This window comes from Nasonia vitripennis, chromosome 2 (genome assembly GCF_009193385.2).
Source record: "Nasonia vitripennis strain AsymCx chromosome 2, Nvit_psr_1.1, whole genome shotgun sequence".
NCBI lineage: Eukaryota > Metazoa > Arthropoda > Insecta > Hymenoptera > Pteromalidae > Nasonia > Nasonia vitripennis.
Window position 1 is genome coordinate 4,662,501 of NC_045758.1, and position 114,670 is coordinate 4,777,170.

Below are 114,670 nucleotides of genomic sequence, written 5' to 3' on the forward strand. Positions count from 1 at the left end.
CGCGTATAACGATAAATAAATCAGCACAGCGCGCGCTCACACGTGCGAGCGCATTTGCGTAACGACCTTATGCTAGCTCCGCCTCGTTAATTAGATTTCCTAATGTCGTTCCGATTTTATTGCCGCGATGCGTTTTCCCGCGCGTGCAGCGTGATTTTATAAGCGAAAACGCATCGGCCGTCGAAAATTCGAAGATCAACACAAGCGAGTGATAACAACAGGCCGAAAGTTGGAAACTTCGCTCTCAGCTGACATTCGAGAGACGTATGAATTCCGAGGAAATTTAATCCAGAAGCTCCATAATGAGCTCTCTTGGCGTAATGGAATCATGAATGTTCAAGCGGCACACCAAGCCGGCTCTTGTATGTATATTCAAACCCTTTTTTCGCACGCGGACGAGTTTACGAGCGAACGATTTTAATTCCAGCAACGCCGTCCTCTCCTCTCTCTCTCTCTCTCTCTCTCTCTCTTCCCCCGAAAAAAAAAATCAAAACACACACACACACACACACTGGCAAATCCGACGGCAGATTAATCCGCGCGCTGTACACTTGTTTGAAAATCACCAGTCTTAGGCGTCGCGTGGGTATATGCGAGCGAGAGATGTATATAGCCCGCGCAGTCTCTCTCTCTCTCTCTCTCTCTCTCTCTCTCTCTCTCTCGTGCAAGCTCGCGAAGCGAGAGTTGCTTCTCGATTCGTCAGAGGCGGTGAACGACTGAGGCAGTCCGCGCCGCGGCTGCTACGCTCCGGCGTGCTTTCGGCTGCGCGCGCAGTCGCACATCACTTCCCGCGCGCCGATCACTCAATTTTTTTTCTCTCTCCTCTTTATTTCGCTGTCGCTCGTCGATCCTCTCGATCTGCTGTAAATAAAGGCGAATTTCGGATCGGACGAGCTTTTCGGATTTAATTAACGGAGGGTAAATATACAAGCGCGAGAGTTTCGAGCCGGACGCGCGCGATTGCATAATAAAGCGCGAATTACGTCGGCGGCTTTTTTTGTTTTTGGGCTCAACTGCGCGAGTATTACGGTGTAAATAAACAACGAGAGGCGAAATTACAAAGTTTTTACCTGCAGCGCAGAGAGAGTGAGTGATGTACAGCGAATGGAATCTCGAGTTACGGGACACGTTGTGTACGCGCGCAAGCGGCAAAGTTTCGTACAAGGTGCAAGCGCAAGAACGTAAGAGAAGGAATATTTTAACTTTCCGGCGGAAGAATTTCCCGGTTAATTCCCTCCCGAATTGCCCAGCGCGAAACGACAGGCTGACGCCCGGCAAGACTAAGCCGCCCAGGCCGAATTGCTAAACTAAATTATCTCTCTCCACTGCGAGACTTTTACTCGCATGTTGCTCCGACGTCGGCTGAAAAAAGCCGGGAAAACAAGCGCGATAAAACTTTTCCTCCCGCTCTCCTCTAACATAGACCCGATTCCTCGGCCCGAACACCAGCGCGAGAGAGAGAGAGAGAGAGAGAGAGAGAGAGAGGAGAGAGAGAGTTGAGCCACTTAGAAAGCTTAAAAAAAGTCCACCCCCCGACAAAAGTATTACACAGAGTGTATACGAGCTGGGCTCGAGTTGAGAGCTAAAATTGGCGGCTTTCCGATATCGTTATCTCGAGCCATTCCCGCGGCGCGATATGTAAGTATCCGGCGCTGCTGTGTCGCGTTGTCGAAATACGCGCGGATCACAGTGAGAGAGAGAGAGATGGGACACGTACACACGTACACAACTGGCCGGCGAAAAGCGAGACAAGAATAGAAAGCAGGCTAAGGAGGGAGGAGGACTAGGAGAGAGAAGTGTCAAAAGCTGAAAAAGTAATTGGGAACGGCTGAGGACAAGTGAGGGAGAGAGAGAGAGAAGAGCGAGCAAAATGAAGTGGCAGGTAGAGCTGCAGCTGCAACAGCTGCGCGCCGCTGCATTGGGATATTGCGCGCTTAAGCGGGTCGATTAGACCTATTTGATTGAAGCAAAATGGGCTGCTTCTTCGCCTCTGTTTATTTTCATTCGCGAGAGGCTCGTCTATAGGCTCGGGCGTGTCTTTGTGCCGCGGAAAATGGGTTAAGATGCGGTTCAAGAGTTTTCGCAGCGATGCTAATTCCATCGCTCCTCTCTGTCGTTTTTTCGAGAATTTTGATTAGTCGTAGAGCCTTTTTGGTGTATAGCTGTGGGATTGCACATGCATAGCGGAAAGTCTCTAGAGCCGAAAGTTGCGGAAGCACTGAGGTATCCGATAAATCGGTGATGAATCTTCAACGATTGCAACAAATCGAATCCGGAATATAAACCACCGCAAAAGCTCCCCAAGCGTATTTACACTGGAGCTCGCCTTGTCCGAGGGATGTCGCTCGCGAGGGTTTGAATAAATCCCCCCTAAAATGAAAAAAGAATAAGTAAGCCGTAGCGTCGCCGACCAGCTCAATGTGCAAATGTATATGTTTCTTGAAATACATACAGCCTTGTTGGATCGTCTGTTTCTATGTCTAAAAGTTCTACGCCAACCATTTTCTAGATCTTCCGCACCTGTACTTCGATCTAATTAATCCCGAAACAAACGTCCTCATGCGAACCCTTCATTCTGCTGAAAACGCTCCCTGCGTTGAACTAATTTGTCAATTCTCTTGAAACTAGGTCAGGAGACTTATTTCAATTTAGTTCGGCCCGCGGTGCGACACAATGATCGCACATCTAATCAGCTTCACGCACATGAGACCTTTCCAGCGTCCCCTGTAGCTGCTGAAATTTAATTAGTAAACTATGCAGACTTTATACACAAAATAATCACTCAACAAATTGTACGATGTTAATTATATAATAATACCTTTCCAGCACAAACGCCTGTGCACACACAAACTCATGCCAAAGTCCATTTGCATCGGGTCTTAGCGTTCCTGTAAGTTGCGATGTTTACATTCCCCCCCTGCAGCCTTAGCGTCGTATATGCATACACCCCCTCCATGCATAAATTTTCTAATCTCCATGCGGTCTAGTTAAACTTCAGGGCCCAAAATAACACGCGAATTTTACATTTTAATCGACGTTTCGGAATCCGCAGTAATTATTCCACTCCATATTCATACACCGGTAATACACCTCGTCGAAGCTCTGCTCTCCACACGCGTAAATTTTCACCCACCCCCACCGCGTATCGGGGCGATTCTTTAAATATCGCAAACACCTGTAATAAACGATGCACACACGCCCGTCGACCAGAGGGGGGGGGGGATAATATGGGCGGGTCGCTCTAGAAAGTCGAGAAGTGTGTGAAAAAAACCGAAAGCAGCTCGGATGAGCATCACACGACGTCCCCCAGATGTATTAATACACACTGTGTGTATCTGCATCGTCGTCGTCGTCGTCGTGTGTCGCTTTGTCGAGCAGCGACGTGTAAGAACAGCCGTTGCGGCACAGCATCTCGCCTATATGTATATCTCTCCCTCCCTCTCTCTCTCTCTCTCTCTCTCTCTCTCTCTCTCTCTCTCTCGCGTCGGCTTTAACCCGGCGCCCTTCTACCCCAAGCCTGTCGACGACGCTTTGTAGCACTGGGCGCAAGGTGAAGTGCTAACTAAAGGGGATGTTTTAATGGCAGAGGTAATAATACGCCGAGGGTGGCTCTGTATACGTCTCTTCTGGATGCATGTGTATCAGAAAGGTCGAATTTCGAAGGAAATTTTTCAAGCCAACGCGACGTGCATGTGTGTGTGTGTGTGGGGGGGAAAAGGAACGAATCGAACTCGGAAGTGTCTCATTAAAACGGTCTTCGTTGCAGGCAAAGCTGGTTAAAAAAAGAAACATCTCGTAATTGCACACAGCTCTTCAATACGGAAAATCGATAGCGCGCGCGAGCGGAGAACTGGAAAAAATGTGACCGTTGCGCGCGCGCTCGAAAAGCTGGCTTGATTAAAAGCGACAAATTTCGGAATTTGTTTCCCAAATAAAGACGGAATTTGTATACACTGTCGAGAGAGCTATGACGAACGAAAAAGCTACGGGGATTCCGATCGACTTGTTCCTCCAACTATCTTTCTGCGAGTAAATTTCACCCTTTATATTGAGCTAGTTTTTGAAATGAAGCTCGAGCCAATTTGGAACGAAGCGCGTTTCAACTTTTGCAGCGCGTGTATACTTTCAAATGAAAAGCAGTTCAGACGGAAGCGATTCACGCTAACAAAGTTCCAGTCTGATATTTATTATGAGATGCGCTTCGTAAGTAGGTACGAGTCGAGGGCACACAGAGTTATCGCTTACAACACGGGTGTGCGCACGGCTATACGGAGAAGTGGACTGAAAAGTTGTAATCTCTGCGGAAAACAGTAGTGGGTTTGTTATGGACTTTTTTCTACCTGCAAATGAAAGCCTTGAAAAAGGATGTTATTTCAGTCGCGACGAGAAATAAAATAAAATAACCATGTCCAATTAAAATTTTGTTTGCAATGACTAACGCAGATTGTACGAAGCAATCGTTGTCGAGTAACGCGTGTGCGAGAGCTACGTTTTCATATAATTCTCGCTGGCGCATTTTTGCTTTGCGAGTGAATAAACGCGCGAGAAAGCGCATGTATTTACTAATGAATATGTTTTTTCAGGAACTCGAAAATTCAACAGCCAGACAAAGCTTCGTAAGGGTAATGTAATAAAAGCTTCGTCATCGTGGCCTAGCAACAAATAAAAATTCAACCACCACCCCACGTCAACACCATCAGCTAATTGCTCCGCGAAGCAGCAGCAGCAGCCCTGAATAATTCCCAGCTCGAGCAACAGCGCTGCAGTAAACTATTCTGCCCGAGAAGAAAAAAGCAGAATAAGTTTACGTTGCCACTCGAGCTTGCAGCAGCAGCTCGTTGGCCGCGGGCTCGTCCCGCAGGAGCAGCAGCATCTTCCTTTCGAGTGAAGAGCCCGCGGGAGTTCGCGGATAAGCCAAAGTCGAGAGAGCTCGGTCGTCGTCGCGGATACACGAGTGTCCCACGTATGCGGCACCTGAATAAAAAAAAAGTAGAGAGCGAGAGAGTGAGCAACAGCGTCGCCGGCAGAAGCTCTGCATACGCACGTTCAGCGAGTAATTAGCGCTCTTTGTCATAGCCCGGGCAAATCCGGGTCGGGGCTGAAAGTTAAGGAGCTAAGGCCTTGTTTAATGGACCTGCACTTCTGAGACTTTTCTCCCCCTCCGCTCTCTCTCTCTCTCTCTCTCTCTCTCTCTCTCTCTCTCTCTCTCTCTCTCTATCTATCTCTATCTCTCTCTCAGGTACAGCAAGGATGTAGCAAACGCGCACGTTTTTTTGAGAATCGCGACGGCTTGGTATTTTTAACTTCTTTTTTCTCCAGCTCGCAGCTTCTCTCTACGTGAGCGAGAGGAGGAAGCCCTAGTGCTTCCGAGGTCGCCGTGGATTTCGAGCCGGGTATCGATTGCCCGAAGAAGGTGAACTTCGTCCTCAGCGACACGTCGAGTGAAGCTCTTATTATTATTCTGCAAGAAACAAAAGGAAGTGAGGAGCCCAGTACGTTATCAATAACCATACAATGCCTAATCTTACCGCACACAGTCCATAACACTCGTTCAAAGCGCGCAAAAGGAGCTTAATGAAAATCCCGGGGAAGTCCGTCGATTAACGCGGTACAATGCTTATCGAAGGAGATTAATAGCCATCGACGCCTGTGGACGATGCGCGACTCCCACGAGAGAAGGAGCCATGGATCGCCGCAGCGAAGAGATAAATCCCGCTGAAAGAGGACGCACTTAATTCAGCGGAGCTTTTCGCAAATTGAACTTCCTGGCTCCCGGGTACTTTGTGTAGTTGGTTCGTTCGCCACTTCCTTCATTATTTCCCCACAGACGGTTTGTCCTGGCTTATTCAAACGTTCGCCGATGATCATCTCTCGCGGGCGAGTTTGCGTTCCTGATCGTTATTATCGGCAGGCTTTATCGAAAAGCTTTTCTCGGACTGGCGTGGAAGTTTACGGAATGGAATTTGATGAAAGGAGGAGTTTAAAACTCGGTAGAGGAGCGCTTATTGTGTACTAAAGCGCGTATGAATTGGGAGAGACAGCGGCGCACCTTTTCACGCAAGGAAAGAAAGTTTCGGCTGCATTAGTATACACACTGCGCGAGACTGGAGGATTTATTGTTGCGAGATAGAGAATTTTCGCGAAAGGAAGATTTTGCAGTTGCTTGAATGTTTTATTGAGAAAGTAGCTCAAAGTATATTGCTTCCGGCTGCTCTTCTGCTAATTGAAGTACTCGTGTATTATTAGAACGACTTCCATTTTATCAAAGTCGAGCTTACTCTCAGGATGTAACTCTCGCGCCGATTAGCCTTTATTCGTATTGGCAGTAAAGCTTGTTTCGTTTTAATAAAGCGAATCTACGCGGATTTCGAGCGCATCCGTTTAAAAATTCCAAGACGCTCTTAACCCAGTTCGGTCCCGCGATCGTCCGGAAAAACCTAGCCCATGTACTCCAGATGCATTCGGAAAACTCAGGCTCTCCAAATAAATCAGCCGGATCGCCGAATCTCTCTCTCTCGGCGACGCATCCGTCTGACTATACCGCGAGTGCTTTCACTGGCAGTAGTGCGCGCGACGAGGAGTCTGCACTCTCCGCTCACTATACCTTTTTCCAGCCGCGATATCCCCGGATATAAGGGTTTGCGGAGACTGGTACGTCCCGCAGACGCAGCTCTCTCGCGTTTATTCGCCGCGTCTTTGAGGCTTTGTGCGCCGCTTGGGGTGTATATCGACTGACGTCTCGGGAGGACGCGAGAAAGGAGCGCGAATTTATTTCGAGTTTAAATTTTTAAGGCGACTTTGTTTTGGGAGTAGGAAACTTCTCACGTTTGTAGATTTGCATCGGCCTGGACGTTCTTTGCTATTTTATTATTGGCTCCGGAGAGAGAAACAATTACGGCTGAATAAATTGCATTGCTTAGCTTCGTAGCCCGCTGTACGATTAATCGTGAGCTTTTCATTGGATTCGTTACTGGAAAAGCGCCTGCGTTGCACTCGCTGTGTAAATTATTCGAGTGAAGAATTTAATTACGCGTAACGCACCATCCATATACGCTAATTCAATCAACGAGTATACGTACGCGCATACATAGAAAAGATCAGTTGTCACCCGTTCGCGGATAATGTTGTCCCTGACCAGGATTTGTTGCCTGCCTTGGAGTCCTTGAAGTTTCTCTCTCTCTCTCTCTCTCTCTCTCTCTCTCTCTCTCTCTCTCTCTCTCTCTCTCTCGCTCCGGCGTTGTTTTCCTTATAAGCGTCAAGCCCGAATCGCATGAAATGGTCGTCCCTGAGTCTGAGGGGGAGTGAGCTGCTGTATACGGATACATAGATATTTACGCGAGACGACGGGGAGGAGAGAGAGGCGCTATTGTCTTGGGTAGAGAACCGTGTGACAGAAATCGGGCGAATACAACCAATCATCTATGGCTTTGTTTCTCTCGGCTAACTGATTCGTTCTCTTTCGCCGACGGAACTATTTCCTTATCGCGCCGCCGCTCTCCGACTGTTTGCCTCGTACACTTCACTCGGCTTTCTTTATCTTTCTTAAGCCCTGAGATATGGCCCATCCGTATTCTAATTTGTTTTTCTTAAGAATTTCGTAAGAACGAAATGAGGCACCGCTTGCAATGATCTACGCGGAGAAGAAAAGCTTGAAAAGCGCTGAAAGCTCCAGTTAATGCCATCATCCCGTTGATCTAACTCATCAGACAATCGGATTTGCTCGCGAGACAGCTGCGCGTCGCGCGGTTCCTAGATCTCATTACCGGCGCTCAGCACTTGACCCGCTATTGTTAATTATACACGGCATCGCGCATGAGATCTCCCCGGAGGAGGGGGGAGACGAGGAGAGAAAAAGCGAGCATAACAGTCGTCGAAAGCGAAGGAAGTAAGCACGAACGAAAGGAGGCCGCGGAACTCGTGGTATAACAAGAGAGAGGAAGGAACATGGGGTCGAGTGGGAAAGTGGGAACGGCTTACTTGTGCACGTCTCGAAGAGTCTGTGCACGTGAACCCGTTTACAAGTTGGCACTCGGAGCCTGCCGCGGAGGAGAATAGAGAATAGCTCCGCCGAGCGTTAATATCCTCACGAGGCGTGCGTCGTTGTACGTTTTGTATCTCGTTAGCGGCGTTCGTAAATTATAAACGGTTTTTTCGAAGACCCTTCTTGTTATTCCGAGATTATGTGCGCGCGAGCCGATCCGCGATTTTTGCGCGCAGCAACGGAGAAAGGGTTTCTTATTACCCTTTTTGCAGTCGGCCGTTTCTTTTACGAGCCTTTTTCCGCAGCGCCGCGGGTTTATTTTCGGCTGCTTTTCACTCCTCCGTGGACTCCGCCGCTATATACGAGAGCAGTAAAAAAGTCACGGCTTTCAGATACAGATGTCGCGGTGCCGGTAGAGCTGTACAAAGCTCTTCTTTATTTTAATTTTTTGCTTTTTCGACGGGCCGTGACGCCGAAATCGCTTTATTTTTTTGTTGGGATAACGAAGGCTTTTGAAGGAGTTCGTTTTTCAAAATATTTTCCTACCACGCGTTGTGTGTGCTGCGTTGGCTTTGTTCGTAAGCTCGTTGTTTTTTTGTCGACGTCTAGTCGTTTGCTTCGACTATAACGTTTGTAGACGACCGCAGAATAGAGGGGCAAATTGTTCCGAGTGCACATTTCTTTTTTACTTAATTTTAGAACGTGTGCACTTAAGAGGATTGCGACTTTTAGGGGAGAATTGGGAAAGTATTTGTGTTTGAATGAGATACGAGCGCGTGTATTTGAAAAATGTGCAAATTTTGTGAAATGTGCAACGAAAAATTCCGCTTATGGAAACGACATTATACTCAAAGGCAAGTGTCTGGAATAAAATTTCATTTTGAATGCTATATTTACACGAGACACAAATTTTTCTTTCTCCGTTAAACTTTAAGCGTAATACCGGTTGATGAAAATTCTGTAAAGAAAAATGTTTTACCAAGAACTGGATTCACGTTTTAGTACCTTTAGAATCTCTCCAACGCAATCGCTCTCGCATTTTTCTTTCCGCAGCGAAATATTTCTTCAGTTCGAAAAAATAAACCAAATGAGTATCCGCACACGCACGCGCCCTCAAATCTATTAAGATCCTCGAGAAATCAAAGCAATTTAAATGCAAATCGGCGATTCAAATGAGAGAGACTTTTGCTTTTATAACGTAATCGAGGCCATGAGGTTTTACTTTCCGCGTAATTCCCTCTCGCGTCCGCAAGCTCTTTCTCTCTCTCCGCCCACTCTAACAGAAAGCCACTCCTTGGGCACACGAGTGAAGGAGGATCCACTCTGTGCGTGAAATAACGAAAATATGATATTCGAGAGAGAGAGAGAGAGAGAGAGAGAGAGAGAGAGAGAGAGAGAGCAGTTCATCGCTCGGCAAATGAGAAAACTTGCCCGCAAGATTGCCTCCACCCTCTCTTCTTTAGAAATATGCAAGAGCTTTCGCTGTAAGCTCGCAGAGGCGCGTTCTCGGAAATTTTGCATGCGCATTGCAAATCCCAGCTCGAGCTTCTGATTTTAACTTGATTGTTGTAATACGCGCGGATGAGTTCGCGAAATACTCCGAGGCGCAAGCTCGCTACAGCTTTCGAGGAAGCGTGTGATGGCAATGGAGGGATTAACTTTTTCTTTAGAAAAATTCTGCGTATAATCGATGTAATATTTAATTTGAATCTAATGATGAACGAGAACGGAACCGGATACGCAATCGAAAACGATTTCGTGCGCCAGAGCTTTCAGCGGATTAGTCGTGAAAGGTTTCATAAAACGTTGATTAATTTCTAGCCTATAAATGTGAATACGCAGTGCGCAGTGTCGCTTGTTTTTGTCTCGAAAACCGGACATTTTGGTATACCCAAGCCGTGATTCATCGTACAGCAGCACTCGTTCGACTGCTATAATAAATCCGATGAGCGCATTCGGCAAACTTGATAATCCGCAGATAATCAGCGTTATAGAACTGGCTGTAAAACAAGCGTTGAACTGCAGCCAACGAGTGGCCGATATATCTTCGTTAATAACAAACTCCTCTTAAATTTAATTGGCCAGTAAATTCCAGGAGCGAACACGATTAACCGGTATACGCCGTGCATTAAATTACGCGCCTATGCGGACGCACTTGATATGCGCGCGTTTCCCTATAAACACGGCATAAAGTATCGGCTGCTTTACTTTACGAGCTTTTATTTTCCCGCCGTAAGCACGCGATCCTCGCGAATCCATTTCGGATTAATAACCTGGATAATTCGGAATCGATATCGAAACAGCGTCTAATACACTCCTCAGGGGACTTGTAATACAGTGTGCGCAAGCTATCGCGCGCATTTTTCAATTTACTCATTTCGCGTTTGTAAAAAAAAATTAACTCTTCCCGAGAGGTGTCAGCTGCAAGCACAGCCATTTATAAAATACGCCTCTCTCGCGCGCTCTAGACTCGCGCTTTTTCCCGGGCAAAAACTAATGGAGGCCAAAGGGCGCGCGGATTCTTCCATTCACGAAGTCTACTCGCTCGTGCTTGTGCAATACGTCGAGAGAGAAAATCTCGGAGCGTCGTCCATCTTTTTCGCCGGTTTTACTTCTTTGAGTGGACGCAGTATAGAAGCCGAAGGCCGTTACACAATTCGTGAGGTATATACTATGTGGATGTACGTATCGAAAGAATGTTCTCCTCGAGGTATCATGAACTATACGCCGTTTGTTCGCCGCTCGACAATCGAATGTATGTATGTAATATCCGCGCGAGTGGTTCGATCTTTCGATCTCTCCTATATAGCGGCTCAGGATTTTCTGCAATTTGGCGGATATTACGTGGGATGGCTTGGTACGAGTAGTTAAGCGAGGACGTTCCTCATATTGAATCGAGTCGACTCGAAGTCGTTTGTCCTTGCCGGATCAGCGAGCGGATATTTGAAGTAATAATTGAGAACATCGATTACGATTTAGAGCGTAATATTTTTACCGCGAAAAATTGAATTTAAAATCGATAAAGCTCGCGCGGACGATAATAATCAAACTGCAAGAAACGTCGGGAAGGACACGTCGAAGAGGAAATAAAACGATGAAATATAGATAATAAAGCTCGCCGCTTTATCGCGTTATATAAAGTTCGAGTTTCGCGAACTATCGACGAGCATCGAAACGATCCATCGCAGCAAAGACGCCACACCATAGATCTACGTTAAAACTCCGGCCGACAGCTCGAAGAAGAAAGCCAGCAATATCCCATTCCCGAAGCATGGAATTAAAGCGTATAAATCAAACCCAAGACTATATTCGGAATCGTTCGACGGTCCCTCTCGCCGTTATATGTTCCACATGTCCACGCAACAAATAAATCCAGTCGGCGATCCGTCATCCTTAAACCGGCGATATAAGACTTCGAAAGCTCGAATTTCCCAATACTATATATATAAAAAAAATAAAGGCAAAAACGAGGCTAGCGAGCGCAATAATTCACGGCGTTCATTATATCGGCTGACTATGGCGAAGATTCCTCTCCGGGAGGGCTTCTATTAGCGAATGCCATTCGCGCTTAATTCCCGTCGATCCAGCGCAGATAGAGGGTACCTATCCAGCCCCGTCGTCTAATCTGAATGCTCGCGCCGTTTCGCGCTCTTATTTCCAGTCCGCATTCCGATTGCCGCTATGTAATACCCCATCGACGTAATGACCCCCTCGCGGTGCAGCTGGTATTTTATCGCGAGCCTCCGCGTATAGCCTTCTTCATTCAGCTCCCTCGACTTCAATATCATTAGGAATTAACGAAATACCAAAAGCTCGAGCTAGAGAGAGAGAGAGAGAGAGAGAGGCGCTGTTGGGTAGGGAAGGGGGGAAGGCTGTAAAGCCTTGATTAAACGACGCCGGAGCTTGTTGCTCTCGGCGAGCTCTGAATAAATTTAACGGGGCTTGACGAGGGAGAGGGATATCCTTTTGATCGAGCAAATTGCATTAATTATTTAGCTCGTGTACGCGGATATAGGAGCGCTGCCGGAGACTTCCGGAATATAGATGGGAGACACATCGGCCTAAGGATTAGGAATTGCTTATGTTTAGGAAATAGCCCGGTGTTATGTGCTTGTTGCTCTTCCCGAGTAGGTATATACCTTCACTGCGTGTACCTTATGGAGGAAGGAGCTTTTGATGAAATTACATCAACGCCTATACGTATACGCGATGGAGTAGAAAAGAGGAGCGACAATAGCGGCGCATTTCTCCAAATAAATCCGCGTCCATGTCCCGAAATCGCTTATATACCTCGGGGCTTTCCGCAGTGTGTACCGGGCTAAAACTATACAAAAGTCTATATTTCACGAATTCCAAAGATACCTCGAGAGACACTTGGATTCGCGCTGGTAGAATGCAATTTTTCCCGCACCGCGAGTCTGCAACAATCGCACGGCGGGAAAAAAGCTCGGATCGAAGTTTAAATTGAAAAATTCCCGCGCGCATATATCTGTGAAAAAAGTTACATGAAAATCCAACGGTAAACCGGAGCTCATATTTCGCTGGGCCGAAATAAAATGCAAATCGGCTCGCGCGAGACCGCGGAAGAGATTTTCGCAGCTCTGATGAATGAAAGCTCTCTCGCGGACTTATGCACGTGTAGGAATTTGCATAAGCGTTATTCGCGGAAGCGATTTATGAAAAATTCAGCCATTGCTGCAGCCGCTCTCGTCGCGGCCTGAGGCGCAAAGACAGCCTGAGAGTAAAAATAGATCTCCGGTACAGACCCTGAGGTGAGGCAAAAGGAAGAAAAGAGACTCGCGCAAGCACAAAGCATAGGCACCGATCGCTGAAAAATTGCGCTCTCGCGCATCATCTGCATTTCAAGGTAAAAAGCGGTGACTTGGGAGCGCCGGCAGCCTCGGCTCTCTCTCTCTCTCTCTCTCTCTCTCTCTCTCTCTCTTTCTCACTCTAGCCTGTGAGGCTTGACGCTTTCTCTCTGTGCCTCTCTTTCTCTTCTCTGCACCTGACTGTAATAAACGAGGTATCAATCAATATTTCCTATAGCCGAACGTGGAGCTGTGTGTGTGTGTGTGTGTGTGTCTCGGATGGATTCGCGGCAACCGTTGACGCGCGTTATTTTTGGAGTTTGAGCGCTGAGCGACGTAATCTTGTAAGTTACGAGTGTTGTTGTTGGCACAGCGGGATATTGTTTCGCGTCTGTGACGTATCGTAAATTTTATCTACAGATATGGGGGTTATTTCGTGTCAGTTTTTCAAAAGCAATAATGAATATACCGTATTCTTACTTTGCAGAAAAAACATTCTTGGAAGAACGAAGGACCAAAAAAACCTCCGACAAATGTCTGTGCCCAAAGTCATCGAGACAAATCTACCAACTTCGGCAGAAGAATAAATAGCCCTGCGGACCTTTCGAGCAAAAAGGGTCCCTTCAGCTCTCCCGGAATAAATATGAATATAATTATGTAGAAAAAAATCGTCAATGCCGCAGCACGACTGACCATATCAGAAATTTTCCACTGAATATCACTGCTGCGCAGTCTCTTTGACTTTCCAGTATAATTAAAAGGTTCTTTGTGTAAAATCTGGTTAAAACGGAATATTACACGTTCAAAAAAAGGATGTAAAAATACAATTTAATTAACAATCGAGCGCGCGCACGTTTCGAATCGAACGGGCTCCTGGATGTTCACCCTCCGTAAGCTTTCACATCTACCAACCAATCACATCACATCCCGCTAAGATCCCCGTCACTCTCAGCCCCTACACTCGGAAAGAAATCAACGCGACGCGGCGAAATCCAAACTACAACGACAGACCAAAAGTGAAAAGCTCCGATTGATACTACACCCTCGATTGACCTACATGAGCTTGCATGCATAGAACTGGCTAAAAAATACACAGACACACCGGAACAGTTTCGAATTAGCTTCATTAGCGGTAATTCGCCGTGAGCAAGATTAGCGATGGATTCAATTAACATTGGGGAGCCCCTACTTCGAGAAGATAACGCAGAGTTGCGCGCGACGCATTTCCCCGCTTGCGGGGAATGGGCTCTTTAGCGTTCAAAGGAGATAAAGCCCAAGGCATTCGCTCTCCTGATGGATTCTTACATCTCCTGCGCGCAAATAATAACCGCGGAATAAATGCGCCGCTTTCTCTCTCTCTCTCTCTCTTTTTTTTTTAACCCCTCGAGTCAATCGCGCGCTTCGTACCGTTTGCAGCCGTAAGGGCATCGAGAAAATTATTTCCCGCGCAAAGTTGATTCTCTCTCTCTCTCTCTCTCTCTCTCCGTCGAACCGTGTTTATTTACTTCGGATGTATACGGAGGTTACTCTGTGTGTGCGGCGCAGCGAGCGAATGCTTTAAGAAATTGCCTGCAATAGTGAAAATGGAAGCCCTTTCGCACGGGGGCGATTGGACGAGTTAGAGTGTCAATATTCTTCGAGAGGCTCTTCGGCTATACAATACTCGTTGGGATTTCGATTAACTCCCGCGCACTACTCTTGGACTCTCTTCAGACGAAACGAAATCTATTAGAGCCGAGAGCTTTCGACGATGTGTATAACGATCGGAATCGCCGATTCGATTAATTACTCAATCCGACGCTGGCGCGCATCTCGTCTACAAGCCTAATGAAAAGCATAAGAATTTTAAATAGTCTATACAACGCGCGACTGTTAACGGTGCTAGGCAAAAGGCTCTTTGATTTATCGACGTCCCCGCGCTCCATCCATCACGACTGCGGATCTTCTCCTCTCGGGCCGCGAAAGAAAATAACGGCCCCGAAAGTTCGACGAGAGATAAGTACCGCTGGATCGCGTCCCTTCTCCTCCTCTTCTTCTCCTTCCTTTTTTTACGACTTGACCGCTCGCGAAAAAAGCGCGACGCCTCGGATCGAAAAGAGAGCGGCGACAATAAGGCCGCTTGATTGATGACTCCGTATGATAATTGATTAGGCGTAATGACGCGACGGGGATTAGGATATTATATAGGAAGGTGAAAAACGCAGTCACGGTGAGTATGTAGATTCTTCGCTTCTTTTCGGACGGTTTTTCACGATATTAATGTTGTAAAAAAAATGAATCTCGAGAGCGAAACGTTATACACGCCGGTATAAGCACTCGAATTAGTCTGATGAGATAACGTTATTACGTCGGCGTCGAGTCTCGAGTTTCCAAAACAGCGAGGAGAAGCTCCTGCTCAGTATGATATTTCCATGAATACAAAAGCTTACGATTCTCGCTTTTAAGAGACGAGTCAAGAGGGGGAGGCACCTCTTTCAGCAACACAATATCCTTTCGTTACTATCTCCGGTCGCTCCATTTTCCAGCTGGAGAGCGAGAGAGTGCTGAAAAAAGCGTAAATAAATACGCTCGGGCAGCAGTCGCGAGATCGTTAAATCGCGCCCGGAAGCTCTTTCTGCTCTTCCCGGCTCTCTTCGTAAAATAGAGTCTATATACGCACTCAGGTGTCGAGGGGCCGCTTTACGAGAGCGATCGAATGGACTCTTGGAATTAGCGCGGAATTCTCGCCGGCGAAAGAAGGACGATGTGAAGGATAGTGCACAAAGCTCGAGCTTTATATACGTGATTAACGAGCGCACCGGCGACAGCTGCGCGTATACGTTACGGGATAATGTGTTCGCGTGCGCGCGAGCTTTCTGTAATTGCCGGAGACGAGGGATGTAGATATGCGACTTTGCTTTCTCTCTCGCTCCCAATTATTCTCGGATGTAGGATAGAGGACTTGTGTAATTAAAATTAATTGAGATTTTTGAGCTTCGCAGAGTGAGAGAGAGAGAGAGAGAGAGAGAGAGAGAGAGAGAGAGAGAGAGAGAGAGAAATGGCCTTGTTTGTAGTCGAGTATAAGCTGCGGTCTGATTTCTTCTTCCGCGCTATCGAGTTTATCTAGCTGGGAAATTAATATGACTCCAGAGCCTTCCTCTTAGTCCCGTAATCAACGCTCTTGGAATGGAGGGTGACTTCCGCGAGAAGAAAAAAAAAGTAAAATAACCTAATCATCCAAAGAAGCACGAATGCAAGCAGTGCTCTTGATTTTCTGAAATATTAACCAACTGCAGCGTGGAATAAAAGCACGATATCTCTGCAAACGCTCGAGCAAAAAAAAAAGAAACCAGCTCTCCGCCTCTGTATCCGGTCATATCCATTCCGCTCCAACCCTAATTTACGAAGACGCTCGCACTATCTCCTCTCCTTCTCTCATCTCTGCAAGCTCGCGTTCGATCTCGGCCCTGTTTTTCCCGCCGAGACAGCGAAACAGGCGCGCAAATAACAAGCGCATAGATCGCGCGCGTTCGCGTCAGCCGAAATAAGTCCAATAAATATTATCTCGGCCCCGCGCCACTACGCGACAGAGATCCGTTATTATACTCGAGGAGATAGTGTCGCAGGGATGTGTGTACGCGGCTGGAGGAGTAATAGTAGTGGTCTTTTCAGATGGTCGCGAGAGTCGGAGATTAAGTAGAAGGCAGTGGGACGCGGATATGGTGCGGAGTGAGAAAGTTGCCGCAGCCGGACGTGTATCATATAGGTATAGAGTCGGAGTCTTTAGAGAGTCGGTGTGAGTATAGAGGCGAAGGAAGGATGTGACGTAGAGGGCCGACAATTCGATGGTAACGAGGAAAGGAAAATTACTCCCTTGCGCTGCTAGTTGCAGTTGTAGACAGGCTCGAAGGAGGAGAGGCTGCTGAGTGAGTTATTAGTTGTACGTGCTGTGTACTCGAGCTGAAGCTGATGCTGGTGAAACGGTGAAATATTTACTTGCGGGGTATTTGTCATTCGGACGGGAATAATTATTTTGCTGCACACAACGAATCTCAATCAATTCAATTTTTTTACATTTTATCAATTAACGAATACATTCCACTACAAGTGCATTAATCGAAGAAGTTTCTGATGTAAATGTTTTCCCCATCACGCACAAAAATATATAAGTATCGGAAACTTGCCACCAATTTTCCGGCGCATCCGTTATAGCCTTGACACAGTGACTGTCCCCCCTGGCGCGCGTCCTCGATTTTATTCAACTTTTATTTAACTTTTAATCTCGGAAGATTTGTCTCAGAACTTATACTTGCCTTGGCTGCTGCAGCTCGACAGAGCACCAAAGCCGTTAGCAAAGTATATAGGCGAGCTCGCCTTGCGCCACGTATTATATATAAGGAGGAAAGCAAAGGGAGCGAGCGATATTTTCGCTTCGACGGCGCTGAATGCGCATTAAACGAGGCATTCGTGCAAGCTCCCCCGCACGTGTACACCCCCCTAGCGTCCTGCACAACTGACTCCGCGTATACGACGTGTGCCTGTGACAAATGTCAAAAGACGTTCCGGTGAACGCTTAAAAGCCGTAGGTTCCTTTATTCAGGCGCTAACGAGGTTTACGTATCCACGTAGCGTACAGAGAAGAACGTAGAGCGAGAATAGAACGCGTACGTGTGTGTCGAGGTTCTGATCGCAGAAACTGAAGGGGACAAGGAACAAAGCTTCATATAATTAGCCACTGCATCGACAGCGATTTTCAGAGCCACGGATTCCACCTGCGCAGCGCAATACCTCTTTTTTGCAGTTAAGCTCGACTGTGCTCTGCAATGGTCGAGGCTCGACGATGAGGATACGATTTGACGGCTTCGCACGTCGTCGTGTTTTGTCTTTTACCTCCATTCGCGAAGGTATTATACTGTATTAGCAAAAGCTACTGCTCTCGAGGGATGAATGAGCTATTATTCTTGGATTAATTATGCGAGTGGGCTGTAGTTGAGCGATTGTACAGGCGAATTAAGTTGCACATATTCTCGTTTGAAGAATTTTACTCGTTTCATAAGATCTGCTTACCAGGAAAATAGTGCCTTGTCGCATAAAAGCAAAGCTGCGACTTTTATAGAAAATGCATTTGGCGATACGTGAATTTTAAAGGTTTTGCAGATAAACTTTTATATTGAGCGTAGATACGATAAAGGTGTATAAGTATTTACAACAGAGCGAGAAAAAGTTTGTGAAGGCAAAATTACGTTAAAGGGCGGAAAAGAGGAAAACTTTTTAAAACTTGGCCTTGTTCGTCCAATAGTGTCGAAAAGGATTTGAACGTGCCGTGTCAGCAACAGTTGGCTTTAAATTTCAAAGGCATCCATTGCATGAAAATCCTTTAAAATGATATTGTTGTAAAAATTAAAAATTGGCAATCAATCAAGGCCATTTTTTTATGTAGAAAATCATTTTTAACTTTAATTTAATTAAACGAAGCAGCAAATCTTTTCGATTAGTTTGTTTACCTATTATTTACTCTTGGTATTGAAACTAAATAATAATTTGGAGTGTAAAATAATTATTATGCGCATTGATATTTTAAAAATATTAGACGTCTGACATCTGTTGGAAGACAGCAGAAACTACATGACATTGTGAGCATGTACCATCCGAGTGATCAAAGTCATACCTGCAAGAAAGCAGATTTCTGTAAGTCGATAATGTGATTTTTGAAAATCCTTCAAAAGTTTTGTGATAGTAATACTTGATTATTAGTAATAGTATATTTTATAAATATAGTTGAAGTTTGTATGTACAAGTGGAGAATGTCTAGTACTGAAAAATATAATGAAATCTCAAATCTATAAACTGAAATACTTAAAACCAATACAACTTTTAAATAAATTAAACTAAATTTTAAATCAATAAAAGAACCTATCGTTTAATATAACTTTATTATTATACAAAAAAATGTAACATTAGTGATGTTCTTACGATCGCAACACAAGAGCCTTTAACTAATTATTCAAATTGCATTATATTGATAATAGAATTATAATATATTTGATGTCTTATCTTTACATAATACAAACTGTGTGTGTAATATTAAAATGATATTTTACATACGCTTTTGCTTTATATATATATATATATATATATATATATATATATATATATATATATATATATATATAAGAGTAAAGTTAAATAAAAAATAATGATGCATAATAATAATAAGAAAAAAGTCATGAGAAAAGGGCAATAAGAAATGAGGTAAAAAGGCGCAGTCTCGTCAAGTTTTTTGTAATTTATAATTAATGGTAAAGTTTTTCTCATCTTACAGTAATTGAACAGTTATATTAATAGCCTAATTAAATTTCAATTAATTTTTATACAAACAAAAAAAGGTGAGTTACACTCGTCACGATATAACGTGCAGACCCTGCCACCTTCATTCGGGCACATCGGAGAGAAAGCAGAGACACCGTCGTGCGATTCGTTCTGCCGAAAAATGGGGGCTCCGAAAGCATGAATTTCGACTTGCACCACATCGAAAGTGACAATTTTCCTCAAAGCTTTTTAATTTTGCCTTACGATCGCGCGTCTCCCTTTCTCTCCCTCTACCGCTTTTTGTCCTCCTCTTTCTTCTTCTTTTATTTGACCTCGCATACTTTTTTCGCGCGTACTCTACATCCTTCCTTCCGATACTCTCGCTCGCTTTCTCTCTTTCTCTCGTTCTCTCGTTCTCTCTCTCTCTCTCTCTCTCTCTCTCTTTTCATACTCTCGCTCGTCTCACTTCCGGTATCCTCCTGTATAAATAACGCAAGTTGCAAAGAAAAATGTAATAAAGAGGCGGTCTCCGTTGGATCTGTATTTTCAAAATACAAATTCGCTACACAGCACGGAGCGAAGTTCGCGCGCGATGGCGTGAATCTTACGCGTACTTTCGTCCTCGGATTCTCGTCAGCGCGCGCGACCCACTCTCGCAATCTTTAACATAAAAACATTGTCGCCTTGCGGTCGTACGAATACATATACATTATTCACTGATGAATTAAATCGGTAACCATATTACTCTCGCTTTTATTTCAAATTTCCTCTCTCAATAAGCCGAAATGCTGGTTACGCCTCTCTATATAATTCATGTGGTGGTCGAAAACAAAAGTGAAATTGTATACAAGAGTCTGTGAGAAGTAAGCACGTAACGCGCTCTTGAGTAGAAATAAAGATATCATAGACATTTCAACTGTACAAAAAATAAAATATTTATCTATATCAATATGAGAGACTATTTACTCTCTCACTTATCTATCTCCATATTTTCACTCGTATTCTCGTCATCGAGAGAGGAAACAACAAAGAAGTTGACCTGCGATCGAGCGCCATGCGAATGATGATGGTTCGCATATCAGGAAACGCCTCGATCTTCGAATCGCCCACGATCGCAGGTGCAACGCAACATCGTACAACGTCGGTCTATTATAGGAATGATACTCAACATACAATTACGTGCAGGTCAATACAATGTTCGAAAAGGGACCGTCCGATATATAAGGAAACATAAACAGACAAGCTAGACGTGAAAATCGTTCAAACTTTCGAAAGCAAGTGATCGTCGAAAAAGACATATTTTTTACGCTTTTTTTTAATCGTTTACAATTATTATTTTAGTTTACTTTTACTTTTTTTCTTCTCATCTTTCGCTCTAGTCGGGTAAAATCTAGAATTTTACTTCCTGTTCTATGTCATTTTACATTGAGTATACCTTCCCACTTACAGCTCGCTTCACAACTCGTTATAATTCTTTCTTTTTTTTATTTATTTTTACCTTTAAAATTTCATAGCGAATCAATTTTTTTCATTCTTTATTTCTTTTCAGAAAAAAGGTCGAAGGTTTCGTTATCGAGCTTTCAATTTCAACTCTTTCTTTCGATTGTCGCATTGCGGGTCGACGGGATTCCGGGGGCAGCTTACAATCTAAACAAGCATTGTCTCCTTAACGCCTAGGTATAATATAATATATATCATATAATATATTTCTCGCATTGGCGCGCGCTCGCGTTCTCGTGTGATAATATTTTACTCTTCTTCTCTATTTATACTCGCTCGAATTACGCGTACGTAAATCGGGCGCATTAGGAGGGATAGAGGGGGGGGGCGAATTCGGGGGAATCGATAGTTTCATCATCGGATTTACAATATATACGGGCTAATTTGCGATTATGTTTATGGTTCGCGTCCAGCGCATGTAGAAAACATAAATATTAAATAAATATATATAACCGGTTCTATTTACACACTAGCTGATGACTGGAGGGATATATCATGATGGGGGGGGGGGGAGGGAAGGGAGAGCTGTCGATGTGTTCTTCTTCAAAGGAAATCAAAGAGAACAGATACTTACACGCGAGGGAAAAACTTAACGAAAAACTAACGCGTAAACTACATCGCGCGAATTGCAGTGAGATAACTAAAGTGTAATACTTCGCGTACAGCAGCCTTTACGGCCGGTGTACGCGTTGAGAGAAATGAAAATATCTAACGCGTTAATCGTGCGATGAAAGTGCAGGAACAACCGTCGTTACAATTACATATTGAGGTAGAGCGGTTTCGTATACTTATATAAACGGTACGTCATGTTGGCAATGCCCATGTGAGGTCCACTCTCGAGAGTATCCGACAATATAATAATCGTACGAATAAACAATAAAAACTATATGCCGTACGAATGTTGTTGCGCGAAACGTAAAAAAACAAAGAAAAATAATAGAACGAAGAACTTTCGAGGCATGAGAATGCGGTAGTGAAGGATTAAAGCGGCAGCGAGCGAATACAAATAAGTATCATCGCTCGACGCTCGCAGGAGATTCTGTGTCGGCTTGTTTTGATTCCAAAATTTATGGAGTTTCGATACATAAGCGTGCGCTTGGTATCCGGCGCCCTTTATAATATGAAGTCTTTTATTTTTAGTGTCGAAAATTACGTTTAACCATAACCGCGAAGTCGTACATATATAAGTGTGTGTATGTGTGTATATACACGTATGTAAAAATGAAGTCGAGAATCTCGGTACTGAACACGGACTATCCTTTCCCGCCACACTCACTTGACTATTGCATCGCTTGTATTTTCTTTATCTTTTTATTATTATTATTGTAAAAAATTGCATGGTCGTTTATCATTTGAATCCCTTCAGTTTTTCTATTTCTTACTTATAGACTATTATACTTTGTAGTTTGTACTTGGTTTTCAATTATACCTGAGAGAAGGATTCGCGAGCGAGCGAGCGCGAACGATAAGTTATTCGCGCCCGCCTCACGACGCGCTCTCGATTTCATCTTATTACTCCTCTAACTTAATTATTATAGTAATAATCATTGTCGTTATACCATTATTACTATAACCATTATTATTATTATTTCATTTATTTATTCACCATTTAACTCTTGACTCTTGCACTTGGCATTTCTCATATAATTAAACGTCAACGTGGTATCGACAGAGTATCACTGTTTATCACTGTGAGATATCAATCGTACTATTTGTTTTAATAATTCGCAAAATACCACTTTGTGTTGCTTTGTAGCTATTCTTGTATAATTATATAATACGTATATAATATATATATATATAATAATTATCTACAGAGACGTCGTAAGCTTCGTCGGTGCACCCTGTATGTCGTGATTATTTTTTTTTCTCATCCTTCAAGTGAGGTATAACATTTGTACTCGTGTATTTGAAAATATCGGCATCAATTATGTATCTGTCTCATATAATTATGTCCTCGTCGGATAAACGCAGCGTTCGAACGGGTTTTGCTTTAATATAGATAAAACCTCCTGACAACTGTCTCTCTTTCAGGATGTGCGATCTCTTTTTCTCGACGCAATCTTAAATACACAGTGACTCAACAAAGGACGATCTATCGTCCGTATCTCTAAGACTGCAAAGCAAAATAAGAAAAACTCAACAGCTGTTCTCGTTTTCAACAAGAACATTTATTAATAATAATAATATTAATAATAATAATAAAGCTTATAATAATAGTTGTAATAGAAGTAACATAATAATAATGGTACAAATTAATCAATAGAAGTAATAATAATATAGTTATCATTAGAATAATAATAAAGAGGATATAAAGCAACTAAGAGATAAGTATGAGAATTTAGCGAGAAAAAGAGTTGACGCACGCGAAAAGAAAAAACCCGCTCGAGTGCTTGAAAAAATCGAGCAAACGATCGTCCTCTTTGATTATTCTTCACTTTATAATAATAATTATTACAGCGCGTACGTAGACAGGTAAGTCATCATAATATAACATCTTTTTCATTTGTCGCAAATATGATCTTTCTTATTCCCTCCTTTCTTTCTACGTTGTTCCTTAAACATTAGCGTTATTTTGTACTATAGATCAGCGGTCCGCCGACCGCCTGCGCCTTTTTGTTTTATATATTCATTTTGCCCCGCATTCGAATCCGTCGCTATCCCGCGCCGCTCTAATCAAAATTTTTTTTCAACCTTCGCATTCGCTATTATAAACATTATGTTATTACACTATTACAGTACATGCGTAGCATCTATTCGTGCGTCGGCTACGTAAAGAGTTTACGTTAACATGCACTGCTAATGAAATGATGAGTGAACTTCTTTATTATTTTTGCGCTTAATGTATACTGATTCTACCGAACGTCAATCTTCGCCGATCTTCATCTCCACTCGCGTAATATAAACTCTTCTCTCCTATTATTCATCTATCATATATTTATATCTGCAATAAAAATATCTGCATTTCATATCACTGCGGTAAAAAATAATTATCTATTATATATTAATCCGTTCAAATGAATCGTGCTTGAGTGAAGATGAACAGCGGCACAGGCTAACGCTCCGCGACATATTTTTTCCGTGTGTACATATTATCCAATTATCGATCACTACAAACTCGTCGCAGCAATAAATCGACGAGAGCAACGACAAGAATTTCAAGTCTTGGCTCGTCTATTATTCATATAATAAGTGCACCAGCTTTATATTCGTTCCATTTTTCTCTAACTAGCGTGTCTTTATAGTGATTAGAAAAAAAAAGAAAAAGAATATGTGTGTGTTAGTTTATATGTGCGTGTGTGTATCTATGTGAGTGTGAATTGGTGACAAAATTTTGGTGATGAGTGAGCGTGAAGTTCGCACAGTGATGACATCAATTATTTAAAGATTATTACGACTCGCTCTATAAATTTAACATCGCTTCTCTCTTTCACGTGGTTAATTTTGAGCATAGAATTTTTTTTTAGTATTTTTTGATCCGCTTGTTTACACGTCGGTTCTTTGTAATTGAGTATGCTTTGTCTCTTTGTCATCCTCGGTTTCGTGTCGAAATTTTTAAATTCAATTTTTCCTTTTTCATGAATTGAATTTTTTTTCTCATTGCGTGCCTTTTTTATGCTTGTCTATGCCTACGTCGCGCGCAAGTGTTTCAAGTTTTTTTTTTAAAGAAGAGGAGGTTCTTCATCGGACAATCGCATGATAGCACAACACCCTATACGCGTCTGGTATCATACGACATTTACGGCCTGGAAATTAAAGAACGTCATTTTTGCCTAATGAAGCGCGCGCGCGTCCATGATGTGTCACACCACCACGACATCTATTAAGAGGATTTTGAATCCGTTCAAAAACACATATTATATAAACAACATGCAACATATTATCCTATAGCGTATTACAATGCTCGCTTTTACCAAGCTCTCGATACACTCCCACCCCATTTCTCTTTCTCGCTCTCGTCTCCGCTTTTCTCTGAATCATCATGCGTAGCCATGTGTTCTCCTTCATTTAATTTTCAATTAATATATATATATATATATATATATTTTTTTGTATATAAATATAGAATATATACATAGGCGGTGGTACGTACGCGCGCATATATTTCTTTGTTTTGAATCGCAACGCGTATGCACGCAGTACCTATACGACACCTCCGTAAAACCGGGACAGGCTTTGGTGTGCGATCGGCCGAGCTGGACGATTCCGAGGTAATCCAACTTTACAATGTTTTCTTTCACGTGTAATCAACGGCCGAAATTTGTTTTTTCTTTTGTGGGGTCCAAAACGCCTCGAGTTTTTCAAACCCGAGTTTAATAATTCAAATTTCGCGCTCGTCCTCGTCCAGCTCCGCACGGATAAAACGTCGCGCGATTTTTCCCTCGAACCGCTCGACGCGTTTTTCTTACCATTTTTTCTATTTATCCTTTAAACTAATCAACAAAAACAGAAGTGGAAAACCAACAAATACACGCGATTACGCGATGAAAAACGTACATAAGTGCAAGTGTGTCTGTGTTTATGCGTGTGTGTGTGTGTTTATTTTGTACATGTTTCGGCAAACGTACGCAATCGTCTATACCATCGAGACGGATTCAAATTTCCCGCCCGTTCGCCACTTCTCCAAACGTTAAATGAGGAGGAAACTGAAAAACAACAGAACGCGAACTTCACTTTTTTATATATACGACAACGGACGATACTTCTAAACTTACGAATTTTCGGCTCTTTCTCCCGAATTTTTTTTTCGTTTTTTTTTTGCTTTTTTTACTGAAATTTTGTCTCGCGCTCGCTTACTCAAATACGGAAGCGCGACAGTGGGAGAAAGAGGATTATTTTTGTTTGCTATGCCGGCCGCACTGCCAAATCGGTTTCTTTCACATGCACATTTACAATATAACTATACACATACGTCTCAACGATCCCATTCGCGTCCTTCATCCTTCTCCTACTCCTCGTACGATAATTGTTATAACTTTAGATACTTGTAATAATAATAATAATTAATAATCAGAATAATAATATTCTATATCAATAATCTAGGTATATGTTTTTTTGCCTTAGCTAACGTTCACGCGGCTTCCACACGTACGCATCATCGCATTCGCACCTGTTCGCTTGTCCACTTTGCCGAAAATCAATTTTGCTTTCCGTTTCGAACGCAAACAGACAGAATTTCTAGTAGCTATACTATAATTTTTGTTAAACGCTCGGTGCACGATATTACGAAAAGACGTGTTTATATCCATTAAATTTTGTATGCGTATTACATGTAAAATATATGAGCGCAAATCTAGAAAATGTGTCGATCTGTTCGTTCAGCTTTACTCTCTAAATTCAATGAGAATAATTTCATCGTTTTTAAATAGAAAACATGCCAAACACACCGATTAACGCATTAAATTCCGTAGATTTATAGCATGGTTACTTTAATTATATATCTATGTACAAATTAGCGAAAAATATTTAGTATAGAAAGCGCGAAAGATCCTCGAGGGATTGCAAAACTTATCGGCACATTTCCAGAGAGAGAAGAAAGCTCTCGCGCGTTGCTTTTCGCGTGCACTGTAAATCTAACGCCGATTAATAAGTAAAAAATAATAGTAATAATAATAATAATAGAGAAAAAAGACGTAAACGTGGTGAACGCTCACCTCGTCTGGTAACTCAATAAACTTAGAAACGAAGAATAGAAAAAAAATACGAATTCATTTTCAGTCACACTGAAATGTTTTTATAACGCAAGACGCGCTCCCGTCTCCGCTCAGCGGAAAGACGAGGCGCGTTTCGGGAAAAGAAAAAAATATATATCATTTTATATAGCGTTTAAATAGAAGAAAAAAAACTTTTCAATTCATCCCATGAATTAAACGAAGAAAAGTATAAACGAAGTGATAATTTATATTTACAAACTATAATAATAGTGCTGGCGCGCCGTCTCATTATTAACTGCCCTTCTCGCGTACTTTTCTCTCCCTACCGCTCTCTCTGTATGCATGAAGTATTTCATATATGTATCGAAAAGTATTACAGTACGGGTAATTTTTTAGGTACACCGGCATTGGTTGAATAACCTCGAAAATTTTCGTTAATAAGACGCCTTAGCTAAATTTCGCCTTCCGTTTCTCGACGCATCGTCTCCTGGCCGCCCACCCACTTTGTCCTTTTTTTACCGGCTGTCCACTCGTCCTCCCTTTTTTTTGCTCCACTCTCCTCGCGAAAAATCACCCCATCGACCTAGTAATATGTTGCACTTCTGCGCAGAGCTTGAACTTACAGTTAATTTTTTTCATCAATTTTTTTTGCAATCTTTAGAGCGAAATTTTTGTCTATAGATATAATTTTTTTCACTTACGCGTACGTTTACATACTCGAAATCTTAAATTTAGTTTCTCGCATATCCGGTAAAAATAGTGCAACACCACTCACTCGCGCCTCTAGTTCTCGCCACACGCATACAATAGTATATAGGTATTTCTGCTGTTGCGGGCGTGAAAATTTCAACTCGACTCTTTGTATACGCAGTTAGTTTTTTTGCTTCTTTTTTCCGGTATTTTTTTATAAAAAGTTAAATGAAAAAAGATTGACGCAATCGTAACAACGTAGCGATTCATTATTATTATTTTTCATTCTTGTCGTGATCTGTGAGTGAAAATGTGATCGACCGAAAAAATTAATGCCATTTACTCGTCCTGCAAAACTCAGTAAATTATGATTTGTTTCACCCAAGTCACAATTAATATAGGTACAAAAGTGCAAAAATAAAATCCTCTTTATAACAAACTATTTACTCTTTTATAACGTAAATAAATATTTATATCTACTTTCTACGTCGAGTACTGATTGTGTGATCAACTCATTTGACTGAAGTAAATTACATACCGCGATACCGAAATGCCTTGTATCCAAGTATATGTAAGGAAAACAAAAAAGAAATTTTGTTCCTCGTTACGCGCTGAAATGCTCGTATGATATATGTATAACGTGTATGCAATATGAATATCAATGTAGGTGTGGTTTTGAGAGTTTGTGCTTGTGAATGCGTAATATTATTGAATGACTATCAGTTCTATTCCCTGTTACGTTACGTTATACGTCTGAAAAGGCTCTGAGGTAGCAAGTTTCATACTTTTGGCAGATTTGCGCTGTTTCACGCGGTTTGTTTGTTTCTTTAACTTTATCTTCGCTACTGATTACTATTATTGTTCCGTTTTATTCTATTATTTGTTCCATTCGTATTCCCTTACTATTTTCTTTGTCTTTCATCACGGTTCATTTCCATTTAAACTACGTAATGTCTTGACTGTAAAAAATGCCTCTTGTGTTCTATATCAGTAATAAACATTAAATAAATCTCTATTGTCTCTATTGTCTTTCTATGATATAAATAACGTTTCACTATTATAGGCATATCGTTGTGAGGTAACTGTAATGATCGATTTCATCGATCGCTTCTGTAACAAAAACTATTGAGCTTATAAGAAGATTAAGAAGAAAGAATCTGCTTTAAAAACATGTAAATACTGCAACAATTAATATCGCGATGCCCTCCTGACTAGGAGTATCCCTAACTATGTGAGCTTCCAATCGCGTAAAATATAATCGTCTATCGTCAATTGATTACATAAGGCGGTCGAGTACATAACACCGACATAAAACCACTTTGTCCGTTCAGAACTGCCATCCGTGATCTTGTATTACATTATGATGCAAAATCAAGAATGCTAATCGAGAGCGGAAAAATGAAGAATGTCACTCGGTCTCTCATCGATCGGTAAAAGAAATTAACCACTTCCTTCCCTACAATTAAATTCTTTCTCGCTCACTTTCAATCATATCTGCATTCCGATCCATCGTCTATTATAGGTTTATCTCATAAACTATTTCATCTCTCTTATCCCGTTTGACGATCCGGCGGCTCTACTATGTTTAATTATACTCTTTGTGTAATTCGCTTATTCATTATTATTTTACCTATAAAAATCGCGTTTCACTATTGCTCCGGACAAAAGTCCGCTGTTTCATTAAACACTGTAAATAGTTAACAAAATGATATTGATTGTTTTGCTCTGTAGTTTAATCGCGCGTTTAATCACTCGGCGCGTCGCGATTGCCAGCTATTTCTTTACCCACAAGGTCTCGGCGCAGTCTCGTGAAGGAGGCGTAAATCATCATCATCATCATCACCCATTTATCGAGGAAAAAACAGAGAAAACGCATAGAAGTAAATATACATTCATGTACATATACAATATATATCAATGTATACATACATATATATACATACATATATATATATATATATATATATATATATATCAATATATATATATATGATAAAGTGCGTGCTTTGTGTAAAAACGTTCGTATCAGGTAAAAAGGCAAAGTGTCGGTCGCGAGCGACCTATGTATATCATAATATTCACATATGATCATACTTCATATCATCAATCTATCTATCTCGTTCTCTATTGCACGTACGGAAACAGTCGATATATAAATATTGCAGTCTTAGTTACGATGCGCCGGCCCGAAGCAAAGTCGGTCCTTCACGAAAGTTCGGCCCTCCCCGCAGGTAGCGCCGGCAATCGCGCGCTCGGAGTTTTTTATCCTCATTTTTATTATTTCTTTATCATAATGCTTCAACGTGGCTAGTTTCTGTTCGTCCTTAAAGTTAACGCTATTATGAAGTATACGCTCGTACTTAATATCGACGAAAGCAAAACAAAGGTTCGGTAGCAGTAGTAGTAGTAGTAGTAGTAGTAGTAATAATTAGTAGTAGTAGTTTGATACGTATTCGAGGTATACGTCTCGTTCCGCCCAGTATATTTCATAAATATCTATTATCATCGTTTCACGTGTGTGTGCGCGAAGAAACTGACTGAGTACTATCCTGCAGTGATCGGTTTGTTTGTTTGTTTTTTTTTTTTCCGTTTTGGCACTGTGCGTATCAATAAGTATATGCGTAAATCTGAGGCAATGTTGAGTTGTATATAAATAGTTGTAAAACTTAAAGCCTATTAAAAATCTTCATAATAATGCAGAGTTTAAAAAAAGACGGCATAACGGCCACACTAGGCTCTCAGCAGTATATCAACAGTTTCAATATGCTATTATAAAAAACTAGGATCAATATTTATCGGTTTTGTTATCGCAGCTCGGTTAGTTTCATATCTATCTTGTATATACGCCGATATCATCACCTTCCTCTCGGTGTACGAATCATCGTATTTATCATCGTATTATAAACTATAGTCTTTGTAATTATTGCGGTAACGATAGATTCTTCATTTCTTCTCTTAAAATCTCCTTTGCCCTGCATTTACATATCGATCAGGTATAACATACCCGAGTTACTATGAGATTGTTTCGGTACTCACGCTCCGCGCATTCATATGTGTAATCTCATATCATAAAGCACTCTCTCTCTCTCTCTCTCTCTCTCTCTCTCTCTCTCTCTCTCTCTCTCTCTTTCTCTCTCGCACTCGCACACTTACTCACACATCATCAGCATCATCATAATCATACGGATGAATATTTTTCTTCTTACAATCGCACACCCGATCATCGAATCTCGCGTTTGTGTGTCTCTCTTTGTTTTCTTTTTCTACTAACTTCTTAAACGCTTCAAATGGTTAAATCCTTACTCTCGACCGTTGCACTTTCATTGACTAGTTTTGTGTGATTCTCGCCGCGAGATTTAATATATAGTCTCGGGAGGGTGTCCTTCTTCTGTCCGCCGCGTGTCCGGGGGGCCGGCGCTGCTGTCGCTGGAAAATCGGATACTACTTCGGTAACCGCGGCGACAGCTGCTGCTTGTTCCCAGCGCCGCTGCTGCTGATGCTACTGGTACTGCAGGTCGTGGCCGACCGCCTGCCTCGAGCTCCCAGCTACTGCTGCACCGCGTCCGGTACCGAGTGGTTGGCCTGCTGCAACGCCTTGAGACTCAGCTCGGGCTTGTGCTCGCGGGCTATGTGCCTGCGCACGGTGTTGTTGCGGGTGAAGGTGCGCGAGCAGAACGGGCAGGGCACTCGGATGCCCTGGTGCCGCTGCCGGATGTGGGCGCGCAGGTTCGTCTCGTAGCCGTACAGCCTCTCGCAGAACGGACACTTCAGCTTCTTACCTGTGGGCCGAAAATTCGTAGTTAGTATATTTGTATCATACGGATGAGGGAGTTTATAATCCCGGCGAACTTTTTCCGACAAATCCGCGCGAGACTGCGAAAACTCACAATTCCCTCGAGCGAAAATTCAGCGGCTAATACCCGCACAAAGCCTATAGAAGCCCTCCAAGAGCTGGAAAAAGAAAACGCGTCACGAGAGACAAAAAGCGCCTTTGAACAGAGAGAGAGAGAGAGACGTCGTAGGCCGTTGGCTTCGGCTGCAAGGCCATACGAGCGGCTAATTTATTTCCCGCTGACGCGATTAAGTCATCGCCCATCGGGGCTCCCTCTCTCCCCCGTGTATCCACTCGCGAGCGAGCGCGTGAAAAACGAATCCGCTTTCCTTGACATTCCGCAGCCTCTGCGTTAGAGCGACCTCGCGAACCGTTTACGAGAGGGACGACACTGTCGCGCGCGTGTGTTGCAACGATTGCGCATACACACGATATAAGCGAGTACACGCACGAGATGGATCTCTCTCTCTCTTTGTCTTCGAAAATTTGCGCCAGTGAGAAGCGATTAGAGCCGACTTATTCTAACGATCCGAAATCGCGGCTCAAGGCCAGAGTTAGACGATTCCAGGTAGTACAGTGCCTGCGTGCCGGGCCTCTCGTGCGGTTGCCCAACGATTCTACGCCTCGCATTTGCATGTAGGTGTAACCACGCTGGGATTTGAATGTTTCTTTTTTTATGATGACGCTCGTGCCTTTGTACGACGCAGCGAGTGCAGAAAGGTCGTTTTTTACGACTGAGAAGGTCCATTAGAGCGATCTTAGATTGCGGAGTGGCAGCTTGATTGAAATTTTCGTTGTAGGAGAGAGAGGGACGGGTTATGTCACTGCGTTGAAAATTGGTAAAATTTCAATGGCTTCGGCCCTGAGGCTCGCGTTTACGTGTGTGCGTATGTGGCTCAAGTTCAGCCGAACTACTTCCTGCTTCTAACTCGTTTGAACGTCCGCTGCAGCATTATTTTGGGTACGCAGTGCTGACGCTGCTGTTTTTAAGCATTTCGGATCCTATACAGACTCGTTTTTCGCCTCGGCGAACGCGCGCATATATTTATAATAATCGACGTTAGATCATATCACGTATAGAGATTTTATTATTCATAAGCGGAGAAGCAGCGATAGGGCGCATGTATCGCGTATAAACATGCAAATCGCTTTCGGCATACATTAGCGTTTTATCACATCGCGCAGCAATTATTATACACACATTGATTTTTCCAGAGAGCTCATTAAAATAACCTGCTTCGAAAATGGAAATCCGTCGTGTAGTTCTTTATTGCACTCGCGCTGTTTTGCATTTTATAATCCGTCGAGTTATAAGCCCGCGATCCGCGTGAAGAAAGAAAATGATGACTCGCGGTTCAACGAACCTTGAAAAAACATCGATTATCGATTTTTTAATCTTCCGAAAATCCGTCGGCGTCACAGGTAAAGAAATTAAAAAAAAAAAGAAGAACGAATAAAAAAAGAAATAGTCAAAGGGCGCAGCAGCTGACTCTGCTATGCAGGAACTACACAATCGCGCATATAAAAGCGGCGAGTTTCGCGTGTTTGGGCCGAAACAAAGGCTCGCGAGAAGTCTAGTGACTAATAGAGAAGGAGAGAATAACTACTACCATAATGCTCGCGGTCGATCGAAAAAGAGAACCCCCGCCGGCGGGGCCTTTTCGGAAACCAGCGCAACAGATGCTGCTCTTTATATTGCGTGTGCGCTGGGGTTTCCGCAGGTGTTCGATGACTCGTTTCCGTAAACAAGCTGGTTCGAGAGAAAATCGAGGTTTCCGAGCGCACTCGAAGCTTAGGCCAAGCCCGTGTGTGCGTTTGAAAAAAAAAGATAGCGAAGATCTCTCGCGAGGACATCGTTATACGAGCAGAGCCAGAAATAGAGGAAAATCCGTAAAAAAAGCGCCTCGTCTCTGAAAAGGCGCATTTGAAAGTCGACCTTCCTCGCATCATCATCGGCATCATCTGTGCAGGCTCTCTTTGTATTCAGGCGGCGAAGAAAGAGGAGGATCGTGCGTGTCGAAGGGCTTCCAAAGAGTTAGGAAAGTAGCCGAAGGAGGTCGGCAAAAGGCGCAGCGGATACACACACACACACACACACACAGAGACACGCCAAGCGAGAGATAAAGAGTGGGGGGGAAACGGCAAGGTTAGATTACGAAACTCCGGAGCACATCCAAGGTCTGTACATCCATCGCGTCCTCCTCCTTCTCTTATATACGACGGCGGCTCTTTTCTGATTGCGCGACCCTTTTCCTTCTTCCCATTTTCTCGCGCTACGAATGTGGTACACTGCCGGCGTGTTGACGGAGGCCCTACCGCAACGGCGACGCGAAATTCTAACGCTGTTAGGAAGTGAGACGTATCGGCGAGCGAGGAATGGAATTTGCGGGATACCGCGAGTATCTGTTCGACCCCGGCGACGTTTGGATTAGCCGAGAGGGATAGATGCTAATGGCTCGACTAATACGAAAATATTGAGCTTCTCGGGATTTTCATCGAGGTCAACGACAGCGGAAATTTTTGATAATCGGATTCGGAGACGATCTGCAGACGCTGAATAATCGAGGCTAATTTTTGCATCTCCGATGAGAGTTAATTGAGTTATATCGTCGAGATATCGTGAATCCATCAAAGAAGGGAGAGGTGTGCGTATATATAGAGCTCTCGATGCCAGATAATTGTGTATAAACGAGGGGAGGATTCTCGAAAAGGGATGATCGTGACTTTTTGTATTGCGACTTTGACCTTCGGAGGAAACTGATAGACGCCCTTTTCTTGCCGCCACCAAGATCTATACCTATACATACACGCGCTCTGGAAATTCTTATGCCGACGCGCGGGAAATCGAGGAGCAGCACATGCTGCCGTTGTAATCAATCATCCCGCCTATGTTCTTCGGATTTTTTTCACGCGAAAAAGAGTTGCGTCGAAATTAGAGTCGGACAAATAGTTGAGGGAGAGGAAACACATCTAGCATCGGAATCGAATCGCGAAAGTATATATATAGGGATCGAACCATTCAATTACACCGAGAAATCGAAGCGATATTTTACCCGAAGCAATTACGGACGTCAGTATACACACAGAGAAAATTTTCGCCGCCACCCCAATCGGCCGAGTAGAATTATTACACATATCGAGAAATTCCCTGCAACCGTACCCTGTAGTGCTTATATACACGCCGACTAATGAAGAAAATTTTCTTCTCGCAAAGCTTACGCAACGAAAAACACACACACACACACGCCTGTCTCGCGGCAGCCGACAACGCCCGGAACGATCGAGGGAAGCATATATACAGGAGCGAAGGCGCCCGGGTGAAAGAGCCGTATATATTCCTCGCTGGCAGGCCTTGACCTATTTCGCCGGGTGGCGCCAAATCGAGCGTCGGCTCCTCGCAAGTATATATGTAGGGGACGAAGAAGAAGAAGAAGAAGAAGAAGCAGAAGAAGGCGCCGAGAGAGAGAGAGAGAAAGCCTAGGAAGTCGTAAAGGACGCTCGAGAGGGGGCGCATGCTGCTGCAGGGATACGCGGAAAGGCACATAAAAAGAGGGGGTGGAAGAGAACATAACGGGGGTGCCTGCGAGTGTAGACCGAGTAAAAGAGGGAGGAAAATCAATGCCGGCGCTGCAGCCGACGAATCCTGGAGGTCGAGGGAGAGATCCCCACCGCGGGTACTCCATCTCTGGTCGCGAGTTTCGCGCACGCGAAAGGGAGAGTTTGCCCTTGCCGCTGCTGCCTCATCCTTGAGAGGATCGGCCCGATGGGAGAGAGAGAGAGAGAGAGAGAGAAGACGGGACAAACAACCCCCTGGCTTCAGTTTTCGCTTCTGCCTCTCTCTCTCTCGCTCTCTATCCGCGTGTACGAGAGAGAGAGAGAGAACCATAACCTACGCAATGGTCCACTTTCCGCGGGTATACCTTCGCGATCTGCTTTTTCCAGTATATACATATATACAGCTATACGCGTTGTATCTCTCTCTCTCTCTCTCTCTCTCTCTCTGCTCCCCCGTATATATATATACACACCCTTCGCGCGGACGGGGATCCAAGGAGGTATAGTCCCTTCGGATGTTTGGGTCGGCGAATTATATGCGGGCGGATCCGCGCGATGACACGGCTTTGTTTTCCTTATATACATGCTCGAGTCAGGTGTTTCCGCCTTTCCGCAGTCAGCAGTCAGCTGAGAGCTTTTCGGTAAAACTACTCGATCGCGTCGCTATTACGAGCTGAAGCTCGAGAGAGCGACGGGCAACTGTGCAAACAGTATACACTGCACGGTTATATTCGAGGGAAAGTCGTTATCTGAAAAAACTACGCATATACGCACGCGAACAAACAACTCGCCCCCCGCATATATCGATCGCTCCGGCAGCTTATCTGCGCAAAAAATTTGCAGCTTTCGCCCGGGCGCCTCTGCGGCGATACGATCTCTCTCTCTCTCTCTCTCTCTCTCTCTCTCTCTCTCTCTCTCTCTCTCTCTCTCTCTCTCTCTCTCTCCTCGCGGCGAACAAGAAGAAACTACGCGCATTCGTACGTGTATATACCTAACACACACGCACACACACTAAAGCGTCGAGCGGCACGTGCACCCACACATGCAGCCCATCGCGTGAGCTCGGCTCGCTCGCTTTTTGTCGGCGCTTTTTTCGAGCTTCCGATTCAACCTGGAACATATACAAAAAAAGGTCCTCGGAGGGACAGAAAAAAAAATTCTCTGCTTTTCCGGTGCACACATACAAACACACAAGCTCTTTGTGCGCCTGGTCGCTCGCGAGATTATCAATTTCCTACTCGCGTTTTTTTTTTTTTCCAAGTATAAAATACGCTCTCGTTGCGGCGAGTCGGCTCAGTCCGCGCCCGTTAAATTTCCGTATCGATTCGACGGTGCGTGCAGGACTACTATATGCCCGCGCAGTGTGTAAGAGAGCTGCGGGCAGGTGGCGCGGCCTCGCGAGCGCGTCCAAAAGCTCCGCAATGTCGTCTGCACGCAACGCTGGACTCTATCGTGCACGCACTGGCCTCTATACTCTATCGCGCGCGCTTTTTGCGGAATCGATGCGAGCTTTACGAGTGGAAATTCGAAATACTAGTAGGAGATGGATACAGCTGCGGGCTTATGCAGACACACATTCGGCGCCAAACTAGACGAAGACGTCGCGCTGATAAAGCGCTGTAACTGATTGCGCGACCTTGTGACGAAACTATACGCGCCATAAGGTTATTCCACGTGCATGAACGTCTGTCTGTCTATATCGCACAACGAGCGCTGCTGCGTTGCTCTCTCTCTCGGATGTGACCTTAATAGACAATTATACACAGCGACAGCGGCTCAACGCCAAAAGTTCTTATCTCGTATACAGTTTTTTCTTTATCTGCCTAGTGTACTAATATGTAATGCGCTCCCGCGCGCGCGATCGAGAGCTATACTATTGAAATGTTCCATGACACGGGACTGACTTTGCACAATGCTATTTGCTCAATTGGCTCAGACTCGCACACATAGGCTCTCTGGTTTTCCTCGACGCGACTCCGTTTTTTTCTTATGGGTATATAAACGTTACACGCTCGAGGACAAAAGAACTCGGATTTTCATGAATTTCCGCAACGAGAAGCGGATCACATGCCTCGCGCGCAGGCGAGCCTTATCAATTCGATACACACAGCCGATTAGAGAGGGAAGCGCGTGTAGAAAAAAGAAACTTGTTTTCAGCTGTCTCTATGCGTGTATAGACGCCAGGCGAATGTTACGGCGTTGCGTAACTCTCGGCTCTCTATCGATGCTGATCTATATGCCCCGTCTCTATTGAGGAGAATTATAAGAGAGAGAGAAAAAGCGCGTCATCGATGCTGCCCGCTCGCGCTTGGATTTATCCGTCGAGATACGATCTGCGCCGGATTCCTCGCGTATATGGGAAAAAAAGCCATACAAGCGCAGCTCCGTGAAATCTCGTTATCCCGCTCTTTGAGAATCGCCGCGAATTATTAATTAAACGAGGAGAGAGAGAGAGGGGGGAGGGAGGAGAACGAGACAAAAAGTCGCCCGAAAACTAATCTTCCGCCGAACAAAAACACTCCCCCAATCGTATACACGACGTCCCTCGTGCAATCGCATCGCGCGCAGAGCCGAACTCACTGCACTAATCACTAATGCACGGGACAAACAGTGAGAGAGAAGAGCCGTCAAACGAAATAATCGGGTAAAGTCGCTCTCGCTCTCGAAATCGTTTAATTCCGAGCGGCCTGCAAGAGGAGAAAAAAGTGCAGAGCCGAGCAAACGGCGGCATTTAATCTTATTCACTCGGGCCTCCATTGTACTACGATGAATGTGCGTAGGACCTCATCGCGACGATAGGGTTACGGCGCAGCTTTGTCAGCTCGCGCTGCATCGCGCGCAGGGCTGTCGTGCGTGCCTGTACGGCGAATTTTATTTTACACGTTAACAAAACAAAAAAAAAACTAATGGTTTATATATAGTAAACGGCAGCTAAATCGAAAGTCGACGTGCGCAGGTATACGCAAGCGGCAGTTATAGCTAGTTTAAAATTCAAAGTCTATAAGGCGAACGGCATTAGAAACACTATACGCGCGGCCTGGAATCGAATGCCGTTAATCATTCGAGATCGCGATCTAAAATTCGAAAGAGCACACACACACACACACACACGAGCCTAGCGCGGCCCTCTGCGTCTGCTATAACCAGCGTCGATCGTAAATCACGTCCTCGTCGCCGTCTTCGCGCGGTCGCACGCAATAACGAGATCGCGGTTTCTCCTATATATATATATATATATATATATATATATGCAGAGTGACTCGGGGGCATTAATAACAATAATCGCGCACACGTGTGTAGAACCACTGACGCAAACAGTTACATTGTTACAGAACCTTGTGTGTCTATGCGCTGCATGATACGGTCGCGGCTCGGCGAACCTTTTAATTCTCGTCCCCGTCCGCGCGCGCTTTTTTTCTTTAATTTCGGGTAATTGGTCGGATTAGCCGTTTGACGGACAATTTAATTGGCCGACCTCGGGGTGGCCCTATACACGCCTAGAGATGATTTGAAATTCGTTTCGATGGCTTTCCGAGAACGTGGATTCCGAGTCTTTCAAGGATCGGCTTTCTAACGGTTCGCAATGCGCTGCATGCAAAGTGTGTAGGAAGAAAGCGGAATTTTTCATCGAACTCGCGGCGAAGAAAAACTCGCAGGAGGAAAGGGGAGAACGCGAGGGGGGGGGGGCGCATTAATGCCGCGCAGTGTACATCCGGTGCGTCGCCGGCTGCGCTTATCGCTAATGCTCATCGCGCGCCTAGACAAGTGCCCGCGTATGTATGTAAGCGCACAGCTAGCTCATAGATCGTTAGACGTCGCCCGCCTGACTGAGACCGTTATTACGCGGAAGCCGCAGACGCGTGTGCGGACGCGGCCGAATTAGGCATCGCAGCGCGCGATATAGATTCGTGCGCCGCGTGCAATACCGATGCCGACGAAACTTTCTATACATTGCGCGAGTTGCAATATATTCGAGTGATTATACACGACGTGTCACGCTCAATTACGATAAAAGCGCCTCGCATGCTCGGAAATTCGAGCTTATTGAGAGCTGTCGACTCTAATGAAATTAGCTTGATTATATAAAATGTATAATGAGAATATCGAGAAAGAGTTCTAGCATGCTAGCATTATAGAGGCAATATACTAATGCAAATGACGGAGAAGCATAGACGCGCAGCCTAAAATAATCCGACAAATGAATTATTCGAAACTTTAATCATCGCAGACGAATTCCCACTCTCCGCGCGCGCGCGCGCGCTTGCGTCCCTCTCGCTCGCTCTGCGGGTGAAATTCAAAAATGCTTAAAACGCGTATGAAAGGGTGAGCCGGCGCGAGCGGGGGTGGCAAAAAAGTCCGCAGCGCGTGCTCTTCCCGTCCTCTCTCTCTCTCTCTCTCTCTCTCTCTCTCTCTCTCTCTCTCTCTCTCTCTCTCTCTCTCTCTCTTTCGGCGGCGGACGAGTAGTACAGCGGGAAAAGCTCGAAAATTAAAAAGCCCCCGTAAATCGTAGAATATTACGGACGGTATATCACGCGGCTGCCTCTCGCTCTCTCCGTTCGCGTATATATAAAAGCTCGGAGCACTCGGCTGCAAAGAGAGAGAGAGAGAGAGAGAGAGAGAGAGACGGAGGCTTAATTCGGCTTACGCCGTGCCTACCCGCAGCGGTAGTAAGAGAGAGAGAACAGAGCTCGGCGCATATCGGCGCGGCAGCGCCACTCGCTCGATCAATACGCAGCGCCGCCAGGGGGATGTGCCACGTCCGTCCGGTGTGCGTACATGCCTAAAAAAAGCGAACGAGCGAGAGCCGGATCCCCGGGCTTGCGAGAGATGCACACGCTACGTCGGCTGATCGCCGCGGAAAAACTCGAGGGTGGATGAGAGAGAGAGAGAGAGAGAGAGAAGGGAGTGTAGTAGCAGGGGATTCCTCGGTTGATATGGAGCTTCTCTCGTTATGCCCATAGTTGCCGGAGAGGAAAATACTCGCCGATGGGAAATGCATTTATTTTGATTAAGCGCGCGGCTATACTGAGACAACATTTAGGCGCGGTCTGACGAGCTCGGCTGTTACTACTCGGCGACGCCGCAGAATAACTCGTATAATATTAACACAGCGCCGTGCGCGTATCAGCTCTTCCTCTCTCTCTCTCTTTTTCTCCGTCCGTCCGAAACTTCCTGGCAGCTCTCGTTCCGCCGTCTTTGACCGGCTCACGTTGCCTAGATACCTTGTTGCCTATATCTGATGCGACTGCCTACACACACGCTTCGGCCTCGCGACGTATATAATTCAATTTTCGCGAGCGCGACATCTTTTTTTCTACACATTACACGCATCTCGAGCTTCATTTATTCACGACGTCGAAGCGCACAATCTTCCAATTCCGGACTCGCGCGCCTATCAGCGTTCTCCCAGCAGCAGCAGCAGCAGCAGCAGTATTTTTCGATTACGATATATGCGCGTCCGTATAGATTGTCTGGCCGTGACCCAGATCGAGCATTAGAGAGCCTCCCCCGTCTCTCTCTCTCTCTCTCTCCTCCCTCCGCCTGCCTGCCCACCACAGTCTGTCTATACACACAAGGCGCACACGCGAGCTTCACGATGATGGACGCCCAATTCCAAAGTGAGCTGTCGGAGCTGTTGCATGCGTGGCTTTTTTCGGCGACTGAATACACTGTAATACACGCGCGCGCACCACTTGAACTATATATGTATATGCGTACCGCGATAAGTCGATATAGTGCGCCGAGGTCTACCGCGTAATAAAAATTCCGACTGTACTCATTCGTGCTCGATACGTAGTTTGTAATTTTTCAGTCGTCGAACGATTACGACGAAACAAAGCGCGCTCCCTCTTATATGCATCGAGAGGGAAAAAAAGTATAGCCGCAACTTTTCACGCGAGGCGCGCGTAATTGCTCGCGTCTCGGAAGTTTTGCCGGCTACTTAATCTTTCATATACAGGCGACGCGAGAATCATCGTGCAGTAAATTGTACAGAGTGAACCGTTATAATGCCGCAATTGTCGAGGGCGATGGCCCTAATGACACGTTCGTGTGCAGTCGCAGGAAAGACGCCGCGGACGAGTCCCCGGCGTATAATTGTAATCGCGATTTTCATAAAAACGAGCTTATTTTCCGTATTAAGCGACAAACAACGTTCTCTACACGTCCTCCAGAAAAACTGTGCTGACTTCGGTCGGGGCGATTAGCGGCGCGAACTTCGGCCGAACCGAAAAGCTCGTCGAGCCGTGTTAATCGGCGTCCGAAAAAAGGTGGGACACCGACGCATCCCCGAAACAAAAACCGATCCCGATAACTTCCCAAATAGGTATACACACACACACACACAGGATCAGGCTTGCGCGCGTTCACGGTCCAGTGCTTAAAGTCACATAGCCGCAGGTACCCATCGGCACCCACACACACACACACACACACACACACACAGAGGTGGGTGGAAGGGGGCCGAAAACTGATGTCCGAAAAGCCGGCCGGCCGCCCCCGAAAAAGAGGAGAGAAAAAAATGGCCTTTGTGCGGCGCGGCATAATTCGTCGCTTAAGTATACGTATACACAAGCTGGGCGCAGGAAACGCGCGACGTCTAGCGATAATCTCGTGTGAATATAAGAGCATCACAGAGCGAGAGAGGAGCTTGTCACGCTCGGTGAATTTTGCTCGCCGGAGCAAAAGATGTCCTAATGGCTGCACCGTTGCTTTGACTTGCCCCGTGTGTCTCTGTGCATCCTCTTTGTAGTGTTACACCACACATAGACACGCCTCTGATGTGCCCTCCTGTATAATGTACGAAAAGACGGGCCACACACACACGAGCCGACGATGTACGTGTCGGCTTTTTTTTAATACCTCCTCGGGAGATTATATGGCACACGTACGCCATGCAGTTACTTTGAGCTCGATCGAGTCACACATTGTGCGCACGCTGCAGCCTCAAAGTCGATGCTGCTGCAGATATTGCTGCCCGAGAGGGCAGCTCTCTCTCTCTCTCTCTCTCTCTCTCTCTCTCTCTCTCTCTCTCTCTCTCTCTCTCTCTCTCTTGCGATAAAGGATAGACACGGCGACGGACCTTCTTTTGTGCAGTCTTTTTAGAATCATCAGACGCTCCGGCGATGTAGGTGTATTTTCGGATAGAGCCAGATCGAGAGTGCATGAGTGCACCGTGTAAGCTACTTTGAGGGAGCGCCGCGGGTATTTTCGATATAAAGGAGTTTGCAATATAACGATGAAGCCGTGAACGCGAGAAAAATCGGATCGAACGTAAATCGAAACTTTGCTCGCGCCACCCACGTCGAATACATCCCATGCGACTGATTTATCTTGCAGGACCTCGCGTCCGACAGCCTAATTTACGTCCGATACAAAGCGTTTGTCAACGTCAGCCCCTACGCGCACTGCCTTCAGCATCTTATCTGCGTCCGCTTCTTTTCTCGATGTTACGTGGAGCTTCAGCTAAGAGAGAAAAAAGTGTTTCGATACAGACAAAAAGAAAGCAGCGATCGCGGCGGCATGAAAGAAGCGCCAGTTGCAACACACCGCCAGCCGACCGCAGCATCGAGTGCATTTTGTAACGGAGCCTTTCCTCTACTTCTACGCAGCAAACAGCGTGAGAGTCGCGCCGACGCGGGGCCTTTGAAAGTTCCCGAAATTCCCGCGGTGAATATGACGAGCGTCCGGAAACTTTCACTTTTCTTAATTACCGTAAATATGCAGTGTACGAAGGAGGTGCGCGTGAGCCGAATACCGAGGCTGGAGGATGAGTTATAATGCACTACTCCGTGGAGATCGAACTTTTGCGTTGTTTTTTTTCTTCGGGCTGAAGCGACTCTCGCAGTAGTGCGTTTAGAGGGAATAAAACGTTTTTATGGCGGGCGTGAGAGGCGTAAGAAAGGATTCTCCTGGCAGAAACGCAGTTATGAATTTAAATACCTCGCGTACGATCTAATCGCCGATCTCCATCTCGCTGGTATGTAAAACAAAAAGGAGCAGCCGATCATGATACATTTCACGGCTTCACGTAGAGGCACATTAAAGAAACTCAGCGGAGCCTGAAGCGAGTAGAGGAAGAGAGGAAAAACTCTCACCATCGGGCGTCGTGACGGTGCCGGCCTTGTTGATCTTGGAGTTCCACATCGCGGGGGTCGTCGGCGCCGGACTGAGGTCCGGTGTCGGCGGGTGAGCAGGTGGCAAGCTCGCCATCCCGGCGCCCAGTTGTCCGTTTCCCGAATTGTGCTCGCGTTGCTCTTGCTGTTGCTGCTGCTGCTGTTGCTGTTGCTGCTGTTGCTGCTGCTGCTGCTGCTGCTGCTGCTGACGCTGCATGTGCTCGGTGCTGTTGACGTAGTTTCCCGAATCGAAGCTGCCCCGGTTGCCCGCGGAGTAGAGCTCGCCGGACAGACGCTCCGCCAGCTTGTCCACTCGCTCGCGGTCGCAGAACGACACCGGCTCCTGCTTTATTCGCAGATCTGGCCGGGGAATTAAAATTAGTATTTCGATATATCGGTGCAATAAAGAGAGAAGAATTACAATCCTCACCTTCCGCGACAAAGTCCTTGGTGTCGCCGTTGCGCTCGCGCTCCTCCGAGCGTTCCCGCTCGAGTTCCCGTTCGAGTTCCGTGGGCGTGTGGGGCGCGGTGTGGGGGTGGGTCGGCGTCTCCGAGGGATGGCTGAATGGCTGGTACAGGTGATTCTCGAGCAGCAGCGGGTGAGGCGCCGATGCCGGCCGGAAGGCCGCTCCGTCGCGCAACACCGACGCTCTGTTCAGGCTGTCCACGTTGCTCGGCGACCTGCTGACGTCAAGTCCGTTCTTTAGCAGATGGAAAAGTTCTCGGAGGCAAGGAGGAGAAGAGATGGCTCGGGATGGCTGTTACACGCTGTTTCTCGAACCGAGAACCGACACGCACGCGCGCGCGCGCGCTAGAGAGAGATAATTTGGGGTTATAGATTGGCATTTTATCGAGCGCCGGGAATGGGTAGAAATTTGCCCGCGCGTGCTCGAAAGCTGTAATTATCCCTCAACGAGCTACCACCTGGTCCTTTGTGTTTTGCGCTCGTTGTTTCTGGAATAATCCATTGTATACTTATTGCGTAGGATACTTTGCACTCGTCGTCGACCGCTGCACCCTCATAACGCGGGCAGAGCGCGGCGAGTTTGCATTTCGAACGGTTCGGCATAATCGATCAGCCGGTTAATACCATGGCATTATCCCACGGGCCTCCCGACGAGAGTCCGAGAATTGCAAACCGCATAGGCTCCACGCAGAAGAGAGCAGCCTCGCGTGTCAATTCTGCTTTATAGCCGATGGACAAAGGAGAGCCCTCGTAACGGTACCCGCGAAGCAGAAGGAGCGGAGAGGTGAGGAGAGGTGAGGAGAGGTGAGGAGAGGATGGGATAAAAAGGTTAAAAGAGAGAGAAGAAAGGAAGACACTCTCACCTCATTAGCCTCTTCTGGGGGCTGTCGTAATAGTGCGCGGCCGAGTAGACGTTGGGCAGCGAGTAGGTGGGCGCCGGGGATGGGGGCGCGGGTGTCGGGGTCCTCCTTTTGATGCCCCTGGCCAGTCCGTTCTCCGATGCCTCGGCGCTTTCGGCAGCCGTTGCCTGCGCCGCTGTGCCGCTGTTGTTGTTGTTGTTGTTGTTGCTACCGGCGCTGGCGCTGCTGCTGTTGCTGCTGCCGGGCTCTGTGGGTGAGTTATTGTTCTCGGCCGCGTGCCTCTGCGCCACGGCCAGCTTCTCGTGCTCTATCGACAGACCCTTCACCTGTCGGCCCGGGAACAAAGAGGCGAATATCTCAGTAACGTCCGCGGGTTCGACGACTTCTTGCGACTTAATGAAGTAATTGCCGCAATGGCGAATCGACACCTACCTGCAGACACTCGGCAGCTTTGAGAAAAGAACTGAGCGCCTCCTGGGAGACGTGGACCTCGCCTCGGTACATGAACTCGAGCAGCGCCGCCATGTTGTTGGCGCTCGTACCGTCGAGGATGACGATGAGGCCCGCCGGCGAGGGCGGCATGCCCTCGAACAGCTCCTGGAAGTGCTTGCTGCATGCCGCCAGGATCAATCTGTGTGCTTTGAATGTGACGCCTGGAAAAAGAGAAAAGAGGTGGACCACATGAGTATTACGAGAGAGATCCGTATCAAACCGCACCGCGAGAGAGAACAAAGATCGATTAAAGATTCCGTGTCGAGATTTCTTGGCGCGATCGCCGCTCCGATATGCCTCTGTCGCAATAGCACGCACACGCGCGCGCGAGCCTGAATGGACGCGGACTTTCTTGAATGCAAGTGTAGCGTTTTTTAATCCATTTTTTTTTTTTGCCACCGCTCACTTTCTCTTTCGCTCTATAGCGCTCGCGCGTGCTCTTTTTTTCGGTGCACCTTCTTTGTTCCCGGGGCCGAGGTCGTCGCCGGAAAAAAAGGCGGCCGATCAGAAGTACACTCGTGTAATATTCAAATCGGACGGAAACACGTGCGCGCATCTTACAGGCACACAGCCGACTGGTTCGATTTTCTTTGTTTTTCTCCCGTTGCATTACGCTCCCGCAGAATCATCATCCTCGAACGAGCGAATAATATGCGCGCGAGCGATTCGGTCGTTGAACTTGGCAGAGCGGAGAATCCCTTGGCTGACCCTCACTCCCCCATCTACGTTCTCTCTTCTCACGCCTTTTTTGTGCCGCACACATGCGCCAGTGGGATCTCGTTCCGCGGAAATTTCGTATCCGAACCCTTTTTCTCATTTTTTGCTCCTAACCGACGCCGAATAAGTAGGCCATCTTCGGCAAGGATCTTTCAGAGAGAGAGAGAGAGAGAGAGGCTGTACGTTATATAGTATAATTGACCGTCCGCGCGAGCTGTAAAGGAGAGTCTCTTTTTCGAGATGCGCGCATAGTTGATGAAGGTAACGCGATATATATTATGCGCCGACGACAATGAGGCGTCATTGCGCCGCCCCCGTCGCTGCGGCTGACGCTGCTCAATGCGCTTTCAGGAGGTTTCCTCGAGCCCTTTCTCTTACACATATACACATATAGGTGTATGGAAGGCGAGGGTGTGCTGTCATTCAGGGCGTCAGCGCGGAACGCGGGAGGCCGAATTACAATGGGACATACGTAAGGTTCCTTACGGCTGCACTCGCAGGTACAGCGTAAACTTTTGTAAAACAAAAAAGATCACGAAGCGCGCGCGCGCGCGAGAAAGGCTTATACGAACCGTTATCCCCCGGGGAAAAAAAAATGAATAATCGTCCGAACAGCGATTGCTCGCTCGTTGTTTACGCCCTGCCCACCAAAGCAGAACGGCCCGAGGCGTGCGCCTGTATAGCGTAACAGCGCAACGCGCATATGCGACAAGCATCAGAAGAGAAAGGTGGGCGCGTGCGATGAGCTCCGAGAGTGCGCCATGCTTTGAGCTCTTGATTTCCGTGCGGCTCTCGCGGTGCGTATACAATATCGGCCCGGAGTGGGAAATACAGAGAAGAAAAGGAAAGCCAGCGAGCGACGACACTGTCTATATAGACCAGGTGCAGCCATAAAGGAGAGCCACCTGTCTCCTTCGCGGCTTCACGGATGAGTCCTCGATCGTATCTTCTTGTTCACGGCGTTTCCTATACACGCGGGGAAAGTCGGAAAGCCGAGAAGCGCAACTGGATACGCGTGCGATTCGCCGTTGTATTATCGTTATAGATCGAGGATTATTTTTCGACGTTATTTGCCATTGCCGAATAACATCCGCTGCAAACTGCGCGCGTTACGCAATACATAAGACAGTGCGCGAGTGCGATAAATTTAATCCTCCCGCCGTCGTCGCGAGCGTCATTTTATTCGATAAGCGCAGAAAACACATCAGCGGAGTGTAATCCAATAATAAAAAAAAAAAGAAAAAAAGAACGATTAAATCGAGCTCGCGCGTGCATCGAAGGTTTCGGAAAGAAGACTGCGGATAAACAACTGCTTAATGCTGACCCAATTGCTTACGTTTAATGAACGATTCGAATTAGATGCGCGTATACAGCACAGCGCGAGAGAATTCAAAGTGGATCGAATAATTATGCCTCGTCGTCCATACAATGCAATTCCGAAGAAGCAATAATATAGCATCCGATATATAGTTCAAATATTGATCCAACCACGCACGTCTATACACGGTATTTTTAACCGCGTCGGGGAAAAAAAACAACTCCGTCAAAGCGTTGCTCAATTACCAAGCGCTAGCGCAAAAGTCTCTCTCTTTGAAAAAGCGCGCCGCGGCGCGTGTTTATTTAAACACAGCCGCCGCTGCAGGCGTCGAGCGATATAACGCGCTCTCCCTCCTCCCTCCTCTCTGCGCGCATCATTAACCCAAATTCGAAGTAGGCGCGTGCAGCATTATCGCGAGCAGCATAACACCGGAGGAATTTCGCGTTATCGCGGGGCACTCGGCTCTCTCTCTCTCTCTCTCGATCTCGATCCGCGTGCACATGTGCAAATTTCGAGACGCGCGCGGCGATAAGCAGCCGGCGGTGTGAACGGCCGCGACGCGTACACAAACAGCCGTGTGTCGTATATATAGGTATATTGAAGGGGGAGATCGTGTTTTGCTCGATCGGCTGTCGATAAGAAGGTCGACGCCGGAGACGCTTGGCGATTTCGAGATGTACGACGAGTGTGTGTAAGGTTTCCTTTAAGGCTTCGCGAATCGAGAAAATCTGGATTTAAAAAACTGGATGTAAAAACTGTACGACTTCCTACTTCTTCGACGGACAGAAGATTATAAAGCCAACAGCGATTATTACGTACACCGACGCGAACAAAAAAGTAAAGAAAAAGAAGCAGCCCATCTGCAGGCCGCTTGCGTAATTGCGGACGCAACACACAGCGGAGTCAGTCAGAGAGAGATAGAGAGAGAGAGAGAGAGAGGCTCCTAAAATTGTGTCATTATCCGCCGGCTCACGCACGGCGCACACACGCTTATATTGTGTGTGTGTGTGTGTGTGTATATGTATATATATATATATATATATATATATATATATATATATATATATATATATATATATATATATATATATATAGCATCAGCGGCGCCATATCTCTCTCGCTCGCGTACACTCGCGAATTGCCCTCCACAACGAGGCCATTGACCCGGTTCGCTGCGTGGGCGCACTCGGCACTCTGTGTGCCGCGAAAATACACGCATAGCAGCTGCCAAGTATGTACGTGTGTACGAGTGGAGGAGGAGGAAGAAAAATCATTTGGAAATGACTGTGCGTGCGCGCTCGTCGACCCCGGGGAAGGGTCGATGACCAACTTGCAAGGTCGCGGATATTTCGATTTATGGCCCGAATTTCTTTGTCGCTGCGCTGAAGCTATCCGCTGTATAATTTTTTCAAGCGACGACTACGCTCTAATTGGGCTTTGAAACTCGTGGCTTTTCTTAGCCTTGAAACGATTTTTATAACTATATATCATTGATCGAAGAAGAAGCGATGTTCCCGAAACTGAATCACGCGTTATCGCACACGCAAAGTGACGCAACCGCACGCGCGAAACGAAACAACAAAACCGCCGCGCGCAGCAGCACAAGTTTCGTACGGCCAAAGGCATGCGCGAACGCTCATCACGAACCAGCGCCCGAGGGCATTGTTCCTGGAAGAAGCGCCGAAAAAAAAAACATATACAAGGAAGGTGAGTCGCAGGATTTACGAAGGGTCATGGCGTAACGTAGATAAACGACGGATAAGCGCAGATATTGCGCGCGCGAAAGCTTTTGTTCACGAGTGTTCTTAGCTCTATATAGCACGCGAACGCTCCGGTTTCACGCTGGCGCAGCGCGGGCGATTAGTCCGCTGCTGGACGTTCACCTCTATTTCGTTTTTTCGGCATCAGCGCGCGCTCTCTCGCCTCATCGATTTCACTTCCATAAGGACACGCGCCAGCGCTCGATATCAATCGGCGCATGCGAACCACCGCTGCACTCTACTCCTCCCACAATTTTTTTTTTCGTTCGTTCGTTCGTTCGTTGTTAATCTTTACCGACGCGGATTTCGATAAGACCTCTTGTTATGCAGCGCGAGAGGGAGAGCCGCGAGGTCGACGAACTTGTTTAACAATATAATAAAGCCGTGTGTGCGTAATCGCGCGTATTTTTAGATGAAAAGGGGTTCGGGCGAGCTTTCGCGTGCCAGCGATACTCGCTCCGCGCTAACTATTGTATATACACTCGAGAGGAGATGGATGTTATTCACGGAGTGGACTCGTACACTCACTTCCGCGACGGCAGTCGCGCAGGTGCGGATTATGCAGATATAGTTTCGGAAAAGGCCAGAGGGAAAATCCGATCGTCTATTTTCGTAAAAGCGAGCTAGCATGCACGAGAAAAAACGTGTTGTTTCCCCCTTCCACGCACTCGAACGCTCGCGAACAAAACCATCTGTCTCTCTCTCTCTCTCTCTCTCTCTCTCTCTCTCTCTCTCTCTCTCTACATAGCTTCGCTTAATTGATTTCCACGAAGCTCCGGCGAGTCCCAAAAATCAGGCCAGGGTATAATATATTAATCGTTAGGTGCTTTATGGGGGGACCGGTTCTCTACCGCCAGAGCTCTCTCTTCCTCTCCTTTTCACGGGCCCGCGTATCTCTGCTCGGGGGAGTATAGCGAATAAAAAGAGAGACGAAGGAGAGAGAGAGAGAAGACGGCCAAGATTGCGTAATGGAGCGCTGCACTCTTCCTGGTCTCGGATCGCTGTTGGGCGGCGGTAGTGGCGGCTATTCATAAACCGAAGGCCAATCGACTTTACGGGGGAGGGCTGTGCTCGCTCACTCTCTCGAGGGTAACGAACTTGCGTATGAGCTCGCTTCCGAATTCGATACCTCCGCGAAGGCACGCTGCTGCGCTTTGCTGTTTTTTTTATTTCATTTTTTTTTTAACCTTATGTGATCGTCGCTACGCTGATCTCGGGTGTGAGTATGGGTAAATGAATCTTCGGAGTATAAGAGCTTTCAGAATAAAAAAAAAAAATTACAAAGGAAGCCGCCGCGTAACCTACATACCACCCGAGTGTGTATACCCCGGCAGCGAGAATCCATAACTCGGGGCTGGCACGAAAGAAAGAAATAAAAAAAGAACTGCCGCGGCAGCACGAGAAAAGCTGCGAGAGAGAGAGAGAGAGAGAAAAGGCAGGTCTCTCGCGAAAAGCCATAAAAGCAGAGGTTATCGCCCGGATCTTCGAGAAAAGCTTCTGCTGTGCGTTCCGTACAAGGCCACAGACGGCACGCCTTGCACGACACGACGAGCGACGTATATAGGCAAGCTCGCGGAAAAGGAAGTGAAGCAGAGGACGATAGAAAGATAGATAGTCTCGAGTAAGGACATCGGGCTTCGCGTTTATATAGCTCCGCTGTGCTCGCAGTAACATAATAACACACATCGCTCGCAAGAGAGAGCGGGCTGAGCTTGATACAAGCACACACACACATAGAAGAAAAAGATGCGATAGAGGCGTATAGAGCGCTTTTATACATATTGGAAGTGGAGCCGGGAGAGCCAATAGGAAGGAAGGGATTGGCGGTCAATGCCCTGGCAAGGTCGCTGCTGCTGCAAAATAAAGCTCTCTCTCTCTCTCTCTCTAGCTTTTTCGTGTGCGTGCGAGTCGCTCGATTTCGCCGGGGCCAATCGAGCTAGCTCTCCCCCAAACGCGCGCGCGCGCGCGCGGCCAATAACCGCGTGGGATCAAGGTCGCGCGCGAGCTTCTCTTCCGTCTCTCTCTCTCTCTCTCTCTCTCTCTCGCTTCTGCACATGGCGATATATATACTGCAGAGCAATGACACCCGGCGATGACGACGCCGACGCAACGAGCGAATATGTGCTTAGATAAGAGCGTTGCGCGTGCGGAGAGATATATATTACGTGTTTTCGCGAATATATATATAAGCTCTCGCTGATGCCACCGCCGGGAATTATGAAAGCGCAACGCGGGCGGCGTGTAATATATACAAACGCGTCTTCTGTGTGTGTGCGCTGTGCTAGTGAATAAATATTTGAGGCCGTTTTGTTATACACACGGCGCGCACGGTCGGTGCCGGGAATTTCGAAGAGATGATTGAAGTTAGCTGATGGAGTGTGCGAGTGGCTCTCTCTCTCTCTCTCTCTCTCTCTCTCTCTCTCTCTCTCTCTCTCTCTCTCTCTCTCTCTCTCTCTCTCGTTTGGAGCAACTTATCGACGTGGCGCTGAAGTTCGCCCAAAGTCGAAGATAAAAATCTGCCGCTGGAAACTTCGCCGGTTCTTTTATCGAGGACATCGAGGCGATGATTAATTCGAGTTGTCTCGTTCGAAAAACAATCTGCATAAAAAGGCCATCGCCCGCATCGCAAAAAATTCACGCACCGTTATACGTATGCAGGTAGTTTCGCCACACCTATACGAACGAATCTTATCGAGAGACAATTATTGAAACCTGACGCACACACACATTGACTTATCGTCATCTCGCTCGACTTCACTAGTCTCTCGGATCATCGACACTTCCCTCCGTATTAATACACGACGCCCTTTCGTGCACACCCTATAAAGCCGGAAGTAAGCACAGGTCGACGGAAAAAAGGAGCGATGCTCCGAATTTCGGGGTCGCGAAAAGTTCATTGACGCCCCCGCCGGGCAGTGTAGCTCGTAATTATTATTAATGCTAGAGTGCGTGCACGCGCGTCTCGATCGATCGATCTCTTGAGCTTTTCCACGTGTATTTTACGTAGACGGCCGAGAGGTTGGATTTTGTTCGTCTCCCTCCCTCGAACTCCACACGTCGGCTTTGATTTTTCGGCCGGAACTTACTTGGCGGCGAAGAGAGATCTCGCGAAGGGCTGAAAGGGTCTTTGAGACGCCTGCAGTTTCTTAGCAGCATTATTTACAAGCTATTTTTACAGCGTCTACGCCAAAAGAAGCACAACGAATATACCCAACCGCGAAGGAAAAAAATGTTCAAGCGCAGCGGGCCGGCCTCGCGATAGCAGATAATGCCGCGCTTTTATCTTTGGCGGGAGTATGTAGTAGAACACACGCGCACTACGGGATGCGCGCCGTGGGCTCTATTCGCTCGTCTATTATACACACATACACGCAGCCGCTAAAAATAAAGCGCGACATCATCAAGCCTCTCGCTCGCTCGCTCTCTGCACAGACTTATCTATTGTGAAAAAGAGCGAATTCGCCGCACGTGGATCGAGTTTCTCAGTCGGCGAGGCCAATGCCAGCGCGGAAAACGCGTGCGCGCGAGTTAGTTTTTTTTTCTATCTCGGACTTTTTGCCGCCGCCGCGCGCGGCTTTTAATCTTTTTTTTTCTCTCTTTCCGCGAATGATCGCAGAGGCGTGATAGATTCGAGAGCTGGAAAATCGAGATGGGAATCGGCGTTTTTTCACGGTGATACGACCGGATAAACCGGTTTCCGAAACGTGTTTCTGATATACAATGTATATGATATACGGAGAGACGCACGTGATGCGTTAGAGACCACGTTCGCGCGTACAAAAGATTTTTGCGCGTGGGTAATTAGTATTTCGAGTAAGAAGCGCATCGGCGCCAAGAGTTTTCGTCTTATAAGCCTGTGTGGAAAGTATAGATAGTCGAGGCGTAGGAAAAAAAACACATGCAGGTATAGCTAATAATGTGAATGAAATCATAAATCAGGATTTCTAAACCTCGTCTCTCTCTCTCTCGTGAGATTCACATCGCAATTACGGAAATTTCTCACGTAGCTCTTTCAATAATGAAACTCCTAGCCGAGAATTCACTGCGAGGACACACACACACACACACACACACATTCTCGGAAAAGACATATAAGCCGAGCGCGAGAGCGAGTAATATAAAAGAGCAGCATCGTAAAAACGAAAAATAAAAGCTAGCGCGCGTAATTTTATTTTTTCCTTCTCATTATGTGTAGCCAGCGCCGCGCGTATATTAGCAATGCGCGAGATATCTCGCGGCGCATGCGGGCCATGATGTAACTCGCGCGCGGCTAGTAGTAGAGAAAAATAGGCGGCGCGGTCTTCGTCTTCTCCTTTTTTTTTTTTTTTTTAACAGCCGCGTATGTGCGTACGTACATCAGATAACGCGAAAGCGCCGAGAGGGACGTTCGCGCGGCTTATCTCCACGATGATGTACGCTCGCGAGCGAAGAGTATGTGTGCTCGGGCTTTCGCAAGCGTTTCCTTCACCCTGAAATTCGCTGTGTGTATTGTAATGGGCAAGCCGAGTTGTTTTTCTTTCGGCTATGCGTAGGAATACCCACAGTGTAAACCTCGCTGCTGCATCTGCTTAAAAACTCGTGTACGTGGCTGGCAGGCGTAATTTTTCCGAGCCGAGAAATCGTGATCTTTTTCACAAGGTAGAATCGCTCGTACGCACCGAGTTGCAGTGCCTCATCAGCCGTAGTAATTAACTAGCGCTTTATCGAGGTATAGCTTTTATCGCTGACTTATTTATGCCCGGTTCGACGGAATCGAGAACGATCGATCGCCGATGATTGTGAACGAAATAGTTCGTCGGCGGCGTGTGAAATTCTAACGCTCGCTCCGCGAAAAAAAAGAACAAACCAGTAGAAAAACCGCAGAGAGAGAGAGAGAGAGAGAGTTCCGTTACACGAGCGAAAAAGCGCAAGCGGATTCGCCACACGCACGCGGCAGAGATAATGCGAGGAAAAAACACGAGCTGTAATACGGCGCACGCGTGTGTATAAGCGAGAGCGGGAGGATGTCAATGGCCGGTATCCTGTTGCATCAAAGTGCCACAACCTTGACTCCCAGGAAGTGCGAGGTTTGGCCATCGGGGCGCGTCGCTGTGTGTGTTTGCGTTCCAAGTGCGTTCACTCCGCCGGCCCTCTTCCTATACGCGCGCGTAACGTTCTTCTTCTTCTTCTTCTTCGTCTTCCTCTTCGTGATTCGTCGGCTTCACTCATCGCCTCGCTATTCGCTGTTTTTCTTTGACCTCTCTCTTTCGACTTCTCTCTCTCTCTCTCTCTCTCTCTCTCTCTCTCTCTCTCTCTCTCTCTCTCTCCCGGCTTCGACTTCGCCTTTGTCCATCCGTATCGGGTCGATTCTACTGCCGCGTGTTTTTCCTCGCTTGAGTGTGATATACTTCGACGAGCACATCGATGATAAAAAAAACAGGCCCGTTGAACGCAGCGAACGCCTTCATTTCCGCAAACAAGCGTATACGCTTTTCGGAGCAAAAGAAAAAAAAATGCCAACGTTCTAACGCCGTTCTTTGTCTCTCCCACCGCGAGCGTTCGTCCTCCCTCCTCCTCCTCCTCCTCCTCGCCGCATCTTTTTTTCGTACATCATCTCCGCCGTCCCTACTCACGGCGCTTCTTCGTGCGCATCCGTCTCACTCTCTCTCTCTCTCTCTCTCCATTCGGTCACACACCTCTAACCACGAGTGAGCGAGCGAGAGAGAACTGCGCGGTTCCAAGGTCTCGAGCTCCTTGACTTCTTTCGGCGCCGCAAGTGCCTTGCACTCGCGGCCGCACGTGCGCGCTAGCCGACATCTTTTTTCCCTCTCTTTCTATAATCGGATGCTGTGTGTTTGCCGGAGAGTATAGAGTCGGGTTTCCGAACTTTCGACACGCTGACTAATATCGATCCCTCGTTTTGATTCAATTATGGCCTGAGATCGCAGCTATAGCCGCGCGGCCTGTTGTTTTTTTCGATTTTCGTTAGAAAAAGGTTGCGCGCGCTTGCGTAACTCGAGCTATATGCGTGTATAATAAAGAAGCGGTCGATGATGTGACTTCTAACGCTCAGCGGACCTTTTTTCCTGAAATTCGAGATGGGCGAATTTGGGCTTTGAATATTTTTTAGGATCGTTACGGCCCGTTCGAAATCGTTTATAAAAGTGAGAATAACGAGGGCGAGCGTTAGAAAAAACAAATCATGACCCATTGCGACAAGGTCTTCTTTATCGTTATCGCTGTAAAACGTATGCGTGCGGCTGCGCGTACAGTATACACCGAATTTGAGGCCGTGGAGTAACCGATGACTTTTGTTCATAGACGGGCGCGTGGAAAGGAGCATTTGAAATAGAGGGAACCTTGAGCGCGCAAACGTCGTGAGGCAACTGTCTACGGTGCAAAAAAAAAATTATTTATCATAGCTGCAGCGCTATACAGTAGGCCTTGGCGAACACTTTCAAAAATAGCATCGCGCTCTACACATAATCGAACGAGGCTCCAAAACAGGAAAGCCCGATTTCCCACGAGAAGCATCAACATTATCGTCCTCGGAATTCCAAAAATTCCAGATGCAAATAAGCTGCATCTCAGCACTCTCTCTTTCTTCACCGTCCGAAATCACTGCCTCTCTGCTGCAAGCGCTCTAAAAAAAACTAAAAAAAAACCTCTCTCTCTCTCTCTCTCTCTCCCTCCCGTAGCGCATCGAGATAGACACATTCCAAGCTGCGCAAGCACCACGGCGTCGACCTAGTTTTTCCCGCTCGCTCTGCCTAACGCACGCGGCTGTCAGGCGCGCATAACGAATGCGACAGACGCAACCCAGTCGATAATTCGGTGCTCGTTGCACACACAGAACAGCAGCGGCAGCGGCAGCGGTGGCGTCTAGAGAGTGAGCCCATGACCTACATAGAAGCGGCAACGACGGCGGGGCCCCCGCGGCCACGTCTTATGTGGGTCGCCGCCGCATATGCTATATAGTCGTTTAGCTTTTTCGACGTTAGATATACACACTATATGGGCCATGTGTGTGTGTGTGTGTGTGCGCTTTGTACGCAGGCGGACGCGCCTTCGTTTGGACTGAGGCGTCTCTCTCTCTCTCTCTCTCTCTCTCTAGCACATGGTAATTTTTATTTGCAGTGTCGCTCGGCGATGATGGACGATTTTTTTTCCGTTTTCTCGTAGAGGTACACGAAAATTGAATGCACGTGTCTTCGTGAATTTTTATTCTGAGAGAAAGAGAGCAGCGTTTCTTTCGAGACTGCGACAGCTTTATGACGGTCTGCTTATAGCGAGAGCTTGCAAAAGCAGCCGCTTAGGAGTTTTCGTCATTTCGGATATAGAAAACTGCGCCGCGCAGAGACGAGCCTTTAGTGGATCCCGCCTTGAAAGAGAGAGAGAGAGAGAGAGACGGGGGAACAAATTTTTCGAGCGCTTCGAATTAGCATGCGGGCTATTTTTGGAAGACTTCTAATCTCTAATGAGTGCTTGCGGCATATTATAATAACGCGAAACGAGTTTTCGCCGTTCGAACGGTTTTGAAAACTTGAAAAATTCAAATCAGCGACGATCGCGACGAGAATACGTGAAATTCTTCTCCATCCAACACGTATACAGTCGTCGATAGATTTCGTATTGGAAATTCGATCGGGTTACGAGTAGCTATACGAAGCATCAAAATATATCGATCCGATGCGTACAACGAGCCAAGCGAGCGGCACACTATAAGAGCTCCGAGTCGTTATCTCCAGCTCTAGATAAATATAATGCGACTTCTGTTCGCCGCCGCGGCGGTGGAATATCTGCTCGATTCGAGTAGATTTTCATTAAAATTTTATCAAATGTTCAATCACTTTTACATATTCATTGTTTACGCTAGATAAAGCATCGGCGAACGAAAATTCGCTCCTCTCGAAAATGCCTCTTCTCTCTTTCTCATACTACATATAGTTATACATTCGAGCCGGAGATTACTATTTTCGAGCATAAGTGTTTGGTCCGTATTCCGGGAATCCATCGACTCCACACACACACACACACACACGCATGCGCGCGCGCGCTCGACACGATCCCCATAATTAATTTCCGATTCCCGAGCGAGTAGCTTTTCGTTATACATAAAACTACTCTCACTCTCCCGTCTACACCTCTGTATAACATTATACAAATAATTCACAGCGTTCATATAAGCGCGTGCATATGCATGAGAAAAGCGCCGTAAAGATTCATCGCGTTTTTAGGGAGGACCGCACTGAGCGCGCTGTACCCGCCCCCTATAACACTAAAACTCAGCGCCAGTGAAATCTCAAAAGAGGGCCGACGACGGGCTCTACATGCGGCAAAAAGCGCGTACGCGCATGTATGCTCGCGCGCGCGAGAGTGACATCATGCGCGGCTTTAGCCGATGTGTGTGTGTGCACAAGGCGTACATTCGAGCTGACAAAGAGTTGGCTTTTCTAGCCGCGCGCGAGCATGCATCGAATACGATCGGCGCTGCTGGCCCCTTCTAACATCCGCGGCCGAAGCGCTGTTAGATCTAACTGTAACCCAGACCTACTTTGACTGCTTTTGGTCGCCGTTCACCGACGCTGCTCTGCTGCTGTTCGCTGCTTGCCCAACCTCACCTTCTCCGCCGCCACCGCCGCAGCAGTCGTCTTTATATTGCCTGAGAGAGCCGCCTGTTAGGTTTTTCGCTTCTCTTCTCAGTCGAGATGGATGTATTTCAGTTGGGAGAGCCTTCGCCGGGCTTCCCACGAGGTTTGAATTTACCAGGCTTTTTCGATGCCGCCGCATTATGCAGCGTGTTTTCGTCGAAGAGTTTCGCGGCTGTATTGCTGGCACGACTGGTTTTTCCGTCATTGTTAGTTTATCGCTCGCATGGAGAGTTATCAGTTGTAAGCCAATTATCGCGGTTTATCTCTTTGCTAGAAGTCGAGAGTCTGCGGGTGGAAATAATTTTACATGGACTTGCAAGTTATCGTGTGCTATTCCGCTAGAATTTTCGAAAAAATATGAAAATAAACGAAAAATCTTATCTATAAACTAAAGAAAAGTTGAGATGGAGTTAGACGAAGAAAAAGTCAGTTCGAGACTCGAATCAGTTTATTTTTCAGATACGCCCGTACTCGTTTAAAAAAAGTCTATGAAGATATCAAATCGCATAGCCGCTTAAAATTGCACAGTCCTGTTTATCAACAGTCACAGAGCCAGCGATCGAGAGAGAGAGAGACAGATAATGTCACTTCTATATCGGCTTCCACGTGCTACGCGAAAATTCCTTCTCTCTCTCTCTCTCTCTCTCTCTCTCTCTCTCTCTCTCTCTCTCTCTCTCGGTTCCTCATAAATTACTTCCAGCTCTCTTGGCATCAAAAGCTTAAGAGTGAAAACAACGTGGAAATACGTGTGCACGAGCAAAAATTGAAAAATGTGTTATTTCACCGCCATAAAAATTTCCGAGAATCGTCGGCTCGATTTTTTTTATTGCTACACACCGCCGATTTATTTGTCATCTCCCTACAAAAAAAAAAACTGTCGCTTCACTCTCGAACAATGCAGCGCACCTGTTTTTCCACTACACAAACAACAGCACACTACACACTGCGCGAAAAAGGCCTCTCGCATGCACTCGCATCGGATCCGCGAACGCGACTGCCGTCGAAATGGCTGGCACTCTCGGCTAAAACTGCACCGCCTCGCTGGGCGTGCTCTCCTCTCTCTCTCTCTCTCTCTCTCTCTTGCTTTCGCTGCACTTGGCGCGCGCGATATTTTTGCACATCGAGATTCGCCAGTGCAGCCGGCGAATACGCGCGCTCGAAGCTCGCCATTGGAGAGGAGGCGGCCGCTGCGGCCAATCCTCGAGCGTTGCAGTTCCGCCGAGTATATGCAGTTGCACACCACGTGGTCACCCCCCAGATGCACCGGTTGGTCGTCGAGACTCGTGCCTGCAGTTTTGCTCGTTTTTCGCGCTAGTAGTAGCGATCGCGCGATGGTCGGACGCGCGCTCAAGGAGTCGCGAACTCGGCGTGGTCAGACGCGAGGGTTATTTAATTTTTTTTTTAATTTTAATTTATCAAAGCCAGACGAGGAGTTTACGGCTTGCATCACCCGAGAGCTCGAGGTAGAGAGGTGCCGCGCGCGTTAGATCGAAAAGTAGCAAGCGTTGCGAAAAAGAAAGCGTTTTGAACGACAGTAAGTGGTTAGCGGAGTTATTCTGCATAGTCATAAGGTTGCGCCGCGTAAAGTAGTGCAAATCCCCGGAGCGCTGGGTGAAAGTCGCGCCGGCTGTTGCAAAAATGCGCCGTCCTACTTAGAGGCGCGCGTCTATTTTCGAAACTAATACGTCGCTGCGGATCTCCCGTTAGTTCAGGCTTTGCGACACGATCTCTTTTTTTTTCCTCGACGCTTCGCCCTGTTCTCTCGCTGGTAATCGGTTCCAATATACATTTGTATGAATGTGATAAAAGCGTATGCAACTTACCCTCGCAGAAAAGGGTGACATCGGTGAGACTCTCGCTTTTGAAGAGATTCGAGAAGGCCGTGGCTAGATTACTGCCGAAACTGTTCCACTTGAGGCAGAACTGCTGTTGATGAGAGTCCATAATGCCACCCCTTGGCCCGACCCCGTGACCTTCGCCGCCACCCCTATCGCTGCCGCCCTCCACTGTGGAATTCCCCTCTCTATCGCACCCGTGCCCGACTGCTCCTCCAGCTGCAATGCGACAAACAAAACAAACAAACAAACATTATTCATCATCCTCTACAAATGCACTTTATCGATGCATGTACAATATACCATAGTTTCCTCTCTCACAGAAAGTGCCCCCCCCCCCTCCTCCCATCCGAAACCACAGCGACTGGTTAAATTCAAAAAGGCCAAAGCCCTCCCGCGAGATTTATGTACTCCGCGAATTCCACGAGATACGGCTTTTATTTCCTCCAAAAGACCGCGCCGCTGCACGAGCGAGCGAGACGCGATCTAGCACCTTTCTAATAAGTCGACGGCGCGTCGCGCGTTCCACTGACCTCAAAAGAGCGAAAAAAAAAACGAATAGACGTACAGCCGAACGTCGCCGCAGTAGATGTATTATGTACAGCAGCAGTGGTCTGATGGCGCGCCGTTACGAGTAGCAGATTCCTCGCCAATTTAAAGTCCGCCCGTGCAACATTCTAATCTTGCGGTATCTATCGCGCGATGCTCGAACGGTCTTGCGACCGGGGGATTACCTTTTCGTAACTGAGCAGAGCTCGGGCTGGAGATTTTTATAGCGCGAGCGTCGTTCGGCTGTGACTTATAGAAAACGGATAGTTGCGGTGGTGAAAAGACTCTTTTAATTTCGGGCTGTCGATACCATCTACAAGGGAGCTTTCAGACGCAGAAACTTTTCCAAACGCGTATAAACAATTTTGAAAAACACGCAGACTGCAGTCGATACAGTCCAAACCGAGACCGAATACGGTTATCGACAGTTGTATCGCCTTGAAACACGCGTCACGTGTGTCCGTTACCCCAGCCCAACTTCTACACGGTAAATACGAATATTTGTCTTATAGTTGGTGTATTATTGTCATTCAGCGTACGCATCGCTCGGAGTTGATGCGATTCGCGCCAAACATATCTCTGCGACGGAGGACACAAAACAAATAATTACTCGTCGTCGCGGCGCGAGTTTAAAGTTCCCCCGAGTGAAATTTTGGAAATTCCCAAAGCGCACAAGGTTGTGAAAATCCGAAAATCGGTATAGCGTACAACAAGAGGGGGGTCACCTACCGGGCAAAAGCGAGACCTCTTCCAAAGGTCTCACGAAGCGACGAGGGGGTTTCTTCCTGCGCTGAGCCGCGTCATTCATTACCCGGGCCCGTGCTCCTCATCTCCTCCGGCACTTGCCGATATTCCAACCCCTGAACTGGCTTCGAGAGCCTTCCTTCTCGAGCAACGTTACAACGATCCGCTCAGAGTCACTCTTCCGGATTTGCGAGTAAAAGTTCGGCAACACTCGCGACACTTCACTGTTTTCTCTCTCTCTCTCTCTCTCTCTCTCTGTCAATCGCTCGATAAGCATAAAGAACCACACACACTGTACGATCGATACCGACTGGCAAAGTACTCGATGCAAAGTGTAATTCACTGAGAACGCTGCTTAATTCGAAGAAGAAGAAAAAGGAACACTGATGGCTAACGAACTTGCAGTATCGCTGCGCGTGTACCAGTAGAAAAGAGCAGCTCCGTACAGAGAGCGTATGCGCGCTGCAAGTGTTGTGTGTGTCTCGCTGTTCTCGGCACCGCGTCGGCCGACCAAATGGAGAGGCGCACACCGCGTGCGTACGGCCGACCTCGTGGCGCGTGGCGGCAGCGGCGGCCGAGAGAAAGAGAGAGAGAGAGAGAGAGAGAGCGCAGCTATAGCTTCTAGCTTCGAACGCGAGTAGCAGCACGGCAGCAGCAGCCGAATTTTCGGCCCTCTCACTATACGTATATACTATAATACTACTATGGGGGGGAAGGCGATATTATAGTACGCGTCGCTGCCGCGCTGCGCCTAGAGCGCGGCGAGTATAGAGTGTGCCGGTTATATGGGTCATCCGCGACGATGCAAATGCTCTTTGTCGACCACTCAGGAGGGAAGGGTTATATAGTTGCTTTTGCGCTCAGCTCCGCGTTATACGGTGGGAGTATAGACCGCGCGCTTGGAATTATAGACGCTATGGGAGACGCGCAGCGGCGAACAATGACTGCACGCTCGGAGGGTCGACGTTACGTGTAATTCACTTTGGGCGAATGGTCAAGCAAGCGTAAGGTGTATACGCCACTGCGTCATTATATTCGAGAGAGGTGCATTCGTGCCCGGGAATTAGGTCGAGCTGTGTGTAGCGGAGCTTTCGTTTTTTTTTTCCTTCTATTTTCTATGGTAGAGAGGAAGTGACGGCGATGCGCCGGGCTATGCATTTTTTATGGGCAGAGCCGGTGCATTGCGGTATAGGCCCTTTTTGTCGCGTACACTTGGAAATTTCGTTGTATCTCTGTATATACTCTGACACGTATCTATTTCGTCGAACACTTGTCTTTGTCTTTCCCGCGTCGTCTTTAGCCTCTTCTAACTATAGATGCTACTCTCCGACGCTCTTCTCTTCTTTGTCTCTCTGTCTGCGATTCGACTCTGATTCGAGTATTTTCAACTTCGCGGGCGCGCGGATCATCGGAAGTATGGATTTAAAAATAAGCACAGAAGACACCGCGCTCGACGCATTATATATTATATTCCACTTCGCGCAGCTAATGCCCCACGCCGCATCACGTCTATTTCTAGCGCTGAAAAAGTAAATAGTTCCATAATTCAGCAAGTTCAGGGCAGCGCTATACGAGAGCGAGTCCCATAAAACATGATCAACTCTCCTCGCCGTACGTCATTCCTCGTCGCGTCCGTCCTTCCAGAGGTGTACATCATGCATATATGCGCGAGTTGCCCCCACCACGAGCGACTCTTACGCTACTCCGTATTAGCGCACGTGTCGCATCAGGGCCGCGACGCATTCCGCGGTATGGTACCAGCAGCAGCAGCGGCTCGATTCTTTGTGTACTGACGGAGTCGTCTCAATGCCGCGCGCGACGATTTTCCATGCGCCGCTGGATTTTTCTCTATGCGAACTGACCTTTGCTCTACTTCTCCGCTGGATTGAATAATCGGAAGAAAACAATGGCTGTATGTGCAATTTGAATGAAAAATTTTAGGCTGCTCGCGTTAGTCGATCGTTAAGAGAGTAGAGCGTAGAGCCGCATTTATTGATCAGATTAAAAATCATGTAGATGGAGTATACACAGCGGCAGCACAGGCAGCGCGGTATAATACGAGATTCGTCGATAGAAGTGTGACAGAAACAAATGTCGAAGCTCGAGAGAGCGAGATAAACGGAAGGAGGCAGAGCATATAGAGATGAGAAGCCGATAGATCGCGAGAGACGAGAGGAGGCACACAGTGACATAACACTCGGAGAAGGAGGAGGTGGTCCTCGCGCGAGCGTTAATGGAGAAGGTAAACGCCGCGCTACTATGTAAGTCACAAACACACACGGAGCAGCAGCATCGATTTTCGGTGTTCCATCCGAGTTCAAGGTGACGTATGGAAATGAGGAAGGCCGAAATCGGCCGAACGTACTTTGTAGCAGTGTTGACGCGACTCTATACACCGTCTTCTCTTGTCACAGGGAGATATCTCCGCGAGAGGAAACGTGGGAGAGAGAAAAAGCAATAGCCTCCTTGACATTCATCGAAACGACCACACTACACTCGCGCTTATGCTCGTCGCTCGAAATGTGATTCGCAACGTTATACGGATCGGAGATCGGCGTGGAATAACTAACCTATCTTCTTCTTTTTCCCGGGAAGTCGGCTTTACCATGTATCGCTGCCAATCAGCTGGACGACGATTTTGCAAAGTCCAAGCAGCCGCGCAGCGAGTAGAACGAGCGGAGTACTGCAAGACCGCGGTGGAACTAGAGGAGAAGGAGCTGCGCCATCTGTGTTGCAGCATCTACTATGGTAAGGTAGTTTCGCGCGGTCTTTGCGCTCCTCTTCCGCGACGACTCGGCGTTGAGTTCTCTGACGTTGTGAAAAATGGAACAACTCGCTAGCGACGCAAATGTTTTTTCAAAGTGCAGTCGAACTCTAGAATCGATATATTGTTCGAACAGAGCGATAAGATGGATTGTTTGAGATACGTCGTAGATCGATTAACCGCGAACGGAATCGTAGAGGCGATGTACAAAAACTATATAGGTACTTTCGAGTCGAGTCATTGCGTTTCACTCGGCGAAGCCGTACCGGCTTTCGTCATAGAGTATAATCTCGATTATATACTTGTGTTTTCTTTTGCGACTAACAAGGCACGTACATACGTTTCCTATAGAAAAAGCACCAGTGCGCCACCTGTCTTCGCCAGCCAGAAGCTTGAAAGCCGAAAAGTCGAAGAGGCGCCTTACAAAAAAACTTCTCAATTCGTTCTTCTTTTCATTGAGAAATCGGTTAAAAGTCGATTCACGCGAAAACAAAGTTTATCGGAGCGAGAAAGAGACGTCGAATTGGATCGCAAGCCCCCACCGGACAAAAAACGCCGGGCATCCTCGCAGACGATTCCAATGACGAAATGATTCACGCGATGATACACGCACGTATGGATCCGCGCATAAACAGACGCATCTGCTGCGCCAAAGTGACATCATCCCGGGCTGTCCAAATCTCGCACACGCACACGTATACACACGCGCGAGTTCGAATGTATCGGTGTAGGCAAATTAAGCGACGGTATATGCGCTGTCCCCCGGCGTGCAAAGGGCGCTTCGGATCTTTTCGACGCGGACAATATGCTGCAATCATGACGTACTTCCTCGCCGGCCTTCGGCTCTCTGTGTGCATATTATAGTGTGTACGCCACGAGCGGTGCGCCTTATCAGCCGAGAGAGAGAGAGAGAGAGAGAGCGGCCTAATTATTGTCGAATCTTCGTAATACGTGCACTGATTATTCGATCTAGCCGCGACTGTTGTGGTGTTTATACTTTGTAATTTTTTTTTTTTCGAAACGGGAATTCCTCCACCAGCTTTGCAAATATTTGATTTCCCGCGAATATCTGTACACTAGTGTTCGTAACGTGCGATGACATAACGAATCCGTATTTTTCTCAAAAAGAGAAAAACGCATTTGTTTATCACGGCGCGATTATTTGGCGTAAAAGATTCTATTTTTATACCAGAGAGGGTACACACAGTGCCGATGTAACGCGCACAAAAATTGTGTGTGCCAGTCCTCTATTCAAGGCTCGCGTGTATTTTTATCCGAGCCTATACTTCACGTATATATATACCATTATCGTCGCACTTATCACGCCAGCGCCTCGTTTTTTTTTTTTTCGTTCTCGTCTCTTTTTTTTCGTACAACACCATATTTATTACAGCACCGCTCGTGACTCCGTACAGCACAGTTTTCGCGAAGCCCGTACACTCACGCGGTTGTGTTAAAAAAGCGCTCGCGATTGTAAAATTCGACGATCAATCTTCCTGGATCTCTCTTATCAAGACGAGCGTGTGTAAATAAAAATGTGGGTCAAGCAAATGCGCGCGAAAGAGGCGATACACAGTGGAGTTGAGGAAAACGATTTTCATAAAAATGCATAATAATCCGAGAATGGTAAGAACGTTGCAAATGAGAGTATAATGTAGTCTCGAGTCGATTTCGCAATAAATATTAATTGTTTCGAGAATGAAAGAGAGACGCATGCAGTGTACAGCATAGCGAGTCACGCGCGCAGTTAGTCACCGGGAAGGAAATAACAAACTGCATCGGTAGAATGCGCGCGACCTTCGCACGCCCATCAGTCGAAAATCGGCCGGAGTTTTGTTAGCGCAAATAAGAAGCAGTGATGTTACCTTCCAAATTCAGCAGCAGATCGTACATCGCCCTGTCGCCTCCGTCGATATATCAACCCCTGATGCCCAATACTACCGGCCGCCTCTTCGACAGCAAAATCGCTTGGTCGGAAGGATTAGAGAGAATTTCACAAGCAAATAAAGAAGAAAAAAATAACACTTTCGCTATAATATACGTCGATGTATATCTCCGAAGAAAAAGTACGACTCGACTGTGCGGTCGATCGGGAGCATATCCAAGCCGGCGTATCCGGCAAAAATTTTGGCGAGCCTGCACTCGCGCAGTCAAATCTATCTCCCTCTCTCTCTCCCTCTCTGTTTCTTTAGAGAACGCGCGTGTGCACAGTCAACAGCGCGCGGAGAGCAGCATAGAGTTTCGCGCGTGCGTGGGGATCATCGCTGCTGCGGCGGTGTTAGAGGGGAGGCAATTTCGGGCACGATAGGCGGGGAAAGGGAGGGAGGGAGGGAGGTGGAGGCGGAGGAGAGGGAACAGCACCGGCTGGCTCAAGGTCGCCGCGGGGCCGCACGCGCGGCTTTTGGCTCACGCACACCATCGCCGCGTCCTCCTCACAGTCAGTCGGCATCGCGGCGTCGTCGTGCACATGCGCGCGTTCTCTCTCTCTCTCTCTCTCTCTCTCTCTCTCTCTCTCTCTCTCTCTCTCTCTCTCTCTCTCTCCTTCTGCCTTGCATCGCTCGATTCACGCGAGACGACGCCGGTGCGTATATAGCGAGTTGGGACAGTACGAACAGAGCGAGCGATTAGGAGAGAGAGAGAGAGAGGGGGGGGGGAGAGAGAGAGAGAGCGATATCAATTTCGCGTGTGTATAGTTTCGGGCTGCGTTTCGTAATGAGCGTCGCGATCCCGACCGACGTAAGAGAGAGGGACTTTTGCGTGGGTGGCGCCGCCGGCGATGCAGTTAGATGTATACTGCGCGATGCGGAAAAAAACGTTATGGAAATTTGAAAGAATGTTTAGACTGCTGCGGAGCGTCGCTTCTTATTTTTTTTTTTTTTTTTCATCATGAAATGCGGAAGTGGAGGAATTTTTATATGCGTCCGCGGCTTTCTCGAATAGGGGGATACTCGGCTACGGTTGTAATAAACGCGTGTATAACATGCGTGCGTGATTATTAAGTGCTTCTGGATCATCGCGATAAGAGAGTTTGCAGATAGTAGTATACGTACGCGGCAATTAATTTTTCATGCGCAGAAAAACCCACGCGTGCGCGTGGCGTTGATGACTATCTATCCGGCGCGCTTTCGATGCCATATATAATACACACAGAGCCCGAGCGACATGTGTAATTTCGAGCCTTTGATTATCTCCGCAATTATTGAATTAGTAAACTTGTTTTTCGCTATATAGCGTGTACACGCGATTCGCGACAGCGTTGTCATTTCATTTCGGGACTACAGAGAGTCGCTTTCGAAATTTCGAAAAAATTAGAAGAGTCAAAAAAACGTTCGTTTCTCAACGTCCCGCATTGATCACTCTGTTCACCGTCAGTCGATTATTACAACTAACCGCTGCATTATACGAGCCACCGCCCAAAACTCAACGCGAACCAAAACAAAGTGTGTACCAGTAGCAGTATAGAGAGAAATCCGCTTCGCAAAAAGAAAGAAGGAGAGGAGAAAGCTCGAGAGGGAGTAGCAAAGTCGCATTGTTAGAGCATGAATCCCGGGCGCAGATGATTAGGTTTCTCCTGCGGTCGGCGACGGGCATATATGCGTATATACAGCAGCGAACACACACACATATATATGTATAGTTGGTTGCATGCCGCGGTTGCGTAATCCCCTTTCGGCCGAAAACTTTCTGTGCTGCCGCCGCGAGCCTCCTTTTTTTGCGCGCGCGCGGGAGAGAAGAACGTTTGGAGGAGTTTTATATATAGCTAAGCGGCTACCCTCGCCTCCTCTCGGATTGTCTCTGCGCGCGTGCAGCTCGATCTTTCTCGATCGGCTCGTTTATTTATTTTTTTTTTTTTCGGTTGCAAGGCTGCGAGAAATTGCCACGTGCGTATACGGAAGTTATGCAAATCGGCTGTATGTCTGTGGGTAGTTTTTTGTTGTACGATAATAAAGCAGTGCACGCATTGTCCGGTGCAGGATGATGAATAACACTCCGGGCTTTTTACCGTCCGCTGTTCCGAGAATCGAGATTCCAGTTAAAAAAACGAATGCGTTTATTTTAGCGGCGCGCGCGAAGTTCGCGCTCGGTTTACCTATTATGTCAGGCGGGGAGAAGCGTTATGCAAGCTTTTTTATAGCGCGAAAAACTTCGGTTTACGCATCGCTCCGTATATCTACTCCGAACGCTCGAAAAACAAAGAAGTCGAGTATAAGCGCGTTATATACCCAGAAATGCAATTGCTCACCGCGTAGAACACGAAGCAAAAAGTCCCTCGTCCGCAGGGGAAATCCAAAAAGTCCTCCGGCCGTAAAATCCGCTCCGTATAACATATTATACAGTGCTATAGGTATAACACAGATCGGGGCAACCTTGTATCCTCACCTACGACGCAGGCGATTCCCGAAAGCAAGGCAAGGACAGAAGGGTAGAAGCTAGAGAGGCCCATATATACATGCAACGGCGCTCTGTGTATCCGGCCGCGAGTGGATGCTCCAGCGGTGACGTCAGCAGTCCCGGGATTTTTCGGCAAAACAACGCGCGCGCAAAAAAAACAACGCATCAACTGCAGCGGCAGCAGTGATTCATCGTTTCGCACACACACACAGAGACACACGAATAGGAAGCGTGGGCCATGCTCTCTTCTTCTACGCGTGCAGAGAAAGCTGGAGGTATACGCGCGTGTATAATATAGGATAATTATAGGACGCTCTCTCTCTCTCTCTCTCTCTCTCGTTCTCTCTCGCTCGCTTCGGTTTTGGCCGAAAGTAGTCTCTTTCTCCGACTCGCAACCGTCGATCACTTCTGCGAATCCCCCGCGCGCTACTCGCGATCGCGCGCGCGCGCGGCGGCGAAATAAAACGCAGCAGCTCGCACGCCTACTCCTCTTTCGCGCGTTTCTTCTTCCTTTTCTCCGCAGCCACTACACACATACTTGCGCGCGCGCGCGCGCGAAGCGTAAATATTGCACAATGGCACTGGCGCCTGATGTGCCGCTGCAGCTTTGCCCCTTCGAAAAAATGTTGTAGAGCCGAAGTATCGAAAAATCGCGTCTTCCTCTTGCTGCAGTGCCCGTAATAACGAGGCAGTGTATAGTAGCGGCTCGTCTGTTGTTCTCGAAAGTCACGCCGAGCCCGCGAAATCGGCCGCGCGCGCGTGCAGTCGCTATGGCGACGCTACTGCGCCTACTGCGGCTCTCGAGGCCCGGATATGTGTTTGCCTATATACTGTACTGTGCTAGCCACGGGTGTTTTAATTCTTTCGCGTTGCTCGGTGCACACTGCATGGAGTCGAGTTATTTTCGCATTTCCAGAAACTGATCCGAGCTCTCGCGCACATATTAAGCGACGCGTCTGTGACTACTGCAGCATTCGCCTTAGGGCGAATCCATAAATTTACAAAACTCGACAGGCTTATCTCTCTCCTGCGCGCGACCCCCCCTTCCGCGCGCGTCAATTAAGCGAGGTCCTCGTATAATGAGCGCAACGAAAATAGATTTACGTAAGACGCCGAGCAAGAGAGAGAGAGAGAGAGAGAAAGCGTAGGACATAATGAAGGATCCCATTATTAGCATCCGTGCATACAATATCTGCGTAGGGCTGTGAAATCTGCGTCTCTGTGCCCGTGTGTGTGTATGTACGTGTGCAAGGAAGGGAGGAAAAGACGGAAGCTACTGCCGGACTGGGGGGGTTGCGGAATGGATGACTTGGATCGCGCGCGGGGAGGAGAGAACGCCGGTGGTACTGTATACACACAGCATGGGGAGCGAAGCTACTGCTGCTTTTCACTGCCGCTCGTTTTTCGCGATGGGAAATTCAGCCTGGGCGGATGACTCGCGAGAGAGAGAGAGAGAGAGGAGGGTGCGTTTTCTTTCAATTTTTTTCTCAAAGCTCGCGAGCTTTTGTTTAGCTTTCGATTCGGCTGATGAAGATTCTTCATAGAGGCGGCGGAGTAGTTCGCGCGGTGGTTAAACGGAAATTGCAGCGGCGCGTGTACAGCATGTAGCATTTAAACTAACCCATCAATCCCGCAAGACGCTTCTCTCCCTCGCGCAGCGCGTTAAATTCTCGTCGCGTAGCTCGAAGAATGTTACACAGCCTATACCGCTTGCGCGATCTCTCTCTCCTTCCGAGACTTCATCCCTCTCTCGGCGTCCTGCATCCATCTCTCTTTCCCTTACACTCGATCGCCCTCTCTCTCTCTCTCTCTCTCTCTCTCTCTCTCTAGTATACGCCAGGGGGCGAGCGAGCACACAGTCAATACTGCAGTAGCAGCAGCAGCCGCAGCAGCCACCCCTGATCCGCTCGTTCTCTCTCTCTCTCTCTCTCTCTCTCTCTCTCTCTCTCTCTCTCTCTCTCTCTCTCTCTCTATCCTTACCCTCTTCTGCAGTAGCAGCAGCGGCAGCCCCTGCACACGACGACGCACTTACGCAGACGCACAGCGCGAGCGAGATAGCGCGTAATTGCCGAAGGGCGTTGCGGGAGAGAGAAAGAGAGAGAGAGAGAGAGAGAGAGAGAGGATAGAGCAGCGGCAGCCCTGCAGAGAGAAAGAGTATAAAAAGGGGTTGGTGCGATAGAAATTCTGATGAAAGCGCAGATTCTCGGCCGAGGCGAGAGACGTCGAACGCGGGGGTGGTGGTGGCGGCAGCGGCGATTGAAAAAAACGAAGAGCAAGAGAGAGAGAGAGAGAGAGAGAGAGATGAGCGTAACGAGGAAAAAAAGCGCTGATGCTTTTGACGGTTTTCCTTCTTCTTCCGTTCGGTTCTAGCTTTCTCTCTGCGCACTCGCGTGCGCATGTGTACGTGTGCTTTTTGTTAGCGAGCGTATATATGGAAAGAGAGGGGAACAAAAAGAGTTCGGTCAGGTCGAGGACGCGCTAATTAAAATCGCCGAAAACTTTTTGCTCCCCGTCGACGCCGTTCATTTTTTCATTCTTCGCTCCGCTCCTCGCAGCCGACGTCGTGCTCGTCCTTTTTCTCATCGATATGCCGCGCGTATTATATACGTACGGAGAGCTGCGGCGGCCGGCGAATATTATATCCGCGGCTTTTCCGCGTCGGCGTACGAGCTTTAATTGATTTTTCCCTCCGCATTGATGCGCGCTATAGCGTACGCGGATATCGTGTGTGTTGGAATTTGGAGCACGTTATTTCGAATAAAATATGCATGAGCCGAGCGAAACAGTTTCATTCACTCGGCGTATGTATACGTGTAGAATATTTTGCCAGAAGTCCAGTCCGTTGAACTGTAAACAACTGGCTCGAAACTATTGCGCGTATTTACCTATATGCGCTCCGCCCCCGCAGCGTATTTCACTTATTCCAAAGCTCGCGATTGTCGACGTCCGGCCTGTATTATTGGTTATTCCGCCGTTAACGGTTATAAATTATTCAAACAAATCTGCAGATGTCACAGCCACCTGACACGTGTTATACGGATAATAAAGAAAACCGCCGTCGAAAAACGTCACACCCCAATCAACTAATGAATACACATTTTACACATACACAGACAGCGGCCGATAGCCAATCAATCAACTCGACACCCGGCTCGCGCCGACGACACACCTTCATAATAATGCATAATACAGCGCCATCAAAGCGCACCAGCTACCTCGAGATCCTGCGCTTGATAAGCACCACACACACACACACACACATACACGGAGCCGACGACACAAGGAAGTAATAAAACTCGGCGGAGAAGAAGCCAGTTCGAATAATAAGATGCATTTCGGTTACGCGCTACGCGCATAGCTGTTTCCTGTTCAACTACTCGCCTAGAGAAGGACAGAGAGAGAGAGAGAGAGAGAGAGAGAGAGAGAGAGAGAGTCGGCTTTAAATGAAAACCGGTAACGCACGAGCGCCGCGACGACAAGCAGTAAGCATAGTAGCGAGAGGGAGAACGAGAACGGAAGAGAGCATAGTCGTACATCCGAACGGAGTAAAGTGCCCCTCGCGCGCGCGCGCGCTGCAGGTTTCTTTTCTCTTGCGGATACATCTAGGAGGCGAAACTAGCTTTTACTTTGTAGCGCAGTTTGCATTTCGAGCTTCATTTGCATGGACGTGAAACCTCGTGCGTTCCGAATCGCGCGACAGAGGTCACGGCCGCGAGTAAATCTCGACTCCTTTTATTGCCGACTTTTTACACGGCGCAGGCATGCGCGAATGTATCGCCGAAATGCACGTCCTGCGTCCAAACTCGTGTTACGCGATAATCCAGCGTTTCCCGAACTAACGCGTGATCTATGCAAAGCTAAACGGCCTTAACACTCCGAGAGCCATTATCTCGGACAATGCGCGAGGAGAAACATAGTTTTTTCTCCTCTTTTGTTTCGTGCGCGCGTATAGGAAAAAAAGGCGATTTGAAAATACCGGTATCGCGCGAGCGGCATGAGAAACGCTCCGAACAAAGCAGGTGTTCCCTTGGCGGTGCTGCACTTCTAGTCCTAGAAACGGGTGCGACGAGAGACCGCATAGAGAGTCTCCAGTGTAGACGAGAGAAGAGAAAGAAGAGAGAGAGAGAGAGAGAAGAGGAAAAAATCGATCGCGAGCGGGACGACGACGACGACGAGTGCATCCTGCGGAGAGAGAGAGACAGAGTATACAGTGCGCCACTCGGATTAGAAGCGAGCCAATAACGCTTTTCATGCGCTCTCTTTCTGTTGGCTTTATTTTTGCGCGAGGGGTATGCCTATTCCTATTATTCCCAGACGTCTACTTCTCTAATAGTCGCGTCTAGGCGCAAGCTGCTGCTGCTGCTGCAACAACGGGACTCGCGACGCTGTGTGTAAGCATAGGAGAAATTCTCTTATACTTCTATGATGTATGGCGCCACTTTTGCCCCTATACCGCAGCACCGCCTGTTCGATACTTCATAGAAATTTACGTGCGTCTGTCGAGATCTATAATTTGTTCACAAATGCATAATACAGCAGAAGAATAAAAAAAATCACCCAGAACAACTGCAGACTCGTTTCGCACGACAAAACTGAATATAACGGTGCGCGTACTCTCTCTCTCTCTCTCTTTCTCTCTCTCTCTCTCTTTTGCTCGCGCGCAGCATTCGAAACATTCGAATCCGCGCTCGCGCAGGTATAAAGATTCCAGGAAAGCACATCGGCCGGCAGAATACCGCGAAATCATCAAGAGGTGAATCGATCTGTTTATAATACACTCGAACCTATAATATGCGTGTACTGTCCCCCGACACTGCTGTTGTTGTTGCATCCGCGCGAGGAGAGAGAGCTGCCCTTCGGCCGCTTCATTCACCTGTGTTTATTGACGCGCCGAGCGCAAGCTTCGACGATACACATCATCGGGCAGACGATCGAGTAGACGCAAATATCCTCGGCGGACTTTCAAACGCATGCAAAACCGACCACAATATACGTTCCTAGCTCGATGCGCGCGTCCTTGAAATCGAGCGGTGATTTTCGAATTGAGAAGAGAAATAATGTACGATGTGCACGTGAATACCGAGAATCCCAATTAGAAACGGAGCTGCGCCGGTTACGTCGCTATCGCAGCGGCGCAGAAAAAAAAAAACAAAACAGCCTTGCATCAGATAACACAATCGTGCGGTGCAATAAACAAAAAGGAGAGAGAGAGAGAGAGAGAGAGAGAGAGAGAGAGAGAGAGAGAGAGAGAGATTACGCGCAAAAGTCGCCGCTGCTGCACATAAGAGCCTACGCACGCACGTATATCCCCTCGACACACACACGCGCGTCGAAGCTATGACTCAATCGACTCGGCGGTTCCTTCGAAACAACGCGAGCATGTGTGTATGCGTGCAGTATATATGTATAATGCGCACCGCTGCAGTTTATATATACCTACACACACCGAATAAAGAATAAAGGAGAGACGGATCGATTACCCGCGCTGATAAGCGCCTTCGCACACAGGCCTGCCTTGTGTATTATGTATACGCCGCGTTGCACGAGTCAACCCTTCGATATGTGCCCGCTCGTTCTATATCCAAACTGAACATTACATACTCACCGAAAAATGCGTGATTATGTGCAACGCTGTGCCTGAATCGTCCGGCAGCGTTTTAAACTCCAGCCGGTAGATTTCCAGAGCGGACTCCGCGCACTGCGCAGAAAGTCTCCTGCGTTAGATAAAAATCTAATGTGTGTGTGCGCGCGTGTGTGTGTGTGTACCTCTCTCGGTATCACTGAACAATAACAATCTCGTGGAAAAATGAGGAGGACGACTGCTGCTCCTTCGGCTGCATCGATTTCCGCGTCATTATTTCCGCGCACGCACCTCGCCCCCGCCGCACACTGCGAATTCGAGTATATATAACAGCGGGAAAAAAAAGGAGCCGAAGAAAAGTGTACTCGTACCCAGTCGCGCAAGCGGAAAGCGCGAAATAGAAGCTAAGCACGGGTCGGCTCGAATTGGACTGCTATGGTCGCGAGTCCCATAGGCCTGCACGCATTTTCCTCTCTCTCTCTCTCTCTCTCTCTCTCTCTCTCTCTCTCTCTCTCTGTCTCCTGCTCGCTCTCCTTCGCCCAATCTCTCTCTCTCTCTCTCTCTCTCTCTCTCTCTCTCTCTCTCTTCGCCTTCCCTCTCTCCTCGCGGCCGAAGTTTTAGGCTTAGCCGCGCTCGCACACACACGCAGACACTCCTCGGCCCCTATATGTACGCACGTGTACAGCACACTTTTACGATCGTAGGCAAGCGCGTATACATATGCGTGCCGTGCGTATTCAGGGCTGCGCGCGAGTATAGAGAGCGAGAGAGAAGTTGCGCGCGAGCGAAGAATGCGCCCTGGTAAACTACCGGTTTACGTCGCACGCACGCGAGCCCGTAATCACGAGCTAACGATTGCCGCCTTCGAATTGCCGATCTAGCGCGTTATATGCTATACTTTGTTTAGAGGGGGAGAGCTCTGTGCTGCTCTGTATGGAAGGAAAACGCGCGTGACGATCAAAGGAGGGCATTTTTAAGAGCTGCTGCTGCTGCTGCTGCTGCTCTCTAGGCGCCTTTTTTTTATTTCTTCGGAGAACTCGAGTTAGAGAGAGAGGCTATTTAGTTTGCGGAATTAATTATTTTCTTCGGGTTGTTATTTTCGTTTGGAGAGTGTATTGAAATATGAATGGTTGATGCATGAGTAGCATTGGATTATTTATATTGTGACTGTGTACTGTATGGTTATATACGAGTGTATTATGCATTTGTCGAGTAAAATGTGGATGAATCATCGATTTCGCGCGATACACGTGGGAGGAGGTCTTTCATGCGCTTCTGCGTGGCATGAAAGTATTACATCTTTCGTACGTTTTCCTGCTGATTTACCAATTGAACCTTGAGTACCTGCATAATCCTATATGCGCGTCAGTCAAGTATAGACGTTGATTTTAACGAGATAAGACAGTGCGAAGTTGGATACGTAAACGCGCGCAGGAAAAAAGTGCGGGTCGAATAAAAGTATTCCTCGTCGCGTGCGGTTTATTAAGCGTCAATATGCATGGGGGCATCCCCCCACCAAACTCTCTCATCGTATACTTTTTTTTCACATCAGCGCTACGATCATCCGGTAACACATTTTTCATCAACAACGACGATCGCGCTTTCAAAATTGAGAAGAGAAAAAAAAAATTGAAAAGCAAGCGCACAGTCGCCTGGATTTTATCTCTTGCGCGCGCGCGAGCCAGCCATGTATAATAGCCGAGGCCGAGAAAAGCCGTTTCACGGTCTTAAGACAATGGCGCAGTACATCTTGCCGTAAGAAGCGGACAACAGAGCAGACAATTCCACGATTTTTTGCTGCAATTGTACTTCCCGTCCAGGGCTCCGAAGACTCGCCCCTTCCTCTCCTCGTAATACACACTCACCCTTGTCATTAGAAAAAAATTCATGAAAAGAGAAGTTTTTTCACGATAATTCGCATCTAACTTGTCAACGCTAATTGCAGGTGCACGCGAACTTCCGAAAATTTCTAAATACAAAAATTACGCACTCCCTATAGAGAGGGAAAAAAGACCGACCGGGCATGCGAAAGCAGGGGGGCGACGTGTAGCATGCACGATAAAAAAGGGAGGATTTAAGTGCGTTTATCGCGCGCCTCGTGCTCGTATGAATATTAGATCAGCGCTTGGATAATGAGGGTGATTTCGCTGCTGTCGCCGCTTAGAACCTGTGCGCACGCTATATTAATTTTGCAAGATTTTCGGAGCGTAAATATAGTACCACCGGAAGTTCGAGATGTAAGTATAAAAAACGATAACCCGATCGTCTATGGCGTTAATTGCACAGGTCTAGCGAGTTGCCCAATCAAACGCTCGAGAGCCGATAAAATCAGTCGAGCTGAGGCGAGTGAGAAAAAAAAAGCGACAGCGAAATCCTTGGGTGATAAATTATGAAAACTCACGGATCTTCCACGCAATCGGTTCAACTCTCTCGCCCGCGATGATCTAAGTTTCGGGCCGCGGCGCTGTATATAGTCAGGCGAACCTTCGTCTTCCGCGCCGCGTCCCTGAAAGAGCAGAGCGCCGAATTGCTCCCTAATTAGCTTTATTAATGAATGAGCGCACGTATACCGCCGGCTTATAAATTCGTCGATCGTCGTCTGCGGGAAAAATCGTGACTGGCCAATCTAATGCTATTGTATGTCGACGAAGAAAAACTAACGATGCACGGGAGAAAATGCGGCACGCTTTGGAATTTCAATCGTTAAACGGCCTTAATACGCAGTGCAATGCGGGAGTGAAATATTTAATATGAGAAAAGCTGATCGAAATCTCTCGCTATACAGCTGCATCGAGAGCCGGATTTATTCGGCATAGACGTTACGAGAGCGGGAGTTAGAAGTAGAAAAACACACGACGGTACAAAACTCGAGTTCGGAATGTTTTTCATTCTAATGAATGCCACCAAGGACGAGCCGCGCGAGAAAAAGGAGGAAGTAGCATTAGACGGCGGGAGAAGGGCACCAAGGCTACAAACGCAAGAAGCAGCCAATGCAAAAACTCCTCGTATTTACGTGTATACCTGGTACATCAATTAAATATACGCGTCTCGACCTTCCGGGAACGATCAGTCTCGGCATGTGCATCTCGAGGCCCATTAGAAATATTCCAAAAGTGTATATATACGAATCGGATTTTTTTCCCACAGTACGCGCAGTGGAAAATCAAAAGCGCGACGATAATCAAACGGTGTTTGAGCTGCGTGAAGTTGGAGCGCGAGGCCTGGAAATAACCGAGGGTCGGAATCATGGCAGCTCGTCGAGGAAAAACTCGCGGGTGCGTGAAAATTACAGCGCCGCGCATCTCTTCGGACGGCCCCGCGCGCGCGCGCAATTAGCATCGTTGAGGAGTCGCAGCGGCGTTAGAGGCAAATTACGCGTCAGCGAGTGACGTTGATTCGGCTTTGCCACCTTCGCTCTTTTGTTTGGCTCTGATGCGCGAGGTTTTAATGACGGTATATACGCTTAGCTGATGATTGATAATTATAACCGTGCGTGGATCTGTGTAATTTTTTTTTTTTTCTGTTCTAAGCTGGCGCGGATTGCGTAAGAGGATTATGTAAATAAAAGTGAGGGACGTTAAGTCACTCTGTAAACAGGTGCGAGACTATTACGTATGTATTTCTTTACCGATGGTGATCTTATTGCTTTTCGGACTTTCGGAGCGAACACTTTCAGATTCACTGAAACGCTTGCATAATTTAAACTTCATCCACTCGACGATCAACGTAAGTAAACACTCGCCGAAAAAAGCAACCCCCAACACCTACGATATTTCCGCCCCCCCCCCCACCACCCATCAAACTCACACCATATATCTCGAACCACCACAACACTTGACCGTAATGCAGGAAATGAGAAAAACGAAAAGCTCATCGTCGGCCGCGCGCACACAGTATACGCCTTGACCTTCAAAAGCCGGCGAACGCCATCTTAAAAACATCACCTTGAAATCTCGCGCGCTCGCCGACAGGGGGGCGCCTATACATATACACACACACACTCCTCGGTTCCATCCCACCCCCGAGACGCACAGTGTATACCCGCGGAATCGCGCGAAATCAACAAATAGGCGCGCGGCGGCTGTCGAGAGGTGAAAAAAAAAAAAAAAAAATTCATCAAGCTTGTAACCTCCGCATTGAAAGAAAGCACACGAGTAATCCGCCTCGTCACGATCGAGGAAGCACGCATTGTGTGTTGTTTTTTCGCAGTTTCGCGTTTCGCAGGCAAATCTCCACGTGCGCCGGGGAAATCTCTCGAGGTATACGTCAGGAAAAAAGAAAGCTACATACCTAGTGGATGAAGCCACCATGAATTAAGCAGGGATGATTGATGATTGCTGGGGCCGTTGCCGACCGGGGCGTACATCCTCCTCCGACTACGTCACGCCCGTCACTGTCGCGCGCGCCGCCGTTCTCTCGAGGATGTTCGCGCCGCCGGCAGCCGGCTGCAAGCGCAAGCGCGCGCGCACCCCCTGCACGCACACACACACACCCGCGCAGCCTGTGTAGACCTACCCCCTACGCTCGTACAGCCATACCCCGGGATCCCGGTCTCTCTCTCTCTCTCTCTCTCTCTCTCTCTCTCACTCACGCACTCGAATTTCCCCTTCTGCTCCTTCTCGCGCGAGTCTGCGCAGCTTGCGCGCCTCCGCGTAGTCGGGGGTTGCAAGGTTACCACCGCCGGCTACTCTCCTCCTCCTCCTCCTCCTGCCGAGCTGCGGCAGCGCCCCTGTACAGAGGGCCGCCCACGCCGAGAGCGCAACCCCAGCCGCACGACCATCACTTTCGCTAAAAAGTACTTTCTCTTTCTACGCGGAGGGTTCGGGCGACTCTCTCTCTCTCTCTCTATGTGTGTGCGTGTGCGAATCTCTCTCGCGCTCCCTGGCGTATACAAGCGCCGCTGGAGAGAGAGAGAGAGAGAGCTTTACAAGGTTGCCAGGGACGGAGACCGGGCGAGCTTTTTTCGGGAGCCCCGGGCAGCGAGATCATTTTTTATCCCTTCGGCGTCGCTGCACGTTGTGGATATCTTCAAGATTGCAGAGCTTTTTTTCTACATACTGCAACGCGCAAAATTACTCAACTCCGGTTTCCACGTCGCAAGCTCAATAAGCTCATCGCGGTCCACCGCAAATTAGTCGGCGCATTTAATTAGGATTATCATAGCGAATGTTTTTAATGAATACACGGGAGGGAGGTCGGATAGGGGGAGGAGTGGGTATTCGGAACTTTTTCGTGTTTCGAACGTTCGTTGTTTAGTTAAGGGAAAAGGGGTAGCGCGCGCGGGGAGAGATGAGTGGAGAGAAAAAAGCAGCGGCAGCGGAAGAGACTGAGAGAGTTAAATAATGAATATGCGAAAGAGAGTGAGCGAAAATATGAGCGAGAGGGTATACGCGAGAAAGAGAGAACATTGTAAAAGCTCGAGTTCCGGACGCGCAGCGATGTATGCGGATGCGGGGGTGTGTACGTGTATACTATGCGCGTATATAGTGCAGGATGCCTCGAATGCATTTGTTCGAGTGGCTTATTATTCTCTCCCGTCGCTACTCTGGCGCTTGGAGAGCTTAAAATTTTTCCTGAAATTTCGCATGGCCAAATGGCTGCGCTGTGCAATATTTTTGCAGCGCTCCGAATGTTACTTGTGCGAGACGAGTGTGTTTTCTGTCTAATTCCACGTTGATCACGTCGCCTCACCAATGCGGTCGGTATCTACTGCGCTCGAAAAATTGCATGAATTCCGCTACAACCCTTCTCTCTACGCGCAATCAATCCCATCCACATACGCAGCCAAAAAAAAGAGACTCGCCAGTACAATAATTCACAGCAACTTACACAACGCATAACCGCAATATTCCGCCCTGCATCCCAGCTCCCCTCCCACCTCGTAGCAGCATCCCCGCGCAACGTAAACAAAACAATGCAAACCGATAAATCAGCACTCTCCTCGCTTCGCAAAACCATAGGCGCTGCATGCACCCGCGCGATTTGCAATTGCGATTCCAGCAGCCATAATTTTGATCAACGGCTCTCTCTCTCTCGCGCGCGCCCGCGCGCAAAAAAGTCACCACCCGCCACCGCCGCCTCCTCGTTAGTACACCACTGCTCTCAGCTCTGGCGTCGGTGCTCTATACGCTGTGCTAGTAGTGGTAGCGGTATAGTGGGAGTAGGGAGAACAACCTTGCACCCCGCCAGTCTCTCTCCCCCCAGCTGATGCGCGCGAGCCCCGAAATTTTCGGAGGGGTCGCGCAACGAGAGACGAAAGAGAAAGTGGAGAGGAGAGAGCTTCCGGGGGGGGGAGAGGGTATGCAGGGAAAGCCGGCGCAGCGGGAGGACCAGCGCCGGGCAACCTCTGCACCGGCACCCGGCAACAGCCCACCCCGACCTCGGAAGGAGACTAATCATTAGCCTCCTTCCCTCCCCCCCTCTCTCTCTCTCTCTCTCTCTCTCTCCCTCTCTCTCTACGTGTTTTATATATACGTGAAATTCGCGATGAATCGGCGCCGAGCGCGTATACCCCCTGCGTACCTATGTACCTGTACCTGCGCCTCTCCTTATCTTATCTCGCGCGCGCGTTGGCCGGCTTTCTCCGATGCTCTCGGGTTTGTGATTCTTCCGTCTCTGTCTTCAGTGTGTATACCTCTCTCTCTCTCTCTCTATATATATATATATATATACACACACACACACACACACACACGGGGTTTCCTCGGCGAGCGTTTTTTTCTCTCTGTGCGAGTTGATACGCCGGCGTTACGACATCGTCCTTTCCGCCTTTGCCCTTTTAACCTCGAAAGGTCGATCGGCGGCGTTGCAGTTTTATTATTTAGAGACTTCTTCCTTTGCACACCGCGCTTCGCTTAAAGACGCTTTAAAGCTGTATAGGCACGTTTACGAAAAAAAAAATAAATAAATAAAAAATAGAACGGTTATCTATTTTAAGCGTGGTCCAGCCGAAAAATTTACGTCAAGAGAGAGATGGCTCCATCGTCGCTTGTTTACCCGCCTTCCGCGCGACTTCCTTTGAGGAGGGACACTTGTGAATATAAAGTGCGTTCTTCAACCTTATTAAACTCTCGGAAACTCTCGTCTCCCCCACACGCGGCGAAGAAGAGGAGAACATTTTTTCGACAAAATTCGCACGCAGCTATAAGAGAAGGAGATAGTCGTCGATTCGAGCACCTCGTTAACCGTATATACGCTTATACGTTTTTCGAACTTTCGCGCGCATTATCACCGGCTCAATTTTAAATTGAATTATCCCGACCGCAAAACGCTGCGGGTTATTGCGTTCTGCTCTCTCGCTAATTCAGCTATTAAAAAGTTTAACCACGCGAACCCTCTTCGATTAGCGCATCGAGTTCGCCATACACTTCGCTCGCCTATTACAAAGTTTCCATGCCAGAATTGCATCTTGAAACGGCGCCATTTTTCATCAGTACGTAATACAGCCCCGAATGAAATGTGCGAGAACCGCATCGACGAGAAAAAATCGCAGACAACGCGGAGCTACGCGAAAAAAAGGAGAGAACGAAGGAAACACACTCGATAGAGAGAGAGTGAGAGAGAGAGAGAGAGAGAGAGAGAGAGAGAGCCCGGGGCAGGCATCTATATGGAGAATCGATTTTTCGAGGCGCGCGCGCGTAAAAAAAGGCGCGAGCGGGAGAGTCCTATACGCATAGTGTGTATACACTAGGGAGGAGAGGGAGAGAAATTCGCGAGTGCAATATCTATATGCCAGCAGGACACGTACACTATATACGCGTAGATCGTATATTGGATAGCGCAGAGGGAAGCGGGCGCCGCGAGGCACGTATATAACACACGCACACGGAGGCCGAGCTGACGACGCAGTAGTAGTAGAAGTAGGAAGTGAGACGCGACCCCCGAAAATTCTGGAGGAGAGCGTGCAGTCGCAGCAGCAGCAGCAGCAGCGACGATGCAGGGAGACGAGGGGCCGCCGCCACCGCGCGCAGAGAGACGGGACGATAAGTAGAAAAAGACAGAGAGAGAGAGAGAGAGAGCAGAAGCCGCCTAGGGAGAAGGGAGGCGGTAGAGGGGTAAGATGCAACGCGCATCTATTGATTCTCCGTTGCCAAGGGTTGGCCCACTCACTTTCGAAAGCGCACGCACCGTCGTCTCTCTCTCTCTCTCTCGCTCGCTCGCTTTACGCACACACGTGTGCGCCGCGCAACGAGACTGTGCGCGAACGCTCATGTGTGCGCCGTGTATGTGTATAGTATGTACCGTAGGGGAATGGAACGTCTGTGCTCCTTCTCTCTGGGAAGCCGAAAGGAAAAACTGGATTGTGCAACCCCTGTGCCTGCATTTCACGATGCCTAAGAGAGAGAGAGAGAGAGAGAGAGAGAGAGAGAGAGAGAGAGAAAGAGAGAAAGAGAGAGAGAGAGAGAGCTCCTTGACTATTTCTGATGCGAAGCGACGCTGCGTTTTATACTCGTAGAGTTTCGCTGCCTTACAAGCAGCGATATCGCTAGAGACGATCCTTTATTGTATTTTCTTATTTCGAGGTCACCGACAAGGGGGGGAGAGTCGAAAGTTTGTGTTGATGTCGGATGTGCCCGAGTGCATCGCTCGGAGAGAGCTATATTGATCGAAAAAGGATTAGCCTATCGTTTCACGAGGGAAAATGCCGCGCGCGTTCACGAATTCTCTCGTATATTCGAATAAAGCGAGGGTCCAAATCAGCGAGGACGCATTTTTCTCGAGGTTTTTAATAACGACGGGCACGTGTGCTATATGCTTATACTCTCTTACTGTTTACCACAGCGAAATACCTTCGCTCCCCCTACACGCGCATATTGAAATTGTCACTGCTGATACCTGTTTCGCTGTACTACTGGCATTGTTTAAATGACATCATTTATTAGGTTATGCACTTTTTCAGTGCAAGATAAAAACGAAGCACAAAACTGGCCGATTCTAGGATAGATAAATTTCGCGGATCGACGTGCACGACAAGCCAATGCAGCTCGCGCGAAGCAAAACAAAAGAACGCGCTCTCGCGACTGCAACTACGTAGGTATGCGCTGCAGCCATTCGGCGGTGCACGTTGCCGCACCGGCATACGAGCCTCCCGCTTCGATTCGCGACTTAACCTATTAAAAACAAGTGACGAATAACAAGACTCACCTTCCTCTTGAGACTGAAATTCCACAAAGTTCCTCGGGTTGATGCAAATCATAACAAAAGTCCAAGAATGCCAAGTTTCGCTAGAAGTTCAGACGAGACGACGACGACGACGACGACGAGACGCGAGTGCCGATGCAGTAGATAGGTCTTGGTCCGAAACGTTGAGATTTTGATGTGTTTTTTCCGAAAAAGATTATCTTCGCACTCGCGTCTTTCTCGCGCTGCCGGCAGCGAAGAAGACCGACAACTGCCGCGCGAATAAATGCTCGCATGCGTTTCAACCCCCCTCCCCTCCCCTTTGCAATATCTCTCTCTCTCTCTCTCTCTCTCTCTCTCTCTCTCTCTCTCTACTCGCGGTGCGCCTATATATGGGTTCTGCTCGTAAAAACCGACAATTTTGATGCGCTCGATTGCAGCGCTGCCTCGCGGCACTGCAGTGAATTTGATTTCTAATAAAATAAAACATTTTTTTAGATATAATACATAAATAAAAAAAATCAGAATTCAAATGTAAACGAGCTATTAAAAATTTAAAAATCTCAATGTTTGTATATGATTTTAATCTCTTAATTATAAAGAGTATAAAAATACTTATTAAGGCTCAGTAGCCAGATTGTAAGGCATATCGTGGCCATATGTCCCTGTCAACAGGCGACGGTAAGTGGGCATAATATGCCATAAAATTATGGCCAACGTTTTAAGAATGGCAACCTAAACTTGCACACATTTATGCATATGTGCAAACATGACCGCACTCAATACTCACACTGACACATATAGTTTTTATGTATGTGTGGATATTAGAAAAAGCATCAGGTGAAATTTGTGTGTTCAAGATTATCAACAATGAAGTGTAAAAGTGATGATCTTGACAGATATTCTTCCAACTCAGTGTTCCAGTCAGTCGCAAGCAGTATCTATCAGTATATTGCCTTATATGCAGTGTATTCGTGAAAGATTATTTGCTTGAAACAACATTTGCTTGTCTGTTTTCTATAGCTTTTCTATAGCTGATCCACACCGGAGCCCATGGCTCTGGAGGCAAAATTTACACATGGGTGTTTACATGAGAATTTAAACTATAGCACTTGAGATAAAGGCAAGTGAATATATTGTTTTAATAACTTGAAACAAATCACCATGCAAAATTTCAGCCCTCTAAGTATGATAAATTTCAATTGAGAGCAAAAAGAAAAATTGAAAAAAGTAATCGTACAATCATTGAGAATTTGATTTTGCTCTCAATTGAAATTTATCATACTTAGAGGGCTGAAATTTTGCATGGTGATTTGTTTCAAGTTGTTAAAACAATATATTCACTTGTCTTTATCTCAAGTGCTGTAGTTTAAATTCTCATGTAAACACCCATGTGTAAATTTTGCCTCCGGAGCTATGGGCTTCGGTGTGGATCAGTTAGCGAAGACAAACAAGCAAAAATTGTTACTCTAGCCTGTTTCTACATAATAAAATAAGCATCTACATCACAAATTAAACATCTTTCATAAATACACTGCATATAAGGCAATATACTGATAGATACTGCTTGCGACTGACTGGAACACTGAGTTGGGAGAATATCTGTCAAGATCATCACTTTTACACTTCATTGTTGAGAATCTTGAACACACAAATTTCACCTGAAGTTGTTTCTAAGATTCACACTTACATAAAAACATGCATGCCAGAATAGTATACATATATATGTTAGTGAGTTTTGAGTGTGATTATATGTAAAGTATGTATCAATATTCAAGGTTAGGTTACTGCTCTTAATACATTGCCTTGTATTTTCCAAATTTATTGTCAAATCCTTTTTTTAAACGTAAATGATTTTAGAATTTACTGCGTTAAAAGAAATTTGATTATTAAGTTTATGGATTTTAGGTTATAAACCCATTGGTGGAGTCAAGAACTCAACATAATGTGGGCATATTATGTTGACATATTATGCTAAGAAAAATATGGCCAGTAGTTAGTCACCGGACATATCTTATGGCGTATTTTCTACGAGGGCTCTAGATCTTTAACTTTCTCCTTATTAATAACTAATTTATATTTGGAATTTTGTTCTTCACTGTAACACATTTTTTGGTACTCGTTGCAGGTATAATACATTTCTTACTGGAATATCGTTCTTTTTCCTGTTTGTACAAAAGAAGATTACTTAATTATAGGCAAAATAGATCTGTAAACCATCTGCAATTTCTCGAAAACTATTTATATCTCAATATATCTATATTAAAATTCTATCTCGAGATCTTCTCCGGGCCTCATGTTTGCACCACTACTATCTTCGCAACCTGATGTTTCATCTTCATAACTTGAACTGCTTTTTATACCTTCTTCTGTAATTCATGCCCTCAGTATCTTTTCTTCTTACACTAGAATATGCCTGTTTGTCTTCGTTTTTCAGCCTCTACCGAAGTTTTATACATACTTTCAGCTGCTTTCTTATCGTGTTCAATTACTTCCCAATAGATAGGGCACTTAACATTATTTACGGTTCTCATTTTTCGTTTGAAATCCCTATCCATGATGATTTTGGAAATTGTTTCTGTATCGTCGGTAACTAAGTTATGGACCGATATATTTTCAAACAAAAAATCATTTTTCATTTATCTTACCTCGGCTTCACATTGTTTGAAATAATTTGTCCATATTCTATTCTTTTCAATGATCTTCTCGTCGTTGATTCGGGCTCTAGGTTGTCGATTTGTCTTTTCGTACAGAGCCATTATATGTCTGAGCATCAATTTAATTCTGTCTTCATCTCCTTGTTGCTCCATTAATGCGAACGGAGTTTTACCTTCGCTGTTTTTAGGGCACACTTCAGCCCTATTTAATAATAATAATCGCATAATATCCAATCCTCCATCGGGTATGCTGCAAACGTAATGCAGCGCAGTTTCCCCCGTTTTTTCTATCTTCATATTAATGTCAGCTTTATGCTTTAGCAAGATCTTTACGATCTCCGCATTACCTTTTTGCACAGCCATCATAAGAGCAAAATTGTCACCATCAACTTTGCCATTAACATTGGGAATATTATTGCATGTTAGGAATAATTTTACCTGAAATAAAAAAAATATTTTAATTAAAACATGGTTTTGTATGAGGCTTTGGTATTTTTTATGATGAATTACCAGATATTTTTTTTCATAATTGATGGCTTCGTGTATAGGATGGTATCTATACCAATCAATTTCATCCATGAAGCTTACGTTATTTTGTATCAACATCTTGGCGAGAGCTGTGTGTTCTCCATCAGCCCGAGCTAAGAAATGTAATATGTTTCTCTTATCGTCGTCTCGTGCACGATAACTAGCACCGTGTTTTATTAGTAGCAGAACTATGATTGTAGCATCCTTATATACTTGGCCGCTTGGAGTACTGGGGTCATACCCCACTCGTAAACAGAATTTACGTTGACGTTGCGTGTCACCAACATTTTTACGATATTTATTTTGGATAGTTCAATACATACTCAATCTAAGTGGGCTTACTCCATTACTATCTTGCGCTTCTATATCTCCGTCGTAATCATCGATGAGCATTTTTGCTAAATTGTCTGTTGTTTCTGACGAATGGAGCTTTATGAGTACATGTAGCAGACTTTCGTCTATGCTACATATCTCTTTTGTTACACAATACTTTTCGTTTACATGGATTACAATTTTTTTTAAAATGCCTTTGCTGATTTAAATAAACCTTCCAATATACAAATATCCAAATTAATGGAAATGTATTTGTGTGGCGAAACACGTTATCTATCAATTCTGGAAATTTCTCTTGTAATTCTTTTAAAATGTCGGGCTCTGTGTGTTTCGTTTTTTTTATAACAAAATTTTCTAAGACATATTCTAATTTTTCGATCTATTTCTCTGACTTTTGTAGTATTCGGGCTGTTGTTCAGTTTATCTAATTCATAACCAAATTCCGTTCACTTGTAAAACGGAAATGTTTGGTTCGCTGACATCTGGAAAAAAAATGTTGACATAAAATAATTATAAATTCTCGCGAAATTGCAATCATCGAAACAATTTAAGGGGTCAAGCCTGGGTTAAATCCTGCAAAAAAAAAAAACAAAAAGATATTCTTCTTACCAAAAAATTTTTTATTTGATGTAATTTGGAAAAAAAATTCTATCGAAAATATCTAAATATACATCATTTTTATCGAAAAAAACATGTATATACTAGAGAGCCGTTGCAAGTGACTAAAAATACTTATTTATATAGTGAAATGTCATGAATTTGGGCAATGATTTTACAAGGTATATACGCATGTTTTTTTCGATAAAACTTGTGTTTATTTTATATATTTTCGATAGATTTCTTTTTTCAAATTACATGGAATAAAAAATTTTTTGGTAAGAAGAATATCTTTTTGTTTTTTTGCAGGGTTTAACCCAGGCTTGACCCCTTAAAAAGACAGTATCTAGGGGCCGTAAATATCGACGTTAGATGGTGGACGGTGGACGGCGAACGGCGCGACTACAATAATTTATTTCAAAGTGAACAGTGAACGCGCAGATGCCCCACCATCAAACGTATAAAAATACTTACAATTGTGTGTAGAAAAAGAGTAGGATTTTTCTTAATAATAACGTCCTTTCTCTTTAATTTGAGGGACTCGTGGCCGGTACTGGGTGACCCGAGGATGTACGCAGGACACAACACTCACGCACGCAGATATTTGCTATGCCCAGCAATTTATGTCGTACAAATATACGAATTAGTACTCAATCTCAGTTATTCGCGAACTTTTACGTGTAGATTTTTCGGATGTTCTCGATGTTTACACTGCTACGTTCCGAAGCTTTCTGTTCGCGCGCACACCTGAGGAATATGTTCTCGCTCTCTGCCGGCCGATCTCGCCCTTGCGCGATCAAATCACACGTGTTTTTCTCGCGCGCGCTCAAGTATTTTGTTTGCTTTGTTTTAGACGCAATTTGACTAATGGAACCACATGCAATTCGTTCTGGCTCTAAGATTTTTTAATTTATTATTTGGCTATGGATAATTTGATATAAGCTGTAATTGCAAATAATAATAAACACTTCAGGAGGCTTAATCTATTGACAAACTTTTCAGATTTTTATTTCTCACATCTATTTTTCCATCTTTCATTAGGTCTTCTGTATCAAATTTATTTCTATGAAATTTAGCAATTTAGTCCAGACTCTAATAATAATCAATTTGCTGTACAGTTTTACAAAGATTGTAGCAGCTTTCGTTTTTAAAAATTAAATTTTAAAAAATGTTAATTAACAAATAATTACAGCTTTCATGTTTTAGAACTTGTTCTTACATCAAGAACTCCCGAGTGACAATCGAATTATAGTGTTATGAAACTTTTATAGGTAACAATAAAAATTAAAAAAAAACAGCAGGATTTATTTTAGTTGGCTCTATACCAATCATGATTATTATTTCGATTTATCATCATCTTTTTTAACAAAAATTAAATAATAAAGTATTGTAGTCGATTTTTGCGAATCCATTAACATTTATTCTATAGGCTGTATAACTTTAATATTTTTTCAATTAGATGATAGAATCGCATTGCTTTCCGATCAATGAGGCTGCATTGATTTACAAATTTGTTTTTCTAGCTAGTAATTTTCATAATAAATATTGTAAATCAAATATTCCTCATAACGAAGCCTCTTCTCAAAATCCATGCCAATCGGTATTTCTCTACTGCTCTTTGGAGCTGTTTAATAATTAACCAACTACGACAATGTCGTTTTGGAATTCATAGGCAGGAACCTCAAGGTTCAAAGGAGCTGGACCTTTCCTAATTCTTCCACTAGCATCATAGTGAGAACCGTGGCATGGACAGTAGTAACCACCAAATTCACCAGCGTTTGCAATTGGTACACAGCCCAAGTGGGTGCAGACTCCAACAACAATCAACCATTCAGGTTGCTGTACTCTATCAGTATCCTTCTGGGGGTCACGAAGACTGGCAACGTCAACAGCGTTTTCTCTCTCAATCTCAGCTGCAGTCCTGTTGGTGCAAAAAAATGTTTACCATAATATTTACTATACAACTTTTAGTATTTGATTTTCAATACTAAAAATTCTCAATAACTGTAATGATTAGAATATTTATGTTTTTCTGTGAATTTAGCTAACCTGTGACGAATAAACAGTGGCTTTCCACGCCATTTAAAGACAACGCTCTTTCCCTCAGGAATAGCATCAAGCTTTACTTCAATCTTAGCCATGGCCAAAACATCAGCGGATGCAGCCATGGTGGAAAGAAGGTCAATTACAAACGACTTGGCCGTGTATGCACCAATAACTCCAGCACCTAGAGAATGAAAATCCTATTAGATATCACTGTAAATTTCAAAATTATTTAAAATTTGTATCCTGTATATTACTTGCTGCTACGACGTATGAAACTGCTTGACGTGATGGAGCCGATTCACGGGACCTGACAGATGGATTTTTGACCTCATCTTTACGGTACTCATTGAAGTCTGGCACTCGGATGTCAGTGTGTGCTAACCTCTGTTGTGTAATTTGGGAGCTCACTGAAAGAAGTGCAGATAATTAATTGAAATGTTATCATTTTGAGATATGTTAAAGCTTCCATGCATATATTGCTGTGCTGTTATTTTAGTTCTGCCTAATAAACACACATAGTGCAAATATTGTAAACAAATTATTAATTTAATATACAATTCGCACTGTTTGTTTATAAACTTAGATCATCAGCCAAGATAATAAATAGAATGAAAATAATCATCAAATGGAAATATAAGAAAATTGACAGATTATCCAGAATTAGAGTATATATAACCTCTCAAAAGCACACTCCTTCGAGACAGGAAACGGAACATTGTCAGATATCGAAGATAGTGATAAACAATTTGTCACAAAACTAGATAGCACAGATACGCATTATACGCCGAAATTTTCGATAAAAATAGCCTTTAAAACAATATTTTGTTACATGATGTTGCAGACTGGCACGTAAAGCTCGGTCGGCAAAGCAGTTGCCTATGTTCGCCTGACTGGCCGAACAACTGCTCTATATCCCCGAAGATTGTTACATAATTAGAATTGGAAAATAAACACTTTGCACGTTCGAAAAAGCAGAAAGCCGAGATGAATGCCCGAATTCCAAAGGGCGATAAGACACGTATTTGGCGCAACTTACCCGCGATTCCCGAGCTCACGCGTATAGCCCCGTTGAGGTGTAGGTCTTGGCTGAGAGTGTAGTTGAGGGTCCGTTGGATGGGACTGGGCAAGGTGATCTTCTTCCTGGAGATCTTGCTGTTGGAGCGGACAGGCTTGACACCCGTTGAGATGACATTGATCGCAGCTTTCGCGAAGGGGGCGATGCTCGAGGACTTCGTGATCACGTTCATTTTTACGCGAGTTTCGCCGTAAAGGACTTACACCACCAGACGACAGAAGACACGGATGTCGCTGCTCGTCGACCGAGAGTACATACGCATAAGACCGAATAGGACGCCACCATCAAACCTGCGGATAACTCGCGACTCTCGCGTTAAGCGCGACGCGCGAAACTCAAAAACTCGAGACATAATAAATCATTAGTCGAATTAGGCTTTTTTTTTGGTGAAACTTACTTTTTCAGAATCCATAACATGGTAACATAAAATTAGGTGGAGCAATTAATATTGATCGATAGTAATATTTAAAAGCTTGATCGTAACGGCGCAAACGATGGAATGACTTGGCTAGTATATAGTAACTTTCAGAACGTATCGATGCTGTTTTTGTATTACGTAATGCATTTAAAGCCGCCCGTAGAGCATCATCATAGTTTTCCTCTAAACAATAACATACTACTGGGTTTTTCGAATCAATATCTCTTGCCTTTATCAATAACTCGAAACTAGCCTTTCCATTATGCTTAGGACATGCTTCAACAGACTGTTCATCAATTTTTAAAGCGCTTTGATATGCTAGATATGCTTCATTATAATAATATAGTTTTAAGAGACAATGTCCCATTTTAACCCTAACATTCAAAAGGGCACCGTGGATTTATTCGTAGTACTTTTCTGTAGAAAGTCAAAGCACCTCGATAATCTTTTTTATTATTAGCAATTCAGACTTTACCAAGTAAAGATGGAATATTATTAGGAGATTGATTCAATACGAATTGACCTGATCCAGTTCGTAACTATTAAACAAACAAAAGTAAGCTTTTCCAATCAACTGATTCTGTAATCATAATTATAAAAACGGTTAGCCGTCACGGGACGCCTGGCAGACGTGAAACGCCGAATTTGATGTTTCACATAGAAAATTAGTAAAATCATGTGTTGCGAAATCAAGCAAAACTTTTGCAAGATTTATCAAAAAAAAGAGAAAGGATATTTTTACCTGATTGTGCACGGGGATTTTATCTGATGCAGTATACAGTAAACTAACTTTATTCAAAAAATCTTTCTTTTTCTTCTTATTATTTTCGCGGTTGGCTTCTTCAATATAAAGAGCTGCCAACATGTCCAAAGGACGCATCTGGTCCTTTTCATAGTCGTGGTATTCATTGTTAGCATGAACTCTTGATGATTCAAGAATCTTAACAATTCTCTTCAATCTTATATTTCTCGAAATATTCAAGCTAAACGAATACATGTGTTCAATATTCACTCCGAGGTAATAGAGCCAAGAATGAGTCTACAGCCTATTAAAAAAATGAAATAATATTAATTCCAAATTAACCTATATTTCAAGATTACATAAAAAACTTGTAAAATTTTCAAACTTTGTTAATTGTACACAAATGTTGAAAAAGCTTTAATATATACAATATCAACTGTACAATAATGAAATTCTCGAAAGGAAAGTCCAGAGATGATTGCGTGGTTAGTGTTTGGTAACGGGTGATTTAAACGCGTCAAAAGCAAAATTGCGCGAAAACGTTGACGGAAAATTGAAAACCATCGATAAAAAAGTTAACTTACCTCATTGAGATCACTTAACAGGGGAGTAATACATTCAGCCATTTGTCAGAAAAATGGTTAATAAATGTTGATCGTCGATCCGTCAACTGTCAACTGCCTCAGACGCAGATTTAATATGGACAGTATAGTGCACGATAGAAAGTTATATCTTATGGAATAAGATCTCCTGGAAGCTTTTTTACAATATCAATGCATATCAATTTCTACACCATCTGTATTAACGAATATATTGGAAATTCTACGGGAAAAATGCCATTTTCTGTTTGAAGAAACCGAAAAAAACAAATGTGGGGCACGCGCCCGCAACTTTTTTGTTCTTATTATGTTTAGAACAATGCAAAACCACGTTCCAACATCGAAAAAGTGCCTTGTGTCACTGTTTTCAAGGCCCTTCAAATTCGGCGAAAAATAGCCATTGTTCAAGGGCATGTACCTAATGCATAAGGGTACAAGCAAAAAATGTATAACGGTAGAATGCAAGAATTGGAAAAGAGCTTCAATTTAAAAAATAATGCGTTGAAAAAAGTTACCCACAATTGAAAGTATGGAAAAATCATGAAAAAAGTCCAAATTTCGTGACTCCGAAAAATTCTGCAAATTTCATGATTTTTTCATGATTTTTCCACATTTTCAATTATGCGAAACTTGGGATCAAATCAAGCATTTTCAACGCATTTTTTTTTTTTCAATTTGAAGCTCTTTTCCCGTTCTCTCACTCTACCGTAATACATTTTCTGCTTGAGCCCTTATGCCCTTATTAGCCCTGGTAGAAATTGGCCGATTTAAAATGGTGAAAAAGCTAAGAACTTAGTAGTTTTCTTTGTCAGTTCTTGTTACAAGATGTAACGCTTGTTATCCTAGTTCTTTGGCAATTCTTAGATCGAGCTGTATTTGAAAGGTAATGCCCAAGATAGTTGGACACTCGAAATTTTTCGAATGATTTTTCGCATGCAAATCATTATTCTATATACTTTCATTAAAAAAAAAACTCGAATACAAGCCTGCTAGTAATGATTTTCCAATTCTAATCTCGAATCGCTATTTACGACGTGCACCTGTATCGTGTTATTTCACCAACTAACTTCGGAAGAAAATAGTTAAGAATACTCAATCTAAAAACTGCCAAAGAACTAGGATAAAAAGCGTTACATCTTGTAACAAAAACTGACAAAGAAAACTACCAAGTTCTGAGATTGACAACCTCAGAACTTCCAAATAACTTGGATACCGTTTCTACCAGGCAGGTACATGCCCTTGAACAATGGTTATTTTTCAACAAATTTGAAGGACCTAGAAAACAGTGTCACAAGGCACTTTTTCGATGTTGGAACGTGGTTTTGCATTGTTCTAAACATGTACAATAAGAAAAAAAAAGTTGCCGGCGCGTGCCCCAACATTTATTTTTTTCGGTTTCTCCAACCAGAAAATGACATTTTTTCCATAGAATTCCCCATGCATATACTCTTACAAAGTATATATTCGTTGTTTATATATAGTGTTGTATGGGGAATTCTCCGGGAAAAATACACTTTTTTGGCTTCAAAAACAGCGAAAAAAAATTTTGGGGCAAGCGTCCGGACCATTTATTTTCTGATTGTATATGTTTAGAACAATGCAAAACTACGTTCCAACACTGAAAAAGTGCCTTGTAACACTGTTTTCTCGGCCCCTGAAATTCGTCGAAAAATAAATGGTCCGGTCGCGTGTATTTTTCCCGTACGATTCCCCATATATAGAGCTATAGTGATGAGATAGATATACTCTATTTCTAATATGTGTGTGTGTGTCTGTGTGTATGTGTGTCTGTGTCCTGAACGCACGGAGTATAAGGAGGTAAGGAAATCAAACTCCGTTTAAGACCTAACTGTTAATAGGGTCCTCTGTCGACAGGAAACTCGTACTTTAAAAAAATTGGCCAAATTTTTCAGTTTTCCCGAATTTTCTCTAGTTGTAATCAACCAATCGGATCGCTTGACCTCCGATTATCTTCGTAATTTAATTTACGAAATGGAGATTGCTACAGTAGTTTTTATTTTATGATCAAAAAATTAAGAAAATGCTTTTTTGCACTAAAATGTGTCTAACAAATTAATTAATGAAATATCTAAGGACTGTTTTTTAAATGATTAACGTTCATGGCTAGTTCATGGATTGGAAATGTAACCTACTGAAAAAATGGAAAAGAAGCATAAAACTTGCACGTCTGTTTCTAGTGGCGCCCCTAGTGGGGTACGCGTACGCTCACTGCGGCTCAAGGTATAACTCGCCTTGGTAAGACTTCCTATAAGTCTATAAGGGCAATGTATTTCACCCTAATTATTTGTTCCAATTTGATTTACACGTAAGTGCTTGGCGCTATTATGCCCTTATCAAAGCGAATTGTGGCTCTCACAGGCTGGTATGTACACAATATATATACGCAGTGCCAGCAGAAGAGCGCCCGTTCTGCTGTTCTGCTAGCAGACATCAAATATTTCAAAACACAGCTGATATATAGTCTTGGGATGTTTTACAGTATGTAAACACAGATGATATTTAAGTGCATAAAAGCAGCTGATATTTTAATAATGTAGGTAATAACCCTGGTAACCCTGAAAGAAATAAAAAAAGTGTAGTTCTATTTAAAAAAGTAGAGTAGTAAAGTGATTTTATTATACTGTATTTTTAAAGTTTCATAAACAGTCTAGTGCTAGAAGTATTGTTAAAAAATGTGGGCACATAGAGTTCTAAGAACAGGTGTGCGAGTACGCATAATCTGTGGTGTAAAGCAGTTCTTTTAGGCATCGTGAGGTTAGCACTCAAGCATAGAAAAAAACTTGCTGGGGTTCTACAGAAATATTATTAGAAAGTTTATATGAAAATAAGTCCATTCTGCAAAAACTATCTATCGATGAGAAGACACATGCTTTTTATAGCTATCAGTAAAAAAATTGACACTGCCCTAAGGTGAGACTGGTCACACTTCCAAGTGTCAACAGCAAACACAAGTACCTGCCTGTTATAGGAACTCTGTAAAGTCTAGCACACATCTTCAAAGAAGAAGTATATAAAAGTAGAGTGTCTAAATCTTCTCCTGGAGTACTCTGATACACAAATGGTCTAACACGCACTTCATGTCCGACACTTTGAATCATTGAACATGCTGTAGTTAGACGAGCTGCCTAAAAACAATAATTTTACTTTTTACACTATGCTTTAAGTACACAATATGCAAACTGATAAAATCATCAATATAAGGTATATACTTGTATGAATGGGGCAATAGCTATCCAGATCCAAAGAATCACATTGGCTATATTTATACAAGTTAATGGATTGATTCCGCTATTTTGAATATCATATTTTAAAAGCCACGCTGTACCAGACATGGCCCAAGACATATTGACAACTGTGTATATACAAACTGCAGGACCATATTCATCATTGAAATATTTTAATAACTTCCTAAACTCACTTATTTCCTGGAAAGCATACATGATAAAACAACCAATGATAAATTAACAAAATGATTATTATGCTTTAAACATACTTTCATCCATTCTAGTCCCGATACAGTATGTTGAAGTAGTTTTACTCTCAGGAAGTGCAAATGTGATATTAGCAATTGTCCTTGCAAACAATAACTGGTTATAATTGTACCTTGCACCATATCATGCCACATTGTACAAAGTATTAACAAAACTTTCAAAACTGTTTTTATATCAGAAGAACTAAAAGTAGGTCAGTGTAAAATATTGGTATTTTGTAATTAAATGATTGTTATATAAAAGACTGAATGTAAAAAATTACCCATGCTTGAGCCATTGAAAGGTAACAACATCTCTTGCTGACATCAAACTTACAGCTACTAAAGCCGATATCATCCACACAACACCAAGACCAATAAACAACCACAGGATTCTGACCAAACGTTTTTGCCCACCTCTATTGGCTGGATTAGAGGATAATAGAAAAGCTCTTTCCATAAGATTCTGTAACTGCTCATTTTCTTTGACACGAAATAAGTAAACTGTATATAGGTACGCTATCAAATGCAGACCATTAGGAATAAAATAAGCAAAAATTGCATTTCCATGGCACGTTTTTTCATAAGAGCGTGGTTTTGTTGTTATCTCTGATTCGAGTGAGGCTGCTACATAGCAGAATCCCCTATCTCTTCTGTTAAAAAAATATACATGAAATTAGTCATTTAATTCACAATAATGGGTAAAAGAGATAACAACACAATGGTACCGATAACAAGCCATATACTGGAGAACATATCCAATGCACATAAAGACAATGACTTGAAAAGTATGAAAATTTGATAAAATACAGTAACGTGAGATACGTTCAGACTCTTCACTATTAGGTCTCAGACCCATAACACCTAGTAGCCTCAAATATGGTTTCAAAATTTTATATTTACAATAATGTAATACTGCAGATGTGCTCAAATTTTCATAATCAGGCATTTCAGCTATTTCACCCATCTGTAAATATACCACATTTTAGAAACTTATAATTTCTTGCTAAGAGTCAAAATACAACAAACAAGTTTTACAATAAAATTGTCATGACATGAAAGTACTTGTACTTTGCAACTCAACGTTTTTCGGACATAAAAATAGTCATCTTACTTCAGTACTATGTAACTGCAGATCAGATAGTAGTGACGGAGTTGATGGTGTAGATTGACTTGGTTCATCATTATTTTGCTGTGATGAATTTTCTTTTCCATTTGAAGAAGCATTATTATATGGGCTTGCCTAAAATATCGATTGCTCATTATTGACCTGTCAAGTATTTTGTTTAAAAAGCTAAATTCTTTATCACCAAATGACGTGATATTTTACAATTATTTGCCAATATTCTTTTGAAATATTGTTTGTTACACTTGTATCAAATTCAATCACTTTAATTGAAATTGAAGACATGCTGATAATATTTAAAACGGTTTAAAAAACAACACTTTATAATATTTTATAACACTGTATAAAAGAACAATATCAGCAAGTAAATATGTTATGTACTCTATGTGATAGGTGAGTTTCCCAGCTCTATCGATTCCAGTGGAAAATGTAAACACAGAACTTACCTTCATTATAACTTGCACAATAATGGAAAATTTGCAAGCGTTATTGTAGCAACTCAATACTTTTCGATACTACAATATTCTAAATTCACTTTCGAGTTATAATAATCATATTTACATATGCACTTACTGAAATGAATTCTCTTTAAAATCATAATTCTGGTAAAATTGCAACAGGGACGTCTACACCAAACGTTTCTATATATCTTTAAACGGCCGAGACACTGCAAGTGCATATCAGTGCTGAGTGATGACATTTCACCTTTCATATGAGATATCAGTTCAGTTGATTCTTAATAAATTATTTTCTGCACAATGATGAAATTGGTAAATAGAAAGCATCAGGAACATTGAGACAAAGAATGCTATTGATTAATATAGAAATAAGATTTATTTACAACTGTACAATAACAAATTTTTAATTAATTTAATTAAATTAATTATACTTATTTCATTTTTCTACCCTTTCCTATATTTCTTGCTGGTCTTAACAGATGCTTGAAATCTTGTCTGTTCGTTTTGTTTTGACCTCCTTTTTTGCCGAAATTTTTCTAAAATAAAATTTATTTTTTAGGATTTAAACGCATTTGATAAAAATCGTGAAACATACAATACTGCTAAATTATTTTCTTTTTTTACCTTTCCCATGGTGAATGTCATTTCCTTGTTTCCTCTTGACCCAGACACACTGATTCTATGTGACTCCTCCTTCTGCAATCTGTCACCCAGACTGGCTCTGAGATAAGAAAAACATTGACATTTAATCATTTATCTCAATGTTCGTACATTACGCAACGACTGTTATCAAAAAAAGGTAGGTTCACTCACTTGGCTCGTTTTCTCATGTACTTAGACCCATTGTAACTAGCACCATCCTTTAATTCATAGAATTTAGGTTGTTTCTTGGGTCCCTCTGCATTCTCTTCTTCTTCTTCTTTTTTTCTTCTTTCTTCCATTTCAAGTTTTTTCTCGCTTTCTTTTACCAAACGATATTGCTTTTGTACTTCCTTTACCCAAGGTTTCTCGTCATCCGAACTATCAGCCATGTCTTCGTCTTCGGAATGCAGATTTTCTAAATTTGTAAAAATAACAACCGAATTAAAACATTGTTCGTTATCTATTACTACAGACAACCAACCGAAAATTGGACAACAAAAATTATCTTACCCGCATCGTCATATTCGACATTGTCTTCCTTAACTTGTACTTTACTGGCAGCTCGTTTTTTAGTTTTACCCATTTGTGAAATAACTGGATTAAGAAGAGCATACTCTTCAGAATTAGGATCAACTTGGAAGTCGGGATTTTCGAACAGGGCTTTAAACCGATCGTCTTTCAACAAATTCGGCGTTGCCTTCTTCTTTTTCTTTGGATCGGTAGTTTCTTCGTTGTCAAGATGTTTCAATGCCAGATCCTTATTAACAGCTGGCAATTTGTGCACCTGAAATTCAGCATATTATTGTAAGAGCAACGCTAAAACGTAAATCGTGAAAAAATTCGATTCAAAATAAAATACCGCATATTTACCTGTACTCGTTTCGGTCGTTCTTCTTCAATTTTTTCTCGTATTTTTTTCTTTTTGTATTCTTCGAATTCGAATGGTTTCATGACATCTCTGGCCTTTCTGTACAACCTGACATCCATGAAGTATCCATGCATGTATGCTCTCAATAAGTTAGTGCCCTTCAAGTGTGACAGGCCTAATTCATCCAATTCCTTTTCAGTGACGAATTTGTAATCATCGTAAATTGTTTCATAGTCCAATTCTTCAAGTTCTTCAGTAAGATTGTCAAGGAAACCACACCATCTTGGTGCCGGACCAAGACTTGGTATGTAGTATGACTGTATTTTTGTATTTTCATTAGCCATAAACATCAAACCAGTGTTTGGAACAATACACAGATCATTAAAATCTGACTGGGCTTCAATAGATGTGTATATTTTTCCCTAAAATATTAGTTAAATAATATTAAATAAATAAATTTCAAAGATAATATGGTTTGATCTTGAGAGTGTAACTTACAGTTTGCTTTTCCCATATTTTAACAATAGAACTATCCATAGAATAAACCAAATCCATACTTTTATGGAACTCAATATTTCTGATTGGTAATCCATACATGTGATCCTTTATCATGAATGGGCTATTAGATCTAAGGTCATATAGCAAAACTTGTCCAGTGACAGTTCCAACACCCAAAGTCAAACCACCTTGACACTTAAGAGCTGTGATTGAAGGCACTGTGTCCAATCTATAAGTATTAAAAATGAATAATTAAAAATAACTAACTAGTCAACTTTTCATTACAGTGTCAACTTGTTACTCACTTGTTATCTTGTTTTATGCAACTAAAACCGCAGTCAAGTGTTCCAACTTTATTTCTTACTCGTGGGTCCCAAGCCTCCACCTTACCCTCGTCATTTCCAACTAATAAAAGATGATGAACCGGATTTATTGTGCATTTGTTGATGGCCGAACTTTCTGAGATCAATGGTTGTAAGAACTGTCCTCTTTCCAAATTTAACCGGTATATTTCATTGCTGTAATGACAAAAAAAGTTACTTCACTATTTAGATAAAATTAATGAGACCATATGACACTGGTGATGTTGACGTACCTAGCCCCTACGACAAACAGGTCACAAGATGGATAATGATACTGCATGTCTCTACCAAACCTTGGTATTCTCAGTCTGTAATATTTACCATGAGCAGCATGAAATTCAATATGCCTATCACAGTGTAAAAATACTAACTAAAAACCAAAATGTACAAAGATTAGCAATATGAATATACGCTGGTATCAAACTATGAACACATTTGACTTACTTTGCTATAGTCATCTGACAGAGCTTCAAACGTCACCACTTCTGAGTCAAAACATCTTTCAAATTTCAATGACAACTGATTCACATCAAAGCACTTGAGCCTTGGTTTGTATATACCCGTTGCAAATACGTACTGTCCATCTTTAGACACTCTGATGGAAGTACTGACACCGGGCATGTCAAAATCTTGAATAAGTTCTATCCGCCTTCTGATATCTGTAATTTAAGACGAAAACAGATATTAAGTCAAGCTTTTCTAAAATTTAACGTGATTTGACTCTAGTAAATTCCAAGCAAATCTAGCTTGATATCATGGCTGCAAATAAGCAATTTTTCAGTATGTACACTCACCAATATTTTTTTTCACCAAATTCCTCCTCTTCCTCTCCGACAGCCACTATAAATAACAAGAAAATATCGCGGTATAAATTATAAGAGTTTGAAATGAGATATTAAATGGTTATAAACAATGAGTTCATAACCTCTTAATTTTCGAGTTTCTACGCTACTTACCTCGGGAAGACTCTTCCCGGCGCTGAGATTGTAAATTTTAACGTCATTCGGATTCGACACCTGCATCTTGGCGGTTTATTTTCTACAAAACACTGAATTTATCAAGTAAATACCATAATTATTGACACCACGCGTGAATCAAACTTGCAGAGACGACCCACGTGGATGTGTGCGTGTGCGTGTGCGGCTACCGGTATGGGCATTCGATTGGTCGATAAGCGTCGTTGCGATGTCTCGAAGAAACGAAATTCAAACTTGCTTTTGTAAAACAGTAAAACAGAGTAGAATCGTTGACAATTATCGAGACTAAAGGAAAAAGTAATACTCAAAGAAGACAATGGTCTAATTTAAAATGAAAAAAAAAAAATCGACCATTTTGCAAAGAAAATTAAAATGACCGGTTAAATTTTCTACTTTGGCCGAGCTTTCATGAATTAATTTGCCACGGCATTGAAAGTAGAACGCTGGTCTTGAAAAATTTTCGAAATCTCCCGCGGGTGCTCGCAAAATCCTCCCGCACGTCCTCCCTCGCGATGCAGCTCCTCCTCGAAATCGCGCATATAATACATCGCGAAACACGCACCTATCATCCGGGGGCTACGAAAAAAATGGCCGCCGTCGCGTCGGCGCGCAGCAGTCGTCCGCGCAGATGTCGCTCTCTCTCTCTCTCTCTCTCTCTCCCAGCGCGATTATACGTGGGTCGCGGGGGGTGTGTGTGTGTGTGAGGATGGGCGGGGGACCGGCGGCGGCGGCACGAATCGTCCCGAGCGCAGCGCGACGCATAGTCGGCAGTCGCGAACTGAGTTGGACGGGTGACGGGCCTGATTCTCTCTCTCTCTCTCTGCAGTGCAGTGAAGTTTCTCGAGAAGCAGCTACGCGCATATTCTGTCTCTCTTTTTTCGCACTTTCGGCGCCCTCTTTCTCTCCCCCGAACATCATCAATTTTTCTCGCTCTCGCGCGCCGCGGATCGAGAGAGTACGCAGACGTACACGCAGTGTCCAGACGGCAGTGCACGCGCCAACACACTAGCCAGCTAACGCTTTAGCTAGCTCTTCATTTTTTGTTCTCCTCGTCGAGTCTCGACTCTCTCTCTCTCTACAAGCCACAATGAGCTGGCAGGATTACGTCGACAAGCAGCTGCTCGCCTCGAGATGTGTGTCCAAAGCGGCGATCGCCGGACACGACGGCAACGTCTGGGCAAAGTCCGAGGGCTTCGAAGTGAGTACCCCTACACCTATGTATATATATATATCTCTCTCTCTCTCTATGTCTCTCTTTCTCTCTAGCCAGCTCGCTCTCTGCCGCGGTCGTTCCCTCTCCCCCTCGCAGCTCCTTTTATTCCCGATGCGCCGCACAAGCCAACGGGCGCTTTTCGAAGAGTCTCGAATCCTTTTCGGAGCAGAGAGACTCGGGGAAAAATCCCAACGCCCCGGCCCCGCACGAAAGCAGCGACTGTACTGCGTATGTAGCTATATGTACAGTGTGCAGGGGAGAGGCAGCCGCCGGGAGCGAGTGAGCAAGCAAGTGAGAGAGAGAGAGACAGAGAGAGGAGCGACGTTAACCTCTCTCGCGGGACGTACTTTCGAAAGCCAGCAGCGGCGCCGGCGATGCCTTCTTCGGGCCTCCTTTTTTCTCGCGGTGGCGGCGGCAACGACGACGCGCGCCCAAAACTACTTTTATACATTTACGCCGGCGGCGCGCGCTCTCTGCCACGTAGGATGACGTAGTCCGCCGCCTGCAAGTGCGGATACGACGTCGCGCACCTCCTCCTTACATTATTCTTACATGCAGCGAATTTTCTCCTCGCGACGATTTTTCCGCCCGAGAGACAGGTTATATTCGGGCGTAATAAGTCGCGCACAATAGTACCGTCTCTCTCTGGCGCGCGCGTAGGTATCGATCCGTCAACGTTTCCTCTCCTCGTAGCCGGCGTGCGTGCACGCGCCGCCGCCGCCGCCGCCTTCTCCCTCCATTGTGTCTATGTATGTACGCGCGCGTGTGTATTCGCTGCTCCGAAAATTTCGCGCGAGGCCGAGGCGGAATTTTCAGGGTGTGGCGCCTCCGCGTCTCCTTTTGCATCGCGAGGAGACGTCGTCGTCGGGCTTCCTTTTTTTTTGCTCCCTTTCCGCTCCCGCAGCAGCAGCAGCAGCGCAGGAAGAGAGAGACGGACGGAAGCGACGACACGATCGACACACTCGCGCGCTCACACACACATCGCCGAAAATAGCACGGCCTTTTTCTCTCTCTCTCTCTCTCTCTCTCTCTCTCTCTCTCTCTCTTTCGCGCTCTCACTTTGTCGCGTTGCTGCTGATGTAGGAGAGGAAAGTTTCGAATTCCCTCCGGTGCGAACTGTACCGCCGCTTTATACCGCGCCGGATTTTCTTGGCCTCCTGCGGGATTCTCCGCTCCTTTGTCGGCTCTCTCGCTCTCTCTCTCTCTCTCTCTCTCTTTCTCGTGCCGTGTGCGTTGCATCAGATGCCGCTCTCTGCGCTGCGTCCATCTTACGAAACTGGACCCAGAGAATAGAGGTTATAATTTCGCGTTGAAAACGTGGCTATGTTGCACACGCCGAGCAATTTTCCTTAATTGTCGGGCTCGCACGCCCTCCCCCTGCGCTCTTTCGATGGCTAACGAGCACCTCTCTCTCTCTCGCTTTCTTGCTAATTATTCAAATCCACGTGTATCATCGCGGTGACACATCCCCGATGCGCCAAAAAAAAGAACGGCCGCACGCAAACTTTCTCGCGGTAGCGCGTGTAATATAACCTGCTTCTCTCTCTCTCTCTCTCTCTCTCTCTCTCTCTCTCTCTCTCTCTCTCTCTCTCGAGTGCGAGAGAGGGCTATTAAAGTCGCGGATGAGAGCCGGCTGCAGTTATACACCTACGTGCACTATATGCATGCCCCTCGTCGCGTGGAAGCGGAAATTGCCAAGCGGACGGACGGAGATGGAAAGTGAACGCGTATACGTTCGGTCTGTACATAGTACAGTAGTGGTGTGCGCAGTAGATTTTCGGCAGAACGGAGCGAGAGAAAGAGGATAAAAATCGGAGGCGCAGCTGCTCGAGAACGAATACACGTTATATGCGCCGTTGAGACGGAAGATACGAGAAGCAGCAGCCCACAGGGACCTTTCTGTCTCTGTCGGGCGCATGGCTGCCAAAATGGCGGCAGCTAGCAGCAGCAGCAGCCGGCCGGGCAGCAACCCTATACAGTCGTCCTGCGCAGGGCCGTAGCTATACAAGGATCTTCGCCTTCGGAATGATTGAAATAAGTTTTACGGGATGTTACGCGTGATTGATTGGGAGAGTTCGGATTTTAGCGTCGAGTGTCCGGGCCGATAAGAGGAGATATCGATCCAATGATTCTTGTGTTTTATTTTGAGAGAAAATTGGATTATGAAATGATTGTGCACTGAAGTGTCGTAATTGATACGCATCTCGTCGCGGTAATTTGTTTAATTAACGCGCGTGCGTTCGTAGAAAGAATACAGAGGGAATTGCTTGACATTGGAGTAGAGTAAACATCAGCTAGAAAATTTGCGCTCGAAATCATCTCACTGCAGTGTACAAGAGTCGTAGACAAAATTATAGTTATCTGTGCCTGCTTCTTATTGCGTAGCAAGTCAAGTATGCATTACACGCATAAAGTGAGGTGGTTTTCCCAACTGATCCTTCACCTCGCACCTACTCTTCCGATAATTGATCAATAAACTGAGGTCGATAGCCAGCTTTATCTGCTACAAGCGATTTTTTTTCGCGTAAACGATAATATGAAAAATTCCTTATTGGATTAATTCTGACACATCGACGTACACTCGTTTCTAGTAAGCGGAAATTACTGATAGTCGTCTGTAATTGATTAAAACAGTTTAATGACTTACCATCCAGTACTTGGAAAAAAGTCAGAGTCACGAATCAAAACTTTATACACACGTTTGATTCATTTCAATTACGTCCGCATAACCATATTTCGAATCCAAACTAATATATAGTCTCGGCTCTATCCGAGTGTTTTAATGCGAAAAACTGGTTTAATGGCTCATTAAGAAGATAATCTCGTAAGCAGCTGTTGATTACATTCTCAAATGTAAACAAATGATTCACCCCGAATACAATTTTAGAAAATAACGGTTTTCAAAATCCGTGTCAAGAGCGCGCGTCCGTTGTTGGCAAGCTCGCTGCAACGGTGGAACATCCTCTCCAATGATATCCATCAAAACTAACAGATATAAAATAAAACGAAAAGAAACAATTATATCCCGCGAGCCTCTATAATTGCCGACTTTCCATCGGCAAAAATTGATAATTATTCCGTAATGACTCTCCAGGTAATAGCCGCTCAGCTTCAATTTCTCCGCAAGAAACGTTTGTTTACACTCTCCCAGCCGTAGGATATAATGAATCAAAAAACGCGCGATGAATCGAAGCGTGCAGCTGCGGCCCTGGCAAATCCATTTCTCTCTCTCTCTCTCTCTATCTCGGTCAAGATTCGCCGGCTAAAGCACGTTGTGTTATAATCTGCTCCACACATCGCGACGGCGTGTGATTCATCCGCGTCCAGTGCGGTAAGCCCGACTCGAGGTGCCCCGCGCCAAAACTCGTGACTCACTGAACTCTCTTTCTCGGGTGTAAATCGATACCGATCGCCTCGCTCAAATCGTCCCGTTTCACGCGCGCGCGCGCGCGTATTATTCTCGAGGGTGGAGAAAAAATTGTCCCCGTCGTGGATAAATTGAACCGTCACTCGGTGAGATTACACTGCGCTGCGCCTTTCTTTGCCGTGAACGGAATCTCCAATCGATGCTCAATTACGCTCTGTGGAGAGAGACAGAAGGAATAAATTGTCGCTCGTTCGTCGTCGCGATGATTTGTATTTCCCGCGCCTAGAGAGCACAGCTTTTCCTCAATAAAGGCCTCCTCACGTGCTCCGATTTGTCTTGCACACGTGTGTGCAGTGTTATTTGGGCAAGCGAGCACGGTTTCCGTGTACTCGCACGTGACCTTGAACTAAGCACACATGCACGACAGCGATTAGGATCGTAGTTCTATGCTTTTCCCACGACGGGAGACAAGCGTCGGATTGTGCTCGACGAAATACACTTACGCGAAGTTTAAATCGTCTCGCGACACGAGCTTTGCAGTGAAATTGTTAGCTGAAGGAATGACCGTAACTCGAGTAGAAGTTTGACGTTTAAAGGCTATGCTGTTTCGTGTGCCGGCTAAGTTTTCGAATTAAGAGTTTGAATTAAGTATACAAAGTGTTGTTTGAACGTTGGTAGCTCTCCTTCTTGTTTACAACAATCAACCGGCGACTGCTGACGCTATATTTAATCGGTAAATAGTTTACGTTCACTTATCAAAGTCTCGGCGTTTGTATACTGTATACTTTTTTTTGTAATTTTCTCGATAAATTTATTTTTGCCCCGAGTATGTGCACTTTAGTTACAATAATACTCGCTCGAGGATCGATATATTCTGTTGAATGACGTTTTAGTCGTCTTTTTCAAAACTCACGTTCGGTTTTATACAATCGCCGCTACTTTCTTGCGATGATCGCTCGACAGGGGGATTACAAACTAAATACCTCGACTATCGATCGATTAGAGTTTATTGCTTACAAACAAAGAAAACAAGCTGCAAGGAAAGATATTAAATTGATGCAATAATCCAATCCCGCCTCTATGCAATGAAGTCAATATCGAAGAAATCGATCGGTCGTCGCTATACTTTGCTCGATTAATTATGATGCAGGCAGTAATTTATTAATTTGCTTGGTCGGAGCCGAGAGAGAGAGAGAGAGGGGGGGGGAGGGAAGGTCACTTACTTATTAACGAAGCCCGAAGTGTCTTGATCTTTCACGATTTATTAGCCGCGGGTGCATCTCAACGAGACAGAACACTGGCAGATTCTAATCTAATCTGTTAGGTGACGTACGACGCGCGCCTCTCTTCATATACACGTGGAATTGTTATTTTCTATTATACTCGTTCGATCCGTGTCAACAAATTATCTGTGCACTCTGTTATAAATAATTTTTCTTTGTGATCTTTCGAAATAAAGCAAAAATAATTGCTGTTTAAATATATACCAAAGCCGAGGAGAGACAATGCGCTTAACATGCAGAGCAGAAGTAAAGGTTAAAAGCAAGTGGCGTTGTAAAATGTTAATCAATTGCATTGATAAAAAAGGTCATCCCGTGACGCCATGAACGGCGGTATCCGCACGCGAGTCACGTGAAGATTTTTTTTAATCAACGTGTTTCTTCCGATAACTCCGAATATAACACACAGCGCACACAAACAGACCCGCTTTAACAAACTAGATTCGCCCTCGGCCTATTTAACGGCCTCTAGTCTCTCTTAAAATACCCAGAAATACGCTAAATCGAAAATAATATTGGCGAAAAACGACACTGACAACGCTATACACACATATACACGTGTGAGCGAGAGAGGGAAGGACAGTATGTGGGTCTTAAATCTTCCCAGGGCCGTCGAAAATAACAATGTTCGATTCTTTAAATCACTCGACGCCCGCGTTAACACCGAATGTATGTGTTATATATATATATATATTTTTTTTTTCCTTCTCACTCGCCGATGCACCTCTTCGCCTTGACTCGAGCCTTACTTGGATGCTCATCGACAGATATACGCTCCGCTCATACGAAATTAGAGCCGATAGGGAATTTCGTATTTAGAGCTGCGGTATATTTTACATTTAATTTTAACTCTCGAGATTTATTCGATCGGAATTTAAAATGCGGCGAGTTACGCGCGGCTGCAGCTCCGATTACTATTGAGATTTATTCCGGGATATTAGCTGCATTTGGAAGGGAATTCTTCGGCGATTATTTTTAGTCCGTTCAGGGATTTGGCGCTAATAGTGTGTGTGTGTGTGAGAGAGAGAGAGTCAGACGGTAGTTGTTCATTTTTCGCGCAATTATAACCTTATAAGAAGCCCTAATTAGCCGGAAAAGCTCACGCGTATAGAGGGCAGGAAATCGTTATACGTTCTCGTTTGCAATTCAAAATCGAGTCGACCATTCAAACGCTTCCTAATAGCAGCACCTGCATCGACAATAACAACGTGAAGACTAACAAAGCATTTTTCTCTGTTTTCCAGGTTAGCAAAGAGGAACTGGCAAAGCTGGCCCAAGGCTTCGATGAGCAGGAACTGCTGACGTCGTCGGGGGTGACCCTTGCCGGCAATAGGTATATCTATCTGTCGGGCACAGACCGTGTGATAAGGGCAAAGCTGGGCAAAGTCGGCGTACACTGCATGAAGACGTCGCAGGCGGTCGTCGTATCCCTCTACGAGGACCCGATACAGCCACAGCAGGCCGCCTCCGTTGTCGAAAAGTTGGGCGACTACCTCCTGTCCTGCGGCTATTAGGTTAGTCGTCAGCGTCATCGGCATCATCGTCCACTTCTTCCATTTTCATTCCTCCTCCTCCTCCTCCTCCTCCTCCTCGTCGCATATGGCATACATGGTCGTCGAGTGCCCAAACGAGTAAAAGCAATGTGCCGCGTTACTCTTGAAAAGAGCGCCCGAAGGCTGCGGTACAGTGCATTGCGCACTCGCGAGCTCGAGATGCAGTTGCCAGACGGGAAAGAAACTGGAGCAAGGAAGTGCACTCAGACTCTTGCTCGCTCGCGCACTTGACTTTGGACTCGAGCGACGTACGCGTGCGTGTGTGTACGAGAGCTGTTGCCTGTCGCTACTGTCGAGGATTATATGATTATCGATGTTGAGAGAGCTCGATCGATGATGTTGCATTGGATTCCGTGAATTCCGGAATCCTCTCGCCGCTCACGGAAAATTTTATCAAACCTCGCAAATTGCTTCGTCGCCCGCGACGCTCTCGGAAAATTCCCTTATTATACCTACCTCGACGGCGAAAAGCTCTGGGGTCTCGAAAGCAGACCCACGCATACTCGACTGCACAGCGGCAGCCTCTCCTAACAAGGACTAACCTTCGGACATCTCTCCGCGCGCGTCTAATCGAATGAGCTGCCGTATATGCGAGGCGAATGAAGGATCGATGGCTCGAGCATAATTGAGCCGGTTTATTGTTCATTGTGCACGAGCTGGTGGCTCCTTGCTTCCGGACGATTGACACGCTTTTTCGTCGGTATTATATATGCGCGCACGCGCACTTTCGCAAGAGCAAATTTTATTTTCGCCTCGTCTGACTTTTTCTCATAATAACGTTGTCGGCGTTTTTGAAAGTCGCCGTGTTTCCAGGCAAATGTGTATGGATCTTGGCTACCCTTTCTCAAAAGCGCGCGATTAACCGGTAGAGTAACGCATTGTCCTCCTCCATGGCATTATAGAGAGAAAAAGCGGCATTTACACACCTTCGATAGAGCAGATAAGCAATCCTTTGTTGTCGAGATAAGCCGATAAACTCCGCGAGCGCTCGCGATGCTCTTCTCGCGCGCGGTATAAATCACAAGTTCCCGGAGCTCGTCTAGGCTGGCAGCTCGCTCGCGCGTCCATTAACCATGAAAAACAAAGAAAGTGGAAAAACAGCGTGAATACACACGCAGAGAATGCGAGTCGGCGTAGCAACGATGATCGTGATTTCGAGAGCGATTTCGTAACGTAAATCCAGCGTGAAGCAATGTTTCATTCGGAACCGCACGAGCATAACGGTGCGCAACCGTCTCTCTTTCTCCGATGTGTATATAGTAGTACCATAACTCATTACTCTGCGCGAGCGAGACAGAGACAGAGAAAGAGAATAGATGCGAAGGCGTCGACGAGGCTATTGGTTCTGCGGTGGCTTTTTTATGCGGCCAATTTGGCCGGAGAGATTAGCGTACGACGTGACCCGAATGCATATTAGGCGTGACTCCGTCGGCCGCTACGGATGTTGTTTAAAAAAGCATTAGCTGCCGGGATGGAAATAGACGGGGATTTTTCAATCTGTTTTTCGTGAAAATTTGATCTCTCGTCACTTACCTTTGTACGTGATTTAATTTCGTTCAAACGAACGCGTATAGCTAAACGCGAAAAATGTGACGTATATAGTCGCTGTAGATTGCAGGCACCGAATCCGGGGCATGAAATTGCACCTTTATCTCCTCGCCTCTGAACAAGGCATAGTGCACGGCTATACGGGCAGAGTCCATACTTGTAGCGGGAAGCGGTGTCGGTAGCGGCTCGAGACTATAAGAGCGGACATAATTTCCTCCTGACTATTTCAGCCAGATGCATTATCAGCGCGTCGATGAGTCATAACCGCGATAGAAGCGCACGAGCCGACACTCTCGTGCGTGTACTGCGGCGTGTATTTATACGGAGCGTCGATGTTCTCGAAACGCCGGCGGGAAAAAAACACGCTGCCGAATGTCGGGGTTCGTTTGCGAGATCATTATTCGAGAGGGGAGATGGCTTTTTATCGGTTTTTTGATAACGTAATTAGATGATTTCGTTGAGGAGGAAACGTGTTTATTGCCTTGTAGACGTTAGAATTGATAGTTCTTCTTTTTTTTTTTGTTCGAGGGTAATTAAAATGATTTGTGCGATCGCGGTGTGAAAAATAGAGCCGTCAAAACAATCGAAGAAGCGAAAATGAAAATATTGTTCGTTAAGTTAATCGATGGGCTGTGACATTATTCGCTTTGTATCCGGAAGCATTTGTATAGATATGCTATTTATTCAACGTATAAATTTTTGAGAGATAATATTCAATGAACTTCGCCTTTTTGGGTGCATCAATCACCGCGAGTCCTTGAGTGCATGATTATTCCGTGAATAAGATTCGTCGAATAAAAATATTCGTTTGCTAGATGGTAAGCACTACGTCTATTAATAGAATTTAATTACAAAAGATTTTAAGCGATCTCGTTCAAAAATCGCGTTCTATTAAAAGTTATAAAAAATTTTCTCGATTTTAATCAAACGAAAATTAAAGATGATGTAGCACTTTAAAAATGACACAATATGACGCTACAATCTGAAGAAGAACGTGACATAATTGAACCTAAATACTCAACGACTCTCGTAAGGTTTACCGGTTTCGAGCGAGAGAGAAAAACACGTTTATTTGTGTTCCGCGTTGCGTCGAAGGAATTTCTCGTTTTAAAACTTTTGTTATTAACTCGTCGGCACTCGTGTCATTCATTTTTCTATTGCTTCGCAGTGTGACTCACTACTGACTAATTTTCAAACGACCGTATCTCAACAAACCAAGCATCTATGAAATATTTCCATAAAAACACAGATACTTTTTACACGAAACGGTAAACGCACTCAGCAAGGATCCATAACGTCGTGAGAGACGAGCGTGAAATAGCGAATATTGCGTATAGTCGATTCGTCGGCAAAAGTGCGAATACGTGTATATACCTGTATATACAGAAGCTCGACACTGCGGGGAGATTTCACGTCGCGTCGGTGATCGCTGTGGCCAGTGAGCGGTCCGTTAAAGGCAAATACCGTAAACGAGCGTAACGAACGATCGCGAAGTGCAGATTCACTCTCTCGGCGGTTGCTGTGAATCACGTAACTTTTTATTGAAATTCGAACTTTCGGATCGTTCTGATGGAACCGCGGGTAATGGACTTTATTCGAGATGCGTTTTTAGCGTTGTTGTTCGGTTGAAGAAAAATTTCTGAATCACGCTCGTCGATCTAATCGAAAAAGTGATCAGCAGTTCGAGCGGAATATCCAATGCCTGATACTTGCGCGATGACGAGTGCGTGACACTTATAGAAGATTATGTTTTCTCGACAGAAGTATCAGTTGGCAGCGTCGCAACCGTCGACAGGATTACGTGTAGAGTTTCGTCAACAGCTTCTCTCTGTAAAACTTCATTTCCACTGCCTTCCCTCACACTCGTACCCTTCGAAGCCTGTTATAACGTCTCAGTATCTAACGGAGCACTTTGTCTTCTTTCTGTTTCAGTGATCTTTGGGACCCAACACAAATATCTATAATTAATAATTAAAAAAAAACTAAACAAACGATGCGGTCGACGATGATTTTATAAATGATGAAGAAGAATCAAGAAGAAGAAGAAGAAAGCGACGAAGTAGGTGGAGAGGAAGATTAAAGGAACAGCGAAGGGAAGAACGTGCGCCGGCGCCACGCACGGCAGCGGCGCAGGCCCGCTGCTCACGATTAATATACAATACACACAGAGACACACGCATACACTCGAGGTGAGGTGCTTCCTTAGAGGGAGCCCCTCGCCAGCTTCTCGCCGCCAACGTGATCCGAGCTATAAGCAAGCCAACAACAGCAGTCCTCGATCCAGCTTACACCCCCTACTACTACTACTACTACTACTACTACAACTACCCATCCAAGAAAGCACGTCGCGGCTGCGTACTAGAGACTCGAAGTTCGATTCGCTCGCGCGACTTTTCGCGCAAGATCCTTCGGAGAAGTCGGAGCAATCGAGCCGTCGAGCTTCCACACGAGCGCCTTCTTCTCTTGACCTGACGTCACACGGAGCATTAACTACATCCATCCCTCTGCATGCAACAACATCGATCGACCACTCGGAGAACTCGTTTGCAAGGTTTTTTTGATGAAAGAAGAGATAAAGAGAGCCGAGAGATTTTTCGCAGTGCAAGAGCGAGGAGCCAACAGCATCGGCGGCGACACTTTCTTGAATACTATACAGCAAGGCAATAGTGATAAACAAGCAAAAACAAAAAAAAACAATTTCTATTATTGGCGGATGAGATGAAAATGATGAAACAAATACATTAAGGTTTACATTTTACGAAAAAAAACGACTCTCGAGATGTAATTTTGAAAAACCCCACATCCATCCAATCACTCTGTATATTTCTGTATTATCTCTCTTCCTGCGTATATACATTTCACACTCACGCCTCGCTCTCACTCGTCCTTTGGTCTTCCTCTGCGTTTGATAATTCGTTTTTTTTCTCCTCTTCGGTTGGCCCCTTCCCCTCCAGTTCTTTCTTTGTTTTATTTTCTCTTTCTCATCGACTCATCGTATTTTTACTTTTCCAGATGCACACGCTCGCACGCGCGCTCGCTCATGTAGCTTTCACACAAATATAGCCTTTCCTCTCGGCGGCGTACGTGCGTGCCTCGGTGCTTCTTTCTTTCCGTTGTTTTCTTTTTTCTCCGCTCGCGCACAAGCACACATGCACACACACGCAAAGACACTCAACAGAGAGAAAGAGACGTGATGAATAAAAAAAAAAGAACAAATAAATTTGATAATGATAATACTCACATACGCGCCCGAATATACTTTTCATAAATCGAGAAGAAGAAAAAACAGATTTTGTACTTTGACGATCGACCATTACACGTAATAGGCGTTAAAAGGATGACGGGGCGGCGGCGGTGTCCGTGATGACGATTTGTTGTATACTCTGTCGCTACACCGACATCGCTCGCGCAAGCGTCATTGAATTAGGTTACAGTCTTTCGTACTATATGATGATATATACCAAGGAGTTGACGACGATGATACTTTTACCCTAATACGCATGATAATATGATGATGTGTGCGTGCGTGCGTGGAAGGTATAAATTGTGGCTATAAGAAGCAAGCGTAGATAGAAAGAATATGCCCGAATTCGCAGAGGGCTCCTTTTTTATATGAAAATACGATACATACTTTAATATTGAAAAAATGAAGAAGAAGAAAGAAATGCGAAAGCTGCGCCGGGAAGAGTAATAGAAAATGTGTGCGACTGCGTTGTAGAGATGCAGGAGGAAGGGAGGCCAATCTTAGCGGGCGAGCGCATAAGCGCGTGCAGAAAATGGGGAGTAAGAGGCTGCTCGTGGAAAGCCGTGGGTGTATGTGCGTGCCGCGTTGCTAAGAGTGCTCTTTTACCGCGCGCACCAAATTAAATCCGATTCCACCGCTCGTATACCACCATCATGTGTCTACCGGAATTTTCGGTCCTCTTTCAGAGAGAGAGAGAGAGGGAGAGAGAGAGGAGGATAGATAGAAGTCGAGTCGCCAAGAGGTGAAAAGATCCAACGATGTAAGGCTCTCAATTTATATACGTGCTTGAATCTTTGATGTTTACGATTATATACATTTTATGACGACGGTTGTGTGTATTTCATAGATTTAACGAGTGTACATTATTATTATAACTCGAATCATTTTTTTTTCGGTAAAGAGTCGAAAAAAGGGCACTCTTGTACGCTACTGAGAAGTCGAGAAGAGGAAAAAAAATAACGACGAACAGAGAGAAATATTACGCGTGTGGGCTCGGTCGCTATATGTTATTATCATTATTATTATATAATTATGTGGCTGCAGTAGCCCGTCGCACAATCGCGCGGTACTTTTTAGCTATTTACTGTCTCATTATTGCTATAACGTGTAAAAGAGAGAGAGAGAAAAGATAGAAAGATGAAGTAAGAAAGTAAGAAATGGTTTTAGATTGGGTAAAGACACGCAGGCGAGGTTGATATACTAATAATAATAAAAAATAAAAAAAATAGAGGGAGCAGAAGGCGACGATTATGATTATTACGAGAATGAACGCACGTGTCATATTGCTGAGATTTTTATTATATAGGAAAGGGACTGGGGGCGCGTTTAATGGAGATTAAAGAAAAATGATGAATAGTAAGAATGCGAGGATAAAGACGCAAGTCGCTGTAACACATACACACAACGCATCGATTCGTTCATTCATTATAAACACACTACTACAGCTAAACTACAGAATAATATCGAATGAACTTTTGCTCGTGATGAAATAAGAAAAAAAATTATATTATATAAATATATTATTATTATAACACTAAACACGCATACTCACACACACACACACACACACGCGATTCACGTGTAATACGCGAACAAAACGAGGAAACACGAGCGTCGGCTGCGGCTAGAGCTTTGATATTAATATAATAACCAAGCGCGCGTACACGATGAAAGTTTCTATCTCGTTTCCGTGCTTTCGCGGAAGCTCACTCTCTCGCGCTAATTATTATCGCCGCGCGCTACAGTGTGCCATACTTATGCCCCTCGAACGAAAGAAGACGCTCCGGAAATTTTTGCCAGCCGTAGTCGCCGCTCGTGAACCGTCAATTTTCGCCTCATTTCATTGTCGCTCTAAACAAAGAAAAAAAAACAACAAAAACTGCTACAAGAAAAATACCTATAAACTACTACTGTAACTACTACTGCTACTATTACTGTAACTTGTAATACTGATGATTGCTTGTCGAATCGTGCGGAAGAGGAAGAATCACAAGCCAAGCAACGGCCCGAAACTACCTATGTAACGATTTTTATTGATAAACAAGGAAAAGGAATAAAAACTTGAAGTGATTGATATTGTAAAAAAATACATATTATGGAGTCACAGCGGCTTGATTATTTCGTGTCTCACACGTACATATTTACGCTTTCTCTCTCTTATTCTCCTTTTTTTTCTTTCACTCATCGCATTCGTGACGTTTTTCTTGTTTGCTCATCGCTTCGTGTGTGTCTGTTTCCATCAGGCTGCTTTATAGATATTACGATGATAAATGGCTTATGAAAAACTGTTGCTTCGTGTATTCGCTCTGATATTGCTTATTATACACTCCTTTTTTTGTCAACGATTTGTTTCCATTTTCTATATTGATTTCAACCGACGTCCTTTTTATCGTTTCACTGCTATGACGATGATGATAATGATAAGGACCTTTTGTGATACGTAACTTAAATATACGAAGCAAATTATTTAACGACGCTATTTTGACAAGGGACGGAGTCGCGGGCTTCCTCCCGTTCACGGACCTTCATTACCTTGAAAGCTCTACTAATATAATTAATGTTATCGAAAAGAAAATTAACCACTGTAAAAAGATTTTGTTACTATTATTACTTCAAATAAAAGAAAATTTAGATACTTTCGACAAAAAAAAACACCAACATCGAATCGATCGTTTTTCTTGAAAAACAAACAATTTCCATTTATGCGAACGCACACAGCCTTTCAGCTGAATACTCAAATCGCATGGAAAACCGACGGCTCGCAAGGATAACTTCGACGCTGTATGTACCGCACACAGTGCACACGTCGCCGCTGGCGTTATCCGTTTTTGCGCCGGAAACAGCTCTCGCTCCGTCGAATTTCCTGCTAAGGAGGAGGCGCGACTGCGGCTTCTTTTCTGTATAGCGTGTTGGAGACACGTCTGATGCTTTTCCCGCGCAGCCGTGTTTGGCATTCAGCGCCGCGCGACACTAATTTTTCAACCGCAGCGAGTCGGAAAACGCGCCGAGCGACACTCGATACCCATACACCGCGCGCGCACTGGCGCCCGTGAATCTGTATAGGAGAAAAAAAGTCGAGAGAGGCTATTAACCTTGAGCGGATTTTTTTCTCCTCGTCCTGCGATGGAAGATTCCGTGGATTAGTGGAAAGAAGCTTTTTTTAAGTTGGACTTACCTTTTCTGGTTCTCGGAGTGTCGAGGGTGCGACACGCGTACATTGTAGTGGAACAGAAATAAGGAGGGCGTTTACAGTTTCTACGATTAATTTATTTTATAATTTAAAAATTATAGTAAATATAATAATCGCATTACCGGTGATCGTTTCATCGTAGTAATTAATATATTATCAGCTAGAATCTCGTTAATCGTGTATTCATCATTCATTTTAATAATGTCATT

The 114,670-nt window shown here is 45.3% G+C and overlaps 8 protein-coding genes and 1 long non-coding RNA gene across 23 annotated transcripts in view; 2 read left to right on the forward strand and 7 right to left on the reverse strand.

Moving 5' to 3' along the window:
• Window positions 1-723, reverse strand: part of LOC100121029 (calcium/calmodulin-dependent 3',5'-cyclic nucleotide phosphodiesterase 1) — a 151,341-nt gene extending 150,618 nt beyond the window's left edge. For all 6 annotated transcript variants that reach the window (XM_031923156.2, XM_016982152.3, XM_032596943.1 and 3 more), the window contains exon 1: window positions 567-723. The gene's annotated coding sequence lies outside the window, so the exon portion shown is untranslated. The remainder of the gene's footprint in view (window positions 1-566) is intronic.
• Window positions 724-19,036: 18,313 nt separating this feature from the next.
• LOC100121196 (zinc finger protein chinmo) lies at window positions 19,037-81,923 on the reverse strand. Of its 5 annotated transcripts, none has more exons than XM_001604736.6 (7): window positions 81,675-81,923; window positions 58,489-58,719; window positions 44,181-44,401; window positions 43,752-44,074; window positions 42,853-43,103; window positions 42,405-42,782; window positions 19,037-30,700 (listed from the first exon to the last, which is right to left on the reverse strand). In XM_001604736.6, the coding sequence occupies exons 1-7, from the start codon at window positions 81,724-81,726 to the stop codon at window positions 30,468-30,470; spliced, it is 1,689 nt and encodes a 562-aa protein (XP_001604786.2). In that variant the 5' UTR covers window positions 81,727-81,923; the 3' UTR covers window positions 19,037-30,467. The 5 variants fall into 5 exon arrangements, with proteins under 5 accessions (XP_001604786.2, XP_003427130.1, XP_003427129.1 ...); XM_003427082.5 differs by lacking the exon at window positions 81,675-81,923 and adding an exon at window positions 76,821-78,390; XM_003427081.4 differs by lacking the exon at window positions 81,675-81,923 and adding an exon at window positions 72,555-72,961.
• A 1,786-nt stretch (window positions 81,924-83,709) lies between these two features.
• On the reverse strand, window positions 83,710-86,833 carry LOC103316652 (GA-binding protein subunit beta-1-like). 2 transcript variants are annotated; one of them, XM_008211400.4, is made up of 4 exons: window positions 86,240-86,833; window positions 84,818-85,650; window positions 84,299-84,745; window positions 83,710-84,243 (listed from the first exon to the last, which is right to left on the reverse strand). In XM_008211400.4, exons 2-4 carry the CDS (start codon window positions 84,911-84,913, stop codon window positions 84,181-84,183), a joined length of 606 nt encoding a protein of 201 aa, XP_008209622.1. In that variant the 5' UTR covers window positions 84,914-85,650; window positions 86,240-86,833; the 3' UTR covers window positions 83,710-84,180. The 2 variants fall into 2 exon arrangements, with proteins under 2 accessions (XP_008209622.1, XP_008209623.1); XM_008211401.4 differs by having other exon boundaries at window positions 84,086-84,228.
• Window positions 86,834-87,068: 235 nt separating this feature from the next.
• Uqcrfs1 (ubiquinol-cytochrome c reductase, Rieske iron-sulfur polypeptide 1) lies at window positions 87,069-89,138 on the reverse strand. Its single transcript, NM_001172339.1, has 4 exons — window positions 88,848-89,138; window positions 88,066-88,218; window positions 87,815-87,992; window positions 87,069-87,686 (listed from the first exon to the last, which is right to left on the reverse strand). Exons 1-4 carry the CDS (start codon window positions 89,056-89,058, stop codon window positions 87,401-87,403), a joined length of 828 nt encoding a protein of 275 aa, NP_001165810.1. The 5' UTR covers window positions 89,059-89,138; the 3' UTR covers window positions 87,069-87,400.
• Window positions 89,139-89,272: 134 nt separating this feature from the next.
• Window positions 89,273-90,949, reverse strand: LOC103316653 (RNA polymerase-associated protein CTR9 homolog). Of its 2 annotated transcripts, none has more exons than XM_008211403.4 (3): window positions 90,631-90,949; window positions 90,047-90,287; window positions 89,273-89,884 (listed from the first exon to the last, which is right to left on the reverse strand). In XM_008211403.4, the coding sequence occupies exons 1-3, from the start codon at window positions 90,633-90,635 to the stop codon at window positions 89,813-89,815; spliced, it is 318 nt and encodes a 105-aa protein (XP_008209625.1). In that variant the 5' UTR covers window positions 90,636-90,949; the 3' UTR covers window positions 89,273-89,812. The 2 variants fall into 2 exon arrangements, with proteins under 2 accessions (XP_008209625.1, XP_016838547.1); XM_016983058.3 differs by having other exon boundaries at window positions 90,047-90,350; window positions 90,631-90,941.
• Window positions 90,950-92,860: 1,911 nt separating this feature from the next.
• LOC116416168 lies at window positions 92,861-93,495 on the forward strand. Its single transcript, XR_004226702.1, has 2 exons — window positions 92,861-93,028; window positions 93,146-93,495. It is a non-coding gene; the product is annotated as an uncharacterized LOC116416168 (long non-coding RNA).
• LOC107980718 lies at window positions 93,246-96,139 on the reverse strand. Of its 4 annotated transcripts, none has more exons than XM_016982661.3 (7): window positions 95,708-96,139; window positions 95,250-95,378; window positions 94,864-95,102; window positions 94,420-94,788; window positions 94,160-94,340; window positions 93,876-94,091; window positions 93,246-93,791 (listed from the first exon to the last, which is right to left on the reverse strand). In XM_016982661.3, exons 1-7 carry the CDS (start codon window positions 95,711-95,713, stop codon window positions 93,549-93,551), a joined length of 1,383 nt encoding a protein of 460 aa, XP_016838150.1. In that variant the 5' UTR covers window positions 95,714-96,139; the 3' UTR covers window positions 93,246-93,548. The 4 variants fall into 4 exon arrangements, with proteins under 4 accessions (XP_016838150.1, XP_016838151.1, XP_016838149.1 ...); XM_016982662.3 differs by having other exon boundaries at window positions 95,174-95,378; XM_016982660.3 differs by having other exon boundaries at window positions 95,526-96,083.
• Window positions 96,080-99,238, reverse strand: LOC100121243 (nucleolar protein 10). Its single transcript, XM_016982658.3, has 11 exons — window positions 99,046-99,238; window positions 98,884-98,929; window positions 98,534-98,748; window positions 98,323-98,459; window positions 98,033-98,245; window positions 97,728-97,956; window positions 97,232-97,651; window positions 96,872-97,145; window positions 96,533-96,776; window positions 96,344-96,440; window positions 96,080-96,255 (listed from the first exon to the last, which is right to left on the reverse strand). The coding sequence occupies exons 1-11, from the start codon at window positions 99,109-99,111 to the stop codon at window positions 96,151-96,153; spliced, it is 2,046 nt and encodes a 681-aa protein (XP_016838147.1). The 5' UTR covers window positions 99,112-99,238; the 3' UTR covers window positions 96,080-96,150.
• Window positions 99,239-99,642: 404 nt separating this feature from the next.
• LOC100114163 (profilin) lies at window positions 99,643-113,131 on the forward strand. Its single transcript, XM_001607352.6, has 3 exons — window positions 99,643-100,264; window positions 106,171-106,440; window positions 109,960-113,131. Exons 1-2 carry the CDS (start codon window positions 100,154-100,156, stop codon window positions 106,438-106,440), a joined length of 381 nt encoding a protein of 126 aa, XP_001607402.1. The 5' UTR covers window positions 99,643-100,153; the 3' UTR covers window positions 109,960-113,131.
• The last annotated feature ends 1,539 nt before the right edge of the window (window positions 113,132-114,670 follow it).

What these genes read in the sequence shown, in the direction of transcription:
- LOC103316652 (XM_008211400.4), bottom strand. Translation starts at nt 84,913, where the DNA reads ATGTTGATACAAAATAACGTAAGCTTCATGGATGAAATTGATTGGTAT. An exon ending in ATTATGAAAAAAAATATCTG is followed by an intron (nt 84,746 to 84,817) that starts GTAATTCATCAT and finishes TTTTTATTTCAG; the next exon opens with GTAAAATTATTCCTAACATG. An exon ending in TCAAACAATGTGAAGCCGAG is followed by an intron (nt 84,244 to 84,298) that starts GTAAGATAAATG and finishes TCCATAACTTAG; the next exon opens with TTACCGACGATACAGAAACA.
- LOC100121243 (XM_016982658.3), bottom strand. Translation starts at nt 99,111, where the DNA reads ATGCAGGTGTCGAATCCGAATGACGTTAAAATTTACAATCTCAGCGCC. An exon ending in CTGTTTGTCGTAGGGGCTAG is followed by an intron (nt 98,246 to 98,322) that starts GTACGTCAACAT and finishes TTGTCATTACAG; the next exon opens with CAATGAAATATACCGGTTAA. An exon ending in TACATGAGAAAACGAGCCAA is followed by an intron (nt 96,441 to 96,532) that starts GTGAGTGAACCT and finishes TTCTTATCTCAG; the next exon opens with AGCCAGTCTGGGTGACAGAT.
- Uqcrfs1 (NM_001172339.1), bottom strand. Translation starts at nt 89,058, where the DNA reads ATGAACGTGATCACGAAGTCCTCGAGCATCGCCCCCTTCGCGAAAGCT. An exon ending in CGTGAGCTCGGGAATCGCGG is followed by an intron (nt 88,219 to 88,847) that starts GTAAGTTGCGCC and finishes CACTTCTTTCAG; the next exon opens with TGAGCTCCCAAATTACACAA. An exon ending in CCACTGTTTATTCGTCACAG is followed by an intron (nt 87,687 to 87,814) that starts GTTAGCTAAATT and finishes TTGCACCAACAG; the next exon opens with GACTGCAGCTGAGATTGAGA.
- LOC103316653 (XM_016983058.3), bottom strand. Translation starts at nt 90,301, where the DNA reads ATGTATTCGTTTAGCTTGAATATTTCGAGAAATATAAGATTGAAGAGA. An exon ending in AAATCCCCGTGCACAATCAG is followed by an intron (nt 89,885 to 90,046) that starts GTAAAAATATCC and finishes TTATGATTACAG; the next exon opens with AATCAGTTGATTGGAAAAGC.
- LOC100121196 (XM_031923805.1), bottom strand. Translation starts at nt 59,857, where the DNA reads ATGAATGACGCGGCTCAGCGCAGGAAGAAACCCCCTCGTCGCTTCGTG. An exon ending in TGTCACCCTTTTCTGCGAGG is followed by an intron (nt 44,402 to 58,488) that starts GTAAGTTGCATA and finishes CTCTTTTTCCAG; the next exon opens with GCGTCACATTCAAAGCACAC. An exon ending in CACCGTCACGACGCCCGATG is followed by an intron (nt 30,701 to 42,404) that starts GTGAGAGTTTTT and finishes TTCGGCCCACAG; the next exon opens with GTAAGAAGCTGAAGTGTCCG.
- LOC100114163 (XM_001607352.6), top strand. Translation starts at nt 100,154, where the DNA reads ATGAGCTGGCAGGATTACGTCGACAAGCAGCTGCTCGCCTCGAGATGT. An exon ending in CAAAGTCCGAGGGCTTCGAA is followed by an intron (nt 100,265 to 106,170) that starts GTGAGTACCCCT and finishes TCTGTTTTCCAG; the next exon opens with GTTAGCAAAGAGGAACTGGC.
- LOC107980718 (XM_016982659.3), bottom strand. Translation starts at nt 95,546, where the DNA reads ATGTCTTCAATTTCAATTAAAGTGATTGAATTTGATACAAGTGTAACA. An exon ending in TGCAGTTACATAGTACTGAA is followed by an intron (nt 95,103 to 95,249) that starts GTAAGATGACTA and finishes GTATATTTACAG; the next exon opens with ATGGGTGAAATAGCTGAAAT. An exon ending in CAGTATATGGCTTGTTATCG is followed by an intron (nt 94,789 to 94,863) that starts GTACCATTGTGT and finishes TTTTTTTAACAG; the next exon opens with AAGAGATAGGGGATTCTGCT.